The 144179-nt window shown below is 34.7% G+C and overlaps 3 protein-coding genes, 1 long non-coding RNA gene and 4 pseudogenes across 10 annotated transcripts; 2 read left to right on the forward strand and 6 right to left on the reverse strand.

Annotated features, from left to right (window-relative positions):
* The first annotated feature begins 7750 nt into the window (after nt 1-7750).
* LOC112785799 (uncharacterized) lies at nt 7751-10344 on the forward strand. The gene is made up of 5 exons (XM_025829230.1): nt 7751-8174; nt 8357-8925; nt 9085-9427; nt 9522-9792; nt 9894-10344. The coding sequence occupies exons 1-5, from the start codon at nt 7751-7753 to the stop codon at nt 10342-10344; spliced, it is 2058 nt and encodes a 685-aa protein (XP_025685015.1).
* A 41865-nt stretch (nt 10345-52209) lies between these two features.
* Nucleotides 52210-55187, reverse strand: LOC112785066 (uncharacterized). 6 transcript variants are annotated; one of them, XM_072230003.1, is made up of 7 exons: nt 54714-55187; nt 54568-54614; nt 54142-54215; nt 53754-53843; nt 53563-53662; nt 53324-53460; nt 52210-52795 (listed from the first exon to the last, which is right to left on the reverse strand). In XM_072230003.1, exons 5-7 carry the CDS (start codon nt 53659-53661, stop codon nt 52780-52782), a joined length of 252 nt encoding a protein of 83 aa, XP_072086104.1. In that variant the 5' UTR covers nt 53662; nt 53754-53843; nt 54142-54215; nt 54568-54614; nt 54714-55187; the 3' UTR covers nt 52210-52779. The 6 variants fall into 6 exon arrangements, with proteins under 6 accessions (XP_072086104.1, XP_072086106.1, XP_072086107.1 ...); XM_072230005.1 differs by having other exon boundaries at nt 54142-54229; nt 54714-55183; XM_072230006.1 differs by having other exon boundaries at nt 53563-53666; nt 54142-54229; nt 54714-55170.
* A 1130-nt stretch (nt 55188-56317) lies between these two features.
* LOC112785801 (uncharacterized) lies at nt 56318-58965 on the forward strand. The gene is made up of 2 exons (XM_025829231.1): nt 56318-57581; nt 57674-58965. The coding sequence occupies exons 1-2, from the start codon at nt 56318-56320 to the stop codon at nt 58963-58965; spliced, it is 2556 nt and encodes an 851-aa protein (XP_025685016.1).
* An 18686-nt stretch (nt 58966-77651) lies between these two features.
* LOC112785803 (organic cation/carnitine transporter 4-like) lies at nt 77652-78574 on the reverse strand (annotated as a pseudogene).
* A 1131-nt stretch (nt 78575-79705) lies between these two features.
* LOC112785804 (organic cation/carnitine transporter 4-like) lies at nt 79706-90325 on the reverse strand (annotated as a pseudogene).
* A 5646-nt stretch (nt 90326-95971) lies between these two features.
* LOC112785805 (organic cation/carnitine transporter 4-like) lies at nt 95972-97654 on the reverse strand (annotated as a pseudogene).
* Nucleotides 97655-97960: 306 nt separating this feature from the next.
* On the reverse strand, nt 97961-102476 carry LOC112785806 (organic cation/carnitine transporter 4-like; annotated as a pseudogene).
* Nucleotides 102477-108815: 6339 nt separating this feature from the next.
* LOC112783257 (uncharacterized) lies at nt 108816-113624 on the reverse strand. Of its 2 annotated transcripts, XR_011878458.1 has the most exons (8): nt 112999-113624; nt 112745-112791; nt 112313-112632; nt 111623-111676; nt 111161-111248; nt 110258-110401; nt 110032-110142; nt 108816-109244 (listed from the first exon to the last, which is right to left on the reverse strand). It is a non-coding gene; the product is annotated as an uncharacterized lncRNA (long non-coding RNA). The 2 variants fall into 2 exon arrangements; XR_011878457.1 differs by lacking the exon at nt 111623-111676.
* Between the last annotated feature and the right edge of the window lie 30555 nt (nt 113625-144179).

Below are 144179 nucleotides of genomic sequence, written 5' to 3' on the forward strand. Positions count from 1 at the left end.
AGAACTACAGCCGCAGGTTTGATCCTCTCTGCTTCCCTGCAAATTACTTTCCCTGCATCACTTTCCACAATCCGAGCCACCGTCTTCACCTGCATATAACATAACAAGGATTATTAACTAGGTACTATTGGATCGGAATGTCCACGATACATTTGAAGTTCATGCCTAGCAAAATCTAGGTGTAACAGAAATAAAGTATTAGAACAAGAAACATGAGAAGAATGATTAAATTCATTCATTAAGTGTAATTTACCCACATTCACATGACATATGTCAGAAAAATACGGAGTGATAAAATCAAATTCATTACATAGCTTAATTTTAATATCACCGGCGAAAGCTAAGAGATCAGATCACAACAATATACTTGGGTGGACCCAATAATTATACCTATATACACCGTAGCAGAAATGTAGAATGCTAAATGTTCAATAATGAATTAAGTAATCATTATTCACGAGATGCTTTATGAGAGTTACAACTGATCAATTATAATGCTTAGATCACAAGTAGTCTTAATTTTAAACTCCAAAAATTAAACAAGAACAGTTAAACTAGTATTAAAGTGCAGTTAAGGCAAGTAGTTGTGTATGTCTTGGAACGGTTTCTGAGGTGGATTGGGAGCTGGCAGTAGTGATGAAGGAGTTAAATAAATTGTGTACCTTCCTATAACTGCAGTAGACCCTACCTCTGCCTGCATACATGCAAGCTTGGTTGTTCATCTTTTTTTTTTATTATTGTGGTAACTATTTTTTTATTTTAGCTGTCATTTTCCAAACTGCTAAGCAATGGCATCAACTTTTATATCTTTGAAGTAGCTTTTCAGTTATCATGAATGTGTGCAAGTCATTAAAAATCAGAGTAGCACATCGGGAAAAATGTCAATGTAATTTACCCTTTATTAATTTTTTTAGGAAGAATTTTACATTCTTTTCAAGTTTCAACTTATGGTCTCTAATTGTGCTTCCAAAATTTATTAGGGAAGAGATGCTTCTATAAATCAAGAATTCAAGATACATCTGTGATGTGCCTTACCTTGAACTGTCTCTTGGTGCTATAACTATTGCAACGGCTTCTGGAAGCATAATCTGAAGAGAGAACATACATTTACATAAGCAATGAAAGAAAGTATAAAGGAATCACCTAATAAATAATAACTTAGTTCCATAGAGTAATAAAGGAGTGCAGAAATTTATGCCAAATTATATGGCAGGTCCATAAAAGATTTCAGGAGCATTGAAGCTTGTATGTTCTATATGAAGTATACTCTAAACTTTATGTTCAGTAGATAAAGGTCTATAGCTGAATCTATCATGATAGTTATGAGTACAAGAATTTGACATAAAAGTAGAAAACACCATTATTAAAAACAACTTTATGAGTACTAGATAAGGTGCATCCAACTCTTAATAAGCTTTGCAAAGATTTGGCATATAATAGCAAGATACATACCAAGTCTAAGTACATTACTACAAGCAAAATAACCAGCAAGGTTTTTTCCACTATCAGCCAACAATTTTATAATCTCATCCAACAATAAAAGAAAGACATAAAGAACATATTTCAGAATAACCAGCTGGAGAGAGAGAAAAAGAGAGAGAGAAGAAGAAGAAGAAAGAAAGAAGAGAGGATGACCTGTAATATAGCATTAGGTCCTTGAGTCCACCAACTAGCACAGGCATCAAATAGCAAAGCTACAACTTCTGTGCTCTGAGCCTTTAAAAAAACTAACAAACTAGAATCATATAGTAACAAGTTATCACTTATCACCATATAATGACACCTGTAGTAATTGTATAGAATTCATGACTCTAATTCTAAAATAAACACTAAGTGCAGCAAGTTCAAGATAGTTCGGTCTCCTAAGATATTCCACGTAGTATTGCAAAATAAAAATTCATAGATTTAAGAAGCATTATTAAAAATAACTAAATAGATAAATATAGTAATAACAAAAGATAAAAGACAAATGGCAATTAGTCAAAAAGTTTTGAGGATGAAACCAAATATTCCACTCGAAACAAACCTTTTGGAACAGGGGGTAGCACTAGAACAGGAAGCCTGCATGAAGAAGTGAACAACAGTATATAAGTAGAGATCATACTGAAAAACAGAAGAAAAATCGAGACAAAAATAAGGAACATAGCTTATCCTTCAAGAGTATGAAGATTTCTCTTTATGTAATGCCACAAGCAGAAAGCAAATATAGCAACTAGTATGATCAAGCTTACTTGTTCGCATATATAAGACATTATTCGACCCTCGTTTAGAAGGCCGTGATCTTCCAAAACAACAGCAACAACATCATAACCTTGAAGAGTCAAGCTCTCATAAGCAGAAATTGTTCCAGAAATGTGCAAATAGCAGACCTAGAAAAATGTGCAAGCCTTTTGCATTAACATATAAATTGAGACATATATTCATTTGAAATTGAAATTGTAACTAAAGTACCAAAATTTTGGAGCACCAAATTCACTTATATAAGTCACATTAAAGTGATCTAGAAGCACCGGGACTCGCAACTCCACCTGCAGTTTCCACCACACACATAGAAGTTATTGAAGACTCTCTGGAGAATTGTTGCTTCTCTCTGGAACCTTTTAGATTCTTTTCCTGAAAATCACAATATTAAGTTTGTTAATTGATCCTGCTAAAATTCTTTCATGTTAAACTACTATTCTAATATTATCTTACCTTTGCTTTCTGCATTGTGTTTTTAGCATTCAGCACTTTGATTCCATTACTGCTTTCACCTGAGAAAGAGAGAAAATTTCAGTTATAGTACTAAGAACTTCTCAGATATTATCTTCAACTCACTTTTTATTCTTTTCAGATCATTTCTATAATATCTATGGACATGTTTTTATGTTGAAGCTACAAAGAAAGCATAAACAATTACAGGTTAGGTGTAATGTTCATACCCTTCAAATTATTAAAAAATACTTAAATATTATAATTATCACTGTAAAAATTGTGAATATTTAGCTTTGTTCTGATGTGAACATTTCTTGAATATGTATTGATTGTATTCTAACCTGATTTCTGAAAATATATAGATGTAAAAATAAAAAGAAAAGAAAGTGCTCAGCTCCAAAATTTAACTCCAGTTACCAGCTTCTGTCAAATCTGATTTGGAGAGTAAGGAACCAAAATGGAAGATACATAGATAAAATAGTTTAGTAAATTAGTCAGAAAACTTTAACCACAGGAATCACTCCACACGAAAACAAATGAAAACTGAAGAAGAAAAGAAAACAGACTGAAACAGTGGCTCGATTCAGAAGCTTTCATCGCGGCAACTACAGTGGCAAGAAGTCCAAGTGCAAAAGCACTCACTTTCTCAACCTCATGCTCAAACGGCAATAGCTTCTGAACGAGGCCTTCTTCCGTCACGGGAGGAACTTGGAGGTGCTGATTGCTGAACCAAAGTCGAAATAGCTCCTCATTCGATAATCACGTTCACCACTTCCTCTGCAAGACACAACCACTGAAGGATTTACACCTAGAGACATGCACGACCGAATTTGCCAAAAATCGAAACGAAGGGAGCAACACGTTAGGAGATCGAGGAAGAGGAACAGAGGATTTACCGTTTTTGGCAAGATCCGCGAGCGCGTGAGTGGCGCGCTTGGCGGCGGCTCGATCTGACTCCTTCCATGAGAAAGTGGAGTTGAGGATGGAAACCTGCTCCTGGACCTCGGCAAGGATGGTGTCGCGGGCGTCGCCGGTTACTCTCCCTCTGATCTCAGACGCTACGGCGAGCTTTATGCCTGATGGTGACAACGGCGAAGAGATGAATACCGCGGCGGCTAGTAGATCTAGGGTTCATTCTCAATCTTCCCCCTTTTCGAATTTTTTTGGATAAGTTTTTGGTTGGAGTTAAATTTGCATTGTTTGGGTTTAATCAGTTAGGGATTGATTATTGGTTTAGAAAATTGGGCTTAAAAAGTTTAAAGTAGTTTTAATCAATGGGGGTTTTATATTTTGCCATACATAAAATGTGTTAGGGAGGTTTTTTAAAACTTTCACAAAAAAAACTCCCATAAATAAGTAGAAATTTTGTAGTGCAAAATTCTAAAATTTTCGAATTAAATTTATTAATTAAATAAAAAAAAACAACCATAATAAAAAAAAAGACATCAGATTATCATTACAGTATATTACACGATGTTTCTTTATTTCTTAAACAATCAGCTGATAAGTTTAACCTTTAAATAAACAAGAATTTATATTTTGGTTCCTAGTCAAACTAAAGCATTTATAGGTGAGCAAAATTATGCACACAAGTATACTATTTTTTTTGTTCCTATTATCATTATTAGATCTAAAAAGAATTCCCCTAGCTTGGATAACATGTGGCCTTTTATTGAGTTCTTGTTTTATTCACTCGCATAAATTAAAGACACCAAAAGAACTTTTTTTTTCAAGTTATTTATTTTTGTCAGAATTAAAAATTGTGCTTGTGGAACAATAATACAAATATAAATTAAAAATGTTAAAAGAATAATTAAATTATTTAAATTAATACACCAAAAACTAATGATTTTAACTAATATTAATTTAAATGATATTGAATTTTTTAAATTAAGAAAAAATAAATTTTTCTCAAAATTTTAATTTTATAATTAATTTTTATTCAAAAAATTAAAAAATGAATAAGAATTGTTAGACTAAAAATAAAATAATTAATAATAAATGTAAAGAATAATAACAGCTCAACATCCAAGAAACAAGAATTGACTCATTTAAATTCAGTTACTATCTAATAATTTTTTGTTATCAAATTTTAGCTATAAAATAGCAGTGCATTGTTTTCTCTATGTAACACACTTAATAGAATATATAAATAATATACTCAGTTTATGTCACTCTTCTTTTTTTTTTTCTGATTTACTATTTTTCTCAAGAACTTTCATTGTTTGGTTCTTCATCATATTCATTCTTCTTGAATATTCTTGATATGGTATCAAAGTTTGGAACAGCAACAAATTGGTGATTAGAGTAAGTATCTCTAAAAGAATCAGAAGTAAAATTAGCAATAGTTTTAGTAAAATGAGTTGAGTATAGAAACTTGTCTTCATAAAAAACAACATTACGAGATAAATAGGGCTTACTATCAGAGGAAAGACATTTGTAATCTTTATGTTGAGGATCATATCCCAAAAATAAATATAGATGTGATCTATAATCAAATTTGTGTTTGTTGTAAGGTCGTAAAAGAGGATAACAAGTACATCCAAATACCTTTAAAAAATTGTAATCTGGTTGTTGATGATACATCTTTTCAAAAGAAGATTGATTTTGTAAAATAGGGGTGGACAATATGTTAATCAAATAAGTTGCAGCAAGAAATGCATCATCCCAGAATTGTAATGGCAAGGCAGCAGTGGCTAAGAGAGCAAGACCTACATCAGTTAGGTGTCTATACTTTCTTTTCACAGTGTCTTATTGTTGATGAGTATAGAGACAAGGCATTCTATGAATGATACCGTGTTGAGCAAAAAATTCTTAAAACCATTAGATAAAAATTCAAGATCATGATCAGTTTGTAGTGCTTTGAGTTCGAAACCAGTTTGATTTTCAAAGAAGGTTTTAAATTGTTTAAATGCAGTAAAAGCTTCTGATTTATTAACAAGAGAGATGGATATGTATCTTATATGTGCATCTACAAAACTGATATAATATCTATAGACCTTCATTTTGTAAGAGAATAAGTGACTGCTGGAAAGCTATTTGTCTCCAATCTTTCAGCCACAAACCAAGTAGCTGATATCCTCACTAAAGCTCTCTCAATCACTTTGTTTTTCGAATTTCGTTGAGAGTGCCTTCAAAGCCCTTTCTCAGTTTGAGGGGGATGTAAAGAATAATAACAGCTCAGCATCCAAGAAACAAGAATTGACTCATTTAAATTTAGTTACTATTTAATAGTTTTTTGTTATCAAACTTTAGCTATAAAATAGCAGTACATTATTTTCTCTATGTAACATACTTAATAGAATATACAAATAATATACTCAGTCTATGTCACTCTCCTTTTTTTTCTTTGTTCCTGATTTACTATTTTTCTCAAATCCTTTATTGTTTGGTTTTTCATCATATTCATTCTTCTTGAATATTCTTGATAATAAAGATTAATAGATTAAAATATAAATATTTAAAAATGAAAAAAATTATTAAAATGATTATAAAAATTATAAATAAAAATTTAATTTGGAAAAAAATTATTAAATTTACAAAAAATATCAAAATAATAATAAAATTAATGAAAATAGAAAAATAATATTATAAAATCTGTAAAAAAATTAAAATGATAAAACAATTTTTTAATACAACTTTTGTTAAAAATTTAAATAAAATACATTAAAAAATTAATATCAAAACTAAAATAACAATTTAAAAAATATTACAACATCCACTTTTTAATAATGGTAATATTTTTAATTTATATCATATGTCAAAAATCTAATACATGACGATCTATTTAATTAACAAGATTACACATTCTTATTTAATAACATCTTAATGGTAGATGTCTAACTATTTGTTGTTATTTTATAGTTTTATTTATGAAGAGTAATTAATGTATAACTCCTGTCACATATAACAATTCGAGTTTTTGAAAATTAAATAATGAGTAATTTACGATTTATTATATTTGTTAAGAATTTTATTTAAAAAAATTATTTTTTTAAAAATAATTAAATTAAATTTTATGATACTTTAAATTTAAAATTTATTAATATTTTAAAATAAATTTTATTATAATGAAATATTTTAAAAAAAATTTATTATTATTATTATTATTATTATTATTATTATTATTATTATTAAAGTTTAAAACAAAACGAAAAAAAAAAGAAAAGAAAGAAGTGGCCCAAGCCATTAAGAGGAACAAAAAGATAAAGAAAGCCAAACGTGGCTATTATGTATGCATATATTTATATAAACATGACACATATTCACTTAGGCTCATTTTTTAGTTATGGAGATCAGGGTTGTGTTGCGCATGGTTATGGGACACATAGGAGCTAGACCATTGTGTGGGGTAGCTTTTTGCTCAGTAGCAGGTTGGAGAACTCAGATTGTGCAAGTAATTTGCAATGAAAATATGGTGATAAAATCGGATGGTCCGATTTGAATGGAGAAAAAATTTGAAAATGCAGCAACACCCTAATCGGACCCTCCGTGTTGTGAGTGTTTAAAAATTGATTAAAATTCCTTTGACAAGTCTCATGGTCCGATTTGGGTTTCATAGGTTTTTTTTTAATCAGAAGCCACTAATCGCATGGTCCGAGTTGGGTGTTTGTTTAAATTTTGATTAAAAATTCCTAAAAGAAGTCACATGATCCGATTTGAGTGTTATAGTTTTTTGAATCAGAAGCAAGTAACCGCTAGGTCTGAGTTATGGGTGCATATATATATGTACAAAAGGGTGTGTGTCGTGAAGAAGATTTCAGATCTGGTTCTTCTTCTTGCTCGACCACTTCTTCTCCTCTCTTCTACCTGTGTCCTTCTTAGTTTCAGTAAAATGAAGTAAAAAATTTTGGTTTTGAAGTTTCTATTCTTATTTAGGTAAGTGAGAGAGATGGATGATAGAGTTCTTTTAAAAGTGTATTACTTTGGTCAGATTTTGTTACAAATTTCTGAAGGAGTGAAATTTATTTGTGAAAATTCGTTAGATGTTGTTATTCCCTTCACAATCTCATTTGAAGAGCTCAAAGGTGTGATCTGTGAGAAGATTGATTCTGAGATGTCGAGAAAAATATATTGCATTTTATACAGATATCCCATACCGGTGTTTGGTGGATACGTCCAATTTGAATCCAAATATGTAACGGACGAAGCAAGTTTGCAAGAGATGTTTTCAATATATTTTGAAAGTCGTGTCCGAATCTCGTTCATCGAGTTGTACATTGAATTCGAACAATTTGAGGCTGACCGGAATATTGTACGAGAAGATTACAATAGTGACAGTGAAGAAGAGTTTGAAAGGAATTACGAAGTTGTCGGTCCAGACGGGGATGAAGAGCAAGGTGATGCCACTGTGGCCCCAGATGTGACAGATGTGGCAAATGCACTCGTGAACGAAGTGCCGTTTGAGGAGCCATCTTTCATGCGAGTGTTGGATTTGGAGGCCATGCATGTTCCAGAGTTTCCGGAATATATGAGTGTAGGTACGTATTTGTTATTATTTAGGTAAGTTTAAGATAATAGTTTTATTTAATTAGTTATTGGTTTAGTTAAATATAAATTAGTATGTAGTTAATTATTTAGGTAATTATGTGTTTAGATTTTTATTTTGTTTAGAATTAGATAAAAGCTAATATAAAGTTTATGTATATCATAATTGATGCAGTGAATGTTGATGTACCTTTAAATTTGGTTATTAAATATCCGTGTAATTATTTTTTTTATATGGTTGTCGTCCCGCCAGAAATTTCTATTGTCGCAGATGGCGAATTTGCCGTCGGGATGGAATTCAGTTCCAGGAAATCTGTTATTAAGGCGATGAAAGAGTATAGCATTCGAAGAAGTGTAGACTACCGGGTGTATGAGTCGGAATCGTTGACATTTTATGCGAGGTGTACACAGTATGGGTCTGGGTGTAATTGGCTTATCAGGGTTAGCATGATCAGCAGGAAGCATTGTTGGGTGGTACGGAGGTATAATGGTAGTCACACTTGTACCAGATCTACCATTTCTCAGGATCATTCCAAGCTCGATTCAAACACAATTGCCGAAGCAATAAAGCCATTTGTTGAGGCTGACCCCTCGTTAAAGGTAAAATCAGTTATTGCAGATGTGCAATCGAAGTTCAACTACACCGTCAGTTATCGGAAAGCATGGTTGGCTAAGGAAAAGGCAGTAGAAAAAATATTTGGAGGCTGGGAAGCATCGTACAAAGCGTTGCCTATATGGTTTAAGGTCATGTGTCATAAGGAGCCATCAGCTGTCATCCATTTTGAGACTATGCCTGCATATCAAGGCGATGACTTGGTTAGTGATATTCGGGTATTAAATCGAGTCTTTTGGAGTTATTACCCCTGCATTAGAGCATTTAGGCATTGTAAGCCAATTGTGCAGGTGGATGGGACTCACTTGTACGGAAAGTATAAGGGTTGTCTGTTAGTGGCAGTTTCACAGGATGGCAACAACAATATTGTCCCAATTGCATTTGCTATTGTGGAAGGAGAGACATCTGATGCGTGGCACTTCTTTCTCAGTAACTTGCGACAACATGTTGTGACTCGGGATGGTGTGGGACTGATATCCGACCGATACGAATCCATCAATGCAGTCGTGGAGCGGAGTAATGGAGCTTGGTCGCCTCCTAGAGCATTCCACATGTTCTGCATCAGGCATATTGAGTCGAACTTCCTGAGAAAATTCAAGGCACCGTACCTGCAAAAACTTGTCGTTAATATAGGTAATATTGAGTAATTGGAAGTTTGTTATTAATAGCGTGTCATTCATTTAGTGTATGTAAATCCCCTTTTTATATTTTTTTTGTTATTCTGCAGGATATTCGCAGATGGTGCGTCAGTACGAAGTGCGTTACCAGCGTTTACGAGAACGGGACGAGGCTTACACTAACTGGTTAAACCGAATCCCCCGTGAACAGTATGCATTGGCATTTGATGGTGGTTACCGATGGGGTCACATGACGACAAACCTAGTCGAATGCATTAACTCTGTGCTGAAGGGTGCACGCAACCTCCCAACCACTGCACTTGTCAAAGCAACATTCTACAGGCTTAACGAGCTATTCACCAGAAAAGAGCCAAGGCGGAGGCAAGGATTAATGCTGGCCATGTATTTTCGGAGCTTGTGACAACGAAATTGCATGCAAACCAACTTGCATCAGGAAATATCCAGGTTAACTGCTTCGACAGAAAGAATGAGGTATTTGAAGTGCGTGAGATGCCTAGTGGACTGGAGTATGCTGTCGACCTACGTCGGCATCAATGTGACTGTGGTGAGTTTCAGGTGGATCGGATCCCGTGTCAGCATGTGTTTGCATGTTGTGCAAATCAACGACTGGACTGGCAACTGTATGTGCATGATGTGTATAAGATGGACCAGGTTCGATGGGTTTATCGAGCTAGGTTTAGGCCATTGGGAAATCCTTCTACATGGCCTGCTTACACCGGGCCACGATTCGTACCCAATCCATTCCTAAGACGCGTGACCAAAGGTCGCCCCAGGATGACCCACTTCTTGAATGAGATGGACACGCGAATGTTGCATCCTCCACGGCGATGTACGCAATGTGGTGCTGAGGGACATAGCCGTAGTAGATGCCGTCGGTCAACTGGTGCACCTGCCGATCATAATGCTCATTAGTTTTATATATTATCTTTCTCAAGATGTTTTGTATTTATATGCTATTTGAAGCATTATAACTTATATCAATGTACTCTTATGACACATGCAAGTTAATCATGCATACTAAGTTCATACTAAGTTCATCATTAGGTAATACATTGAAAATTTTACATGCATACTAAGTTTACATGTCCCTGTTAAAAGATACATAGATTCATTAGGTAATACATTGAAAAGTTTACATGCATACTAAGTTTACATGTCCCTGTTAAAAGATACATAGATTCATTAGGTAATACATTTAAAAGTTAACTAATACATGGATTCATTAAGAAATACATCAAAAAGTTAACTTCTACAAAGATTTATTAACGAATACATTGAAAAGTTAACTAATACAACACAACATCTACTTTCGGATTGCCCACTTTACATCGTTCACAAGTTTCTTGTATTTTTTGGCGGCCTTTTTGAACACAGATGGAGTGTATCGATTAGCACTACGACGGGGGCGGATCAATCCTGAGATTGTAGCCTTTGTCCGTTTCATCCGGAGTACGTGCCTCACCTGTACACAATTTAATTAGACAGACCATCCAAACAGGAATATAATTACATAGACTAAGCAAACAAGTATATCTGTACTATCAGTCTCAACAGGGATACCACACATGACTTTCATACCATTAACTTATCAAACAACTATATATGATATAAATCATATGAATGTAACTAAATCAGTTGACCATAGAAATAAAGCAATACTAGTACCTGCATCATCACCATAATCAGATGCATCATTATGGGATGCTTCAGCCTCATCAGTGTCATCATCTTCCTCGTCATCTGGTTCATCTACAAGATACTCATCAGTCTCTTTATCAAGTGTCTGAGCATTTTCTTCAATTTGACTCATTGAAATACGGTGAGGATTATGACTATTAAGAACTCGTCGACCACCTTCACTTCTACTAGAGTCACCAGAGACCAACCCTTCCGATGCACCTGAGGAGGTGATATCGGGAACCTTGCGTCCAATGAATACCTACCTGCCATGATATCATACTGATAGCCATAATGTGATTGACCTGCATCTGCCGCCATGAACCCAAGCAACTGGCTAAAAGAACCTCCTTCACCTGAGTCATACTGTGGCACACTCCAATACTGCTGATGGATTGGGTATGATGAGGTAAACTGCGTCTGAGGTACATATTGGTTTGAGGACTGAGGTTGTTCTTCGGGAGGTGGAGGTGGAGGTGGCGGTGAATGTGGTAACTGTTCTTCACCTAAAGCATCATTCTCTTCAATCGCCTCATTCCCTTCAACCACATCATTCATGACCTCATCACCCTCATCATTCTCTTAAACGACAAGATCCGACAACCTCAAGTGGTGGCCATATTTATTACGGTACCAGTCCATGTAAATATCTAAGGGATTCTGTGGAGGCGTTGGAAGATCAGTAAGAACATGATGATACCTGTTTGTCCATTGCATAACCCAAACTGAATGACTTGTTGCTGTGGCCCAGTTAAGATTCTTAGGCCCAATTAGGACTTTCCCGTGTGCCTTGTCCAGATTCTGTTCCTGATGAGGAACTCGCTGAACAAAACCAAACTGTCGCCTAAACCGATCAGTAGCATGCCACTCAATGCATTCAAAAGAAACCAATGGCACTGTAGCACTCCATACAACCGAATGCATGTAAATTTCAGCAGGAATTATATCCGGATCCACGCGATCCACAGCATAAGCAACCCAGACAAACTGGTGAAAATTAACGAGACTCATGATTACAATCCAATTAATAATAACATTAAACCAAAATCAGATACTTATGAACCGAAAATATACCTGGCCTTCCTGAAGATCATCGAATGCCTGCCTAAAGTGAGCAAGTGTAAGAAACCTAAAGCGTCGGTCTCTACGCTCTCAGTTGCGCCACCTAATTTGACGTACATCAGTAATACAACTAGATTCTAAATATGAAGATACATAGTCAACATAAGATAATGTTACCTATTTGCAAGGGGAAAACTGCGGGGTTCCCTCAGAACCGGTGCTAGATATGGCATTCGGATAAAAGCCCAAACGAGCAACAGTGTGAGTGGACCATCGATCTCCTTACAGTCATAACAAGATGCCCTGCATAATGCCCTGTAAAGGTAAGCTAGGCATGCCGAACCCCAACTGTATTGCCCGATACTGCCAAAATCACTTAGCAAGGACAGAAATTTTCAGTGCACAGATGCCCCAGACTTGTCTCCAAACAATATGGTACCGATCAACAACATAATATGGCACTTCACGTATCTCTGTATACTATTTTCATCAGTCAACTGTAAACATTCTTTCAGATCATGAAGCCATGTCAGTTTTATGCAGCTCCCTCTATAGTCTGCCTTTCTTGGTGCAACCCCAAACTGATGCAGACACTCCGCCTCTAAGGCTTCAAAACTACTAATAGTCATCCTTGTGACTGGAAGACCGTCCGTCAGAAGACCGAGAATTAAAATCACATCCTCCAGCGTCACAGCACATTCACCAACAGGAAGGTGGAAGGTATGTGTATCTGGATGCCACCTTTCGACTAAAGCATTCACCAGCGCCTTCTGACATTGGACTATTCCAATCTGGGACACATGATAAAAACCAGTAAACCGTAGATGCGCCTCCACTCTATCATCATACCGATCTGGGGGCACAGGATGATCACAGGTTAACATCCGTGAACTCTACAAAAACATAAAGTACTAATCAAATTATTAACAATTACAAATACTACTACAAAAAAATCATAATTTTCTAACCAGAGCAACTAATTAAATAAAATCATGCTAAATTTTTTGTTAATTACCAAATGTAGTCATTGCACCCTAACTTATCAACTAATTACCTATCATTATTAATCATTTATCACCAGTAACTCCAAAAACAAACATTAAATTAAATCACACCACATACATAGTTACTGAATTTAATTAAGACAAACAATTTGACCAAATCCAATTTACTAAGTAATAATATTTTAACTCCTAAATTTAATTGATTACCTTATCCGAAAGTGATGAGCGGATATTTTATACGCTTTTTGGGGATAATTTCATATAGTTTTGAGTATGTTCTAGTTAGTTTTTAGTTTATTTCCAGTAGTTTTTAGGAAAAATTCATATTTCTGGACTTTACTATGAGTTGTGTGTTTTTCTGTAATTTCAGGTATTTTTCTGGCTGAAATTGAAGGAGCTGAGCAAAAATCTGATTCAGGCTGAAAAAGGACTGCTGATGCTGTTGGATTCTGACCTCCCTGCACTCAAATTGGATTTTCTGGAGCTACAGAACTCGAAATGGCATGCTTCCAATTGCATTGGAAAGTAGACATCCAAGGCATTCCAGAAATATATAATAGTCTATACTTTGCACAAGGATAGACGACGTAAACTGGCGTTCAACGCCAGTCCTCTGCCCAATTCTGGCGTCCAGCGCCAGAAAAGGATCAAAAACTGGAGTTGAACGCCCAAACTGGCACAAAAACTGGCGTTCAACTCCACAAATGGCCTCTGCACGTGAATTGCTTAAAGTCTCAGCCCCAGCACACACCAAGTGGGCCCCAGCACACCAAGTGGGCCCCAGAAGTGGATCTCTGCATCATCAATCATAGTCCACTCATATTTTGTAACCCTAGGCTACTGGTTTAGTATTTAAACAACTTTTAGAGACTTATTTTGTATCTCATGACATTTCAGATCTAAACTTTGTATTCTCTGACGGCATGAGTCTCTAAACCCCATTGTTGGGGGTGAGGAGCTCTGCTGTGTCTCGATGAATTAATGCAAGTATTTCTGTTTTCCATTCAAACACGCTTGTTTCTATCTGAGATGTTCATTCGCGATTAGCTGTGATGAAGGTGATGATCTGTGACATTCATCACCTTCCTCAAACCATGAACGTGTGCCTGACAACCACCTCCGTTCTATATCCGATTGAATGAGTATCTCTTAGATTCTTTAATCAGAATCTCCGTGGTATAAGCTAGAACTGATGGCAGCATTCATGAGAATCCGGAAAGTCTAAACCTTGTCTGTGGTATTCCGAGTAGGATTCAAGGATTGAATGACTGTGACGAGCTTCAAACTCCTGAAGGCTGGGCGTTAGTGACAGATGCAAAAGGATAGTAAATCCTATTCCAACCGGATCGAGAACCAACCGGTGATTAGCCGTGCTGTGACAGAGCACGTGAGCGTAGTTTTCACTGGAAGGATGGAAGGTAGCCATTGACAACGGTGATCCACCAACACACAGCTTGCCATAGGGGGACGTGCGTGCGTGAACAAGAAGACAGAGGAAAGCAGAGATTCAGAAGACAAAGCATCTCCAAAACTCCAACATATTCTCCATTACTGCACAACAAGTAACTTTTAATTTATGCTCTACTGGTTACTCACAATTCAATTGATAAACATAATTGACTTCCTGACTAAGATTTACAAGATAACCATAGATTGCTTCAAACCAACAATCTCCGTGGGATTCGACCCTTACTCACGTAAGGTATTACTTGGACGACCCAGTGCACTTGCTGGTCATGTGTGCGAAATTGTAAGAGAGTAACAATTTTGTGCACCAAGTTTTTGGCGCCGTTGCCGGGGATTGTTCGTGTTTGAACAACTGACGGATTATTTTGTTGCTTAGATTAGGAAAAATCTTTCTTTTTTTTTGGTTTAGAGTCTTTTATTATTTATCCCTTGTTAAAATACTTTAAACTTATAGCTCAGTTATTTAGAACGTGGTGTTTATGTTCATGATAATTGGCTATCATATTTTTTTTAAAAACCTTTTTCAAAAATAATTTTTCTATTAAATCTTGTGCCAAACTTTAAGTTTGGTGTTTTCAAAAATAATCTTTCTTAAAATTTTTGAAGGTCCCATAACTCATTTGGCTAGAGCATTAATCTGTGTTCTTGGTAATTGGGTTAGAGTCTTTTGTATTCTTTTCAAAACCTTCTTTTTCATAAATAATATTTTCTCTATTAAATTTTGTGCCAAACTTAAAGTTTGGTGTTTTCTTGTTGATTTCCCTTTGGTTTTCGAAAATTTTGGTTTGGTTTTATAAAAATTTTAAGTTTGGTGTTCTTTCTTCATGTTCTTGTGTTCTTGTGAGTCTTCAAAGTGTTCTTGAGTTTTCCTTGTGTCTTGATCTTAAAATTTTTAAGTTTGGTGTTCCTTGGTGTTTTCCCTCCAAATTTTTCGAAAACAAGGAGCATTAGATCTAAAAATTTTAAATCTTGTACTATCTTATTGTTTTTCTCTCTCCTCACTAAATTCAAAAATATCTTTTCAAAATATCTCTTCTAACTTCCTAACCTCTTATCTTTTCAAAATTTGTTTCAACTAACTAACTAACTTTTTGTTTGTTTCTTAACTTTTTCAAAACTACCTAACTAACTCTCCCTCTCTCTAATTTTCGAAAATATCTCCCCTCTTTTTCAAAAATTTCTTTTTTTTAACTAATTAATTTTTTTTTATAAACGAAAAAAAAAATTATTATTTTTTTTAACTTCAAAATTCAAATTCTTTTTAGTTATTTTATTTTATTTAAGTATTCACTTCTTATAAAATAAAATAAATAAAAAGGTAAATCAGTCCAAGTTATATCCATAGATCCATCATGGACATAAGTGGAAATGAACAGTCCAGGAAGACTCTGGGGTCATATTCTAACCCCTCTACTGCTTCATATGGGAGTAGCATCTGCATACCCTCCATTGGAGTCAGTAGCTTTGAGTTGAATCCTCAGCTCATTATCATGGTGCAGCAAAGTTGCTAGTATTCCGGTCTTCCACAGGAAGAACCTACAGAGTTTCTGGCACAATTTTTACAAATTGCTGACACAGTACATGATAAGGAAATAGATCAGGATGTCTACAGACTATTACTGTTTCCATTTGCTGTAAAAGATCAAGCTAAGAGGTGGTTAAATAACCAACCTAAGGCCAGCATAAGAACATGGAAACAGCTGACAGAAAAATTCCTGAATCAATATTTCCCTCCAAAAAGGATGACACAGCTAAGGCTGGACATCCAAGGCTTTAAACAAGGAGATAATGAATCTCTTTATGATGCCTGGGAGAGATACAGAGAGATGCTACGAAAATGCCCCTCTGAAATGTTTTCAGAGTGGGTTCAGTTAGACATCTTCTACTATGGGCTTGCAGAAGGAGCTCAGATGTCTTTAGATTACTCAGCTGGTGGATCTATCCATATGAGAAAGACAATTGAAGAAGCTCAAGAGCTCATTGATACAGTTGCCAGGAATCAGCATCTGTATCTAAGCAGCAACCCTTCCATAAATGAAGAGGTTAAAACAGTAACTGCTGAATTCAGTACTGTAAAACAAGCTGCTGAATTCAATCAGCAATTAGATTTTCTAACAAAACAGCTAGCTGAATTCAAAGACAGGTTACAGGAGATAAGGATAGCTAATATACATATGGACGAACAGTTTAAGCAAACAAAGCAGCAGCTATCAAAGCAAATAGCAGAAGAATGCCAAGCAGTTCAATTAAGAAGTGGGAAAACATTAAATACCCCACCTCAAGGCATCAAAAATTCAAGAAATGAGCGACCCACCAAAGATTCCCCTGAGGACAGTAAGAGCCCAGGGAAAAATAATTCTGGCACTAAAACGCCAGAAAATGGGTGGAAGGCTGGCGCTGAACGCCCAGACCATGCCCAAAACTGGCGTTCAGCGCCAGAAACAAGGCAGGATTGGCGTTCAACGCCAGAAATGGGCAAGAATCTGCCGTTGAACGCCCAAAGAGGGCATAATCCAGCGTTGAACGCCCAAAATGGGCACATTTCTGGCGTTCAGGCGCCAGGAACAGACAGTGAGTTGGCGTCTAACGTCACTCCAGCTTCTGACTCTGGTACTCAATTGCCAGTGAGGGATCAGACACACACAAGTGCTGATAACAACCCCTCTAAAAAGGCTTCTTTAACCACTAAGGTTGAGGAATATAAAGCCAAGATACCTTATCCTCAAAAACTCTGGAAAGAGGAGCAGGATAAGCAATTTGCTCGCTTTGCAGATTATCTAAGGACTCTTGAAATAAAGATTCCTTTTGCAGAGGCACTTGAGCAAATACCTTCTTATGCCAAGTTCATGAAAGAGATCTTGAGTCATAAAAAGGAGTGGAGAGAAACAGAAAGAGTTCTCCTCATTGAAGAATGCAGTGCAGTCATTCTGAAAAGCTTTCCTGAAAAGCTTAAAGACCCTGGGAGTTTTCTGATACCATGCATATTGGAAGGTGATTGCACCAAGACAGCCTTATGCGATCTTGGGGCAAGCATCAACCTAATACCTGCATCCACTATCAGGAAGCTTGGCTTAACTGAAGAAGTTAAACCAACCCGGATATGTCTCCAACTTGCTGATGGTTCCACTAAATACCCATCAGGCATGATTGAGGACATGATTGTCAGAGTTGGGCCATTCGCCTTTCCCACTGACTTTGTTGTGCTGGAAATGGAGGAGCACAAGAGTGCCACTCTCATTCTAGGAAGACCCTTCCTAGCAACTGGACGATCCCTCATTGATGTCCAACAGGGGGAAATAACCCTGAGAGTCAACGATGACGAGTTCAAGTTGAACGCTGTCAAAGCCATGCAGCATCCAGACACATCAACAGACTGCATGAAAGTTGACCTTATTGACTCTTTGGTAGAAGAGATCAACATGGCTGAGAGTCTCGAATCAGAGTTGGAAGACATCTTTAAAGATGTTCAGCCTGATTTGGAGGATTAAGGGGACATGAAAGAGCCTCTGAACTTTCTTCTGAAAGAGGAAAAACCTCCTAAACCAGAGCTCAAGCCACTGCCACCATCTTTGAAATATGCATTTCTAGGAGAAGGTGACACCTTTCCAGTGATCATAAGCTCTACTTTAAATTCACAGGAAGAGGAAGCACTTATTCAAGTGCTAAGGACACACAAGACAGCTCTTGGGTGGTCCATAGGTGACCTTAAGGGCATAAGCCCAGCTAGATGCATGCACAAAATCCTACTGGAGGATAATGCCAAACCAGTGGTTCAACCACAGAGACGGCTAAATCCAGCCATGAAGGAAGTGGTGCAGAAAGAGGTCACCAAATTACTAGAGGCTGGGATTATTTATCCCATTTCTGATAGCCCCTGGGTGAGCCCTGTTCAAGTCGTCCCAAAAAAGGGAGGCATGACAGTGATTCATAATGAAAAAAATGAACTGGTTCCTACAAGAACAGTTACAGGGTGGCGCATGTGTATTGACTACAGAAGGCTCAATACAGCCACCAGAAAGGATCATTTTCCTTTACCATTCATAGACCAGATGCTAGAGAGACTAGCAGGTCATGATTATTACTGCTTTTTGGATGGCTACTCAGGCTATAACTAGATTGCAGTAGATCCCCAGGATCAAGAGAAAACAGCATTCACATGTCCATCCGGAGTGTTTGCTTATAGAAGGATGCCCTTTGGGCTATGCAATGCACCTGCAACCTTCCAGAGATGCATGCTCTCTATTTTCTCTGATATGGTGGAAAAATTTCTGGAAGTCTTCATGGATGACTTCTCAGTATATGGAGACTCATTCAGCTCCTGTCTTGATCACCTGAAACTTGTTCTGAAAAGATGCCAAGAAACCAACCTAGTTTTAAACTGGGAAAAGTGTCACTTCATGGTGACTGAAGGAATTGTTCTTGGGCATAAAATCTCAAACAAGGGAATAGAGGTGGATCAAGCAAAAATAGAGGTAATTGAAAAATTACCACCACCTGCCAATGTTAAGGCAATCAGAAGCTTTCTGGGGCATGCAGGATTCTATAGGAGGTTTATAAAGGATTTTTCAAAAATCGCAAAACCTCTAAGCAATCTGCTAGCTGCTGACACGCCATTTGTGTTTGACACAGCATGCCTGCAGGCGTTTGAAATGCTGAAAGCTAAGCTGGTCACAGCACCAGTCATTTCTGCACCAGACTGGACATTGCCATTTGAGTTAATGTGTGATGCCAGTGATCATGCCATTGGTGCAGTATTGGGACAGAGGTATGACAAGCTTCTGCATGTCATTTATTATGCCAGTCGCGTTCTAAATGATGCCCAGAAAAATTACACAACCACAGAAAAAGAACTACTTGCAGTGGTTTACGCCATTGACAAGTTCAGATCATACTTAGTAGGATCAAAAGTGATTGTGTATACTGACCATGCTGCTCTTAAATATCTACTCACAAAGCAGGATTTAAAACCCAGGCTCATCAGATGGGTATTGCTTCTGCAAGAGTTTGATATAGAAATAAGAGACAGAAAAGGGACAGAGAACCAAGTGGCTGATCATCTGTCCCGGATAGAGCCAGTGGAAGGGACGTCCCTCCCCTTTCTCGAGATCTCTGAGACGTTCCCTGATGAGCATCTATTTGCCATTCAGGAAGCACCATGGTTTGCCGATATTGCAAACTATAAAGCTGCACGGTTCATACCCAAGGAGTACAATAGAATACAAAAGAAGAAATTAGTCACTGATGCAAAGTACTACTTGTGGGATGAACCCTATCTCTTTAAGAGATGTGCAGACGGAATTATCCGTAGGTGTGTCCCCAGAGAGGAAGCACAGAGAATCCTATGGCATTGCCACGGATCTCAATATGGAGGCCATTTTGGAGGTGAGCGAACAGCCACCAAGGTCCTCCAATGTGGCTTCTATTGGCCCACACTCTATAAAGATTCCCGAGAGTTTGTACGTAATTGTGACAGTTGCCAAAGAGCTGGTAATCTGCCTCATGGTTACGCCATGCCTCAACAAGGAATCTTGGAAATTGAGTTGTTTGACGTATGGGGAATTGACTTCATGGGACCTTTTCCACTATCATATTCAAACACTTATATTCTGGTGGCAGTTGACTATGTATCAAAATGGGTTGAGGCTATTGCCACACCCACCAATGATACTAAAACAGTGCTGAAGTTCCTCCAGAAATATATCTTTAGCAGGTTTGGTGTCCCTAGAGTGTTAATCAGTGATGGGGGCACTCACTTCTGCAATAAACAGCTTTACTCTGCCATGGTTCGGTATGGAATTCGCCACAAAGTGGCCACACCATATCATCCACAAACCAATGGGCAAGCTGAAGTCTCTAACAGAGAATTAAAGAGAATCCTGGAACGGACAGTAAATACCCGTAGAAAGGATTGGGCAAGGAGCTTGGATGATGCTCTGTGGGCTTACAGAACAGCATTCAAGACCCCTATAGGGACCTCTCCATACTAACTCGTGTATGGTAAGGCATGCCACTTGCCCGTGGAACTGGAACATAAGGCCTACTGGGCAACCAGATTCCTAAACTTTGATGCCAAATTAGCAGGAGAAAAACGATTGCTCCAGCTAAATGAGTTAGAGGAATTCAGATTCACAGCTTTCGAAAATGCCAAGCTTTATAAAGAAAAATAAAAAAAATGGCATGACAGAAATCTGTCATCTAGAATCTTTGAACCAGGACAGAAGGTCCTGTTGTTTAACTCTAGACTCAGGCTATTCCCCAGGAAACTGAAATCCCGGTGGAGGGGACCATACGTGATTACAAGTGTGTCACCATATGGTTACGTGGAGCTTCAAGATATTGATTCTGATAAGAAGTTCATTGTCAATGGACAGAGAATCAAGCATTATCTTGAGGGCAACATTGAGCAAGAATGCTCAAGGCTGAAGCTAGATTAAAAGCTCAGCAAGGTCCAGCTAAAGACAATAAAGAAGCGCTTGCTGGGAGGCAACCCAGCCATGGGGCAACAATCCTCTAAGCATTTTGCCCTATTTTTATTTTTTTTTGTTTATATAAAGTTCACTGACACTAAGGTAAAGAATCATTTGCATAAGTTTACAGGGTTACAGAAGGAATCTACACACAAAACAGAGATAGGGAGCTTACTGGCAAGAAAACGCCAGTGAAGGCCATTTTGGGCGTTCAGCGCCCAAAATGGGCATCCAGTGGGCGCTGAACGCCAGTAAGGATAGCTATCTGGCGTTCAACGCCAGAAAAGGGCAACAACTGGGCGTTGAACGCCCAGGAGAGCAGCATTTGGGCATTGAACGCCTAAAACAGGCAGTGTTTGGGCGTTCAAACGCCAGGATGGTGGGGAGGAGCTCTCCTTCTACCCATCTCCTTCTTTTTCTTTTGCTTGAGGACAAGCAAAGTTCTAAGTTTGGTGTGCTTATCCGTGATCACTAAGATCATGGCCCCTAAAGGAAAACAACCCACTCCAAGAGGAGCAAGGGCGTGATTTAAAGGAACTGAAGCGCCAGAAATTTTCTCTTGAAGGACCAAGCACCTCACAGACTAGAGGAACATCCACTTCCCAAACCTCAAGGTTGTTGAGTTCTAATCTTAGCCTTAACTCTGTGATAACTGTTCTTATTTTAATTTTACCTTAGGAGTCACATAGTAGTAATTAGTATCTATTTTGATTTTATCTCCAATTAAGCTATAGTTTATTTTTCTCATCATCAGCAAACATGAATAAAGTAGTAGATCTTTTGAATAAGAAGCAATAAAATTTCGAGTTTTAATAAGAGAAATTCTAATTAGTTAAATGTGGTGGCAATGCTTTCTGTCTTCTGAATGAATGCTTGAACAGTGCATATATCTTTTGAATTTGTTGTTTAAGACTGTTAAATATGTTGGCTCTTGAAAGAATGATGAACATGAGACATGTTATTGAGAATCTGAAAAATCATAAAAATGATTCTTGAAGCAAAAAAAAGCAGCAAAGAACAAAGCTTGCAGAAAAGAAAAAAAAAAAAAAAGAGAGAAAGCAAGCAGAAAAAGCCAAAGCTCTTAAAACCAAAAGGCAAGAGCAAAAAGCCAAAGCCCTTAAAACCAAAAGGCAAGGGTAATAAAAAGGATCCCAAGGCTTTGAGCATCAGTGGATAGGAGGGCCAAAAAGGAATAAAATCCTGGCCTAAGCGGCTAAATCAAGCTGTCCCTAACCATGTGCTTGTGGCGTGAAGGTGTCAAGTGAAAACTTGAGACTGAGCGGTTAAAGTCAAGGTCCAAAGCAAAAAGAAGAGTGTGCTTAAGAACTCTGGACACCTCTAATTGGGGACTTTAGCAAAGCTGAGTCACAATCTGAAAAGGTTCACCCAGTTATGTGTCTGTGGCATTTATGTATCCGGTAGTAATACTGGAAAACAAAGTGCTTAGGGCCACGGCCAAGACTCATAAAGAAGCTGTGTTCAAGAATCATCACACTAAACTAAGAGAATCAATAACACTATCTGAATTCTGAGTTCCTATAGATGCCAATCACTCTGAGCTTCAATGGATAAAGTGAGATGCCAAAACTGTTCAGAAGCAAAAAGCTACTAGTCCCGCTCATCTAATTAGGATCTGAGCTTCAATCAAAAACTCTGAGATATTATTGCTTCTCAACCTATTAGTCTTCTATTTTATTTGTCTAGTTGCTTGAGGACAAGCAACAGTTTAAGTTTGGTGTTGTGATGAGCGGATATTTTATACGCTTTTTGGGGATAATTTCATATAGTTTTGAGTATGTTCTAGTTAGTTTTTAGTTTATTTCCAGTAGTTTTTAGGAAAAATTCATATTTCTGGACTTTACTATGAGTTGTGTGTTTTTCTGTAATTTCAGGTATTTTTCTGGCTGAAATTGAAGGAGCTGAGAAAAATCTGATTCAGGCTGAAAAAGGACTGCTGATGCTGTTGGATTCTGACCTCCCTGCACTCAAATTGGATTTTCTGGAGCTACAGAACTCGAAATGGCATGCTTCTAATTTCATTGGAAAGTAGACATTCAGGGCTTTCCAGCAATATATAATAGTCCATACTTTGCCCAAGGATAGACGACGTAAACTGGCGTTCAACGCCAGTCCTCTACCCAATTCTGGCGTCCAGCGCCAGAAAAGGATAAAAAACTGGAGTTGAACGCCCAAACTGGCACAAAAACTGGCGTTCAACTCCACAAATGGCCTCTGCACGTGAATTGCTTAAAGTCTCAGCCCCAGCACACACCAAGTGGGCCCCAGCACACCAAGTGGGCCCCAGAAGTGGATCTCTGCATCATCCATCATAGTCCACTCATATTTTGTAACCCTAGGCTACTGGTTTAGTATTTAAACAACTTTTAGAGACTTATTTTGTATCTCATGACATTTCAGATCTAAACTTTGTATTCTCTGACGGCATGAGTCTCTAAACCCCATTGTTGGGGGTGAGGAGCTCTGCTGTGTCTCGATGAATTAATGCAAGTATTTCTGTTTTCCATTCAAACACGCTTGTTTCTATCTGAGATGTTCATTCGCGATTAACTGTGATGAAGGTGATGATCTGTGACATTCATCACCTTCCTCAAACCATGAACGTGTGCCTGACAACCACCTCCGTTCTATATCCGATTGAATGAGTATCTCTTAGATTCTTTAATCAGAATCTCTGTGGTATAAGCTAGAACTGATGGCAGCATTCATGAGAATCCGGAAAGTCTAAACCTTGTCTGTGGTATTCCGAGTAGGATTCAAGGATTGAATGACTGTGACGAGCTTCAAACTCCTGAAGGCTGGGCGTTAGTGACAGATGCAAAAGGATAGTAAATCCTATTCCAACCGGATCGAGAACCAACCGGTGATTAGCCGTGCTGTGACAGAGCACGTGAGCGTAGTTTTCACTGGAAGGATGGAAGGTAGCCATTGACAACGGTGATCCACCAACACACAGCTTGCCATAGGGGGACGTGCGTGCGTGAACAAGAAGACAGAAGAAAGCAGAGATTCAGAAGACAAAGCATCTCCAAAACTCCAACATATTCTCCATTACTGCACAACAAGTAACTTTTAATTTATGCTCTACTGGTTACTCACAATTCAATTGATAAACATAATTGACTTCCTGACTAAGATTTACAAGATAACCATAGATTGCTTCAAACCAACAATCTCCGTGGGATTCGACCCTTACTCACGTAAGGTATTACTTGGACGACCCAGTGCACTTGCTGGTCATGTGTGCGAAATTGTAAGAGAGTAACAATTTTGTGCACCAGAAAGCTAACACATTGTATTATATTTTACAAACTCTAATTGTTAATAAAAAATCCTCTACATTAATCGTCACTCTAAATCTTTCTTTATTTACTGTTACCAAAAATTTCTATCACTTATATTGTTATAACTTCTAAAATTAATTATGAACGTTAAATGATTAATTATGATTTCTATAATTATTACAAAAATTTCTATACATATATTATTTTTGATTAATCTATAATTGCTCTAACCCAAATATTATGATTGATTAAAATATTCTCCAACCATATTTACATATAATAATAATAATAATAATAATAATAATAATAATAATAATAATAATAATAATAATAATAATAATAATGTCACTTATATATATATACTCCTAACTTGAACTACTAACACCAACAATTTTAATTAAATTTCTAGAAATATTCAGTATATTTATTTCTAAATAATAATAATAATAATAATAATAATAATAATAATAATAATAATAATAATAATAATAATGTCACCCTCTTAACTTGAACTACTAACAACAACAATCTTAATTAAATTTCTAGTAATAATTAGTAAATTTTTAAATAATAATAATAATAATACATGCTAAGCTAAAACGCTAAGACTACTACACCACGCATGCCGCAACAACAACTAACTATAACTAAAAGTCTAACAACTGTAATTATAATTTTAAATAATAAAAATAATAATGATGATAACATTAACAATAATAATAATACTGAGGTTGTTATATATCTCCTAAACTACCTCAAACAATAACTATAATTAACTTTCTAACAACACTAATACTGATTTTGAAATATTAAAAAAATTAATAAATACACTTACATAATCATCATAGCTGAGATAATTTACAATATGATACTCAGGACGATCAACATCTCTATATCTTTTTTGCATCTTGATCTGTTTTGTATGAAGGAGTTGTGTGTGTTGTTGAAAGATGAAGAAGGAAGAATGTGACTGCTGGGTGGGTGGGGATAAATGAAAATGATGGTTTGAGGGAGTTTCGGAGGTTGGTGTGGGAAGTAAAGACTTCAATGCTGGTTGAGGGGGCACCGTCCTGGGGAGCAAGAGAGCTGCGACGTGTGGAAGGCCCTTCACAACTCGGACCCTCCGTGTTGTGTGTGCAAGACGGACCGTCCGATTAGCTCCCCCCAACACGCACAGTCCGATTTCGTTCGAGACTAATCCCACACTGCAGGTAAAGCACAAAGCCTTTTCATAACGCTTTGTTGCCCCAACGTGACCTCCATATGAAAATTAATTAGCGTATTCACTTATCCTTAATCACCATCATCATTTTGCATTCCTTCTATTGAATCATTGAATCATAAGAAAAGAAAGGAAAGAAAGAGAGACCATGGATGAGGGAGAACCGTGACTTCTTTTGATCTTTTGGCTTTAATTTTTTGAGATACGTAATTCTAATAAAAAATTTAATCTGATAAAAGTGTTTGTATCTTCCTCCTTTACGTGTTGGTGTCAATTTTGTTTGGTAGAAATTGATGGTAACGTAACTCTTCTTTCTCTTGAGTTCGGCTAATTAGAGTTCTGAGAGGCATATGCGATTTCTGATATTTTCTTCTTCAGTAGCTTGGTCAGAAAACTTCTCCGGAATTTTGAGTATTTTGATTTCGTATAGAGGTAGGGTTTGGTAATTTTATAATAATTAAATATGAATTTGATAAGTGAATGTTGGTTTGATTGATTATTAGTTGAGTTTGATTAAATTTATGTTGAAATTTTGTTGAATTATTATTGTTGTTTGTGAATTGTGGTTCGGCCATGAAGAATAGCATAGATGGAATTATTTTGATGATTTTAGGGCTGTTGTGAATGAGAATTATTGATTAAAATTCATTACAAGAAATATCGTTAAAATTGACGGCAAAATCGACGGTTAGGTCGTCGATAATATTAAAAATGGACGGCAAAATGGACGGCGGTGGTGGTCGCTATTAAGCTTGTTGATTTTTTAAAATTCTATAAAATCGACGACTTGTTTAGCCGTCGATAATAATTTAATAAAATCGACAGTATTTTCATCGATAATATGAGGTGGAGAATTTTACCTTCTTACTAAAATCGACAATGTTGCCGTCGATATTATTATATAAAATCGACGATATTTTATGTCGATATTTGATTTAATAAAATCGACAATATTTCCGTCTATAATATGAGTTTGTGAATTTTACCTCCTTAGTAAAATTGACAACATTTCCGTCGATATTATTATATAAAATCGACAACGCTTTTGTTGATATTTGATTCAATAAAATCGACAAAATAACCGTCGATTTTAATAGTTATATTTGATTCAATAAAATCGACACAATGGCCGTCGATTTTAATAGCTATATTTATTTTTAAGTATTTTTTTTATTTGAAAAATAGTAAACAATTAATGCAAATAAATTTGTAAATATAAAAATAAAATTTATACAGAATATTAGATAACAGGACAAATAAACTTTTAAATATAAAAATAAAATTTATACTAAATATTAAATAATAATTTACAAACTTATAAAAATAATACATAATCCTCCACATAAAGACTCAAGACAAGATAAATTAACAATTAGAACCGAAGAAGAAAGATAACTCTTGAGAAGCCGGTTAAGAAACACATACATCTTATACACAAGTCAAGCAACACGAGCATCGACAATAATGAGCCATTGTATTGAACTTCATTGTGCCTTTGGAAACCACATCACGGAGCTGCAAAATAATCATAACAAACGTTCAACTCCAAATTTAGCATGATTGCAAAGAGAAGAGGCAAATTGGAATCAAAACTTCATCACACTTACGGGAAATAAATTGCATAATCCATCCAAGAAGAGGGATATGATAGAGGAACACTTTGATAGATGACTAAAAACGAATGCAAGCAAAAGCATGAATGATAAAATGAGATTTGAATGAAGTGTTAATTCATTCATATAAAGATAGAAATGAAAGTGATGAACTAACCTGAAGAGAACAAAACAAGTGTATATTTCAAATAGAATGCCAACTATAGGCAATCTCACAAAAATGAAAAAAGAGGCCATGAAGAAATGACGTAATACCCTGCAAAAAGGAAAGTAAGTAATGGAAAAAATAGAATGACTAATAAGAATTAAGAAATGGGGAGGGACCTTATAATTTGCTGAATTTGTAAAGAGACTCAACATGGAACGCCATCCAAGCAAAATGGCTACGCCTGCCAACCAAAATATCTGATTCCAATGTTTCCGAAAAGAGTGTCATAGAAGAATTAACTAAGTTTTAAAAATAAGTTACTACTTGCATCAAAATCAAGGTTGATACCAATGTGATAGCTTTATTTGAATCTCTAAATATTCAAGAAAGAAAACACTCGAAAGGAGTATTAAGTACATCTGCTCTTCTATTCCAATCATGACCTTGAGTGAAGTAAACAACGTAGCTGAATCTTTTAACCATGGATTAATCCAATAATAATTAACACCAACTAGAAAAGGACAACTAAGGATTTGAACCTTACCCTCCTAGGCCAGCTGGTCTTTTTACATGATTAGCATTTTGTGAAGTTGGAGAATTGCTTTGGCTTGAATCTTCCTCTCCTATGAACTTGGATCGTCCCATTGTAGCATACCCAAACTTGGCAATGTCATTATACCTGATAGTATTATTAGAAAGTCTAATTTTTAAGACAAACTCAAACATGACTTGAAGCACCAAATTAGTAAATCCAGAGCATAAATTCACCAAAATTCACCACATTGATACCAAAATTCAGTCATAAGACTGCACAAAAGATAGAAAACAATGAAAGTGTCAAATAATGACAATCTTATCTCGCTTTTGGTTTATGCATATTTTAACCTCCCAAATGAAAAAGAAAGGCAAATTCAACAAACCCTTACCCACTATTCCTGCAATAGGAATCTGAGTAAGAACAAAAAAAAAAGATGAAAAGGAATTTGATTTATACGCAACAGAAAAAAGCAATAGATCACAAATGAATAGCTAATCATCAGATTCAACAAAAATAAAATAAAACAAAACAAAAATAACAAACAAACAACATATAATCCCTTCAAAGAAACTCCAAGTAATCTAACTCCACTACTACCTACCAAATCTAAACACAACCAAATAAGCAAAAGAAAACCAAAATAGAAACATCAGACTAAAGCTTTCAAATAACTGCTATCATTAACAGAAAAAAAAATCATTTCCAATGCTTTGGACATTTTTACAATTTGCTACAAAGATGTTGATAAAACTTCCATACAGACAAAAACAAAAACCTTTGAGGTTAACTTTAACATCAGTTACACTACAAATACCAACACTAATAACCACAACCATGACTGACATTTTCACTTCCCTTGAGTAGTGCTTGTTGTAAAGGATCCATTCCATCACACAAACCACTAGAATCATGCTAGTTTTGATAAAATGAGATATTAAATCAAATACTCCTTAATCCTTGCTTAGAATTTTATATACACTAAGACTACTCTTCCCTGCAACATAAATTTTATGTTTATCTCAAAAAACTTGGAACATCTAAATTCTTATCACTCATCAGCATGAGGCAACTTCAACTGATCAACTTTTCAATGAATTAAAATAACCAAATTAAGCTAATCAGATATGATTTCTCTTTTGCATGTTGATATAAATACATATATATTCCTATTCCTATATAACTAACACAGAATCTTTATCTCAACAAGAATAGAAAACGTTAAACATAACCAGGTAAAGAAACATGTAATGCCTTTTAATTTCTTTTTTAATAACTAGGTAGAGAAAATGATAGGATTCTTTTGGTCACACAGTGAATTCCAGCATGGAGGCAATAAAGATGACTCGAACACACACCCCCCTCATGAACTTGAATCACATTCACTAAGTCAAGGTAGCACCAATCATATCCATCATCTTCTAATAGATTCTAAATTAATTCACATAAACAACATTCAAACTTCACTTAGTTAACCACATACACTTCACTAAAATAATAGATTGCAATCAGATTGAAATTAAAAATTAATAATCATAATAATAATACAGAGATTAAAAATTACAACAGACTAAGTTGTATTATATATTTTAGAAACCACAAAATAAAAAATTGCAAAATAAAGAACAATTTCCAACTAGGAGAGCTTCAATGAAAAAATCACATACCAAATCAGCAGAAGAGCCTCCTTATAATGCAGCAACGAGAAAGTTTAACTCTGTTGTGGTTCATCAGTGAAGCTTAAAAGATGGCTTTGAATTCTGAAATTGATGAGTTTTAGGTCAATCATCAATAGAGGTTTTGTATTTGTTGTGCGCGAGAAAGAAAAGATCAAAGAGACCAAATTTAGAGTTGAAGAATGAAACTGCAGACAGAAAAAGAGATAGAGTAACTGATCGAGAGTGATAACGGAGCGAGTGTGACGAAGCGACGACGAACGCGGGAGCAGCGGAGTGAAAACAGCGCGGCGGCACTGGAGAGGGTTGGTGAAATGGCGGAGGCAAATGGAGAAGGCGCGAATTGGGAGGAAATGGTGAAATGGCGGAGGTAAAATGTAAGTAGTGAATTGGGGGAAACAAGGGACACGAGAAATAAACGTGGGTACCATCTTTTGTTGATAAAAATTGACAGTAACTTAGTCGATTTTAGTTAAAATAAAAATTCACATTCTAACTGTCTATTTTATATAATAAATCTATATCCTCCATTAGATTTTAAAGAGGGATCTTCATCGTTTAAAAATAGACGGTCGATATTACAAATATTAAAATAGACGGTCTGTCCATCGATTTTAAAGAAAAAAAATTCTCACCCACATTTCCATTGATTATGTGACGATAATATTAAATTATTATAAGGCCACTAAAATAATAGACAACTTTGTCGTCGATTTTAATATTTCATTTTTAATTAATTTTTTTCATTTTATCAACGGCAAACCGTCGAAAAATATCGACAAAAATATGGCCGTCGATTTTTAGCGTCGATAATTACGCTGTTTCTTGTAGTGTTGATGAGGTTTGATGGCCGATAAATTAAATGAAAAGTGGCGAAAAGTCGGTAATAATAAAGCTTAAAAACAGACTTAAAACTCAAGCTGAAAACTTGAAGAATTTTGGAAATAGGGTTCAGTCCTTTGGTAAAGTTATAATCAGGGAAATAAAATTTATATTTGAGATTGAAATAGTAATTTAATAAAAATTGAAGTTAGTTTTGTAATTATATACGTTTTGGGGTATTTTGGATAATAGTTAAGAAGTTCAGGAATAAAATAGATATTTTAGAAAAGATACAAGGTTATTTTAAAAATTATACTATATGTAAGAGTATTTTAATAAATTATAAAATATGTTGGGTAAAAATATAGATATTTTAGAAAGTTTAAAGATTCAGAATAATTTTTAAAAACTTAATAATAAAGTTTAGGTTATAAATTTTGAGTAATAAAGAAAATTATTATTATTATTGTTATTAATTTATTAAGATTATTATCAAAGTATTTTTAAAATATATTATACATTAGTAATTTGTACTATAACAAAATATAAGAGTTAAACAGTAATTTACTTAGTCATAAAAAAAATAATAACCTACTTAAAAGCTGTAGAAAGACGAACCTAAGTTGATAATCTTATGATTCACTCTTTATAAAACATCTAGGGAGAGATGAGAAAAAAGTGTGAAGATAATTTTTGGTATTAAAACAAGAAAAAGAACAGAAAAAAAAAAGAAAAAATTAAAAGAATCTAAAGAACATCTACCACAGGAGAGCAAAGAGCAAGAATAAAAGAAATGAAAGAAAGAACGAAACGAAAAAGGAGATAAGTAGAAGTGTTGTTTTGCATTGAGAACGAGCTGAGATGATTGTGTACCTGCTGAAAACGAGCAGAGATATGGTGGTGAGTCCACCGAGATTTGCTTCCAGAGATACATCGGCCAATCCAGAAAATGATCGCACTTATAAGACAGAGGTTATCGATACATACATTGGCTAGAGAGAGCCTCACCTGTAAGATTGCTTATAAAGGTTATGTTAGCATACATTGGCTCAAGAGAGTCGCACCTGTAAGAAAGAGGTTGCTTATAGAGGTTACGGCATTGGAAACCAAACTTAGACAAAGGTTGCTAAGTTACGTCAGGAGCGAGTCGAAACCGATAGATGAGCTTATTACCTGCACTAGGGAGAGATATGCATCATACTTCTTTGTGCATATTTGTTTGTGAGTGTATTTTCTGTGATTGTGGGTGTGCTAAATGACTGTTTGAATTCTGTGTTCTTTAATTGTTGAATTAGATGGTACCTTGTTGACTATTATCACTGACCAAGTATATATAACATGAACTTAACTCCTAAATCCGACCCTACTAAGAACTCTCCAATTCTTATCCCCTATTTCCACCCCCTTTTAGATACAGGTGCGAAGGCTTATTACGAAACTGCGGGAGCACAGAGGAACATGTTTACGAGTTGAGTTGTTAGAATTTATTTTTCCCTCGCCTTGCTAGTTAGAGTTTTATTCAGAGGGGTAGGTTCTATAATTACTTTTGTATGTAATACTATAATGTATTATTAATATTAAGTATCTGAATATGTGTTGTTTGTTCTTGTTGGAGAAGTTATAAGTTTTAGTAAAACCATCGATAGATTTACGCGTAAAGGATTAATATAAAATAGATAGTAAAATGAATTAGGTTAGTAACACCTTACTTTTGTTACGATCATGAGGTGTTAAAGGTTAGGGTGTTACACCACAGGCACTAGTTAGGGGTTAATAGTCAAATTAGTCCCTGAAAAATAAGGCATTCTTCAAATTTGTCCCTAAAAAATTTTCTCAATCAAATTGGTTCTTTAAAGATTACGAATTAATCATATATGTCCTTCAACTACTCCAATCACAATTTTTGTCAACGATTGATAATGTGAAATGTTAACTGACAGCATACATGACACATAACATGTTCAATTAGACGTTTACTAAATATGTTTACGAAAATCTATCAATTTAGTCAATAAATCATATTAGGAATGAGATTTTTGTAATTGGGAGAAATGATTAAATTAATAAATTTTCATGAACATATTTGGTTAATATCCAATTAGACATATCAGGTATTATATATGTTATCAATTAACGTTTTACAATATCAATCTTTAAAGAAAAATGTTAATGGAGTGACTGGAGGACAAATATGATTAATCCACAATCTTTGAAAGACCAATTTGATTGAAAAAAATCTTTTAGGAATGAATTTGAAGAATGTCTTATCTTTCGAAGACTAATTTGACTATTAACTCCACTAGTTAGTGTTGATGTAACCAACACATAACTAATTAAATAGGAATTTAAAAGAAAAAACGAAAAAGGGGTTATCATCATCCACTTGGTCAGTTTTTTTTTTTTTTTTGGTTGAATAAAGGAGTAAAAAAAAGAAACGAAAAGAAAGCAAATAAAGATAGCTATAAGTAAGGATGAGCAGCCTAAAGTATGTCATCCTTGAACAATCGAAATAGTATATGGGGAGTGCTACGTAGCCAAAAAAAAGAGTATATTATAGATATAGTACAAACTAAATGCCACTCACATGATAAGAGAGTGTACTCCACTTGCTTATCAATAACATACTTATCACCGTTCCTTCTTCTTCATTCATATAGTAATTAATTTCATTCCCAAAATTAATTTCTGTTTCATCTCAATCAAATTCCTAAAAATCTCTCATCTACATTTAATTCTAATAAAATGCAATTTTAGTCCAATGAATTAACATCCGAATACACGAAGAAATTACATAGAGTGAAAGATCAAAACTTTTATCTCCTATTCCATTCCTTCCATAACCCCAGGAACCAGGAAAACGAAAAGATGCAGAGAGGAGAAACCCAGCTTCGTCATCTGAGCATTCTATAGCACTGTATCCGATTCCTATAAGTATGTTATTTAGTTTTATTTTTCCGTTAATTGGCATGTTGAGAGTACATTATCTGTTGTTGTATGTGGTTGGAGTTGATGTTAAGGATGAAAGTTTTGATTTTTATCTCATGTTGATGGGTTTGGGAAAAGGGAAAAGGGAATAGCTGGAGAAAGATCACATTTTGGGAGTAGAGATGAAGGGAAGGTAGCAGAAAAGGGGTATTTTTTGTTGTTTTTCGGCGCCTCTGTTCTGCAATAACACGCCGTTACGCGTTTCGTCCTCTAATCCCTTTTTCTTCTGCGCGATTCTCGCACCCAACGGTTGTAATGCAATTTCCAGTTCTCACTTTCACAATCTCATCTTCACCATATTCGCATTCACTCGCGTTTTTCCACGGTAAGTAAAACCCTTTTATCGCTCGCTCGGTTTCTCTTTTTGGGCTTTGGACTTTGATTATCTGAAAGCTTTTTCTGTATATTGAAACTCATTGAATCGTTTTTTTTTCCGAACTATTGCGGCCGTTAGAAATGTTACATGATCATGCTTTTGAACACTGTCTTCGTTGTGTTTGTCTTAATGTGACTTCTCTCTTTGCTCATTATTAATACTTTCATATGATAATCATTCTTATTTCCCTCTCATTATTCAATGGAATTTGGTGTGTCCTTCATGAATGTTATCCAATATGACAATCTATTTATTAAAAGACTTTATATCAATATTTCAAATCCCCATTTTCTATGAATATTTTTTTAAACAATTAAAAAAAATGCTATGAACTTGTTTGGGTGCATTGTGATTAAGCATCAAAATCAGCCGATGAGACCCAGGCTAAGTCAAACCATGATAAGTAGACATCAATTTTCTGGTGTGTTATGGTTTCCTGATTTTTTATATGTTATGTGGTTTGAGTTGCTATTTTTCATGCTTGGTGTTGTGCTTTCTTTCAAGTAATTAATAATGTGACAAATATGAAGCAGCTATTTCGTTCAAGTTGCCTCCATATTTCGAAAGTCTCCACTGGAAAAGCCGAGCATCTCAAAGCCTTGTCTCCGACTCCTATAGGTATGTTATATAGTTTTATCTTTCTATTAATTGTGTTTTGATTAATTGGCATATTGGGGCTTCATTATCAGTTGTTGCATGTGGTTAGAGTCGATGTTAACGATGAAATTTTTGTTCTTTATCTCACTTTGATGGGTTTGGAAAAAAGGGAAAAACTTGCAAAGATGGCATTTTGGGTTGGAGATGAAGGAAAGGCATCAAAAATGGTTTTTTTTTTATCATGTGTGTCACTTAGATTATGTATTTTTTAGTAGTTGACAAATTATGGTAGTTAACTATGGTGGAAGTACATTAGGAGTACTTAAAGTTATTGGTAAATTATTATTTTTTTATTCATGTGAATGAAAAAAATCCTTCTAGATACGGTTCAATAGAGATGTTATGCCTTGATTTTTCTTAGTTTGAATTGCTTTAACTTTATAAAATGTTGAGTTGGAATTTTGCATGAAATTTTTTTGTGTGAAATGCTTTATCTTTATTAGTGATTGTTAAAAAACTGAACATACATACATATATGACTATTTAAGTAATGGTATGTAGTTAAACAAATTAATTCACTGAATTTTGATTAGTTAGTTCTATTTTGATTTGGTTGATCTTGTGACGGTTAAGGATCTTGATAGCAACTTTATGACCGGTTGGTAAATGTTGAGCAATTCTAACCTTACCAAAACTCTCCAAGTCCAATCACTTTTCCTAACTTATAATTCCCAACAAACATTTCTGCACCTCCATCCATTCCTTACCCAAAAATGACAAAAAATTATTATAAAAAGAAATATACAAAAAAAATACAATACTTATAAATGGTATGTATAACATTGTTCATTTTCCTATATGAAAGTATGAGTTGTGCAATTTGGGACCGTTCAAATTAAATAACACAAATGACTTTTAGTTATATATATATGTAATCAAAATATATAATTACACGCTCTGAAATAAAATAAAGTTTGTTTACTCTCTATGATAATTTACATGATGTCAGTTACTCTACTTTCGTTCCTACTTTTTATTATTTTTTATTCATTTTTTATTTTTGATTAACTTTAATCCTTGTTTTGTTATACCTTACTTAGCTTTAATTTTAAAACATTTAAACTTGAATCTGAGATTTATTTTAAGTACTAGCTAGGACAGATGACTTAGATTTTGTCAAGAAAATTTAAAACTCCCTATCATAAGTTTAATAATTAATGATTTGTGCCTTATATATTCATCATACACCTAGATTGTGTTCTTCTCAATTCTATACATTAGAATTTGAAAAAAAAATACAGCTATTTAAATTTGTTTGTATGCAAAAGAGCAGGTTTGAAGTGTCGTTATATCTAATAAATTATAAACAAAAATAATGTTATGGAGTCAATTTTTTTTCAGTTAATATTAATTATTTTTTTATAGTGAAGTAATAATGACAATCATGGACACATAGTAAATAGTCATGATTTTTATATTGAACTAAGCAAAGTTGTTAGCGTATCTATGCTATTGATAAATATGTTGGTATGTTAATGATTAATTTAAGTGGGTTATTTGAGTATATATAGCAGTTGCTTGTGAACAGGTGTTCAAAAAATAAGAAGTAGCTATGGCTCATACTAGGAGCAAAAAAGAGACACAAAAGAATAACAATCGCGAAAGAGGATCGCAAAAAAAAAAAAAAAAAAAAAAACTGGTGGACCAAAAAAGGTACCTTGGATGGTTAGCGGTGAATTAACTGTAAACTTGGGATATTGTGTTTTGATAGTAAATGTTAAAACCGACAGTCTTCTTCGTTGTCACTTTGTGCTGATTATGAATTTTTGTCTAGAAAACACTGGTATCTAGGTGCTCGCTATGTTGTGTGGCTTCAGTTATGAAGCAATTAGACTTAGGCACGGGCAAAGAGAAACTAATGGAGGTGCAGTCGTGCAGAACATGGGACTTGGCTGGCTACAATATGTGCCTGAATGGGCTGTCAACCAAGATATGATGATTGCATTAGCATCATCATATAGTCGAGATGAGAAGTCTTTGGTCGTCGGAACAAGAAAAATTCCCATATCAGTTGAATCAATTGCGCGGTGTTTTGGACTACCGAACCATGGTACGCAATCCACAAATAAAATAGGGAGAAAAGGAAAAAAAATTATCCACAGTACTTTCTTTGAGTATAACGTATAAGTTTTATTTACGTTAGAGCTTAAAAGCAGTGATCCGATTAACATATCTTTCACACTTATCACTATTAAAATATTATATATATCATATGCCTCACCGAGTGAGATGTGCTTTCCTCTTCATCCATCTTCTTCAGATCAACAAGTGACCAGTCTCTGATCCACGGTTCTCTCCCATTATATCTTCCTAAATCTCCATGCTTGTTAGCATGGAGATATATAATCTGAAAGTTATAGTAATTGCTATAAACAATGTATACTATAAAATAACAAACAACAAATCAAAGGTTAGGGATATACGGCTCACCAGTAATGCGAACATACATCCATCCACTATCTTCTTCCCTACATCCTGAAACCTCAGAACTCCCTCAATTAAAAAATCATAAATGTACCTAGCCCAATACATCTTCCTTGGGTTCGATACATCAATGGCAGCCCGTATATGTATGTATGAAACAGTGGCCTTTGGCGAGGGAAAGAAGAAACACTTCGCTATCAAAATGATGAACTGTCTCCGGAAGTTGATTCTATCGACATCAGACTGCATCGAGCATGTGATAACATCCCTTTTCAAATCTGCTTGTGTCTTTCCTGTGAAGCTGTTAACAAGTCGGTGCTCTGCTGCTGTTTCTGGACTTTTGAAACTATTCCCTGTCAAGCACAAAATTGAGTCGATGCAGTCCAAATCTTTAATGGCTAATTTAACCGAAAACATATACTCAATGAAAGTACTGTGGATAATTTTTTTTTCCTTTTCTCCCTATTTTATTTGTGGATTGCGTACCATGGTTCGGTAGTCCAAAACACCGCACAATTGATTCAACTGATATGGGAATTTTTCTTGTTCCGACGACCAAAGACTTCTCATCCTGACTATATGATGATGCTAATGCAATCATCATATCTTGGTTGACAGCCCATTCAGGCACATATTGTAGCCAGCCAAGTCCCATGTTCTGCACCTCCATTAGTTTCTCTCTGCCCGCGCCTAAGTCTAATTGCTTCATAACTGAAGCCACGCAACATAGCGAGCACCTAGATATCAGTGTTTTCTACACAAAAATTCATAATCAGCACACAGTGACAACGAAGGAGACTGTCGGTTTTAACATTTACTATCAAAACACAATATCCCAAGTTTACAGTTAATTCACCGCTAACCATCCAAGGTACCTTTTTGGTCCACCAGTTTTTTTTTTTTTTTTTTTTTTTTTGCGATCTTCTTTCGGGATTGTTATTCTTTTGTGTCTCTTTTTTGCTCTTGGTACGAGCCATAGCTACTTCTTGTTTTTTGAACACCTGTTCACAAGCAACTGCTATATATACTCAAATAACCCACTTAAATTAATCATTAACATACCAACATATTTATCAATAGCATAGATACGCTAACAACTTTGCTTAGTTCAATATAAAATCATAACTATTTACTATGTGTCTATGATTGTCATTATTACTTCATTATAAAAAATTAATTAATATTAACTGAAAAAATTGACTTCATAACATTATTTTTGTTTATAATTTATTAGATATAACGACACTTCAAACCTGCTCTTTTGCATACAAACAAATTTAAATAGCTGTATTTTTTTTTTCAAATTCTAATGTATAGAATTGAGAAGAACACAATCTAAGTGTATGATGAATATATAAGGCACAAATCATTAATTATTAAACTTATGATAGGGAGTTTTAAATTTTCTTGACAAAATCTAAGTCATCTGTCCTAGCTAGTACTTAAAATAAATCTCAGATTCAAGTTTAAATGTTTTAAAATTAAAGCTAAGTAAGGTATAACAATACAAGGATTAAAGTTAATCAAAAATAAAAAATGAATAAAAAATAATAAAAAGCAGGAACGAAAGTAGAGTAACTGACATAATGTAAATTATCATAGAGAGTAAATAAACTTTATTTTATTTCAGAGCGTGTAATTATATATTTTGACTATATATATATATATAGTCAAAGTATATAATTACTAAAAGTAATTTGTGTTATTTAATTTGAACAGTCCCAAATTGCATAACTCATACTTTCATATAGGAAAATAAGCAATGTTATACGTATTATTTACAAGTACTATATTTTTTTTGTATATTTCTTTTTATAATAATTTTTTGTAATTTTTGGGTAAGGAATGGATGGAGGTGCAGAAATGTTTGTTGGGAATTATAAGTTAGGAAAAGTGATTGGACTTGGAGAGTTTTGGTAAGGTTAGAATTGCTCAACATTTACCAATTGGTCATAAAGTTGCTATCAAGATCTTTAACCGTCACAAGATCAACCAAATCAAAATGGAACTAACTAATCAAAATTCAGTGAATTAATATGTTTAACTATATACCATTACTTAAATAGTCATATTCAGTTTTTTAACAATCACTAATAAAGATAAAGCATTTCACACAAAAAAATTTCATGCAAAATTCCAACTCAACATTTTATAAAGTTAAACAATTCAAACTAAAAAAAATCAAGGCATAACATCTCTATTGAACCGTATATAGAAGGATTTTTTTCCTTCACATGAATAAAAAAAATAATAATTTACCAATAACTTTAAGTACTCCTAATGTACTTCCACCATAGTTAACTACCATAATTTGTCAACTACTAAAAAATACATAATCTAAGTGACACACATGATAAAAAAAAAAAACCATTTTTGATGCCTTTCCTTTATCTCCAGCCCAAAATGCCATCTTTGCAAGTTTTTCCCTTTTTCCCAAACCCATCAAAGTGAGATAAAGAACAAAAATTTCATCGTTAACATCGACTCTAACCACATGCAACAACTGATAATGAAGCCCCAATATGCCAATTAATCAAAACACAATTAATAGAAAGATAAAACTATATAACATACTTATAGGAGTTGGAGACAAGGCTATGAGATGCTCGACATTTCCAGTGGAGACTTTCGAAATATGGAGGCAACTTGAACGAAATGGCTACTTCATATTTTTCACATTATTAATTACTTGAAAGAAAGCACAACACCAAGCATGAAAAATAGCAACTCAAACAACATAACATATAAAAAATCAGGGAACCATAACACACCAGAAAATTAATGTCTACTTATCACGGTTTGACTTAGCTTGGGTCTCATCGGCTGATTTTGATGCTTAATCACAATGCACCCAAACAAGTTTATAGCATTTTTTTTCAATTGTTTAAAAAAAATATTCATAGAAAATGGGGAATTGAAATATTGATATAAAATCTTTTAATAAATAGATTGTCATATTGGATAACATCTATGAAGGACACACCAAATTCCATTGAATAATAAGAGGGAAATAAGAATGATTATCATATGAAAGTATTAATAATGAGCAAAGAGAGAAGTCACATTAAGACAAACACAACGAAGACAGTGTTCAAAAGCATGATCATGTAACATTTCTAACGGCCGCAATAGTTCGGAAAAAAATGATTCAATGAGTTTCAATATACCGAAAAAGCTTTTAGATAATCAAAGTCCAAAGCCCAAAAAGAGAAACCGAGCAAGCGAGAAAAGAGTTTTACTTACCGTGGAAAAACGCGAGTGAATGCAAATATGGTGAAGATGAGAGTGTGAAAGTGAGAACTGGGAATTGCGTTGCAATCGTTGGGTGCGAGAATCGCGCAAAAGAAAAAGAGATTAGAGGACGAAACGCGTAACGGTGTGTTATTGCAGAACAGAGGCACCGAAAAACAACCAAAAAACACCCCTTTTCTGCTACCTTCCCTTCAACTCTACTCCCAAAATGTGATCTTTCTCCAGCTATTTCCTTTTCCCTTTTCCCAAACCCATCAACATGAGATAAAGATCAAAACTTTTATCCTTAACATCAACTCCAACCACATGCAACAACAGATAATGTACTCTCAACATGCCAATTAACGGAAAAATAAAACTAAATAACATACCTATAGGAATCAGATACAGTGCTATGGAATGCTCAGATGACGAAGCTGCTGGGTTTTTTCTCTCTGCATGTTTTCGTTTTCCTGGTTCCTGGGGTTATGGAAGGAATGAAATGGGAGATAAAAGTTTTGATCTTTCACTCTATGTAATTTCTTCGTGTATTCGGATGTTAATTCACTGGACTGAAATTGCATTTTATTAGAATTAAATGTAGATGAGAGATTTTTAGGGATTTGATTGAGATGAAACAGAAATTAATTTTGGGAATGAAATTAATTACTATATGAATGAAGAAGAAGGAACGGTGATAAGTATGTTATTGATAAGCAAGTGGAGTACACTCTCTTATCATGAGAGTGTCATTTAGTTTGTACTATATCTATAATATACTCTTTTTTTTTTTTTGCTACGTAGCAACTCCCCATATACTATTTCGATTGTTCAAGGTTGACATACTTTAGGCTGCTCATCCTTACTTATAGCTATCTTTATTTGCTTTCTTTTTGTTTCTTTTTTTTTACTCCTTTATTCAACCAAAAAAAAAAAAAACTGACCAAGTGGATGATGATAACCCCTTTTTCGTTTTTTCTTTTAAATTCCTATTTAATTAGTTATGTGTTGGTTACATCAACACTAACTAGTGGAGTTAATAGTCAAATTAGTCTTCGAAAGATAAGACATTCTTCAAATTCATTCTTAAAAGATTTTTTCAATCAAATTGGTCTTTCAAAGATTGTGGATTAATCATATTTGTCCTCCAGTCACTCCATTAACATTTTTCTTTAAAGATTGATATTGTAAAACGTTAATTGATAACATATATAATACCTGATATGTCTAATTGGATATTAACCAAATATGTTCATGAAAATTTATTAATTTAGTCATTTCTCCTAATTACAAAAATCTCATTCCTAATATGATTTATTGACTAAATTGTTCGTAAACATATTTAGTAAACATCTAATTGAACATGTTATGTGTCATGTATGCTGTCAGTTAACATTTCACATTATCAATCGTTGACAAAAATTGTGATTGGAGTAGTTGAAGGACAGATACGATTAATTCGTAATCTTTAAAGAACCAATTTGATTGAGAAAATCTTTCAGGGACAAATTTGAGAAATGCCTTATTTTTCAGGGACTAATTTGACTATTAACCCCTAACTAGTGCCTGTGGTGTAACACCCTAACTTTTAACACCTCATGATCGTAACAAAAGTAAGGCGTTACTAACCTAATTCCTTTTATTATCTATTTTATATTAAGCCTTTACGCGTAAATCTATCGATGGTTTTACTAAAACTTATAACTTCTCCAACAAGAACAAACAACACATATTCACATACTTAATATTAATAATACATTATAGTATTACATACAAAAGCAATTACAGAACCTACCCCTCTGAATAAAACTCTAACTAGCAAGGCGAGAAAAAAATAAATTCTAACAACTCAACTCATAAACATGTTCCTCTGTGCTCCAGCAGTTTCGTAAACATGTTCCTCTGTGCTCCCGCAGTTTCGTAATAAACTTGAAGTGATTTTGATTTTGATAATAAGAACAAAAAAAAGTGAAATCCATCTTTATAGTAGGGCATTCCCGTTCAATTAAATAATTTTTTTTAAATTAGTTCAATTAATTTTATGCTTTTGCTAAAACATAGAAGATTTTAATTTATATTGTTATAGAAGAAATGCATACAATGATTTATTAAATTAAACGTATTAAAAATTATTTTTATTAATTAATACTTTAAGGTTCACTAATGGTACTAATTTATTAATAATTTATAAATAATTTTTTTAATTAGCTTAATAATATTAAAAATCAAATATCAAACTACTTTGTGAGTAAATTCAAAAACTAAATTCTTGTTAATATCTATTAATCTAACCAAATAATTTATTAATTTATAAATAAAGTTTAAAAAATTATAATGATGACACCTAACTAAATAATTCCCAAACTCAATATATGAGCGTCATGTCAGCATTTTAAATTAATTCAATAATATTAAAAATAAAATTAAATTTTTAACAACTTCGTTAATAAATTCAAAAATTAAATCCTTATTAATATCTAACAACCTAACCAAATAATTTATTGTTTATTAATTTGTAAATAAAGTTTCAAAAATTTCTAATGACGATACCTAAAAAAATAATCCCCAAACTCAACATATGAGTGCTATGTCACCAAAAGAACTTTTTATTTGTATTACTACTAGTGTTAAACCCGTGCGATACACACTTATATTTTAATTTGTCATCTTCGTCCAGAATTAGAACCTTGAGACCACTACGACTCTTAACTCTTGATAAAATAATGTAAAGTTATCCATGGGTGAACACTTATTTTGGCAAATAAAGCCCTACATGTGATAATGATTGAAATAATAACCACCTAAGCAAAACAACTTAAAATTTAAAAAATAACAACCTAAACAAATAACTTAAATTTAAAAAATAACAATCTAAGCAAATAATAATTTATAATTTATAAATAAAATTTTAAAAATTCAAAAGAGTAATATGAAAATAAATTAAAATTAAAAAGTAACAACCTAAGCAAATAACTTCAAAATTTTGAAAATAGCAACTTAAACAAATAAAATTTATAATTTTTAAAAATTTCTAGTGAGGACACCTAAGCAAATAATTAGTTCAACAATATTAAAAACTAAATACCTAACAACCTAAAAAAATATAATTTAAAATTTAAAAATAACCACCTAAGCAAATAATAATTTATAATTTATAAATAAAATTCTAAAAATTTCTAATAACAACACCTAAGCAAATAAAGTGCCAAATTCAATGTATAAGCACCACGACAGTATAAGAGCTCCCCATTTGTATTACTATAAAGATAAATGTAAAAAAAAATACTCATAGTAGAAGAAACATTTATAGGAGCATAGATGATTCACATAAGAGTTATGATATTTTTAATTTATTTTTAAAGTAGTATTCATTTTTTAGTGTAGTAATTATAAACTAATACATGGTGGTAATTAGTTGGGATCGAAAAAGAGAAGGTGGAAAAAGAATAAGAAAAGGAGAAAGGAAGAAAGAACAAGTCAATATAACAGTAGTCGTGACACAATAATAGATATGTATATAGAGAATAGTAAGAAAAAAGAATAATAAAAATAAAAATTAAAAGGTCTAAAAGAATAATAATAGTATGGTGATAATTAATTGCGGTTAAGGTGAATAGATAAAAAATAAGGAGAGGAAATAAAACAAGGCAACATAATAATGACGGACTAATTGTGAGATAATAATAGTTATACATGTATAAAGAATGATAAGAAAAAGGGATAGTATATGATATGATTGTTGAGTAGGTGTGGTCGCTTGTGGTGTGATGTACTGTAATCTAGTGTGTCATTGTTGATGCTGTGATGTGATCTGAATTTTAGAATCGTGTCTGCAGTTAGGTTCATTTAGTGGTGTATCATATTGATTTGCTTTCTTTGTACCGTGACAGGTGACTGAGTTGCTGTATTATTGAAGATGGACTTTAGTTTTAATTAGCGGTGAAAAAGAGGAGTCTGGTTCAAAGAGTACAGAAAAGATCTGTAGTTACACTTCCTCCGATACGGAAGAAGACGACGATGATAATTTATACCTCAAACTATAATTAGAGAAAGCATAATAATAATAATACTAATAATAATAATAATAATAATAATAATAATAATAATAATAATAATAATAATAATAATAATAAATTTGAGCAACAAAATTCATTTATATAAACTTCAACTAAATAAGTTCATTATTTTATAATAATATTTCAATTTTTTTTATTAAATTTTATTTAATATGTATTTTTATCTTATATTTTAAGATACAAATTATAGTTTAATTTTCATGTATTAGTATAAAATATTTTCATACAGTTATTCAATTACATTTGTTCCTTTGAATGAGATGGCATAAGAGTTTAATTGTATTATTTTTTCTAAAATAATTTATTACTCTTTCATTTATGCTCTTCCAAAAATATAATTTTACTATCTTATTATTTTTTGTTTCTTAACACTATTACTATCTGTTTTTTATTGTTATTATTATTTATATTATTATTAGGGCAATTTACGCAAATAAAATGAATGGATAAAACCATTACGCAAATACAACATTGGCAATTTTCAGACGCAAATGCAATAAACGCAACTATATATAATCCGTTACACCCTGTAACGGAACTCAATTGCACGTAATCTGCTACAGGGTACCGCAGATTACGTTGAGGGCTGAGTTACTCATAAACCGCTACACTCTGTAGCGGTTCATGACCAAATGGTGCTACACTCATAATCCGCTACACTCATAATTTTTTTTTTAAACAATTGAATCTTAATTCTAACTTTTAATTATAACATTAGTATTTTCTCCAAATTATATATAATAAATATTTAAAAGAAGAGAAATAAAAATATAGATTAAAAAAATAAGTGGTAAAAATTTAAAACTAACTAAAAAAATAAAAAAAATATGGATATAATAATAATAATAATATTTTTTATTTGAATTATATTATTTTGTTAATTTTGTTTTCTGTAGAACATAAAAGTAAAAAAAATAGAAAATGAGAGAAAAGAGAGAAAAAGATAAAGATAAAGAATGAGAGTAAGAGTTTGTTAATTTTGCAAGAAAAATTTTTATTTTAATTGTAATAAAAAATATCAGATAACATATTTTGATGATTTGTCATATTACTAATATAAAATATAAATTATATATAGAGTAAACATGGTAGAGAAAAATAGAAAAATAGAGAGAGGTAAATGAGAGAATTTAGGAAGAGAATTTATTAATTTTGGAGAAAGATATTTTCTCTCAATTTTAATAAGAAAATGTCATGTGACATATTTAGTTATTAAATTATATATTTAGATATAATATAGGTATATTTCAATTACAATTTCAATTTTAATATTTTAATTTTAATTTTAATGCAATTAAAGAATGTTATGTTGTACATTTTGATTGTTAAATTTATAATTAGTCATTGATAATGATATATCACAGAGATAGAGTGGTTAAAGAAATGAGAGAGATAGAAAAAGGAAAAGGGAGAAAAGGATGACTCTTTAATTTTGGAGGAAAAGATTTGATTTCAATTGTAATAAGACAGTGACATGTGACACATTTTGGTTGTAAAATTAATAAGGAGAGAAGCGTTTCTTAATTTTGGAGAAAAAGATTTGATTTTAATTACAATGAAAAAATAATGTGACACATTTTAGTGTAAAATTAATAATATATATAATAAATTTATAAAAAATATTAAAAGTTGATATTTAATTTAAATAATATAAAAAAATAATTTAAAAAATTCGATAAATTCAACGCCAAAATAGTCCCACAGTAGAAAATTGGCCTAATAATATATATGGTTAGTGAAATTTCTAAAGCATACAAAACTTCTTCAATTATGATTGCGTGTTAAAGTTATTATTTTCTGATTTTCTCTCGCACTTGTTATCTAAACAAGTAGTGTAATTACGTTAATAATTTATACCGACACATTCAGTTAATATTACTGTTTCGTTAAATTATTATTATTTATATATTATTATATAACAAACTGAATTGCATTAATATTATCGTATCATTTCTATTTTTCGATATTATAAAACTGAAAAAAATATATACGTGGAGTATATTTATATTTAATGTGTTTTTTTTAATTTTTTTTATTCAAATTCCTTTAATAGATAAGATAAATCTAGAAAATAGTAGTTAAAAAGAATTTTACCAGAACCATGAATTACGAAAAATAAAAAAGAAGTGAAAGTGGAAGTAACTAACCAATCATACATCTGACAAATAATAAGGATCGGACGAGTCCGATTTTAAATTTGTCACGATAAACAAGTTTCCACTCCGACCTGGTGGTGCTGCCACGTCCATCAATCTACTCCCACTCTTCCGGTCGGATTCCGCAGGTGTTTCCAACCGCTTCAAAAGCGGCAGCGGTGCATCGCAACTCCGGCTCGTCGTCTGCGAAGATCATGACCATGGTGTGGCAGGCCTCCAGCGCCCACGCGAGGTTTGTGAAGATGAAGTGTTTCAACTGCCATTTTCTAAACTCTCCGTAGTACTTTAAGAGCATTTCATCGATGCAGAGCTTCTCCATCTCGTCGTAGTTTGAGGACAGCGTCGTTGCCATTTCAAAACCCTCTTAGTACAGATGTATATAGTGGGCGGATCCAGAAATTTTATAAAAGGGGGCAAATTAAATACAAAATAAATTAAAATATAACATAATAAAAACTTAATAAAATATAATTTATAGTATATAAGTCAAAATTAATAATTATATTATATAACAATTAACATTCAACTATCTATTTTAAAATTTTGGTATTTTTGAATTTGTTCTGCGATATTTCATATAACTAAAATTATCAATTTACCATCTGAAATAAATTTTGAAGCATTCTCTTTTTCAACATATACAATCATATAATTTGTTAAAAGTTCGTCTTTCATCTTATTTTAAATATTGTTTTTATAATTTTTATTGTTTAAAAAATCTATTCAATTATTACTGTTGTTATAGAAAAAGTCAAAATAAAATTTTTTTTATAATTGTTACTTTTTACATTAATCCAAACCTATATTTTTCAATAATTTTTCAATTATTTATATATTTATATGCTTTTATTATTTTTTAAATTTATTTATTAATTTCTATTGATATATTATAATACACATTATAATTTATACATATTAAGTTACTAACATGTAAATTTTTTTAGTGTGTAATATACAAAAATATATTTAATCAATAATAATAATTTAATAATAAATTAATAGTAATAATTTTTTTAAAAAAAAATTGGGGGGACCATGGCCACCTTAGATCTCCCGTAAATGTCACTGGATGTATGAATCTTGTGTTAATTAGCTAGTGTGTGGGTGAGGGAAGGAGAGGCAGAGAGATTAGAGAGCAAGGTAGAGAAAATCGAGATTTTACGTGAAATCGAAAAAGTAAATAAAAAACGTAAAACGTAAAATCTTAACAAGGTTTAAATCGTAAAATTGTCAGACTTAGTACAAATTTCGTAAAATCGATAAACTCATTTAAAATCGTAATATCGGAAGATTTTAAGAGTTAAATCGAGATTCTAGCTACTATGTTAGAGAGTGATTGGGTTATTTATAGTTTCGGAGGGCGCCATTTAAAAGAAGTTTCTAGGGCTGGCAATATATACACTATCTGCGAGTACCCAATTTTGACCAACTCGTTCGGATCGGGTTGTCTACGCTATCCGCTACAGGTAGGGTAGGATAGGGTGCAAATTTGCCTGTGGGTAGGATAAGGTACGGGTTTAGGGTATATCCTACCCTACCCTATCCGCATTCTTAATATATTATATAATATATATGTAAAAGTTATGTATGTAGTGAAGAAAGTGAGTCTTGTATTCACAATCTTCTTCTTATAAAAACTTGAAATAATCACTAAGTTAGTTGATGATTATATTATTTGTAATTTTACGTTGGATTTCTTTAAGATTTTATTGTTTTTAATTTTAATTTAAACTTAGTCTTTTATTTTTTATTTTATTAATATGTATGAAATTTGGAATGGTTGAATTTTATATTTATTTAAATTTTTTTTGTTTTTGCGAGTAGGGTCGGTAGGGTAGGGTTTAGAATTTTAGGATGTGGGTAGAGTTAAGATTGAGAGATTCTCAACCCGCAGGTAGGATAGGGTAAAGTTTTAAAAAAGTTTTCAACTTGCGAATAGAATTAGGATAGAGTCTAAACCCTACCCTACCATTGCCAGCCTTAGAAGTTTCTGAATGTCTTTGGTGGAAATGCTTCACGTGGCAGGTTTTTCATTGTAAAACTAAAAAGTGTTAGTTTGGTTTATTTTTTAATTTGGTTTAGTTTTAGGTAAAATACCTCAATAAACCAAATGCACATCAATATTATCTGAATGTCCTAAACTAGAAAATGCAACATCAAAGTCTCAAAGCACATTTCTATATAAATCGAATTCATTAAATTCGATTTAATGAAACACGTAGTAAATCGAATCCAATGGATTCGAATTAGATGAAAAACTTAATAAAAATCGAATCAAAAATCGAATCAAGTGGATTCGAATTAAGTGCATGGTTAGAATGCTAATAAATCGAATGGATTGACTTCGATTTACATGTTTACTTTGTCTCCCATAATTCGAATCTAATAGATTCGATTTGTGTGGACTTTGGCTATAAAGTTTTTGTTTTGAAAAATAATTTATTAATTTTTAGAAGATAATTTTTAAATAAATGTTTAGCATTTAAAAAGTGATAAATTAAACTAAAAATAATTTTCAATAAGCACAACTAATAATATTTATATTTAATAATAATTTTTTAATTTTAAAAATATTATAATAAATATAAATATATAAAAATTAAATAAATTTATATATTTATTAACATATACAGTTATATTAAATTTTTTAATTTTAATAAAAACACATTAATAACTTGTAAAAATATTTCTATAAGAAAGAGAAATAAAAATATATTATACCTACTTTATTATAGAGTTACTCACTTAATATACTCTTTGATTTTAATTAACCAATTTAAAAAATATAGATATAATTTTAAAATTGTTTTATTAAATTAGTTAACTAAAATATAATTATAATTTTTTAATCAATTTGATTAATTTTTGTACACCCCTGCTCATAACTGTTCTTATTGTTACTTAGAGGAGTACGTTGGGCTAGATGATAATAAACATATTGGGGATCTACTAACAAAATTTAAGGCAGCAAAAGATTGAAGCAAAGGAAAAATTTTTTAATTTTAAAAATATTATAATAAATATAAATATATAAAAATTAAATAAATTTATATATTTATTAATATATAAAGTTATATTAAATTTTTTAATTTGAATAAGAACAAATTAATAACTTACAGAAATATTTTTATAAAAAAGAAAAATAAAAATATATTATACCCATTTTATTGTAGACTTATTCATTCAATATACTCTTTTAGTACTTATTATTATTATATATGATTAATTTTTTATTTACTTTGTCCAAAAAGAGTCAATCATTTAAACATAATAATCTTATTATTGAGAGTACCTAAGAAGAGTACTAAAATATATTATTTTATATGTTATAAATATTTATGAAACTTTTTTTTAGTACTCTTTTTAGGTACTCTCAATTATAAGATTATTATGTATAAATTGTTGATTCTTTTTGGACAAAAAAATAAAAAATTGATAATAATAATAATAATAATAATAATAATAATAATAATAATAATAATAATAATAATAATAATAATAATAATAATAATAATAATAATAACATTTTAAATGCTAAAAAATTATTTAAAAATTATCTTCTAAAAATTAATTTAATAAATGATTTGTCAAAACAACGAAGCAAACATGTAAATTGAAGCCAATCCATTTGATTTATTAACATTTTAACGTTTTTCATTCAATTAACATCTTTCACCTAATTCGAATTTATTGGATTCGATTTATTACGTGTTTCATTAAATCGAATTTAATTAATTCCATTTATACAGAAGTGTGTTTTGGAACTTTGACGTATTTTCTGGCTTGGGACATTCAGGTAATATTGATGTGTATTTAGTTTATTGAGTTATTTTGCCCTTAGTTTTATTTTAATTGTATTTTACGTATTGAAGGTTCTTTGGTCTAAATAATTTAAAGAACGAACGAGTTATAATTCAAATGGCATAATTTTTCTATATTTATTTAGAAGTTGTGGGTTTAAGTCTCTCTATCTTTGATAAAAAAAATTAAAACAAAAAAAAAAACACTAAATCTATTTTTTCTTAATTATTTGTAATTTAAAATTTAAAAAATAAAATTAATTAAATTTAATATTTGTTATTGTTAATTTGTCAAAACTAGTTTAGAGGTCATCTCTTATTTTTGTAATAATATTTGGAAGACTAATAAAATATAAACAATACTAAATCAGAATTTATTATTTTTACTAACGCTTTTAGTCATTAATTCAATTCTTTTATTTTAGTAATCTAACAATATATTTTAGTCTATATTTTTAAATATTAATGACTAATTAATGACCAAAAATACTAAATTTTGATGACCTTCTAATATTTTTCATAAAAATTTAGTCTAAATAATCTAAAATTATTTTATTTAATATTTATTAATTCACGCTAAAATAAGAGATTTTAATGTTTAAAAATATAATAACTTAAACTAATTTTTATAATTATAATCAATCATTTTGATATTGAGGATCTTTTGGTTTGATAATTATTAAGAAAAGATTAATAGATTGATGGAATATTTGAAAGACTATTAAGTCCAATTTTAAGGGATATTATATTGAAATTTTTTTAAAAATTAAATAATTTTTTTAAGAAATGATAATTGATTTTACTAAAATTTTTATGTTATAGAGAATGTAAAATTATTGGTTAGTATGAATTATGATTAATTGTAGTTAATCGATGGTGAAATGAATTTTGGTCAAGTAATAGAACTCAATTAATTAGCATTATAGATATTCAATTTTTAATCTTCTTTACTAAAAAAGTTATCATTGTTTTCGCAATTTCTGTAATTTATTATGAGTTTATTTCTTATCCAAAAATTGGTTTAACGAAAGAGAAAAAAAAATGTATCGTCTCAATAGTCAAACTAACATTTTATGCACATTATTTAACTTGATTTTAAGGTGTAACTAATGATAAAATATAAATAAAATAATATATTTATATATATAATATATAATATTTTTATCTAATTTTTATCAGACTTTTTAAACATAAAATTCCAACTTATTCAATCCATTTACCAATTTCTTTTACAATTTTGTTACATATTTAATTTTTTTTAACCATTAAATCTAAATAAATTAGTTCAAACTCAACAAAAATTAATTTTATTAGTGAGAGCATATTAAACACACTCCAACTTCCCACTAACGCAACTTTTCCGCGCTTTTTAATATGAATACCTTCTTATTGTGTTCATTCTTTTTCATCACGTATTTCTTTCTCGTCGTTGTTTTTTTATTGCTGCATTTTTTTCTCTCTTTTTTTCTGGTGGTTTTGCAACATTATGCGTTTCTTCTTTTTCTTTGTTTGATTTTTTTCTTATTTTTATTCTTGTTAAAAGGATAAAATAAGAAGAATTATGAGAATGTGAAACAAGAAGGAAGAGATGAATAAGAAAAGAAGAAAAAGAAAATAATGATGCACTACCAAAAAAATCATTTTTAGCAACCATTTATTTTGTTTTTAGCGGCAATGAATATAGCCGCTAATACATTTACCGGCAATTAGACATTAGTTGTCTTATGCTTTGTCACTAAAAGGTTTTAGCGGCAATTATAACATTGCCGGTAAAGACCTTTTTAATGGCCGCAAAAAGTATATAACTATTAGCGGCCATTTTCTTGACAATTTATATGACCACCAAAAGTAATTCCAAAATTGCAATGTTATTCATTTTAGCGACCATTACTATTGCCGCCAAAACCCATTTTACCAGCAATTTATATGACCACTAAAAATAATTTTAAAATTGGAATGTTATTTACTTTTAGTTGCCATTATTTTTAATTATATTATACTCATTTTCTAAAATCTCAATTATTTGTATCAATAATTATTATTATTATTATGCATAATATAAATATACTAAAATTAATTTTTACAAAAATGAGATATTTCATTAAACTCAATATTAATACACAAATTTCTCTTGAAAAATAATAAATCATGTTACAAATCTAAACAAAAAATGCTACAAGCCTATAACTATGTTACATTAAGTTAGACAATAAACCAATCCCAATGAACGATCCTAAGAAGCATTGCCATGATATGAGGGGTTGTTGCAACTTGCAAGCATTCCCAACCAGTAGTATCATTAATCACAGAAAATTAAGAATGTGTTGAATCAGAGAGCGAAGTGATTTGCTTCCACTGGGATTTTGCATGGTTGTGTTTGGTGCTTTAAGAGTTGCCAATGAGCTCTCTATTTATTGTTTTGCTGCTATTTGCTACTACTCCATTCACCACCATCGACGTGGTACTATTTGCATATTGATTGCTTTTATCCTCTTCAGCTGCAACCTTTGCCTCATCTTGCTTACTTTCAATAAGGTCCTCTTCAGCAGGGAGAATATCCGCATCTTGTTTAAGCTCAAAGATTCACGAATTCTGACATATAATGGATCCCCCAATGCCTTGCTCAATTCTTCTTCACCATGGCTCATCATAGAAGCCACAGTCTGCATCAAAATGAGGGTAATGATGATGATAATTAAAGAATCTACAGGGTAGATGATTTGGTCACAGAATATATTAGATGATACACATTTTATTAACTTAAGCTTCTTTGTTATAGAATGAACTACTATGGATAACATAAAGTAGTAACAAAGTAAATATCAGTCGAATCCAAAATAAAAGAAATTGATATCTGAAGAAACTCTGCGACCTTCTTGTACAGCCTGAAACCATTGCTAATCAACTGCCTCGAAATGAAGTTTATGAGAGATGGAGGCACAAAATCCAGCTTTATATCCATATTTGCTATTGTCTTGTAAAATTTGAAGTCTTTCAATCAGGTTTCCTTAATTAAAAATACATTTTCATTTCGGTAGCTTCCTTAAACCAATTAGATAACAAGGCAAGTTTAACATTCAAATTTCTACTATAAACTACTAAAGTTGGAAACAAAAGCAAGCTACGAACAGGAACCGATGGCATCACTTAAATTAAGTAATTTCTTATGTTTGAGCAGATTTAAAACTCACCGAAAGTAACTTCTTTCTGATGTCACCTTCTGCAATGCAAATCCCCCTACCAAATCAACTCTCACAACATCCTTTGCTTCAGGAATCACCTCATTCAAACCGTTGATGATCAAATTGACACCATTTGACTCAGGAACCTGAAACCAAATTAAGTACAAATTCCTTAAAGCTTAGAACTAGTTTAGAATTAACATTTTCCAAAAGAAGTGAAAAAGAAGAAGAGTTAGTTAGTTCCCTACTGAATTTGTAAGAATGACTATTAAGTCATCTTGAAAGTACTCAAACAGATAGTAGTACACTATAGCCTCCCTCATAGACAGTGGCCAAGAAACCTTCATCCTTTCTTCCAAAATTCAGAATAAAATCAGCATTCGAAAGTGAAGCTTTTCGTCACAGTAAAGGGAAATTAAAATGGCTAATCGTGACAAACCTCACTAGTGATATTTGTTCCCCAATCCAGACCTTGTGCAAACATTCGCATGCTAGGATTTTGAAAGTTGGAACAGTAGATTGAGGCCACCTGATGAATGAAATTTGCGAAAAAAAACAAAGTATCAGTTAGATTTGTATACTGATTACATTACTCAGATTTGAGATAAAGCATTCTGGAGTATAAAAAACAACCCCCCATATCCAGCTCATAACAAAAAACCAATACTAGTGCTGACTGTTGCATTGAGACTAACACAGAGAAAACTAGAGGCACATATTACAATAATATGCCTCATGAGTCATGATTTATGGTTTCTTTTTCAAAGAATTCCTTACAGCCAGAAAAGAAACATAGATGAATAGAAATGAAAAAAAGAAACAAGTACCAACTGTTGAGGAGTGAAGATCCACTTGGCACGGTGGGTAGAGGTCAGAAAATCCGCCATGTCCAATCAGAAAACTGTTGGCCAAATGCTTTAGTATGCACATTTATGATATTAGTAAGCACATTTATAAGGGGAAAAAACCATAAATTATGTTAGTGATGGACAAAAAACATCAATGAAAGAAACAGTAGCCATGATTTTCCCTAATAACGGCATCTGGGTTCAAGTGTAGCAATGGTTCCTTGATGTACTGATCATTATAAATGTGTTTGGATAAATAAAGAATTTTAAAATTTGAGAGAATTTTAAATGCTATTAAATTTAATTCATCAATTGAACTTGCTTCATTTACAAAGTTCCATTTCCCAAAAATTAAACCTAGTAAACATAAACACTTAGTTTTCCCTATCTACAGCCTCGTCATACCTTAGCCTCCACTCGGCAGATTTGTCCATTGCTTCCCTAACTGTCGCCTGCAAACATCATGAATTGGCAAACAAAACAAGGGGATATTATGATCACAAATCTGCTCTGTCAAACTAGAAATTATGAGAAAGGGGTTTGAAGGTAACCTTAGGAGGTCAGAGTCATCAGAGGAGATGCTGTAGTGAATGGCCCAAAGCCTGAAATAGACAGCAATGCCCATTAACATTAGAAAACCCAAGCTTGCTATGATTCTTCTTCTCTTCATTCTTACCACAACCATATCACACACTCTTTAATGAAATAACTCTATTTTAGCAATTTAATGATGTGAGATATAAGATGTTATGTACTAATTGTAGTGAGCTGTTAATCTTTAAATATATAGACAATACGATGAAATTATTAATAAAATAAGTCTATTTTAGTAATCTAATAATCATATAAAATATAAAATGTTAGGTTTAAGTTATCTATTTCTAAATATATAAATAATATGATGGGATTACTAATAAAATAAACCCATTTTGATGAGAGGTTAGTCTATTTTGAGAAGAATTATAAGAGGTTAGGCTTTCCAAACAAAAAAAAAATGTTATGCACCAGAAAGCTATACGGTGTCCGTGGGCTTGAGATTAGGAACACGTAAGTATTCATCTATTATTTCATAGAGAATAGAAACAATAAATAATATAACTGATTATGATGCATGTCCATTCTTTTTTTCCTTGTTTCTTTCATAATTAATACATTCGTTCTATGTAATAAAATTAGACAATATACTTTGTTTGATTTAGCTAACGATCCATTGAGAATTTAGGAGTGGCAAAGTTTTTTTCTTTAAGTTTAAATCACTAAGATATTTTTCTTTTTTTCACATTATTTTATAATATAATAAATCAAGTACTAATTTATCACAAATTTGATCTTTATTTAAAAATTTATCATTAACTAATAAATTATTACATATACTAGATAATATTAAAATTAAATAATATTAAAATATTGATCAAAATTAACTGAAAAAAATTAGTTTGCTAGTATTATTCTTTATTTATTAACAAAGAATTTTAATAACTAAAAATTATCGAGACATTCAAGGTCCATTTAGAAGTGAAAATAAGGACACCATTTGTGTGTGAGTTGTTCAATCTCAATATATATATATATATATATATATATATATATATATATATATATATATATTAATGAAATAAACTTATTTTAGCAATATGTGAAATATAAGATGTTATATACTAATTGGTGTGAGTTGTTAATCTCTAAATATATAGACAATATAATGAGATTTTTGAGGCTTTTTTATATAAATAAACATGGAAAAAACATTAATTCCAGGAATATGCATGGCTTAAATTAATGACTGAAATACGCATGGCCAACTCAACCTCGCCAACTACGAAATGGAGTTCCATACCAAATCGCAAGTGGTGCCCACGAAATGGAAGAGACTGAAGTAGGATCCATCTCAGCTGTGTCGAGCACGAAATGGGGGAGCAGCCATTTTGTGGCTGGCACCCACGAAATGGATATTCCAAGGGGGGCGGGTACGAATTGGTGCACCTCAGGTGTACCGGCCACGAATTGGTACCGTAATTTTCCTATATAAACGCTCGTGGATCAACGGCGAAAGGAACCATTATCACTCTCTTCTCACACTCCAAACTAGCCCCAACCTCTGCACCTTCATTCTTCCTTTAAAATTTCCAGGTAGTAATATTGGTCTGCTATTTGTATGGCTGCGGAGAATGTTTACATGATTATATATCCTAATGGAGAAATTTCGCATACATCAGAAGGTATTACATTCGTTTGCGACGATCCATTGTGGATAATGATTCCACCACAAACATCGTTGCAAGATTTGAAGAATCTGATTCTGATGCATACCGGAATGGTTGCAAAAAAGGAAATCACGAAGCTGACCTACAGAATGCCGGTTGCAGTGGCCAACTCGTTTTCGTATCAGAAAATGCAGATAAAAGCTGATCAGCATGTGTTGATGATGTTTTCTTATCATCGCAGCATAGGAAGCATCTATTCGTTGGAGCTTTGTCTGAATCTTCAGGACATTGGTGGAAGCTCGTCCAGTTCGAATAACGTGGAGGGTGTCAGAAATCGACCAGCGGATGATTTTGGTTTGGTTCGGGATACCAGTAGGGCCCCAAGTCCAAGCTTTAATGCATTCGTTCCGCAGGTACAAAATGTATCTATTTGTGAAGCGCGCCCCGCCTCTTTTACACATCTTGGGGTCGATAGGGTTTCAGAGGCTGCTAATGCATATACGTCTGACGAGGATGAGATTGAAGATTTCAGTGGTGATGATCCAGAAGTCGTTCCAGAGACTCAGCCTCTGCATGGCGATGCTGTTCCTCCAACACGAGTCGAACCTGAAGGTGGTGGTGTATCTTCCTCCACACCGGCACACTACCTATCCTTAAATCTGGGAGCAATGCATTCGACTAACGCAGAGGACAGATCGAGCAGCTACCCTTTGTCAGGGGAGATGGAGCTCGAGATTGGGTTGAAATTTCTTAACCGCGAAACAGCGATGCTAGCAGTTAAAAACTACAACATCCGTAGGAGTGCAGAATATAAGGTTGTAGAGTCAGACCAAAGTAGGTATGTCTGTCGATGCAAGCATTTCGGGGATCAATGTCGTTGGATGGTACGGGTTGCAAAGACAAGGTCCTGTAGATTTTGGGAAATCCGAAAGTACAAAGGGCCTCACAGTTGCTTGACAAGTACAATGTCTCAAGACCACGCTCAACTCGATAGCAACGTCATCTGCCAGCACATATTTCCCATGGTGCATGCTGATGCGACGATTTGTGTAAAGGTGTTGCAAGGATCAATTGAGTCAGCGTACGGTTACAAGGTGTCTTACAAGAAGGTTTGGCACGCGAAGCAGAAAGCAATCGCAAGGATCTATGGTGATTGGGACGAATCGTATGACCAGCTGCATAGATACCTCAATGCTCTGCAAGCTTTCGTCCCAGGTATTACATATATTTTATTGTGGAGAGGTATTTGATCTTTAATTTCCGTTATTTCGTTTACATGTTTTACTAAGTAATCATTTTCGCACCAGGGACAATTGTTGACCTCCAAACCCGGCCGTACTATGTCGGGAACACACTAGACCGTGGTTGTGTCATGTTTCACCAGGTTTTCTGGTCATTCCCTTCCTGTATTGAAGCTTTCAGGCACTGTAAGCCGCTGGTCTCAGTGGACGGAACACACCTGTATGGTAAGTACACAGGCACCCTTCTCATGGGCATTGCACAGGACGGGAATAATAACATTCTACCCGTCGCTTTCGCACTTGTCGAAAGAGAGAACACATATTCATGGTACTTCTTCCTAACCAATTTGAGGAGGCATGTCGCAACTCGGCTGGGAGTTCTGCTTATATCCGACAGGCATGCGGCAATAAAGGCCGCATTGGAACGTGACGGGTGTGGCTGGGAACACAATGTGTACTGTGTACGACATATTGCCTCCAACTTTGCAACCAGTTTCAAGAGTAAGGAAGCCAAGAGACACCTTGTTAATGCTGCATATTCGAAGACGCAAGAGCAGTCGCAATACTACCTGGAGCTAATCAGTAGCGAGGATCCGATAACATCTCCACAGATGATGGAGTGGATCCGAGGGCTAGAGCCACCGAAATGGCTACAACACCTAGATGAGGGCCGACGATACGGTCACATGACGACGAATCTCTCTGAGTGTGTCAACTCTGTCCTCAAGGGCACTAGAAATCTACCAATCTGTGCAATTGTGAAGTCCACTTACCATCGCCTGAATGAGTTATTCGTCATGAAGGGTCGACAAGCACAAGCACAGATTGCAAGTGGTCAGGTGTTCTCACAGTTCTTGCAGAAAGCCATACTTGCGAATCGTGAGGGGATTCCCCAGATGTTGGTGACGTCATACGATAGAGCTACCACTATATTCACAGTCAACGAGATAGCTGCTGTTGGAGTGCAGTCACGGTTCCGAGTTAATCTCCATGACCGCAGATGTGATTGTGGTTACTTCCAGGCGTTGCATTATCCTTGTGCACATGCTCTGGCCGCGTGTGCATATGCGAGATTGGACTGGCAAGAGTACGTCGATTTAGTCTACCGCGTTGAGAGCGTGTTTCGGGTCTATCAAATGGAATTCCAGCCCATGCCCGATGAGGAGATGTGGCCCCCTTCAGAAGGACAACATATCCGACCCAACCCCCTCCTACGACGTACAATGGAAGGCCGTCTGGTATCTACTAGGATTCGGAATGAAATGGACGAGGTTGAGCCAGGACCAGGGAAGAGATGCGGCCTTTGCAGGCAACCAGGACATACCAGGCGACATTGTCCGCATGCTTCTGCAACCTAAGTTTCAACGAATGAAATCTAATATATTTTGTTTTTTGAGTGTTTATGTTTCGCTGTACTGTAAAAGACCCCAATGTTTGGTCTATTGTTGTTTAAAGATGTTGATGCTGTTGTTTCTTTCACATTTACATTCTCGTTTTGGTTTAACGATAATAACATGCAAGGATATCATTACTAATATTAATCGTGCGTACAAGGAAGACATAAAGTAAATCCATACTAGCTAAAAGTAGCGAAATAGCACACCCACTACAAACAAGTAACGCTACAGGACATAAACTTTAAATAACGTACGAAACAGCATATGTAAAATACAAGGAATAACTGACAACAATACTAAACAGTAAAACAAGCAAGTAACACAAACTAACATAAGGACTAAGGGTGCTCGTGACCCAATCTGCCGCCGGTGCCACACGAAGGGGCTCGAGTCTCTCGGCGGGGATGAGCAGCTGGTCCCTCAACCTCGTCTGGTGTAGCATCAGCCCCTGTGTAAGAAAGACGTCGGCCAGACATCTGCATGGCATCATATGGTCGAAGTGCAGAACCGGCTGTATCACCAAGAGAAGCAGATCTCATCCCCGCATAGGCAGGCTGCGTGTACGTGTCGGAGCGAGGCAGGGTGAGTGCAAGATCTGTGGGTGTGTGTGGGGATGACTGCTGAGGAATAAAATGGTCCAACCCATCGAATAATGAAGAGAAATTTGTCCACCCAACTCTGTGCATAGAATCAATCAAATCCTGCGTACCTCCCTGGGATGAACCACCAACCTCGTAGCTACTCTGATATGGCATAAACTACTGAATGGAAGAAGGATGGGAGGGTGCTGCAGGTCCAACAGGTTGCGGGTAGTAGTAGTCCCCTGCGACTGGAGGAGCCTCTCGGGGAATATGGTGTTCGATGTCTGGCTCAAAACTGGGTCGGTCTTGTTCTGGCAACTGTTGCTCATCGTCCCCATGGTCACCATGACCCTCAACTCTGCCTCTGCGGGAGCGACGGCGCCGATGGTCTCGGGGAACGGGAGGCAAATTAATCACAGGGCCTCTTCCATACTCTGCCGGCGCATCTGCGGGGACAACATCACCCCGCGGGTCATGCAATGCATCAGGGGCAGACAGAAACCTCCTGGTTCTCTCAGAGTACCACCTATAGTAATCATGGCTGGGACGCAATGTATCTGCACGATCAATCCGCAGCCGGTATGCATCCGTGCGCCGTTTGCCCCATACCTCAAACCATTCGGATAGTCGAACCGGCCACCAACCGTCGTCATTACGGGCTGATTGTCGATGGAACGTATCAATATTAAGCGGCGGGTTCGGAGGTCCTTGCTTTCCCCCAAACTGTCGCAACACACGGTCAACATTTAGGATCTCAATCCACCTGAAAAATATTAGAGGCACAACAGCACTATAGAAATCTCCATGTGGGTGGCCGACGAATTCTGCAGGAACTCTAGATAGAATTCGGGGGTCCATGTACGATTTCCAAAGAAACTGAAAAGAAAAAGGAATGCCATCACTACAGTCACATAGGCTGGTATTGAATACATATTAATAACAAGGGGCACCTACCTCGTCGACTTGTAGATTATCCAAGCGTAGACGGTGCCTAAGTAGGTGCTGCTCAGCATAGTCATTCTTTCCTTTTTTTTCCCTGCCCACCTGTTGGGCAACAACAAACTTAATAAAAAAAAAAGACATTTCCAACATGAAAGGATACTTGATAAAAGTCACTAACTGTGAAGACTAAAAAAAATACCTCGTGGCCAAAGGAAAACTGAACGCTGTTGTGACATCCGGGGCCCAGAACGGTAATCTATAGTATATCCACGACATGAGCAAGGTATGACACCCGGCCATACACTCAACACTGTAATCTGTTGCGAGGCACATAGAACGATATAACCAACAGAGGACGGCACTACCCCAACTGTACGTACCTATGGCATCAAAGTCAGCCAATAAAGGCAGATATCGAACATGGACTGTGTTGTTGGCCTTGTCAGGGAGAAGCACGCCTCCCAACAAGTAAAGTATGTAAGAACGTGCATACTGCATGAGACCATTATCATCTAAGTCAAGCGGCATCTGCTGAAGACGAGTTCTGAGCCACTTCAACTTGATGTTGTACTTCGTTGTCCCTATGTGGCCGGGGGGAACCTCACCTAGAAGTTCATGACACCATTCCCAAATATCTCTCTGATGAAACTTACTCCATGACCTCAACATACCACTAACAGGCTGACCATCAACAGGTAAACCTAGCTGCATGGCTACATCCTCTAGAGTTATGGTACACTCACCCCAAGGCAGATGAAACGTATGCATCTCCGGACGCCACCGTTCCACAAAGGCACTAATAAGTGGATTGTCGTACTCGAAGCGCTTGATCAAAGAGGCATGATAAAATCCGGTACGTCTCAAATAAGGGTCAAGCCTCTCCCGCCTAATTTCCATGGTTGGATCCCCAGGCTCTAACGTGAAAACATCAATGAGCGTGCCATGAGGAGTAAGAACACGTGTGGGCTACAACATAAGAAGCCAAGAAAGACAACACTTAGAAATACTCTAAAAAAAAGGTTAATAACAAAAAAATATTACTAATAATCCCTAACAATAGCAATCGGATTAATGGCGTAAACAGACCTTATGGAATAAATTTGCCGCTATATGATGTTCGTCCAGCCGGTTCAAGTTCTCCTCCACTTTCACCCCACTCATAGTAAGTTAATTTTTTTATTATAAAGTCACTACCAAAACCTCACCTACTCTCAGGTTTCATTTACCTTGCTAACCACTCTTTTTTTTCTACCCCACTTTCAAAGTTAACCGTGTATGAAAGCTCTCCCCACCCCCTTTTATACCACTCTTGGCTCCCTTTCCAACTGTCCCCTGCCACCCAACACAGCCAATGCATGTGAGCTTGGTGCTGCTGCCGTTTTGACCACCCAACTCGTGGGCGCCAGGAACGAGAATCCCAATTCGTGGCCGCCGCTTGCTAATTGGCCCAATTCGTGGCCGCCGCTTGCTAAATGGCCCAATTCGTGGGCGGTGGGCTTGAGTTTACCCAATTCGTGGGTGCTGTCATTGATGTGCCTCATCTCCTTTCTGCCAGCCACAAAATGAAAAAGCCTGCTGCTCTTCCCTGCATTTCGTGGGCGCCACTCGCGAGTTGGTATGAAACTCCATTTCGTGGCCGGTGAAGTTGAGTTAGCCATGCGTATTTCGGTCATTAATTCAAGCCATGCGTATTCCGAGAATTAATGTTTTTCCAATGTTTATTTATATAAAAAAACCGATTTCTGATCAAAAAAGTTTATTTTGATTATCTAACCATATAAGATATAAAATGTTAGGTTGAACTATTTCCAAATATATATAAACAATATGATGAGATTTCTAATAAAATAAACCCATTTTGATAAGAAGTCAGTCTATTTTGATAAGAGATATAAGAGGTTAGGCTTTCCAAAAAAAAAAATATGTTATGCACCAAAAAGTTATACAGTACTCGTGGGCTAGAGATTAAAAACACATAATTATTCATCTAAATGTCAAGACAAATTCAACGTCCATTTAAAAGTGAAAATAAGGATCCATGCATCAATCAAGTGAGTTTTTTAGTTTACAGCTTTCAATTTTGTGAGACAGAGCTTGGGTCTTTCATGCACATAAGAATATAATGGTTTGGAGTAAATGACGATTTTATTTTATTCGTAATTACAGGATGATTAAACAGCGATAATATATCATGAAGATTAGAGATGGATCGGTTCTGCAAAATTGAATTTATGCAGTGTTGATGAGACGGCAGGGACAGCTGCTATAGGGAACCGTATTTACTTCAATTTTCTTTCAACTTTAGCCTTAGAAGACGATAGAAGGGATCAGGGATCATTCTCTTTTCACTTTTTCATTTTCTCTCAAAAAATTCTAATACGTACTAAAATTCACTAAATGATGTAATTAATTAAGGGCAATTTAATTCCCTGATTGTTTATTTTCTTTTTTTGGTGTCTAAGTTTCTCACTTTGTTAGTAATCAACGTGCCTGTTTATTCGTATTTTTAATACCTTAGAATAGAATATATTAAAAAATAAAAATTAAATATAAAATACAAACGTAAGTATCTTTTAGATTTATGTAAGTATTGTTTTTTTAATTTGAAATCAAGATTAATAAACTGTACAACTTATTATAGAAAGTTGAAAAATAAAAATGATAATTTTGGAATTAGTAAAAATTAAAAATACTATGGTGTGTGACGTTTGACCAATTTAGCTATTATTCTCATTATTGGCTGAATTATTATTAAATTTTGTTTACCATAAGAATGTAGCATACATCTTCAACAACAGTTATGCGTTACATTATATGTCTAATATATCTAATATAAACGTCTTTTTTATGTAAGAATTTTTATTAATTTTAAATAAAAAGTTGTAGCAATTTTGTCTTGATTTATGCTGCATTTTATTTATTTTAATTTAGAATAATATGGGCAACAAATAAAAACCAAACATTAAATCATTTGGTTATATATAGAAAGTATGATATTATTATGTTATACAGAAAAGCTCTGCATACAAGCCCTAATGACTTGTATGCTTTACAAGTTCATTAACAAATAAAATCCCAAAACGCGCTCCAAGGGTTACGTTGTATACACGCGCTATATAGAGATCCCGCGTATATCTAACTACCAAATTTAAAAGATTTGTTTCCTTCTTCGTTTTCGTTATTTGCAGATTTGCTCGTTCTTCTTCTCGCGAAGCTTCCCCTGGTTTCTTCGATCGTTCTTTTCCCCTCCTTTCTCACTCGTTTCTTCTTCGTCATTTACGTTAGTTCCTCTCTCTATAACTCCAGCTTCGTTTTCTATTTGATTTTTTGTTTTCTGAAATCAAAGTTTGAACTCGTTTTGAAGATAATGGATGATTCAACCTCAGATTGTCAGCTGAATCCAGGCGAAGTGGATTATGAATTTGAATCTAACGAAGTTCCTGAGGTTTGATTTACATAGGATTACTATGAATTTTGTTGCAGTAATTTGTATAGCATTGTGTAGGTGAATAATTCGTGAACATTGATTGTCAAAATAACGCATGAAGATAAATCTGTGGATTGAATGTAATGTATTAGTTTTGATTAATTATCTGGAATTTATAGTAGACAATCAGGTGTAGATCAGAACTTTTTTGGGTGTATTTTTGCGGGAAATATGGGTGTATTTACAGTTTACTGCTTTTTCTGTTATTTTAACTGAGTTGTTGTTGTTCGGGTGTATTATATCAGACATGATTGGGTGTGTTTTTAGTTTTTGACATGGTGTATTCTACAGCCTGTGTATTTACAGTTTATGACTTTTATTGTCATTTTAGTTGAGTTGTTGCGGTTCGGGTGTATTATATCAGACATGATTGGGTGTATTTTTAGTTTTTGACATGGTGTATTTTGCAGCCTCTCTCTGTTGTTGATGACCAGTTTGTTCCGAAGGTTGGAATGACCTTTACCACCCTTGAAGATGCTGGAAAATTTTACAGGAACTACGCCAAGGCTGCAGGTTTTTCTACAAAAGTTCGGAGCACAAATAGGAAGGGAAACAAGATTAAGAATCAATTGATTACATGTAGCAGAGAGGGAAAATGGAAATCTAAAATATCTCCGACCGAGAAGACTAATCCGACAGCCGGTTTAAACTGTCCTGCAAGAATTTATATACACACATTGAAGGATGTCGGTGCTTGGATCATTTCAAAGATTGTGCTGGATCATTCACACCCCTGCTGTCCAAGTAAAGCAGAGATGCTCAAACAGCACAGGGAACTAAGCATGTCCATTCGTCGTACAATAGAGAATAACGAGGAGGCCGGTATCAGACCAAGCAAAACCTACCAATCATTTGTTGCGGCTGCCGGGGGTCACCGTGAGTTAAATTTTATCGAAAAGGATGTGAGGAATTACATTACCAGGGAAGTGCGGAATGTTTCCGAACAAGAAGATGCAAAGGAATTCGGGAAATATTTGTTAAGAATGAAAGAGAAGAATCAGAATTTCTTTTTTGAGCTTGAACTCGAGGAGGATCAATCGATTAAGCTGGCTTTTTGGGCTGATGCAAGAAGTAGAGCTGCCTTTGAGTATTTCGGAGATGTTATTTCATTTGACACCACCTACAATACAAACACGTAACAAACTGCCCCTGTTTATGATGCTAAATTAATGTATTTTTATGAATCCGCAGTAGAGGTGTATATTGGCTATTTTTTTGGGTGTATACGAAGCATTTGTTGGGTGTACCTAATGATTTTGCATTCTGCACTATGGTAATTTGTTTCAGGTATAATTTGGTTTGTGGTTCTTTTGTCGGGGTGAATCATCACGGTCAGTCAACACTTCTCGGATGCTCTTTGATGAAAAATGAAGAAATTGAATCATTCAAATGGTTATTTCAATGTTGGCTTCGTTGCATGGGAGGAAACGCTCCGAAAGGGTTTCTCACCGATCAATGTACATCAATGAAAAGGGCTTTAGAGGCCTGTATGCCAACAACAATTCACCATTGGTGTATTTGGCACATCATGAAGAAGATACCAAGCAAATTAAACGGGTACAAGGGACATGCAGATATTGAACAAGAAATGAGCCAAGTTGTTTGGAACTCTCATAGCAAAGACTCATTCGATAGGAATTGGAATGATTTTCTGCTGAATTTTGGTCTTGTGGACAACAAGTGGCTTTCAGGTAATGTTTGTTAAAAATCTGCAGCAGAGGTGTAAATTGCATGTTTTTTCGGGTGTATTTATAGTCTGTGTTTGGGTGTATTCTGCAGATCTGTATGAAGACCGTCATATATGGGTTCCTATCTATCTGGATCACCACTTCTGGGCAGGGATGAGAAGCACACAAAGGAGCGAGAGCATGCATTCATTTTTTAACAAGTTTATCACCCGGAACAGCTCGCTTATTCAGTTCGTCAAACAATACGATAATTGCCTCGGAAGTAGGGAGCAAGCAGAGAGAGAATCAGATGCTGCAGATTTTTATACGGTCATACCGTGTGCAACCAAATCCTCCATTGAAGCTCAGTTTCAAGATGTGTACACTCATCAAAAGTTTAGGGAAGTCCAAGCGCAATTCAGAGGAAAGGCGAATTGCATCACCAGATTAACGAATTCCGCTCTAGGCTATTCAGTATACAAAGTCAGAGAACAAGTTTCCAGCTCAATATTCAACAAGTTTGTGGTTACTTACGACTCAGTAGCAGCCGAGGTAAAATGCCAATGCTTATTATTCGAGTCAAGAGGGATACTATGCCGTCACGCACTAAGTGTGTAAGCTTTGAACGAGTATGCCAAGTGTCACCTAGATATATACTGGAACGATGGAGCAAGAAGGTAAAGAGGCGACACATACACATCAAGAGCAGCCACGACGAACCACTGTTGGAGCCAAGAAGCAAGAGGTTTGACCAATTGGTTTTTCGTTCGCAAAATATTTGCGAATTTGCATCCGAATCGGAGGAGCTGACTGCAATTCTGCACCGTGCGTACGATAACGTCATGGCTGAGATGGAATCATTAAAAGCCAAAAGGAAGGGGACACGTTCTTTATCCCACGAAGATGCCAACTTGGAATCCGTTAACGAGCTTCAAAGCCCGCCAAGGATTCGAACAAGAGGACGTCCAAAAAATAGGCTAGGTTCAAAGTTGGACAAATAGATTGCAAATGCCACAAAGAAGAAGAAAACAAAAGTTTTAAGCGAGGTAAAAGTAATGTTCTTTAAATTTGTGGTGATTGAGTTTATTTTTCTCGTTAATAGTTTAGCTAATATGTGAGTTTGTTATATTCAGATAAACTTGTTTGATGCTGCATCAGTGGTGCATTCAAATTCCAGCCAATATCAAGGACATGTTATGAATTATCAGTTCAGGATACCAGCAGCAGGGGATAACTCTTTGGGTGTATAGTTACAGAATATGGGTGTAAAAACACTGTTCTTTTGGGTGTATTTTTGTGAATTTTCTTGTGATTCACATTTTACATATAGATACATATATTTAGGGTTTAGGTTTTTAGGGTTTACAGGTTAGGGGTAAGGGTTTAGGTTTTAAGTGTTTAGGGTTCAGGGTTTTAGGCTCAAAGCATCAGGGGGTAGATCTCAGGGTGTATATTCAACTTTCTTTGGGTGTAAAAAATCGCAGGTTTTGGGTGTATATTTGATTTGATGTTTCTCTTCATATTATAGTACCTGTAATTCATACATTTTGAATACAGCACAGACAGTTTAACAGCACAGACAGTTTGGGTGTATATTTAAGTAGTCTTGGGTGTATATTAAATTTTCGTTCGGTGTAAAAGTTTATAATTTATGTTTAGATCTGCCTTGATGTTTTCCTTCATATTTTACCACCTGTAATACAGAGCTTTTGAATACAGCACGGATAGTTTAACAGCACAGACAGTTTAACTATGGAAAAAAATTTCATTGAATAAAAGTTATTTATAAATGGCAAATTTTTACAGCATTTGTTCAATTTACAAACTAGCTAGCAGTTAGATTACTCAGTTTCTATATCAGTAGAATTTATCTGACAAAATGGACTCAATAATACTGAGGATGGCTTGGACAATCGTATTGCATTACTCGCTCTAATTGCTTAATCTCTCTCTTTATTCATTTCACTGAATAGTATCCGCGAAGCATATTCTACTCTATAGTGGTCCACCTCCTCCTACAATTAAAAAGTATATTCTGTTTAAACAACAATATTAATTTAGTAAAGTAATACAGAGTTATATAGTTTTAAAGACAGTTACCTGTGGCCAATTATCCCATTCATACTTCGCCCTTTTAATGTTTTCGGGCTCAATTACCTCAAGCCACTTCATAACGTAAATAGCACAGTCATAGCTGAAAACGAAGAAAATAAATTACAAATCTCATTTAGGAAAGTTTAATGTTCAGAGTCACAAATTTATACCTTGATTTTTGGCCTGAGATATTAACGTATGTTGCTTTAATTTCCAACTCATTCTCCTTTTTCTTCAGAGGTGCCCCGCCGGCGTATGCTCTAATTCTTGAAATTACATATCCTTTAAAAAACAAAACAAATCAGTAATACACCCGAATGAAATACACCCAAAGGAGAACATACTTACACCCAAAGCAAAACATACATATACCTTATATTGAATTGAAATACACCTATCTATTAAAATAAAGAACACCGAGCCAACTTACAATGAATTTATTAAGCTGCTTTCTCTCATTGCTTGGAGCTTTCTTGTGTAACGGGTCAAGTAGATAAAATCTCCCCTTTGTTGTATCAATCACCCATAACCACCAATGGCCTGAGTAGCAAACAGGCGCAAAAATCTGAAGGATTGCCACATTTCAACAGTGTGTTATTTTATTTGGCATATAAGTAAAGAACGGTACTAACAAATTTTACAAATGAAAACTTACATATCGATGCGAAGTTAATTTTTTTGCATCTATGAAGGGAATAAACATTGGGTAGTCTTCCACCTTGAATTCTTTATTGGTTTTAGGTGATATGAATTCCCCGTTTGGGTGCTTCGAAACGGCCATGTTCTGCAACAATTGTGAAGCAACAAATGAAATACTGAAAATACATCCAAGTGAATACTTTAAATAAACCCAAATGACTACACAACTTACACCCAATTGAACGTAAAAAATATACCCAAATGAATACAAAAACAGAACTAGTTGATCAGAGAATATACACCCTAAGGAGTACAGAAAATACACCCAAAAATTGTAGAAGTAACACTTACCACAATATCAGGGGGGAGACAGTATACTTGTTCTCAAAACCTTTTATCATTTTTCTAGTTGAGGATGAGGCACATGGCAGATACAATCTAGAAATATATGCCGAAATCAATTTACATTAATAAACAATGCAGTTAACTTTGGTGTAAAAACATTAATGTTATTCTAATATTACCTCAGCTTCTATATAACTTCCTGCCTCGAGCGATGCAAGGTGCATTCTAGACAATATGTATTTATCTTGGGCAATCAGAGTACACACGTTGTCAAACTCGTTAGTTTTGCCATCTGCGTATGTCTTCACTCGCGTCGCGCAGATGTAGCACTTCTCTTTCATATCACTTGTATTCTGATTTATTCTCGCAGGAGTTTCAAACTTCCAGAACTTTCTCCGCCAGTCTCCTTTTGAATTTGTGGACTTTTACTTTCTTCTTTCGCCGCACTGCTTGCTATTTTTTGTACCAAATCCTCTAATTGTTCTAGCAAATTTGCAGTTTCTGGAGTTTTTGCCCTGTCTGCCTCCTGCGTTGACGCTCCCTCTTGCGTTGCTGCTTCTTCTTGGGTTGAATCAGTCAAGCTAAGGCTGAATGATGGCATTGGATCTGTTTTAGGAACATACGATGCTGTCCGTGCCATCATCATCAGCGCAGCAGCGTCTTCTGCAGTTGGATAACTGCGTGATCATGTATAACATATTATACGAGTAATAATATACGGATGATAAGCAAAGATTGATTTTACTCTGATGAACTTATATTTTAGATGGAGCTGGGGGAAGCGTGGGTGTGCTTTCTTCAAGTTGTTGGGGGGTTCAGGAGTGCTGCACAGTTACACAAAATTAATCATGGCGTAAAAAAAACTATTCAGGAACAATATACACCCAAACTGTAACCAAATATACACCCGAACTGTAACCCAATATACACCCAAACTCTAAACAAATATACACCCAATACTATTTCTTACGTTTTTGTAGTTCCTTCAATTTGTAGCAGAGGGGTTAGTTCAAAATCTATCTCAGGTGTTTCTTCAAATTCCGGCACAGTGGTTGTTTGGGACACTAGCACAAAAACTTGAATCGGAACTCTAAACAAGAAGAAAAATGAAAGGTTAACAACGCCTTTGAAAATAATAAGGTTATAAGGTTGAAATATTCTTGAAAAACTCACATTGCAAGCCCTTCCAACGGTGTCTCTTCCCTCACAACCATTATATTCGAATCAGCCGGCTCACTGGCTGACTCTTGAACCAGACTCAACCTAAAATACACCCAAAGAAAGTCAAAAAATACACCCGAACAATTCAAAAGAAAGACAGGCTTTGTTTTTTGAGAACTTACATACTTGCAGTTTTTGCTTTTTTTTCCTGCCTTTTTTTTTTCTCGAATAAAATAATAAAGGGCTTTTTTTCTAAAAAAATATATACAGAATTAGAAGTAGAAGGTAATAAAAGAATAAAAGTAACGGTTATTTGAAAGAGAAATTACATGCTCTCTGCCGGCCTCTTTACACTACTTTGTTCTGTGTGTCCTTGAGAGAAAGGATCATCACTTTCCAAGTTCACGTCTGGTATTCTAAACAGATTTCATGTTATTCAGACAAAATATGATACAGGTAAATCATGATAACAAGATTTTATTAAATAATTCTTCTTATGTTTCAGAGGAGACATATCGACCTTCTGTCGATCGCAGGTCAGCTTCCTTCTCCCTGCAAAATAAGAAACAATTATTAGCAAAGAAAATACACTAAAATCTGAAATATACACCCCAACAAGACATACCCCTCTGCAGCAGATTTTTCATTGTTATCCCTTAACAATTCATCTAGATTTTCACTTCCTATTTCATATCTGTCACTACATTCATAAAAGAAGATGTTAACAAAAATAATTATGGTGATAGACGGTAATATAGCTTACGAAGTACTGTACCTATCATAGGATTCATCTTCTTCAGGAGATGAATGCTCAACAACAACCTTTTTCTTTTTGGATTGTGTTTTGGGTGGAAAAAACAAGTATGAATCAGAAATAAAAAATTAATTTTATCACAGAATATTATCCAAAGAAGTGCTTACTTTTTTGGTGTTCTTTGTGTCTTTTTCTTTTTTTTTTTTTGCTTTTTCACCGGTGATGATTCTTCGCTTCTATAAGTTAATAAGAGACACTTCAGTTAATACATGATATCTTGATAATTAAGCCAAAAGAAAGGAGTAATAATTTTAGAACATTACTCATCAGTTGATTCAGATTCTGAATCAGAATCCTCTTGACTCTTCTTTCTTTTTTTAGAGTCCATTCTGGAAGGCAAACAATCATTATTTAGAACATACTAAAGATATAAAATACACCCAAATGAATGCACAAGATACAACCAACTGAATGGACAATATACACCCAATACAACAAACGAAATACACCCAACATAATAAACAACATACACCCAACTTGATAAACAAAATACACCCAAATGGTTCCACAAAATACACCCAACTCGATAAAGAAAATACACCCAAGTATGGTACTTACTTTTTCCCCTTTTTGCTGGGTTGTTTTCTTGGTGAATCCTCTGAGTCTTCTTGAGTCTCAGACTCAAAGGTAGAACTGTCACTATCAGTTGTTTCTTTCTCCGAAGACGATGTTGAACTTGCCTTCTTTTTTTTGTTTTTTTGATTTCTTATTTTTTTTTCTTTTTTATCTATTTTTTTCATTTTCTCTCTTGTTTGCACCATCTTTATAATCCCCTGAAACATTAGATATTTTAGTTAGCAGCATTCAGGTAAATAAAATACACCCAACATATTATGTTCACTTACCATATTTTCCTCTCTTTCTGCCGTCATTCTTTCGTCCAACTGCTCCTTATTCTAGTTGGAAATCCAGGGTTTTGGTGGTCTTTCAGCCCTCTTCTTGCCTTTATTTTTAGAAAGATGAAAGTAAATTATCATCAGGGCAAAGAGGCAGCCATCAATTGCCTTTTTCTTTTTCTCCTTGTAGTCGGTTATGCCCTTGACGATAAAACTCAAAACATGCCCTCCCCAGTTTCGTTCTGTTATGGTGTCCATCTCAAAAATTGGGGCCAGGTGCACATGCGAGATTTTGTTTATTGTTGTTGGTAAAAGGAACGCCATCTGTATATAGAGGATGAAAATCCTCTTGAATATTAGGCGATCCTCTTCGTTACCAATGCCAATATCCATCATCTCATCTGTAAGACTTTTGAGGGTCATACCCTGGAATCTTCTAAAAATTTATTTGTCATCCTCAGAAAGTTTCTTATAATCGACTTTCTGAGGAAATAGATCTCCTACAAAAAGGAAAACAACATAGTATGAAAATCAGTTCAAATACACCCAAGCATCAACTAAAATACACCCAAGCATCAGTTAATATACAGCTATAATTTTTAGCGAGTTACCTGTTGCGTTGATGCCAAGCGCATCACCTATTTTTTTGGTGTTATTTTAAAAGAACCGTATCTGGTTTTCAGTCTGTTCTCCCCTAATTTGAAGTTGTTAGCCAGCTCCCTTAACACTTGGTGATGCACCCTTAGTGGTGGGATGTGCATCAAGCCACCGAATCCCAAATCCCTCACAATCGTTTTCTTCTCCCCACTCATGTTTCTGAATTTATCACTTAACAAATGTGTTGCACACTTAAGGTCTTTGGTTTGCTGTAAACAAAAATAAAATTATAGTCAAATATGTTTCTATTATATAAAACTGATTTCATCTAAGACATATATTTGTTCTTACATTTTTTCCAGCTTGGTTTCTCGCTGCCATTTTTTCTGAAATGAAAAATATACACATAGATATCAGTAAGATACACCCATAGATATGAGTCAGATACACCCATAGATATCAGTAAGATACACCCATAGATATGATTCAGATACACCCATATATATCAGTCAGATATCACTCAAACATGCATCAATATACAAGGTCAAGCAATATACACCCATGGACAAGCAAATATAAGAACAGTTGCAACTGCTGACTATTACAGTATATCAGTTCAGAAATATACACCCAACAAATTACCTCATATACACCCACCAAACTACGGAATATACCCCAAAAATTAGTTACCAGAAGAACTAGAACAACAAGAACAGTAACACCTAGAAGAACTAAGAAGAACAGTGTAACATAGAACCAAGAATAACATTAAAACCTAGAACAAGTAGAACATGATAAACTGTAAAATGAGACGTAGAGCAAGAAGAATAGTAAAATGTACAACAACGTAGAAGAACAGTAAAACCTAGTTCTTCAATTTCGAAATGTGAAAAATATACAGGAATGGTAATGTAACGTACCTTGAGTATTATAGCTTTGTTTTCTCTGGAGATTCTTGATCGAGAGTTCTATGTTGTGTTGATAGAATTTTCGAATCTTAGCGACGAGTTGTATATCTTCAGTATCGAATGATGCTCTAAAATGGAACGTTTGCTTTTTCTCTGAATGGCTTTGAGAAGTGGAAGAAGTGGAAGAGTCTGCCATTAAGGGGCGGTTTACGCGAAGCGTAACCGTTTGAGTGGAGCGCGTGAATGTTACGCTCCATTCAATATAATTCAGTGCGTGTGTGGAATGTTTGTGGGCTGGGGGCTTGTATCACTTGTAAGGCCTTATTGCTTGTATGTGTAGCAGACCCGTATGTTATAAATTATTGAAAAATTTAACCAGTTAAGCCGAAGTATATGAATGCTTCTATATTCAATAATATTAATTTGTCAATAAAAATATTTTTAGAATCTTGTTAACTAGATAGTATTCTAAATATATTATTTGCATTTAAAAAAATTAAATCAATTATTTAAATTTTATTATTATCAATACACTATACTATCTTTAATAAGAAAAAAATTAAAACAATAAAAATCTTTAATAAAACTAGACTAGTCCAACATCATATATGAACGGCCTAATTGTGAGTTATGACTTCCCACGTACAAAAGAGTACTAAGAGTATATATATAGGTAAATTCTACCAAACTCTCCCTAAAACAACATGTAAAATACCCTCTCTGATGTGGCACATTATAATTGGATGATTGTTTTTAACTTGAGTTAATTTAACCTAATGAGAGTAGATTCACATTTTTCCTCCTGAATCTCTGAGTTTTCATGGCGAAGCAGAAGCATGTGGCTCCTCTGAAAGACTCTGACCGTGAAGAAGAAGAAAATTAAATCATTTTTAAAAGCTTCTAGCCGATTACTTTAACAGTGGATGTGGCAGTGTGGCCATATTAGCATTAGCAAACATTTTTGCTGGTTTTTTTTTTGGCACAATTTGGCACTTAAATCTGTTCAAACATTTCTAGAATATGAGGTTGATCTTGACTCTTATGCATATAATGGGACAATCTATACATATGGTTATTGGCTGTGTGAAGCAGAAAGAATGATGTTTCGTTTAATCTCAATTACACTTGTTTCTTCTTCTATGAAAAATATAATTATGATGTGGAGGTGCAGTTTTTAATATTTTAATAAATTATATATTCACCTCTTTTAAATAATTTTTAATTATAAAATGATCTAACTATGGTTAAGATAGTATCCAATTATAAAGTGACACATCACAGAAGGTAATTTACATGTCATTTCAGAAAAGATACAGTAGAATTTATCATATATATATATACTAAAAAAATTAAACAATTTAACGTATTTGACAATAATTTTGTTAATATTTTTGGTTTGATATTGTAAATTTGTTATTCTATTTTACAATCACGTTCAAATGTTCAACTGATATACATATTAGCTCTATTTGTTCATAAATGCTGTAGCCAGCAATAGATTCAAGAGACTAAATTTTGTTGAGTGTAAATTGCGATAAAAGGGTAGCAGTTTATACTTTGAAAGAGTTTGAACGTAAAATGTAACAGGATATGACGAATTATGTGAAAATGAGTGAACTCCAATAGAGATATAGCCGTTTACATAGATATATAATTGCACACACATGTAATGAATTCTCCATTTTTGTATTTATGTAATTTTGAGATCTACTTGTTTTATTTATGTAAATTGTCCTATTATTAAGGGACAAGGAAAAAATAATAAAAAGCACTATATTATATATTCGCAAACCAAATCTTTTTCATATATATAGTTATTATTTGTTACTATGCTTTTGTGTTTGAAAATAGAAAAATACTCACATAAAATATATAAAAAATAGCAGTATATGATGAAAAATGTTAAATGAACACTAAAAAAAAAAGGCATGTCACCACATTTTTTTTGGCTACGCTTCAAAAGTTTGGCCGAAAGAGATCAATGGCCATGATTTTATGAGTTCCAAGAATACTGGCAACTATATTCTTTTCTATATGCAAATATTATAATTGCTGCTAAAATCTTTTAGCGACAACGCATAAGATGGTTAATGTCTAATTGCCGGTAAATGTATTAGCAGCTATTATTATTGCTGCTAAAAGTAAAATAAATTGTCGCTAAAAATAATTTTTCTTGTACTAGTCTGTATAATTAAAAAAAGAAACTTCAAATATATTATGTAATTTCTAAAATTAAGAGTTGGCTAAATCATTTGTTTAAAAAAATGCTCTATAATGTCATTTTTAAATTAGTCATTCACTAACGGTATCCGGCTATTGATCAAGAATAATATATGTAAAGAAAAAGTTGTGACTTATAATATGACAAACATATCCCCCAATCCAACAAAAAAAATCATGTCAAACGAGATTTTTTCACCTTAAATAAAAAAATTAAAAACTTTTTCAGGTATTTCCCAAAAATTTCTATAATATTATTTTTAAATTAGTCAATCAAAACCGTTATCCAGCTATTGATCAATAACAATATATGTAAATAAAAACTATGACTTCTAATATGACAAACACATCTCCTAACCCAACAAGAGAAACATGTCAAAGCAAGTTTTTCACCTTAAATAAAAATACTAAAATTTTTTAGGTATCACTAAAAAAAAATATTTCACATAAACGTTCTGTCAAAAGTCAAAACACATCATTTTCTCTCTTACAACTACAAATGCGTAAATTAGAAATTTAGAATTACTCTATAACCTTGGACTCTACCGAAATTTGATCACTGAAAAACAATATCAATAGAGATAACCATAATTTTTTTTTTAAATGGATTGGATAGTCTCCAATCCTAAACATTAAAAATTTACTCACACCACACTCACACACACAATACTTAAGAGTTTTATCCACTACTTGACTTAGCCAAATTTTCAACCATTATAAATTCACTCACACCACACTTTCACACACGCAAGTTTTGAATCATTACAAATCCATTCACACCACACTCGTTGATACACACAATATTCAAGGATTCTATCTACTACTTGGCCTAGCCAAGTCTGGAACTCGAGTACACTTGTTGCAAGATATACATGACCACCATCAGATTAAAGTTTGGCTTGAAGATGATGTTAAAAAGTTAATCTTAGTGGACTAATAATATCAAAAACATCAAACAAACCCAGCTTCCAACCCAGAGAATGTATCATACAGTGGTTGATTCAAAGTTTTTGGCAAATAAAATGCAAATATGCCACCTACAATCCCACACATAGCAAACTGTTGGGCCACCATGGGGAGCTCTTAACCACCGGAGAGATTTCGGGGTGAAATCAAGTAAGAGAATATAAAATGCGAAGGCACCACATCCAACTCAAAACTTTAAGGTAGTAAATTAATGGTCTTTCATCTTATAAACTCCTCACTCTTCCTTGCTTTCTTCAATGTGGGAATAATTTCACTTCTCCTCATACTTACAACATTAACAATCTCTCCCTCAAGTGTGAGTCTCCACATCAAGCAACAACTCCTCTTTAGCTCCTCCACACATATGAGTATTTGTTTATCACACCGCCACACCACACCGCAGGAGACACCGCCCGAACCACTTTTGTCAGAAAGACTTTCGATGCTTCACGTTGAATACTCCTTAAACCAAACCGATTAACCATCGGCTCTGATACCATTTGTTGGGCCACCGTGGGGAACTCTTTAACAACCGAAGAGATTTCAGGGAGGAATAAAGTGAGATAACATAAGATAAGAAGACAACACATCCAACTCAAAACCTTAAGGTAGTAAATTATTGGGTCTTTCATCCTATAAACTCCTCACTCTTCCTTGCTTTCTCAATGTGGGACTAATTTCACTACTCCTCACACTTGCAATATTAACAATCTCCTCCTCAAGTGTGAGTCTCCATATCAAGTAACAAATCCCCTCTAGCACTTCTACACATATGAGTATTTGTCCATCACACCGCCACACCACACTGCGGGACACGCCGCCTGAACCACCTTTGCCGGGAATTCAATGCTTCACCTTGAATACTCCTTCAACCAGACCGATTAACCATCAGCTCAGATACCACTTGTTGGGCCGCTTTGCGGAGCTCTTCACCACCGGAGAAACTTTGGAGAGGAATCAAGTGGTGTCTTCTCATCTTATGTTATCTCACTAGATTCCTCTCCGAAGTCTCTTCGCTGGTTAAAAGCTCCCCACGGTGACCCAAAAAGTGGTATCAGAGCCGATGGTTAATCGTTCTCATTTAAGGAGTATTCAATGTGAAGCATCGAAAGTCTTCCCGGCAAAGATGGTCCAAATGGCGTGTTCTGCGGTGTGGTGCAGCGATGTGATGGACAAATACTCATAAGTATGGAGGAGCTAGAGGAGAGTTGTTGCTTGATGTGGAGACCCACACTTGATGGAAAGATCGTTAATGTTGCAAGTGTTAGAAGTAGTGAAATTAGTCCCACATTGAAGAAAGCAACAAAGAGTGAGGAGTTTATAAGATGAGAGATCCAATAACTTAGTTCCTTAAGGTTTTGAGTTGGATGTGATGTCTTCTCATCTTATGTTATCTCACTTGATTCCTCACCATTGTACTGAACAACTCCGCCGTGTAGATAAATAATAAGTTATAAGTTACCGCCATCCCAAATATCCCTAAAATACCATACAGCATTCTAATTAACTTCCACACTCTAACATTCCTCAATAAACTACCTAACAAACAAAACAAACCACTGAAGCACATTGTCCCTATTGCCAATGGCTTTCTCCCAAACTTTTCTGACAAAATCGCCGTTAACCGATACGCCGGTATCTCCGCCACCGCATTCAGCACCACGTTCATGCTCAGACCATAGTACACAACAGCGCAAAAGAAGTTAATTGCCACCATTAGAATCAACCTTATTCTAGTGACTGGGGATCGAAGCATGTCAACGATAGAACCCCCAACTGCATCTTTGTTTTCCAAAGGCTTGTTCTTATAAGTCCAGGTTAGTGCTTCTATTTTTGCTTCTACTTCTACTTTGACTTCTTCGTCGAGTGCAAGAAGAACACCACTAAGGAGGTGTTTTCGATTGGTGGAAGCGATGGTGGACATGATTTTTATGGCTTCGGTTACTCTTCCGCAAACAAGGTACCATCTAGGAGACTCTGAGAGGAAAGGGACAATGAGGATCAAGAAGAGAATGGAGGGGATGGGGACGCAATGTAAAGCTTGCGCCAAGTTTGGAAGACATAGGCAACAGCGGAGAGGATGGCAATACCGATGGAGAAGAAGTAGAAGGTGGACATTCTGGCGATGCCACATTTTGTGGGGCCGATGGTATCGGTGGCAAGGATGAATGCACATAGGCCAACGCCACCGGTGCTAAAGCCGGTGAGGCAGCCAAAGATGGCGTTTAAGGCACAAACCACCATTAGTGAGCCTTTCCTTCCAAGGAAAATGTCTGACAGGTGACCAAATATCCCGACACCTGAAAGTACAAATTAATTCTATGATTAAACAACAACAATAATAATAATATTAGTAATAAATCATATTTTACATTGATATCAAAATTACTTTCATAATTTTGAACCTACATAATTTCTCTTTTTTGTTTGGTTCTTTTTATGAGTATTTTGAATATGCAAGTATATATATTGGAGAAGAATATATTTTGGAATTAAGTTTTTAGTTTATGAAAATACTTTTACATTAAGAAAGTGTTCAGAATTATTCAAAAAAAAATCTAATTATATTATGGTATCTTTTATGTAAATTTAAAAACAAAATATTTTCTATTTTCATTTATTAAAATATTTTGTTATTAAATATTATATATAGTCTAAGATAGAAAATATTTATTTTTCTAGTAATGCAAATATTTTAAGGAAAACACGAAAAGTTTATATTTTTTAATTTTAAAATTGGACTAACAATAATATTTTTTAATGTTATCAGGACTTTGTATGTTTTACTATGAAATAGAGTTGGATAATTAGATTTAAGGGTTCACAAATCTAAATGTCAAATGTATAGTAGGTGTCTTCTTATCTTATGTTACCTTACTTGATTCCTCCTCGAAGTCTCTCCGGTGGTTAAGAACTCCCCACGGTGGCTCAACAAGTGGTATCAGAGCCAATGGTTAATCAGTCTGGTTTAAGAAGTATTAAATGTGAGGCATCGAAAGTCTTCCTGGCAATGGTGGTCCGGGCGGCGTGTCCTGCGGTGTGGTGCGACGATGTGATGGACAAATACTTATATGTATGGGGGAGCTAGAGGGGAATTGTTGCTTGATGTAGAGACTCACACTTGAGGGAAATATTGTTAATGTTGTAAGTGTTAGGAGTAGTGAAATTAGTCCCACATTGAAGAAAGCAACGAAGAGTGAGGAGTTTATAAGATTAGAGACCCAATAACTTAGTACCTTAAGGTTTTAAGTTGGATGTGGTGTCTTCTCATCTTATGTTGTCTCACTTTATTCCTCCCCGAAGTCTCTCCAATGGTTAAAGAGCTCCCCACGGTGGCCCAACAAGTGGTATAAGAGCCAATGGTTAATCCGTCTGGTTTAAGTAGTATTCAAGGTGAAGCATCGAAAGTCTTCCCGGTCCGGACGGCGTGTCCCGCGATGAACAACCCCCATTTGTCCCACCTACATCGCGTCCCCTAGCGCGGCGTTCCTCACCACTGTAGGGAACAACTCCGCCGTATAAATAAACAATAAGTTGTAAGTTACCGCCTTCCCAAATATCTCCAAAAAACCACACACCATTCTAACTAACTTCCACACTCCAACATTCCCCAATAAAAAACCTAACAAACAAAACAAACCACTGAAGCACATTGTCCCTATTGCCAACGGCTTTCTCCTAAGCTTTTCCAACAAAACCGCCATTAACCCATACGCCGGCATCTCCGCCACCGCATTCAGCCCTACGTTCATGTAGAGGTTAGTATCAAGATTCACCACGTTCATGCGTAGACCATAGTACACAACAGCGCAAAAGAAGTTAATTGACACCATTAGAATCAACCTTATTCTAGTGACTGGGGATTGAAACACGTCAACAATAGAACCCCCAAATGCATCTATATTTTCCAAAGGCTTGTTCTTATAAGTCAAGGTTAGTGCTTCTGTTTTTTCTTCTGCTTCTACTTCGACTTCTTCGTCGAGTGCAAGAAGAACACTACTAGGGAGGTGTTTCCCATTGGTGGAAGCAATGGTGGACATGATTTTAATGACTTCGGTTACTCTTCCGCGAACAAGGTACCATCTAGGAGACTTTGAGAGGAAAGGGACAACGAGAATCAAGAAGAGAAGGAGGGGATGGGGGATGCAATGTAAAGCTCGTGCCATGTTTGGAAGACATAGGCAACGGCGGAGAGGATGGCAATGCCGATGGAGAAGAAGTAAAAGATGGACATTCCGGCGATGCCACGTTTTGTGGGGCCGATGGTATCAGTGGCAAGGACGAATGCACATAGGCCAATGCCACCTAGAGGTGTTCATGGATCGGATCGTATCCGCAGATCCACGGTAAATATTCGCATTCGATCAGAAAATTGCGGATACGTTCCGATCCGCAAATTGATCGGATCCGATCCGATCCGATCCGCAGATCTGCACAATAATAATTAAATATATATATATATATATATGTGTGTGTGTGTGTGTGTGTGTGTGTGTGTGTGTGTGTGTGTTTGGTATTATATTTACGTGTTTGTATGTTTTAGTTAGTAATTATTATTCATATATTGTATTATTTTATTTTTGTTATTTAGAAAGAGTTTGATTAAAAATATTTTAGGAATAAATAAGTTTAAAAGTATGAAAGAAATATTTTTATTGAATTTTTTTACATAGAAATATGATTAAAAAGAGAAGGTTTAATTATGCGGATATATCCGATATCCGATCCGATCCGATGAAAATTGTGCGGATCGGATCGAATTTTTGGCCATATCTGATCCAATCCGATTCGCGGACACCCCTAATGCCACCGGTGTTAAAGCCGGTAAAGAGACAGAGAATGACATAGATCCAATAGTTTAGGGAAAATACTGTGAGACAACCAAAGATGACGTTTAAGGCACAAACCACCATTAGTGAGCCTTTTCTTCCAAGAAAAGAGTCTGACAGGTGACCAAATATTCTGGCACCTGAAAGTACAAATTAATTCTATGATTAAACAACAAAAACAACAATAATACTAGTAATAAATCATATTTTACATTGATATCAAAATTACATTAATAATTTTGAACCTACATAATTTCTCTTTTTTGTTTTGTTCTTTTTATGTGTATTTTGAATATGCAAGTATATATATTGGAGAAGAATATATTTTGGAATTAAGCTTTTAGTTTCTGAAAATACTTATACATTAAGAAAGTGTTTAGAATTATTCAAAAAAAATCTAATTATATTATGGTATCTTTTATGTAAATTTAAAAACAAAAAAAATTTCTATTTTCATTTATTAAAATATCTTGTTATTAAATATTATATATAGTCTAAGATAGAAAATATTTATTTTCCTAGTAATGCAAATATTTTAAGGAAAACACGATAAGTTTATACTTTTTAATTTTAAAATTGGACTAAAAATAATATTTTTTAATGTTATCAGGACTTGTTATGTTTTAATATGAAATAGAGTTGGATAATTAGATTTAAGGGTTCAGAAATCTAAATGTCAAATTTATAGTAGGTGTCTTCTCATCTTATGATATCTCACTTCAATCCTCCCTAAAGTCTCTCCGGTGGTTAAGAGTTCCCCACGGTAGCCAAACAAATGGTATCAGAGCCGATGGTTAATCGGTCTGATTTAAAGAGTAGTATCAGCCACATATTCACATACTTAATATTGATAATACATTGTAGTATTACAATTAATGCATAACCCCTGCCACATATAACAACTTGAGTTTTTGAAAATTAAATAATGAGTAATTTACAATTTATTATATTTGTTAAGAATTTTATTTAAAGAAAATTATTTTTATAAAAGTAATTAAATTAAATTTTATGATACTTTAAATTTAAAATCTATTAATATTTTGAAATAATTTTTATTATAATGAGATATTTTGAAAAAAAAAAAAGAATTATTATTATTATTATTATTATTATTATTATTATTATTATTATTATTATTATTATTATTATTATTATTATTATTATCATTATTATTATTATTACTAACTAACCAACCATATATCTGACAAAGAATAAGGACTGGACGAATCCAACTTTAAATTTGTCGCCACAAACAAGTTTCTACTCCGACACGGTGGCTCTGCCGTGTCCACCAACATACTCCCGCTCCTCCGGCTGGATCCCGCAGGTGCTCCTAACCGCTCCGTAGGCGGCGGCGGTGCATCGCCACTCCAGTTCGCGGTCTGCAAAGATCATGGCCATGGTGTGGCAGGCCTCCAGTACCCATGCGAGACTTGTAAAGATGAAGTGTCTCAACTGTCATTTTTCAAATTCTTCGCAGTACTTCCAGAGCATCTCATCGATGCAGAGCTTCTCCATCTCCACCTTCCTCGCTGCCGTCGTCACCACCAGCGTACGAAGCTCGTCATAGTTCGAGGACAACGTCGTTACCATTTCAAATGCCTCTTAGCACAGATGTATGAAACTTGTGTTAATTAGCTAGTGTGTAGGTGAGAAAAGGAGAGGCAGAGATATTAGAGAGTGATTGGGTTATTTATAGTTTCAGAGGGCGCCATTTAAAAGAAATTTCTGAATGTCTTTGGGGGAAGTGCTTCACATGGCAGATTTTTCATTGTAAAACTAAGAAGTGTTAGTTTGGTTTATTTTTTAATTTGGTTTAGTTTTATTTTAATTGTATTTTATGTATTGAATTGGATAACAAACTTTAAGGTTTTATGGTCCAAATAATTTAAAAAGCTCATCTAAAAGGTCGTGGGTTCTAGTTTCTCTATCTTTGGTAAAAAAAAAAATTTAAAAAGCGAATGAGCTATAGTTCAAATGACATAATCTTTTCATACTCATTTAGAGGTTGTGGGTTTGAGTCTTCCTATCTGTGCTTTCTTTTTAAAATTATTTATAATTTAAAATTTAAAAAATAAAATTAATTAAATTTTAATATTTGTTATTGTTAATTTGTCAAAACTAGTTTAATAAAAACACGATATGTTTATACTTGTTAATTTTAAAATTGGACTAAAAATAATATTTTTAATATTATCAGGACTTGGTATGTTTTACTACGAAATAGAGTTGGATAATTAGATTTAAGAGTTCACAAATCTAAATGTCAAATTTATAGTTGGTGTTCTCTCATCTTATGTTATCTCACTTAATTTCTCTCCGAAGTCTCTTCGGTAGTTAAGAGCTCCCCACGGTGGCCAAACAAATGGTATCAGAGTCGATGGTTAATCGGTCTAGTTTGAAGAGTAGTATCAGCCACATATTCACATACTTAATATTGATAATACATTGTAGTATTTCAATAATGCATAACCCCTGCCACATATAACAACTTGAGTTTTTGAAAATTAAATAATGAGTAATTTACAATTTATTATATTTGTTAAGAATTTTATTTAAAGAAAATTATTTTTTTAAAGTAATTAAATTAAATTTTATGATACTTTCAATTTAAAATCTATTAATATTTTGAAATAATTTTTATTATAACGAGATATTTTGAAAAAAAGAAAAAAGAATTATTATTATTATTAGTATTATCATTATTATTATTATTATTACTAACTAACCAACCATATATCCGACAAAGAATAAGGACTGGACGAGTCCAACTTTAAATTTGTCACCGCAAACAAGTTCCCACTCCGACACGGTGGCGCTGCCGTGTCCACCAACCTACTCCCGCTCCTCCGACTGGATCCCGCAGGTGCACCCAACCGCTCCGTAGGCGCCAGCGGTGCATTGCCACTCCGGCTCGCGGTCTGCGAAGATCATGACCATGGTGTGGCAGGCCTCCAGTGCCCACGCGAGGTTTATGAAGATGAAGTGTCTCAACTGTCATTTTTCAAACTCTTCGCAGTACTTTCAGAGCATCTCATCGATGCAGAGCTTCTCCATGTCCACCTTCCTCGCTGCCATCGACACCAGCAGCGTACGAAGCTCGTCATAGTTCGAGGACAACGTCGTTACCATTTTAAAACCCTCTTAGCACAGATGTATGAAACTTGTGTTAATTAGCTAGTGTGTGGGTGAGAAAAGGAGAGACAGAGAGATTAGAGAGTGATTGGGTTATTTATAGTTTAAGAGGGCGCCATTTAAAAGAAGTTTCTGAATGTCTTTGGGGGAAGTGCTTCACGTGGCAGGTTTTTCATTGTAAAACTAAAATGTGTTAGTTTGGTTTATTTTTTAATTTGGTTTAGTTTTATTTTAATTGTATTTTATGTATTGAATTGGATAACAAACTTTAAGGTTCTATGGTCCAAATAATTTAAAAAGCTCATCTAAAAGGTCGCGGGTTCGAGTTTCTCTATCTTTGGTTAAAAAAAATTTAAAAAGCAAATGAGCTATAGTTCAAATGACATAATCTTTTCATACTCATTTAGAGGTTGTGGGTTTGAGTCTCCCTATCTCTGCTTTCTTTTTAAAATTATTTATAATTTAAAATTCAAAAAATAAATTAATTAAATTTTGATATTTGTTATTGTTAATTTGTCAAAACTAGTTTAATAAAAACACGATAAGTTTATACTTCTTAATTTTAAAATTGGACTAAAAATAATATTTTTTAATATTATCAGGACTTGGTATATTTTACTATGAAATAGTGTTGGATAATTAGTTTTAAGGGTTCACAAATCTAAATGTCAAATTTATAGTTGGTGTCCTCTCATCTTATGTTATCTCACTTAATTCCTCTCCGAAGTCTCTTCGGTAGTTAAGAGCTCTCCACGGTGGCCAAACAAATGGTATCAGAGCCGATGGTTAATCGGTCTAGTTTAAAGAGTAGTATCAGCCACATATTCACATACTTAATATTGATAATACATTGTAGTATTTCAATTAATGCATAAACCCTGCCATATATAGCAACTTGAGTTTTTGAAAATTAAATAATGAGTAATTTACAATTTATTATATTTGTTAAGAATTTTATTTAAAAAAATTATTTTTTTTAAAAGTAATTAAATTAAATTTAAAATCTATTAATATTTTGAAATAATTTTATTATAACGAGATATTTTGAAAAAAAAGAATTATTATTATTAGTATTATCATTATTATTATTATTACTAACTAACCAACCATATATCCGACAAAGAAAAAGGACTGGACGAGTCCAACTTTAAATTTGTCTCCACAAACAAGTTCCCACTCCGACACAGTGGCGCTGCCGTGTCCACCAACCTACTCCCGCTCCTCCGACTGGATCCCACAGGTGCTCCCAACCGCTCCGTAGGCGCCGGCGGTGCATCACCACTCCGTCTCGCTGTCTGCGAAGATCATGACCATGGTGCGGCAGGCCTCCAGTGCCGACGCGAGGCTTGTGAAGATGAAGTGTCTCAACAGTCATTTTTCAAACTCTTCGCCTTACTTTCGGAGCATCTCATCGATGCAGAGCTTCTCCATCTCCACCTTCCTCGCTGCCGTCGTCACCAGCTGCGTACGAAGCTCGTCATAGTTCGAGGACAACGTCGTTACAATTTCAAAACCCTCTTAGCACAGATGTATGAAACTTGTGTTCATTAGCTAGTGTCTGGGTGAGAAAAGGAGAGGCAGAGAGATTAGAGAGTGATTGGGATATTTATAGTTTCAGAGGGCGCCATTTAAAAGAAGTTTCTGAATGTCTTTGGGGGAAGTGCTTCACGTGGCAGGTTTTTCATTGTAAAACTAAAAAATGTTAGTTTGGTTTATTTTTTAATTTGGTTTAGTTTTATTTTAATTATATTTTATGTATTGAATTGGATAACAAACTTTAAGGTTCTATGGTCCAAATAATTTAAAAAGCTCAGCTAAAAAGTCGCGGGTTCGAGTTTCTCTATCTTTGGTTAAAAAAAATTAAAAAGCGGATGAGCTATAGTTCAAATGACATAATCTTTTCATACTCATTTAGAGGTTGTGGGTTTGAGTCTCCCAATCTCTGCTTTCTTTTTAAAATTATTTATAATTTAAAATTGAAGAAATAAATTAATTAAATTTTGATATTTGTTATTGTTAATTTTTCAAAACTAGTTTAATAAAAACACGATAAGTTTATACTTTTTAATTTTAAAATTGGACTAAAAATAATATTTTTTAATATTATCAGGACTTGGTATGTTTTACTATGAAATAGTGTTGGATAATTAGATTTAAGGGTTCACAAATCTAAATGTCAAATTTACAGTTGGGGTCCTCTCATCTTATGTTATCTCACTTAATTCATCTCCGAAGTCTCTTCGGTCATTAAGAGCTCCCCACGGTGGCCAAACAAATGGTATCAGAGCCGATGGTTAATCGGTCTAGTTTAAAGAGTAGTATCAGCCACATATTCACATACTTAATATTGATAATACATTGTAGTATTTCAATTAATGCATAACCCCTGCCACATATAACAACTTGAGTTTTTGAAAATTAAATAATGAGTAATTTACAATTTATTATATTTGTTAAGAATTTTATTTAAAGAAAATTATTTTTTTTAAAAGTAATTAAATTACATTTTATGATACTTTAAATTTAAAATCTATTAATATTTTGAAATAATTTTATTATAACGAGATATTTTCAAAAAAAGAAAAAAGAATTATTATTATTATTAGTATTATCATTATTATTATTATTATTACTAACTAACCAACCATATATCCGACAAAGAATAAGGACTGGACGAGTCCAACTTTAAATTTGTCGCCGCAAACAAGTTTCCACTCCGACACGGTGGCGCTGCCGTGTCCACCAACCTACTCCCGCTCCTCCGACTGGATCCCACAGGTGCTCCCAACCGCTCCGTAGGCGCCGGCGGTGCATCGCCACTCCGTCTCGCGGTCTGCGAAGATCATGACCATGGTGTGGTAGGCCTCCAATGCCCACGCGAGGCTTGTGAAGATGAAGTGTCTCAACTGTCATTTTTCAAACTCTTCGCAGTACTTTCAGAGCATCTCATCGATTCAGATCTTCTCCATCTCCACCTTCATCGCTGCCGTCGTCACCAGCAGCGTACGAAGCTCGTCATAGTTTGAGGACAACGTCATTACCATTTCAAAATCCTCTTAGCACAGATGTATGAAACTTGTGTTAATTAGCTAGTGTGTGGGTGAGAAAAGGAGAGGCAGAGAGATTAGTGAGTGATTGGGTTATTTATAGTTTCAGAGGGCGCTATTTAAAAGAAGTTTCTGAATGTTTTTGTCGGAAGTGCTTCACGTGGCAGGTTTTTCATTATAAAACTAAAAAGTGTTAGTTTGGTTTATTTTTTAATTTGGTTTAGTTTTATTTTAATTGTATTTTATGTATTGAATTGGATAACAAACTTTAAGGTTCTATGGTCCAAATAATTTAAAAAGCTCATCTAAAAGGTCGCGGGTTCGAGTTTCTCTATCTTTGGTTAAAAAAAATTTAAAAAGCAAATGAGCTATAGTTCAAATGACATAATCTTTTCATACTCATTTAGAGGTTGTGGGTTCGAGTCTCCCTATCTCTGCTTTCTTTTTAAAATTATTTATAATTTAAAATTCAAAAAATAAATTAATTAAATTTTGATATTTGTTATTGTTAATTTGTCAAAACTAGTTTAATAAAAACGCGATAAGTTTATACTTCTTAATTTTAAAATTGGACTAAAAATAATATTTTTTAATATTATCAGGACTTGGTATGTTTAACTATGAAATAGTGTTGGATAATTAGTTTTAAGGGTTCACAAATCTAAATGTCAAATTTATAGTTGGTGTCCTCTCATCTTATGTTATCTCACTTAATTCCTCTCCGAAGTCTCTTCGGTACTTAAGAGCTTCCCACGGTGGCCAAACAAATGGTATCAGAGCCGATGGTTAATCGGTCTAGTTTAAAGAGTAGTACAGCCACATATTCACATACTTAATATTGATAATACATTGTAGTATTTCAATTAATGCATAACCACTGCCACATATAGCAACTTGAGTTTTTAAAAATTAAATAATGAATAATTTACAATTTATTATATTTGTTAAGAATTTTATTTAAAAAAATTATTTTTTTAAAAGTAATTAAATTAAATTTTATAATACTTTAAATTTAAAATCTAATAATATTTTGAAATTATTTTTATTATAACAAGATATTTTGAAAAAAAGAAAAAAGAATTATTATATATTATTATTATTAGTATTATCATTACTATTATTATTACTAACTAACCAACCATATATCCGACAAAGAATAAGGACTGGACGAGTCCAACTTTAAATTTGTCGCCACAAACAAGTTCCCACTCCGACACGGTGGCGCTGCCGTGTCCGCCAACCTACTCCCGCTCTTCCGGCTGGATCCCGCACGTGCTCCCAACCGCTCCGTAGGCGGCGGCAGTGCATCGCCATTCCAGCTCGCGGTCTGTGAAGATCATGACCATGGTGTGGCAGTCCTCCAGTGACCACGCGAGGCTTGTGAAGATGAAGTGTCTCAACTGTCATTTTTCAAACTCTCTGCAGTACTTTCAGAGTATCTCATCGATGTAGAGCTTCTCCATCTCAACCTTCCTCGCTGCCGTCGTCACTAGTAGCTTACGAAGCTCGTCATAGTTCGAGGACAACGTCGTACCATTTCAAAACCCTCTTAGCACATATGTATGAAATTTGTGTTAATTAGCTAGTGTGTAGGTGAGAAAAGGAGAGGCGGAGAGATTAGAGAGTGATTGGGTTATTTATAGTTTCAGAGGGCGCCATTTATAAGAAGTTTCTGAATGTCTTTGGCGGAAGTGCTTCACGTGGCAGGTTTTTCATTGTAAAACTAAAAAGTGTTAGTTTGGGTTATTTTTTAATTTGGTTTAGTTTTATTTTAATTGTATTTTATGTATTGAATTGGATAACAAATTTTAAAGTTCTATGGTTCAAATAATTTAAAAAGCTCATCTAAAAGGTCGCAGGTTCAAGTTTCTCTATCTTTGGTAAAAAAAAAAATTTAAAAAGCGAATGAGCTATAGTTCAAATGACATAATCTTTTCATACTCATTTAGAAGTTGTTCTGCTTTCTTTTTAAAATTATTTATAATTTAAAATTTAAAAAATAAAATTAATTAAATTTTGATATTTGTTATTGTTAATTTGTCAAAACTAGTTTAATAAAAACACGATAAGTTTATACTTTTTAATTTTAAAATTGGACTAAACATAATATTTTTTAATGTTATCAGGACTTGGTATGTTTTACTATGAAATAGAGTTGGATAATTAGATTTAAGGGTTCACAAATCTAAATGTCAAATTTATAGTTGGTGTCCTCACATCTTATGTTATCTCACTTAATTCCTCTCCGAAGTCTCTTCGGTAGTTAAGAGCTCCCCACGGTTGCCCAACAAGTGGTATCGGAGCCGATGATTAATTGGTCTAGTTTAAAGAGTAGTATCAGCCACATATTTACATACTTAAGATTGATAATACATTGTAATATTACAATTAATGCATAACCCCTGTAACATATAACAACTTGAGTTTTTGAAAATGAAATAATGAGTAATTTACGATTTATTATATTTGTTAAGAATTTTATTTAAAGAAATTATTTTTTTTAAAAGTATTAACTTTAAATTTTATGATACTTTAAATTTAAAATCTATTAATATTTTAAAATAATTTTTATTATAACGAGAGATTTTGAAAAAAAAAAGAATTATTATTATTATTAGCATTATCATTATTATTATTATTACTAGCTAACTAATCATATATCCAACAAAGAATAAGGACTGGACGAGTCCAATTTTAAATTTGTCGCTACAAACAAGTTCCCACTCCGATACGGTGGCGCTGTCGCGTCCACCAACCCACTCCCGCTCCTCCGGCCAGATCCCGCAGGTGCTCCCAACTGCTCCGCAGGCGGCGGCGGTGCATCGCCACTCCGGCTCGCGGTTTGCGAAGATCATGACCATAGTGTGGCAGGCCTCCAACGCCCACGCGAGGGTTGTAACGATGAAGTATCTCAATTATCATTTTCCAAACTCTCCGCAGTACTTTTAGAGCATCTCATCGATGCAGAGCTTCTCCATTTTTGCCTTCCTCGCCGTCGTCGTTGCCAACAGCATACGGAGCTCGTCGTAGTTCGAAGACAGCGTCGTTGCCATTTCAAAACCCTCTTAGCACAGATGTATGAAACTTGTGTTAATTAGCTAGTGTGTGGGTGAGAAAAGGAGAGGCAGAGAGATTAGAGAGTGATTGGGTTATTTATTGTTTCAGAGGGTGCAATTTAAAAGAAGTCTCTGAATATCTTTGGGGGAAATATTTTCACATGGTAGGTTTTTCATTGTAAAACTAAAAATTGTTAGTTTGGTTTATTTTTTAACTTGGTTTAGTTTTATTTTAATTGTATTTTATGTGTTGAATTGGATAACAAACTTTAAGGTTCTATGGTCCAAACAATTTAAAAAGCGAATGAGCTATAGTTCAAATGGCATAATCTTTTCATACTCATTTAGAGGTTATGGGTTTGAGTCTCTCTATCTCTGCTTTTTTTTAATTATTTATAATTTAAAATTTAAAAAATAAAATTAATTAAATTTTGATATTTGTTATTGTTATTTTGTCAAAACTAGTTTAAGAAAAATACGATAAATTTATACTTTTTAATTTTAAAATTGGACTACCAATAATATTTTTTAATATTATCAGGACTTGGTATGTTTTACTATGAAATAGAGTTGGATAGTTAGATTTAAGGGTTCACAAATCTAAATGTCAAATTTATAGTTGGTGTCCTCACATCTTATGTTATCTCACTTAATTCCTCTCCGAAGTCTCTTCGGTAGTTAAGAGCTCCCCACGGTTGCCCAACAAGTGGTATCAGAGCCGATGGTTAATCGGTCTAGTTTAAAGAGTAGTATCAGCCACATATTTACATACTTAAGATTGATAATACATTGTAATATTACAATTAATGCATAACCCCTGTCACATATAACAACCTGAATTTTTAAAAATTAAATAATGAGTAATTTACGATTTATTATATTTGTTAAGAATTTTATTTAAAGAAAATTATTTTTTAAAAGTATTTACTTTAAATTTTATGATACTTTAAATTTAAAATCTATTAATATTTTGAAATAATTTTTATTATAACGAGATATTTTGAAAAAAAGAAAAAAGAATTATTATTATTAGTATTATCATTATTATCATTATTATTATTATTATTATTATTATTATTATTATTATTAATTAACCAACCATACATTCGACAAAGAATAAGGACTCGACGAGTCCAACTTTAAATTTGTCGCCAAAAATAAGTTTTCATTCCAATACAGTGGCGCTGCCCCGTCCACCAACCTACTCCCACTCCTTTGGCCATATCACACAGGTGCTCCCAACCGCTCCGCAGGCGGCGGCGATGCATCGCCACTCCGGCTCGTGGTCTGCGAAGATCAGGATGATCGTGTGGCAGGCCTCCAGTACCCACGCGAGACTTGTGAAGATGAAGTGTCTCAACTGTCATTTTTCAAACTCTCCGCAGTACTTTCAGAGCATATTATCGATGCAGAGCTTCTCCATCTCCGCCTTCCTCGCTGCCGTCGTCTCGAACATCGTACGGAGCTAGTCGTAGTTCGAAGACAGCGTCGTTGCCATTTCAAAACCGTCTTAGCACAGATGTATGAAACTTGGGTTAATTAGCTAGTGTGTAGGTGAGAGAAGGAGAGGCAGAGTGATTAAAGAGTGATTGTGTTATTTATTGTTTCAGAAGACGCGATATAAAGAAGTTTCTGAATATCTTTGGCGGAAGTGCTTCACGTCGCAGGTTTTTTATTATAAAACTAAAAAGTGTTAGTTTGGTTTATTTTTTAATTTGCTTTAGTTTTATTTTAATTGTATTTTATGTATTGAATTGGATAACAAACTTTAAGGTTCTATGGTCCAAATAATTTAAAAAGCTCATCTAAGAGCTCGCGGGTTCGAGTTTTCCTATCTTTGGTAAAAGAAAATATATATTTAAAAAGCGAATGAGCTATAGTGCAAATGGCATAATCTTTTCATACTCATTTAGAGGTTGTGAGTTTGAGTCTCCCTATCTCTGCTTTTTTTTTAAATTATTTATAATTTAAAATTTAAAAATATAATTAATTAAATTTTGATATTTGTTATTGTTAATTTGTCAAAACTAGTTTAAGGAAGACACGATAAGTTTATACTTTTTAATTTTAAAATTTGACTACCAATAATATTTTTTAATGTTATCAGGAATTGGTATGTTTTACTATGAAATAGAGTTGGATAATTAGAGTTCACAAATCTAAATGTCAAATTTATAGTTGGTGTCTTCTCATCTTATGTTATCTCACTTGATTCCTCCTCGAAGTCTCTCCAATAGTTAAGAGCTCTCCACCGTGGCCCAACAAATGCTATCAGAGCCATTCGTTAATTGGTCTAGTTTAAGGAGTAGTATCAGCCACATATTTACATACTTAATATTGATAATACATTATAGTATTACAATTAACGCATAACCCCTGCCACATTTAACCACCTGAGTTTTTAAAAATTATATAATGAGTAATTTATGATTTATTATATTTGTTAAGAATTTTATTTAAAGAAAATTATTTTTTTAAAAGTAATTAAATTATATTTTATGATACTTTAAATTTAAAATATTTTAATATTTTTAAATAATTTTTATTATAACGAGATATTTTGAAAAAAACAAAAAAGAATTATTATTATTAGTATTATCATTATTATTATTATTAGTAACTAACCAACCATACATCCGACAAAGAATAAGGACTGGACAAGTCTAACTTTAAATTTGTCGCCGCAAACAAGTTCCCACACCGATACGGTAGCGCTGCCGCGTCCACAAACCTACTACCACTCCTCCGGCCAGATCCCGTAGGTGGTCCCAACCGCGCCGTAGGCAGCGGCGATGCATCGCCACTCCGGCCCGCGGTCTGCGAAGATCATGACCATAGTTTGGCAGACCTCCAGCGCCCACGCGAGGCTTTTGAAGATGAAGTGTCTCAACTGTCATTTTTTAAACTCTGCAGTACTTTCAGAGCATCTCATCGATGCAGAGCTTCTCCATCTCCACCTCCCTCGCTGCTGTCATCACCAACAGTGTATGAAGTTCGTCGTAGTTCGAAGACAGCGTCATTGCATTTTCAAAACCCTTTTAGCACAGATATATGAAACTTGTGTTAATTAGCTAGTGTGTGGGTGAGAAAAGGAGAGGTAGAAAGATTAGAGAGTGATTGGGTTATTTATTGTTTCAGAGGGCGCCATTTAAAAGAAGTTTCTGAATGCCATTGGCAAAAGTGCTTCACGTGGCAGGTTTTTCATTGTGAAACTAAAAAGTGTTAGTTTGGTTTATTTTTTAATTTTATTTTAATTGTGTTTTATGTATTGAATTGGATAACAAACTTTAAGGTTCTATGGTCCAAATAATTTAAAAAGCTCATCTAGGAGGTCGCCGGTTCGAATTTCCCTATCTTTGGTAAAAAAAAATAAAATTAAAAAGCGAATGAGCTATAGTTCAAATGACATAATCTTTTCATACTCATGTAGAGGTTGTGGGTTTGAGTCTCCCTATCTCTTCTCTCTTTTTAAAATTATTTATAATTTAAAATTTAAAAAATAAAATTAATTAAATTTTGATATTTGTTATTGTTAATTTGTCAAAACTAGTTTAATAAAAACACGATAAAGTTTATAATTTTTAATATTAAAATTGGACTATCAATAATATTTTTTAATGTTATGAGGACTTGGTACGTTATACTATGAAATAGGGTTGGATAATTTGATTTAAGGGTTCACAAATCTAAATGTCAAATTTATAGTTGGTGTCTTCTCATCTTATGTTATCTCACTTGATTCCTCTCCGAAGTCTCTCCGGTAGTTAAGAGCTCCCCACGATGGCCCAACAAGTGGTATCAGAGCCGATGGTTAATCGGTCTAGTTTAAAGAGTAGTATCAGCCACATATTTACATACTTAATATTGATAATACATTGTAGTATTACAATTAATGCATAACCCCTGCCACATATAACAACCTGAGTTTTTGAAAATTAAATAATGAGTAATTTATGATTTATTTTATTTGTTAAGAATTTTATTTAAGAAAAATTATTTTTTAAAAGTAATTAAATTAAATTTTATGATACTTTAAAATTAAAATCTTTTATTATTTTTAAATAATTTTATTATAATAAGATATTTTGAAAAAAAAAGAAAAAAATTATTATTAGTAGTAGTATTATCATTGTTATTATTATTAGTAACTAACTAACCATACATCCGACAAAGAATAAGGACTGGACGACTCCAACTTTAAATTTGTCGCCACAAACATGTTTCCACTTCGACACGGTGGCGCTGCTGCGTCCACCAACCTACTCTCACTCCTCCGGTCGAATCGCGCAGGTGCTCCCAACCGCTCCACAGGCAGCGGCGGTGCATCGCCACTCCAGCTCGCGGTCTGCGAAGATCATGACCATGGTGTGGCAGGCCTCCAGCGCCCACGCAAGGGTTGTGAACATGAAGTGTCTCAACCGTCATTTTTCAAACTCTCCGCAACACTTTCAGAGCATCTCATCGATGCAGAGCTTCTCCCTCTCCGCCTTCCTCGCTGTCGTCGTCACCAGCAACGTACGGAGTTCATCGTTGCCATTTCAAAAACTCTCTTAGCACAGATGTATGAAACTTGTTGTAATTAGCTAGTGTGTGGGTGAAAAAAGGAGAGACAGAGAGATTAGAGAGTGATTGGGTTATTTATTGTTTCAGAGGGCGCCACTTAAAAGAAGTTTCTGAATGTCTTTGGCGGAAGTGCTTCACATGGCAGGTTTTTCATTGTAAAACTAAAAAGTGTTTGTTTGGTTTATTTTTTAATTTAGTTTAGTTTTATTTTAATTGTATTTTATGTATTGAATTGGATAACAAACTTTAAGGTTCTGTGGTCCAAATAATTTAAAAAGCTCATCTAAGAGGTCGCGGGTTCGAGTTTTCCTATCTTTGGTAAAAAAAATTTAAAAAGCGAATGAGCTATAGTTCAAATGGCATAATCTTTTCATACTCATTTAGAGGTTGTGAGTTTGAGTCTCCCTATCTCTGCTTTTTCTTTTAAATTATTTATAATTTAAAAAATAAAATTAATTAAATTTTGATATTTGTTATTGTTAATTTGTCAAAACTAGTTTAAAGAAAACATGATAATTTTATATTTTTTAATTTTAAAATTAAACTACCAATAATATTTTTTAATGTTATCAGAATTTGGTATGTTTTACTATGAAATAGAGTTGGATAATTAGATTTGAGGGTTCACAAATCTAAATGTCAAATTTATAGTTGGTGTCTTCTCATCTTATGTTATCTCACTTGATTCCTCTCCGAAGTCTCTCCGGTGGTTAAAAGCTCCCCACGGTCACCCAAAAAGTGGTATCAGAGCCGATGGTTAATCGTTCTCATTTAAGGAGTATTCAATGTGAAGCATCGAAAGTCTTCCCGGCAAAGATGGTCCGAACGGCGTGTTCCGCGGTGTGGTGTAGCGATGTGATGGACAAATACTCATAAGTGTGGAGGAGCTAGAGGAGAATTGTTGCTTGATGTGGAGACTCACACTTGAGGGAAAGATTGTTAATGTTGCATGTGTTAGAAGTAGTGAAATTAGTCCTACATTGAAGAAAGCAACAAAGAGTGAGGAGTTTATAAGATGAGAAATCCAATAACTTAGTTCATTAAGGTTTTGAGTTGGATGTGATGTCTTCTCATCTTATGTTATCTCACTTGATTCCTCACCATTGTGGGGAACAACTCCGCCGTGTAGATAAACAATAAGTTATAAGTTACCGCCATCCCAAATATCCCTAAAATACCACATAGCATTCTAATTAACTTCCACACTCCAACATTCCTCAATAAACTACCTAACAAACAAAATAAACCACTGAAGCACATTGTCCCTATTGCCAACGGCTTTCTCCCAAACTTTTCCAACAAAATCACCGTTAACCCATACGCCGGTATCTCCGCCACCGCATTCAGCACCACGTTCATACTCAGACCATAGTACATAACAGTGCAAAAGAAGTTAATTGCCACCATTAGAATCAACCTTATTCTAGTGACTGGGGATCGAAGCATGTCAACGATAGAACCCCAACTGCATCTTTGTTTTCCAAAGGCTTGTTCTTATAAATCCAGGTTAGTGCTTCTATTTTTACTTCTACTTCTACTTCTACTTCGACTTCTTCGTCGAGTGCAAGAAGAACACCACTAGGGAGGTGTTTTCCATTGGTAGAAGCAATGGTGGACATGATTTTTATGGCTTCGGTTACTCTTCCGCAAACAAGGTATCATCTAGGAGACTCTGAGAGGAAAGGGACAATGAGGATCAAGAAGAGAATGGAGGGGATGGGGACGCAATGTAAAGCTTGCGCCAAGTTTCGAAGACATAGGCAACGGCGGAGAGGATGGCAATACCGATGGAGAAGAAGTAGAAGGTGGATATTCCGGTGATGCCACATTTTGTGGGGCCGATGGTATCGGTGGCAAGGACGAATGCACATAGGCCAACGCCACCGGTGCTAAAGCCGGTGAGGCAGCCAAAGATGGCGTTTAAGGCACAAACCACCATTAGGGAACCTTTCCTTCCAAGGAAAGAGTCTGACAGGTGACTAAATATCCCGGCACCTGAAAGTACAAATTAATTCTATGATTAAACAACAACAATAATAATAATATTAGTAATAAATCATATTTTACATTGATATCAAAATTACTTTCATAATTTTGAACCTACATAATTTCTCTTTTTTGTTTGGTTCTTTTTATGAGTATTTTGAATATGCAAGTATATATATTGGAGAAGAATATATTTTGGAATTAAGTTTTTAGTTTATGAAAATACTTTTACATTAAGATAGTATTCAGAATTATTCAAAAAAAATCTAATTATATTATGGTATATTTTATGTAAATTTAAAAACAAAATATTTTCTATTTTCATTTATTAAAATATTGTTATTAAATATTATATATAGTCTAAGATAGAAAATATTTATTTTTCTAGTAATGCAAATATTTTAAGAAAAACATGAAAAGTCTATATTTTTTAATTTTAAAATTGGACTAACAATAATATTTTTTAATGTTATCAGGACTTGGTATGTTTTACTATGAAATAGAGTTAGATAATTAGATTTAAGGATTCACAAATCTAAATGTCAAATTTATAGTAGGTATCTTCTCATTTTATGTTACCTTACTTGATTCCTCCTCGAAGTCTCTCCGGTGGTTAAGAACTCCCCACGGTGGCTTAACAAGTGGTATCAGAGCCAATGGTTAATCAGTCTGGTTTAAGGAGTATTAAATGTGAGGCATCGAAAGTCTTTCCGGCAATGGTGGTCCGGGTGGCGTGTCCCGCGGTGTGGTACGACGATGTGATGGACAAATACTCATATGTATGGAGGAGCTAGAGGAGAATTGTTGCTTGATGTGGAGACTCACACTTGAGGGGGAGATTGTTAATGTTGCAAGTGTTAGGAGTAGTGAAATTAGTCCCACATTGAAGAAAGAAACAAAGAGTGAGGAGTTTATAAGATTATAGACCCAATAAATTAGTACCTTAAGGTTTTAAGTTGGATGTGGTGTCTTATCATCTTATGTTGTCTCACTTGATTCCTCTCCGAAGTCTCTCCGATGGTTAAAGAGCTCCCAACAGTGGCCCAACAAGTGGTATAAGAGCCAATGATTAATCGGTCTGGTTTAAGGAGTATTCAAGATGAAGCGTCGAAAGTCTTCCCGGTCCGGACGGCGTGTTCCGCGATGAACAACCCCCATTTGTCCCGCCTGCATCGCGCCCCCTAGCGCGGCGTTCCTCACCACTATGGGGAACAACTCCACCGTATAAATAAACAATAAGTTGTAAGTTACCGCCTTCCCAAATATCTCCAAAAAACCACACACCATTCTAACTAACTTCCACACTCCAACATTCCCCAATAAACAACCTAACAAACAAAACAAACCACTGAAGCACATTATCCCTATTGCCAACGGCTTTCTCCTAAGCTTTTCCAATAAAACCGCCATTAACCTATACACCGGCATCTCCGTCACCGCATTCAGCGCCACGTTCATGTAGAGATTAGTATCAAGATTCACCACGTTCATGCTCAGACCATAGTACACAACAGCGCAAAAGAAGTTAATTGACACCATTAGAATCAACCTTATTCTAGTGACTAGGGATTGAAACACGTCAATGATAGAACCCCCAAATGCATCTATATTTTCCAAAGGCTTGCTCTTATAAGTCAAGGTTAGTGCTTCTGTTTTTTCTTCTGCTTATACTTCGACTTCTTCGTCGAGTGCAAGAAGAACACCACTAGAGAGGTGTTTCCCATTGGTGGAAGCAATGGTGGACATGATTTTAATGACTTCGGTTACTCTTCCGCGAACAAGGTACCATCTAGGAGACTTTGAGAGGAAAGGGACAACGGGAATCAAGAAGAGAATGGAGGGGATGGGGGACGCAATGTAAAGCTCGTGCCATGTTTGGAAGACATAGGCAACGGCGGAGAGGATGACAATGCCGATGGAGAAGAAGTAAAAGATGGACATTCCGGTGATGCCACGTTTTGTGGGGCCGATGGTATCAGTGGCAAAAACGAATGCACATAGGCCAATGCCACCTAGAGGTGTTCATGGATCGGATCGTATCCGCAGATCCACGGTAAATATCCGCATTCGATCCGAAAATTACAGATACGTTCCCATTCGCAAATTGATCGGATCGGATCCGATCCGATCCGCACCCTTTGTGGATCGGATTGCGGATATCTGCTCTATATCCGCGTATCCGATCCGCAGATCTGCAGATCCGCACAATAATAATTAAAAATAAATAAATATATATGTTTAGTATTATATTTACGTGTTTGTATATTTTAGTTAGTAATTATTATTCATATATTGTATTATTTTATTTTTGTTATTTAGAAAGAGTTTGATTAAAAATATTTTAGGAATAAATAAGTTTAAAAGTATGAAAGAAATATTTTTATTGAATTTTTTTACATAGAAATATGATTAAAAAGAGAAGGTTTAATTGTGCGGATATATCCGATATCCGATCCGATCCGATGAAAATTGTGCGGATCGGATCGAATTTTCGGCCATATCTGATCTAATCCGATTCGCGGACACCCCTAATGCCACCGATGCTAAAGCCGGTAAGGAGGCAGAGAATGACATAGATCCAATAGTTTAGGAAAAATACTGTGAGACAACCAAAGATGGCGTTTAAGGCACAAACCACCATTAGTGAGCCTTTTTTTCCACGAAAAGAGTCTGATAGGTGACCAAATATTCTGGCACCTGAAAGTACAAATTAATTCTATGATTAAACAACAAAAACAATAATAATACTAGTAATAAATCATATTTTACATTGATATCAAAATTACTTTAATAATTTTGAACCTACATAATTTCTCTTTTTTGTTTATTTCTTTTTATGTGTATTTTGAATATGCAAGTATATATATTGGAGAAGAATATATTTTGGAATTAAGCTTTTAGTTTATGAAAATACTTATACATTAAGAAAGTGTTTAGAATTATTCAAAAAAAAATTAATTATATTATGGTATCTTTTATGTAAATTTAAAAAAAAAATTTCTATTTTCATTTATTAAAATATCTTGTTATTAAATATTATATATAGTCTAAGATAGAAAATATTTATTTTCCTAGTAATGAAAATATTTTAAGGAAAACACGATAAGTTTATACTTTTTAATTTTAAAATTGGACTAAAAATAATATTTTTTAATGTTATCAGGACTTGTTATGTTTTAATATGAAATAGAGTTGGATAATTAGATTTAAGGGTTCAGAAATCTAAATGTCAAATTTATAGTAGGTGTCTTCTCCTCTTATAATATCTCACTTCAATCCTCCTCAAAGTCTCTCCGGTGGTTAAGAGCTCCCCACGGTGGTCAAACAAATGGTATCAGAGCCGATGGTTAATCGGTCTAGTTTAAAGAGTAGTATCAGCCACATATTCACATACTTAATATTGATAATACATTGTAGTATTTCAATTAATGCATAACCCCTGCCACATATAACAACTTGAGTTTTTGAAAATTAAATAATGAGTAATTTACAATTTATTATATTTGTTAAGAATTTTATTTAAAGAAAATTATTTTTTTAAAAGTAATTAAATTAAATTTTATAATACTTTAAATTTAAAATCTATTAATATTTTGAAATAATTATTATTATAACGAGATATTTTGAAAAAAAAAAGAAAAAAGAATTATTATTATTATTAGTATTATCATTATTATTATTATTACTAACTAACCAACCATATATCCGACAAAGAATAAGGACTGGACGAGTCCAACTTTAAATTTGTCGCCACAAACAGGTTCCCACTCTGACACGGTGGCGTTGCCGTGTCCACCAACCTACTCCCGCTCCTCCGGCTGGATCCCGCAGGTACTCCCAACCGCTCCGTAGGCAGCGACAGTGCATCGCCATTCCGGCTCGCGGTCTGCGAAGATCATGACCATGGTGTGGCAGGCCTCCAGTGCCCACGCGAAGCTTGTAAAGATGAAGTGTCTCAACTGTCATTTTTTAAACTCTCCGAAGTACTTTCAGAGCATCTCATCGATTCAGAGATTCTCCATCTCCACCTTCCTCGCTGTCGTCGTCACCAGCAGCGTACGATGCTCGTCATAGTTCGAGGACAACGTCGTAACATTTCAAAACTCTCTTAGCACAGATGTATGAAACTTGTGTTAATTAGCTAGTGTGTGGGTGAGAAAAAAGAGAGGCAGAGAGATTAGAGAGTAATTGGGTTATTTATAGTTTCAGAGGGTGCCATTTATAAGAAGTTTCTGAATGTCTTTGGCGGAAGTGCTTCACGTGGCAGGTTTTTCATTGTAAAATTAAAAAGTGTTAGTTTGGTTTATTTTTTAATTTGGTTTAGTTTTATTTTAATTGTATTTTATGTATTGAATTGGATAACAAACTTTAAGGTTCTATGGTTCAAATAATTTAAAAAACTCATCTAAAACGTCGCGGGTTCGAGTTTCTCTATCTTTGGTAAAAAAAAATTTAAAAAGCGAATGAGCTATAGTTCAAATGACATAATCTTTTTATACTCATTTAGAGGTTGTTCTGCTTTCTTTTTAAAATTATTTATAATTTAAAATTTAAAAAATAAAATTAATTAAATTTTGATATTTGTTATTGTTAATTTGTCAAAACTAGTTTAATAAAAACACGATAAGTTTATACTTTTTAATTTTAAAATTGGACTAAAAATAATATTTTTTAATGTTATCAGGACTTGGTATGTTTTACTATGAAATAGAGTTGGATAATTAGATTTAAGGGTTCACAAATCTAAATGTCAAATTTATAGTTGGTGTCCTCTCATCTTATGTTATCTCACTTAATTCCTCTCCGAAGTCTCTTCGGTAGTTAAGAGCTCCCCACGGTGGCCTAACAAATGGTATCAGAGCCGATGGTTAATCGGTCTAGTTTAAAGAGTAGTATCAGCCACATATTTACATATTTAAGATTGATAATACATTGTAATATTACAATTAATGCATAACCCCTGTCACATATAACAACCTGAGTTTTTGAAAATTAAATAATGAGTAATTTACGATTTATTATATTTGTTAAGAATTTTATTTAAAGAAAATTATTTTTTTAAAGTATTTACTTTAAATTTTATGATACTTTAAATTTAAAATCTATAAATATTTTGAAATAATTTTTATTATAACGAGATAGTTTGAAAAAAAGAAAAAAGAATTATTATTATTATTATTATTAGCATTATCATTATTATTATTATTACTAACTAACTAACCATATATCCGACAAAGAATAAGGACTGGACGAGTCCAACTTTAAATTTGTCGCCACAAACAAGTTACCACTCCGACACGGTGGCACTATCGCGTCCACCAACCCACTCCCACTCCTCCGGCCGGATCCCGCAGGCGGCGACGGTGTATCGCCACTCCGGCTCGCAGTTTGCGAAGATCAAGACCATGGTGTGGCTGGCCTCCAACGCCCACGCGAGGCTTGTAAAGATAAAGTGTCTCAACTGTCATTTTCCAAACTCTCCGCAGTGCTTTTAGAGCATCTCATCGATGCAGAGCTTCTCAATCTCCGCCTTCCTCTCCGCCGTCGTCGCCAACAGCGTACGGAGCTCGTCGTAGTTCGAAGACAGCGTCGTTGCCATTTCAAAACCCTCTTAGCACAGATGTATGAAACTTGTGTTAATTAGCTAGTGTGTGGGTGAGAAAAGGAGAGGCAGAGAGATTAGAGAGTGATTGGGTTATTTATTGTTTCAGAGGGCGCAATTTAAAAAAAGTTTCTCAATATCTTTGGCGGAAATGTTTCACGTGGCAGGTTTTTCATTGTAAAACTAAAAATTGTTAGTTTGGATTATTTTTTAACTTGGTTTAGTTTTATTTTAATTGTATTTTATGTGTTGAATTGGATAACAAACTTTAAGGTTCTATGGTCCAAACAATTTAAAAAGCGAATGAGCTATAGTTCAAATGGCATAATCTTTTCATACTCATTTAGAGGTTATGGGTTTGAGTCTCTCTATCTCTGCTTTTTTTTTAATTATTTATAATTTAAAATTTAAAAAATAAAATTAATTAAATTTTGATATTTGTTATTGTTATTTTGTCAAAACTAGTTTAAGAAAAACATGATAAATTTATACTTTTTAATTTTAAAATTGGACTACCAATAATATTTTTTAATGTTATCAGGACTTGGTATGTTTTACTATGAAATAGAGTTGGATAATTAGATTTAAGGGTTCACAAATCTAAATGTCAAATTTTTAGTTGGTGTCCTCACATCTTATGTTATCTCACTTAATTCCCCTCCGAAGTCTCTTCGGTAGTTAAGAGCTCCCCACGGTTGCCCAACAAGTGGTATCAGAGCCGATGATTAATCGGTCTAATTTAAAGAGTAGTATCAGCCACATATTTACATACTTAAGATTGATAATACATTGTAATATTACAATTAATGCATAACCCCTGTCACATATAACAACCTGAGTTTTTGAAAATTAAATAATGAGTAATTTACGATTTATTATATTTGTTAAGAATTTTATTTAAAGAAAATCATTTTTTTTAAAAGCATTTACTTTAAATTTTATGATACTTTAAATTTAAAATCTATTAATATTTTGAAATAATTTTTATTATAACGACTTATTTTGAAAAGAAGAAAAAAAAATTATTATTATTATTATTATTATTATTATTATTATTATTATTATTATTATTAATTAACCAACCATACATCTGACAAAGAATAAGGACTGGACGAGTCCAACTTTAAATTTGTCGCCACAAATAAGTTTTCACTCCGATACGGTGGCGCTGCAGTGTCCACCAACATACTCCCACTCCTTTGGCCATATCACGCAGGTGCTCCCAACCGCTCCGCAGGCGGCGGCGATGCATCGCCACTCCGGCTCGCAGTCTGCGAAGATCAAGATCATCGTGTGGCAGGCCTCCAGCGTCCACGCGAGGCTTGTGAAGATGAAGTGTCTCAACTGTCAATTTTCAAACTCTCCGCAGTACTTTCAGAGCATATTATCGATGAAGAGCTTCTCCATCTCCGCCTACCTCGCTGCCGTCGTCACCAACATCGTACGGAGCTAGTCGTAGTTCGAAGACAGCGTCGTTGCATTTTCAAAACCCTTTTAGCACAGATATATGAAACTTGTGTTAATTAGCTAGTGTGTGGGTGAGAAAAGGAGAGGCAGAGAGATTAGAGAGTGATTGGGTTATTTATTGTTTCAGAGGGCGCCATTTAAAAGAAGTTTCTGAATGGCTTTGGCGGAAGTGCTTCACGTGGCAGGTTTTTCATTGTAAAACTAAAAAGTGTTAGTTTGGTTTATTTTTTAATTTGGTTTAGTTTTATTTTAATTGTGTTTTATGTATTGAATTGGATAACAAACTTTAAGCTTCTATGGTCCAAATAATTTAAAAACCTCTTCTAGGAGGTCGCGGGTTCGAATTTCCCTATCTTTAGTAAAAAAAAATTAAAAAGGCTTGTTCTACTTTCTTTTTAAAATTATTTATAATTTAAAATTTAAAAAATAAAATTAATTAAATTTTGATATTTGTTATTGTTAATTTGTCAAAACTAGTTTAATAAAAACACGATAAGTTTATACTTTTTAATTTTAACATTGGACTAAAAATAATATTTTTTAATATTATCAGGACTTGGTATGTTTTACTATGAAATAGAGTTGGATAATTAGATTTAAGGGTTCAAAAATCTAAATGTCAAATTTATAGTTGGTGTCCTCTCATCTTATGTTATCTCACTTAATTCCTCTCCGAAGTCTCTTCGGTAGTTAAGAGCTCCCCACGGTGGCCTAACAAATGGTATCAGAGCCGATGGTTAATCGGTCTAGTTTAAAGAGTAGTATCAGCCACATATTCACATACTTAATATTGATAATACATTGTAGTATTTCAATTAATGCATAAATCCTGCCATATATAGCAACTTGAGTTTTTGAAAATTAAATAATGAGTAATTTACAATTTATTATATTTGTTAAGAATTTTATTTAAAGAAAATTATTTTTTTTAAAAGTAATTAAATTAAATTTAAAATCTATTAATATTTTGAAATAATTTTATTATAACGAGATATTTTTAAAAAAAAAGAATTATTATTATTAGTATTATCATTATTATTATTATTACTAACTAACCAACCATATATCCGACAAAGAAAAAGGACTGGACGAGTCCAACTTTAAATTTGTCTCCACAAACAAGTTCCCACTCCGACACAGTGGCGCTGCCGTGTCCACCAACCTACTCCTGCTCCTCCGACTGGATCCCACAGGTGCTCCCAACTGCTCCGTAGGCGCCGGCGGTGCATCACCACTCCGTCTCGCGGTCTGCGAAGATCATGACCATGGTGCGGCAGGCCTCCAGTGCCGACGCGAGGCTTGTGAAGATGAAGTGTCTCAAATGTCATTTTTCAAACTCTTCGCAGTACTTTCGGAGCATCTCATCGATGCAGAGCTTCTCCATCTCCACCTTCCTCGCTGCCGTTGCCACCATCAGCGTATGAAGCTCGTCATAGTTCGAGGACAACGTCGTTACTATTTCAAAACCCTCTTAGCACAGATGTATGAAACTTGTGTTAATTAGCTAGTGTGTCAGTGAGAAAAGGAGAGGCAGAGAGATTAGAGAGTGATTGGTTTATTTACAGTTTCAGAGGGCGCCATTTAAAAGAAGTTTCTAAATGTCTTTGGCGGAAGTGCTTCACGTGGCAGGTTTTTCATTGTAAAACTAAAAAGTGTTAGTTTGGTTTATTTTTTAATTTGGTTTAGTTTTATTTTAATTGTATTTTATGTATTGAATTGGATAACAAACTTTAAGGTTCTATGGTCCAAATAATTTAAAAAGCTCATCTAAAAGGTCGCGGGTTCGAGTTTCTCTATCTTTGGTTAAAAAAAATTTAAAAAGCAAATGAGCTATAGTTCAAATGACATAATCTTTTCATACTCATTTAGAGGTTGTGGGTTTGAGTCTCCCTATCTCTGCTTTCTTTTTAAAATTATTTATAATTTAAAATTCAAAAAATAAATTAATTAAATTTTGATATTTGTTATTGTTAATTTGTCAAAACTAATTTAATAAAAACATGATAAGTTTATACTTTTTAATTTTAAAATTGGACTAAAAATAATATTTTTTAATGTTATCAGGACTTGGTATGTTTTACTCTGAAATAGAGTTGGATAATTAGATTTAAGGGTTCACAAATCTAAATGTCAAATTTATAGTTGGTGTCCTCTCATCTTATGTTATCTCACTTAATTCCTCTCCGAAGTCTCTTCGGTAGTTAAGAGCTCCCCACGGTGGCCTAACAAATGGTATCAGAGCCGATGGTTACTCGGTCTAGTTTAAAGAGTAGTGTCAGCCACATATTTACATACTTAATATTGATAATACATTGTAGTATTTCAATTAATGCATAACCTCTGCCACATATAACAACTTGAGTTTTTGAAAATTAAATAATGAGTAATTTATAATTTATTATATTTGTTAAGAATTTTATTTAAAGAAAATTATTTTTTTAAAAGTAATTAAATTAAATTTTATGATACTTTAAATTTAAAATCTACTAATATTTTGAAATAATTTTTATTATAACGAGATATTTTGAAAAAAAGAAAAAAGAATTATTATTATTATTATTATTATTATCATTGTTATTATTATTACTAACTAACCAACCATATATCCGACAAAGAATAAGGACTGGACAAGTCCAACTTTAAATTTGTCGCCACAAACAAGTTCCCACTCCGACACGGTGGCGCTACTGTGTCCACCAACCTACTCCCGCTCATTCGGCTGGATCCCACAGGTGCTCCCAACCGCTCCGTAGGCGCCGGCGGTGCATCGCCACTTCGGCTCGCGGTCTGCGAAAATCATGACCATGGTGCGGCAAGCCTCCAGTGCCCACGCGAGGCTTGTGAAGATGAAGTGTCTCAAATGTCATTTTTTAAACTCTCCGCATTACTTTCAGAGCATCTCATCGATGCAGAACTTCTCCATCTCCACCTTTCTCGCTGCCGTCGTCACCAGCAGCGTACGAAGCTTGTCATAGTTCGAGGACAACGTCGTTACTATTTCAAAACCCTCTTAGAACAGATGTATGAAACTTGTGTTAATTAGCTAGTGTGTTGGTGAGAAAAGGAGAGACAGAAAGATTAGAGAGTGATTGGGTTATTTATAGTTTCAGAGGGCGCCATTTAAAAGAAGTTTCTGAATGTCTTTGGCGGAAGTGCTTCACGTGGCAGGTTTTTCATTGTAAAACTAAAAAGTGTTAGTTTGGTTTATTTTTTAATTTGGTTTAGTTTTATTTTAATTGTATTTTATGTATTGAATTGGATAACAACTTTAAGGTTCTATGGTCCAAATAATTTAAAAAGCTCATCTAAAAGGTCGCGGGTTCGAGTTTCTCTATCTTTGGTTAAAAAAAATTTAAAAAGCAAATGAGCTATAGTTCAAATGACATAATCTTTTCATACTCATTTAGAGGTTGTGGGTTTGAGTCTCCCTATCTCTGCTTTCTTTTTAAAATTATTTATAATTTAAAATTTAAAAAATAAAATTAATTAAATTTTGATATTTGTTATTGTTAATTTGTCAAAACTAGTTTAATAAAAACACGATAAGTTTATACTTTTTAATTTTAAAATTGGACTAAAAATAATATTTTTTAATGTTATCAGGACTTGGTATGTTTTACTATGAAATAGAGTTGGATAATTAGATTTAAGGATTCACAAATCTAAATGTCAAATTTATAGTTGGTGTCCTCTCATCTTATATTATCTCACTTAATTCCTCTCCGAAGTCTCTTCAATAGTTAAGAGCTCCCCACGGTGGCCAAACAAATGGTATCAGAGCCGATAGTTAATCAATCTAGTTTAAAGAGTAGTATCAGCCACATATTTACATACTTAAGATTGATAATACATTGTAATATTACAATTAATGCATAACCCCTGTCACATATAACAACCTGAGTTTTTGAAAATTAAATAATGAGTAATTTACGATTTATTATATTTGTTAAGAATTTTATTTAAAGAAAATTATTTTTTTAAAAGTATTTACTTTAAATTTTATGATACTTTAAATTTAAAATCTATTAATATTTTGAAATAATTTTTATTATAACGAGATATTTTGAAAAAAAGAAAAAAGAATTATTATTATTATTATTAGTATTATCATTATTATTATTATTACTAACTAACCAACCATATATCTGACAAAGAATAAGGACTGCACGAGTCCAACTTTAAATTTGTCGCCACAAACAAGCTCCCACTCCGACACGGTGGCGCTGCCGTGTCCACCAACCTACTCCCGCTAGAACCCGCAGGTGCTCCCAACCGCTTTGTAGGCGCCGACAGTGCATCACCACTCCGGCTCGCGGTCTGCGAAAATCATGACCATGGTGTGGCAGTCCTCTAGTGTCCACGCGAGGCTTGTGAAGATGAAGTGTCTCAACTGTCATTTTTCAAACTCTCCACAGTACTTTCAGAGCATCTCATCGATGCAGAGCTTCTCCATCTCCACCTTTCTTGCTGCCGTCGTCACCAGCAGCGTACGAAGCTCGTCATAGTTCGAGGACAATGCGTTACAAGAGACACGCCAAATAGCGGCGGTCTTTTCAGATATTTGTGACGGTTTTTAATCGCCACGAAATGAAATTCCAGCGGTTCCACAAGCGTTGCCTTTTAAGGGGTGGAGATTTGATTTTGTGGCGGTTTTGGAAAATCGCTGGCACAACTGCTGCAAATCGGATAACTGATTTTGCAGCGGTTGCAGAACCGCCACTATTTTGATAAGTGTATTTAAAAAAATCTGCGACGGTTTTAAAACCGCCGTAGATTTGGGTGTTTTTTTAAAAAATGTGACGATTTTGAACCGCCGTAATTATCATACATGAGCTTAAAAAAAATTGACAGTTTTAAACTAGAATATGATTTTTACAAATTCTAGCTTTTATAACCTTAAAAGGAGACTACTCTATAATAATTACATAACTTTCATGAAAATAGTACATTCCAAACAAAGGTCCTAAAACTTGAATACACATTTAAAGAGGAAATATGTACATAAACCAATGAACTAGTACATTAAGAATCCTTCCTCTATTAGAACTTTGGGACAGAATCACATAAAACTTGATGTTTGAAGATTCATACAGTACTAGTGGTTATTTACCTTGAACCAATGCAAGCTGGTAGCTCCAAATGTGCATTATTAGCATATAGAACTTCATACTTGTGCTTTAGTTAGCAAAGACATTCAACTTTACTCTCGCTGTAACTTCCGGATGCAGCTTTAACTCTGCGATATATTCTCCGGTTTCACGTATCTCTGGAAGTTCAATAATTCTCTTGTCCACCTCTCTATGAAAATCACAAAAGATCACATGACAATTATTTAGAAATACACTTGTTCCTTGATATTTTAGTGCTTCAAAAGAAGAAGAAAAGAATATTCATTTACATTTAAAGCAGAATAAAATGTTACATGAGACTAGTTAGTACTCCCAATTCTCAAAGATAAAGACTTGTGTACATCGGACAGATAGTACATTTGAAGCTGTGCTTTGATAATGTCAACAAGATCTTGAGCCATAACACTAAATAACAAGCAAATTTAGAAGCATAATCCATATAGAGCATAAATCAACAGCTCAAAATTGCATGAATTCCAAGAGCGTGTAGAATATCTGATCTGCATGTCTACCAAAACACCACCCCTTTCCAACCATAACCAAAATGCTAGTGTGATATCTATTAAACAAATCTCAATTCTTCTCAATTGAATCTCAAAAACTAACGATTCAAAATGCCACCTAGATTAATTGATTACAAATACATGTAAAAAAAAGTGCAATATCATTTCAACAATTCAGTTGATACAGGAGAATATAAAACAGCAGGTATGTGTACAATAAGCAAGCTAAGAAAAACTTCTACCAAATATCAACTACCATCATGCATGAAACTTGTTTTCAGTTTTCAAGAATAAAGATGGAGCCTAAGAGGTAGCCATTTGGTAACTATCATATTATTCTAAACTTCACCATAATCACATATGAAGATTGCTTCTTGAAATATAGCATCATTCAGAATTCAATAACCAGCAAAATAGCATCAACAAAATTTGGCAAGGAATTAAAAAAAGTACCATCTCCTTATCTATTCGCTTCCAGAATAGCAACATGTCACTAGCAAGTTTTTGGGTGCGTATACCAGCAGTGTGCATCCATTTAATTGATCTACTCACTTTCAGTCTAACCTGAAAATGAGAGGTGGAAAGTTTCAGATTAGATGGATAAACAAGATTAGACAACACAAAGAAATGCAGAATCTAACTGACACAAAAATCTATTAAGGGGAGGAACAGGGCATGCCTCTCTCTGACAGTTCTCAGCAGACCTCTTGGCATCAACAAGCTGCTTTCGATGGAAAGTAGTGAAGTTCCTTTGATGCTTGGGTATATCTCTTCTAACATTGTTCACCCAAATCTTACCAATTTTTCCAATTGCTACAGCTTCCTGATAGCAGAAATGCAACGGTTTGATTGGAATATAGAGGAATATAAACTTTTCAAGAGAGGTATATATTCATGTCAAGATTTATTGCTCACAGTTAGTGCTATCATGCCTGCCATGACACCAATTATAAAACCTTTCCCAAGGTGGTTACTGGTAAAATATATTTCTTCAACAAATGAAGGATTGATCCCTTTTTTAATGGTTCTAAATTTTTTAAAATTTTAACTAACAATTTACATATGCATAATCTTTACACTCACATGACTTACCTTTTACTGTCACCCTAATTAATCAACAAGTTTTAAGTTTAATTACTCACATAAGCCTATCACTAAAACAAAATTGATGCTATGTTCTTAAAGTCATGTGATTCAGGTAATATACATTGTAAGAATTCTGCAAAAACTGATGTGTTCTAAATAAATAAGATGTTTGTATATATGTAAAAACTTGTGTTTCTCTTAGTCTAAAGAATTGATGGATCAATGTCATTTATTTTCGAATCACTATCACATTAGCATACAAATATTATGGTAGAAAATGACATCTTCATGTTGGAAATAAAGGAAAAAATAAAGAAAAAAATCCTAAATTATCAAAGTAATTATTTTAGCACGAAAATAAACACTGATAACCTTGGATCATCAAAGTAATGGAAAAGAACTTTGTGCATGCTAAAACATAAGCACAATCATAGATTCTCATTTAACCAAAACAAAAATGAAATAGCATCTAAATAATTTATGTTACTGAACTTACCCATAATCACACACCTTCATCAAAGACAATGAGCCATTACAGATATTAGGAGTACTACTCTTTTCTCTTCCAAGTATAGCTTTCAACACTTTCCAAATAGAGATTAACAAGAGGGAAAACAAGTCTTTAGCACCCAAAATCTCATATTAAAATACAAGAAGCATAATAGTGAGCATAATAGAATATAATGCTGCCCATATATTAGTGAGCATATTTATTTGGATTAATTCAGCACACAACAAATATCATACGAAGGCAATATGTCATTATTATAGTTTAATTTTAGTTGGATTGAAAAATTATACTTCCAATTTCATATGCTAGAAATCGAGTTGGAAAAAAAGAACAAAATAAAAATGCAAAAGAACTGAGCTTTAATCTTCTTCCACCCATAACAGATTGGACAACATGTTGAAGACAGTAGCAGAAAGCAACATAAATAGAAACATAACAGGATCATACCTCCCATTCAAAAATAGTAACTATCATTTATCAATAATGAAAAATGCATAGGACCTGGAGAACACAAACAACATAATCTCAATTTATCAGCCATTTGAAAGTATTAGAAGAAATCAATTGTCAAATTGCGTTCCTCACTCCTCCCCTCACCGGCTCACCCATATTCATCCGCTTAGTAATTTAACAATTACATGTGCCTTTTCTTAAGTCAATGTCAAAAGACACATTTCTTAATCACAACGTATATATCTCAAGTAACATTACCAAATGTTAAACTACTTACAAAATGAGTTTGACCAATAGAAATTTGACTAGCAAATACAAATTTTATTTAATAACCAATCTACTTGCTGAATGAATTAGCTAATTAATCTAACTCCAAATCTACTTTTCGATATAATAAAATAGTAAAATTTGATATCTACCACATCAAAGCAATTGAATATGATGCATTATCTGATATCTACCACATCAAATCATATATACAAAGGAGCAATAATTAATATATAATGCGTGTCTTCAACTTATCACATATTAATTTAAGCAATCATGGTGGCAGAACATGGCAACTCTTACTAATATGTACTAGTAGCATAATAATGCTTTTCTATTGTTTTATTGTTCTATGTCATACCTTTTCTTTGATTTCTTATTAGGACTAAATATAGAAATTTTTAAGATGGCATAAACCTGTGAAGTCTTGCTGTCATTTGTGGTCCACCCAAGATAAGATTCTTGGCATCTTCATATGGGTCATCACTATTATCATAATTGATGCTTTGCCATCCATCATCAATGATCACAAACCTTGGAGACACACCACCAATCTCAGCAAAATCCTTCAAGCCATGAAAAACTCCAACAGGCTCCACGGATAAGTAGAATGCATCCTAAGTGCACTAACCAAATTTGTCAATAATATTGGGGAGATTCTTCTCTTCCAAGAGCTTAGAAGTGTTGAGATGAACTCTCAGAGCACTATAAGCCTCTCTGAACAAGTTGTATGGATTCTGAAACAAATTAACATACAAAATTGAATTAAAAATCGAGGCTTTCACTTGTGTGGAGCCACTCTATGCACAAATCATGATGTGGGAATCAGAGCCAGGGTGGAGTTCAAACCTGAAACTTCCTTCAATGATAGGAAATATGATCACATAGGAATTGAGCTAAGGAACATGAAGAAGAACCCATTGAGTTTCCATCAGATGATCACAAGGGTTTGAACCAAAATAGCAGACAAATCGAAAACAAGCAAAATTAAACTAAATTAGTGCAAAGATATTCGATCAACAAGCAAAATGATTAAATTGAAACAAACGTACGAATACAAAAGATGAAATTGGAACAACAGGAAAAAGGGGGGAAAAGAAAACCAGGAAGCAGGGAGAGGGTGCATTCATGCGGCGCACAACAGGGCAAGGGAGGAAGGTTGAGGACGACGACATCGGGATGGTTGGGAAGCCACGCGACGACACCGGGACATGCACGACTGAGGAATGAACAACGAACGTGCCTCTCCACCTTCCTTTCACACGCGGGAGCTATACGGCAGCTTGAGCAGATCTATGATGAGGAAAGATGTAGCGGCTGCAGCTGATGGACCGAAGGTATACGGCAGCAAGGAGTCTTAAAATTGGTGATTGGCACATTTTCCCCCTTTTTGGGTTCGCACAAAAATGAGGATTAATGGCCCTGGGTTCACCCAATTTGATTATTAAATCAAATTGAGCAATATGTGACTTGCGGCATTTGATACACAAACCGCTGCTCTCTTGACCAATCCTCGACGAAGACAACTAACGCTACAACAACCGCAGCTACTCAATCAATTTGTGGCAATTCGAAAAAGCGCTGGCAACTTTTCGCTGCAATTTCCCATTTTTCTTGTAGTGACGTTGTTACCATTTCAAAACCCTCTTAGCACAGATGTATGAAACTTGTGTTAATTAGCTAGTGTGTGGGTGAGAAAAGGAGAGGCAGAGAGATTAGAGAGTGATTGGGTTATTTATAGTTTTAGAGGGTGCCATTTAAAAGAAGTTTCTGAATGTCTTTGGCGGAAGTGCTTCACGTGGCAGATTTTTCATTGTAAAACTAAAAAGTGTTAGTTTGGTTTATTTTTTAATTTGGTTTAGTATTATTTTAATTGTATTTTATGTATTGAATTGGATAACAAACTTTAAGATTCTATGGTCCAAATAATTTAAAAAGCTCATCTAAAAGGTCGCAAGTTCGAGTTTCTCTATCTTTGGTAAAAAAAATTTAAAAAGCGAATGAGCTATAGTTCAAATGACATAATCTTTTCATACTCATTTAGAGGTTGTTCTGCTTTCTTTTAAAAATTATTTATAATTTAAAATTTAAAAAATAAAATTAATTAAATTTTGATATTTGTTATTGTTAATTTGTCAAAACTAGTTTAATAAAAACACGATGAGTTTATACTTTTTAATTTTAAAATTGGACTAAAAAAAATATTTTTTAATGTTATCAGGACTTGACAGGTTTTACTATGAAATAGAGTTGGATAATTAGATTTAAGGGTTCACAAATCTAAATTTCAAATTTATAGTTGGTGTCCTCTCATCTTATGTTATCTCACTTAATTCCTCTCCGAAGTCTCTTCGGTAGTTAAGAGCTCTCCACGGTGGCCCAACAAGCGGTATCAGAGCCGATGGTTAATCGGTCTAGTTTAAAGAGTAGTATCAGCCACATATTTACATACTTAACATTGATAATACATTGTAATATTACAATTAATGCATAACCCCTGTCACATATAACAACCTGAGTTTTTGAAAATTAAATAATGAGTAATTTACGATTTATTATATTTGTTAAGAATTTTATTTAAAGAAAATTATTTTTTTTAAAAGTATTTACTTTAAATTTTATGACACTTTAAATTTAAAATCTATTAATATTTTGAAATAATTTTTATTATAACAAGATATTTTGAAAAAAAGAAAAAAGAATTATTATTATTATTAGTATTATCATTATTATTATTACTAACTAACCAACCATATATCCGACAAAGAATAAGGACTGGACGAGTCCAACTTTAAATTTGTCGCCACAAACAAGTTCTCACTCCGACACGGTGGCGCTGTCGCGTCCACCTACCCACTCCCACTCCTCCGGCCGGATCCCGTAGGTGCTCCCAACCGCTCCGCAGGCAGCGGCGATGCATCGCCACTCCGGCCACATATTAGTATTATCATTATTATTATTATTATTATTAATTAACCAACTATACATCTGACAAAGAATAAGGACTGTACGAGTCCAACTTTAAATTTGTCGCCACAAACAAGTTTTCACTCCGATACGGTGGCACTGCCGCGTCCACCAACCTACTCCCACTCCTTTGGCCATATCCCACAGGTGCTCCCAACCGCTCCGCAGGCGGCGGCGATGCATCGCCACTCAGGTTCACGGTCTGTGAAGATAAGTTCCATCGTGTGGCAGGCCTCCAGCGCCCACGCGAGGCTTGTGAAGATGAAGTATTTCAACTGTCATTTATCAAACTTTCCGCAATACTTTCAGAGCATATTATCGATGCAGAGCTTCTCCATCTCCGCCTTCCTCGCTGCCGTCGTCACCAACATCGTACAGAGCTAGTCGTAGTTCGAAGACAGCGTCGTTGCCATTTAAAAATCGTCTTAGCGCAGATGTATGAAACTTGTGTTAATTAGCTAGTGTGTAGGTGAGAGAAGGAGAGGCAGAGAGATTAAAGAGTGATTGGGTTATTTATTGTTTCATAGGACGCCATTTAAAAGAAGTTTCTGAATATCTTTGGCGGAAGTGCTTCACGTGGCAGGTTTTTCATTGTAAAACTAAAAAGTGTTAGTTTGGTTTATTTTTTAATTTGCTTTAGTTTTATTTTAATTGTATTTTATGTATTGAATTGGATAACAAACTTTAAGGTTCTATGGTCCAAATAATTTAAAAAGCTCATCTAAGAGGTCGCAGGTTCGAGTTTCCCTATCTTTGGTAAAAGAAAATATATATTTAAAAAGCGAATGAGCTATAGTTCAAATGGCATAATCTTTTTATACTAATTTAGAGGTTGTGGGTCTGAGTCTCCCTATCTCTGCTTTTTCTTTTAAATTATTTATAATTTAAAATTTAAAAAATAAAATTAATCAAATTTTGATATTTGTTATTGTTAATTTGTCAAAACTAGTTTAAAGAAAACACGATAATTTTATTTTATTTTTTATTTTAAAATTAAACTACCAATAATATTTTTTAATGTTATCGGGACTTGGTATGTTTTACAATGAAATAGAGTTGGATAATTAGATTTAAGGGTTCACAAATCTAAATGTCAAATTTATAGATGGTCTCTTCTCATCTTATGTTATCTCACTTGATTCCTCCCCGAAGTCTCTCCGGTAGTTAAGAGCTCCCCACGGTGGCCCAACAAGTGGTATCAGAGCCGATGGTTAATCGGTCTAGTTTAAGGAGTAGTATCAGCCACATATTTACATACTTAATATTGATAATACATTGTAGTACTACAATTAATGCATAACCCCTGCCACATATAACAATATGAGTTTTTGAAAATTAAATAATGAGTAATTTATGATTTATTATATTTGTTAAGAATTTTATTTAAAGAAAATTATTTTTTTTTAAAATAATTAAATTAAATTTTATGATACTTTAAATTTAAAATCTTTTATTATTTTTAAATAATTTTTATTATAATGAGATATTTTGAAAAAAGAAAAAAATTATTATTAGTATTATCATTGTTATAATTATTAGCAACTAACTAATCATACGTCCAACAAAGAATAAGGACTGGACGAGTCCAACTTTAAATTTGTCGCCACAAACAGGTTCCACTTCGACACAGTGGCGCTGCCGCGTCCACCAACCTACTCCCACTCCTCCGGCCGAATCGCGCAGGTGCTCCCAACCGCTCCGCAGGCGGCGGCGGTGCATCGCTGTAACACCCTAACTACCAAAGTTCACACTTCCGGCTGCGCGACTCTGATAGCTCGGACATTACGACGACTTTTATACTATTTAATACTAAAATATGAGCCTGTTTAAAACTTTAAACCGCAATACCGATCCAAAAATACTTTCATCCGATATCATACATCCATAAATACCATACAACTTACAAAACTCATAAAGAGTACATCCATACATATATATATATATATATATATATATTCATACATAATATTACAGTCATTATCCAATACAATCCCTATCCCTCTTACAGAATATATTAAGATAAAGGTGAGGGTACAATAAACCATAACTAAAATAATACAGAGCATCTCAACAACAAATAAATAAACTCTTCGTAACTTCTGCGCCCATATCCTGAAAGGGAAAAAATGTAGGGGGGTGAGAACATCATCCTCGAAAGGGTTCTCAGTAGAGGGTTTTTGGGAATTACTGTAATAGGATACGTGAAGATAAACTGTACTAGTGATTAATAACCGTCTTATGCCTCATTTTCAAAAACAACGGTTTACAGTAAAAGTAAAGTCTAAAAATATTTTCTAAAGGAAGAACCGTTCAATTCTCAAAAACTCAAAAGCCTTTCAAAACAGTTTATCTATACTGAACCAAAACAGCCTTTCATATTTTATTCCAAACCAGAAACACAAAACCGAAAGCAACCATCGGTTCATCTCATTTCAACCACGGTTCTAGGCCCAAACAATCCAACCATCAACCAATCACCACAGTCCAACGGAGTCCCAGTAGCAAACACAAATAGGAAGATGCAAGCACAAACAAACAGTTATTGCAAGTAGAACAATTAGCAATTATTCACATAGGCAAACCAAGTATAATATGCACACCCAAACAATATCACATAGATGCATATGATGCATGCCTGTCCCTAGTGGCTGATGATATCATCTGTCGGTTATATAGCCAACCCGACACGTCCTGGTAGCTAACCATGGACAAAAACACCCATCGCGGAGAAAGTAGGTTTGAGCTACAACCCCATTGCTACTACCCGCTCAACCCAGAGCCAGTGGAATAACCACTACTGCGGCTACTACCCAGGCGGGTGTTTAAAAGCTCAACCTGGAGCGAGTGAAATCACCACTACTACCGCTACTACCCAGGCATCACAGTCTCTAACCTGGAACAAGTGGGATGAACCACAACCCTTGCTACTACCCAGGTATCTCAAGCATATATTTATTCAGTCCCAGCCATAGATCAACATCCATCTCAGCCATCCGGCTTAAATTCATAATTCATAGTCAGCCATATGGCCCATAACTCATTCGGCAATCAGCCATAAATCAATATCATACACAGCCATTCCGGCTCACGGTTCAATCCAGAACCAGCCAATATTCATAATCATACACAGCCATTCCGGCCCATAACAAAACAGCACTTCCACCATCCAACATCATCAAATTCATAAAACCAGCATTTAAGCCATAAATCACTTTTTCTCAAATCGCTTCACTTTGAAATCAAGTTTCAACTCTTTTCAGCCTTGGCTTTAGAAATCTCGTTTCTCAAATCATCTCAGGCTCATAAGCCAAATTTACTCAAAGTGAGTTCCCTTTTTAAAACAAAGCCACTCTCGGCATTCTCTTTCCAAAACTTCAAAAACCATGGCAAGTTAAGGATTTATTTCACAGTATTCAAAATCACCCATACAACAATGGGATTTTATAACAAAAGTTTCTCGGCAAAGTCCCAAGTCTTTAGGGGAGAATAACATAACTCATTTCGCCAAATTCATTTAAAATCATTAAAACCTTGGCTTTCCGATTTGAGTACTAAAATAGGATCTAAGCCAAACCGAGTCACGTAATCATTTACTTCTTTCAAAGCCGTTTCCTTTACTTAGGCCAAAAACCAACTTCAACCCCCATGATAAATTCTAGAACGTTTCAACTGTTCAAAATTGTTTTAGTCTTGCAAGAATTCAGAATTCAAAGAGTACTTAAACCTTTCCAAAACATTTCAAAATGAAACTTGTCAATAGACATTCAGGTTCTTTCAAAATCATTGAAACTCCTCTAATTAAACCCTTAAGTCAAATTCAAAGGCATTGCACTTGTCACATTTAAAACAGCTTTAAAACATAAGTTTCATCTAAATAGCTTTCTCCTGAAAGAGATACAATGCCTTTCTTAAGAAGCAAGACTAAATTACAATTTCCTCTTTAGTAATTCATTTCAAAAGCATGAATCATCCTTTTCTTGATAATTCAAATAAAATAGTAGAAATCTTTAACTCGCCATTTTTCCAGACAACATTTCAATAAAGACTCAGATTTTAAAGAAATTTTGGCAGCACCTCCCCTAAAACTTGGACTTTGCCACCCGGTTCGGGTCCCAACTAAACCGTTTCTCATTCCTTTTCAACAGCTCAAAACCAGAAATCAATTCAAAGCAAGCTAAATCCAACAGTTGCCTCAGTGGCATATCTCAAGAAAACCATTTCAAAATCAACTCAATATCAACTGATTTAACTCATTTCCAAAGCTTTAAAGAATCAGTTCAGTAATAAATCATTTATCAAAACCAAATCAATTAAAGCAACCCAGGCTGAATTTCAAGAGTATTCTATCTTTCACATCATCAAAATAATCGACTCAATTCAAATCAATCCTCAACGGATTAAACTCAGATTTCAAATATTTAAAGAATCAGCTTCAAAACATTACATTTCACAAAGCCGCACAACAACTCAGCCAAACCAACATCCATAAACATTCGAGTCAATCAAATAATACATAAGGCCGATACAATCACCAAATACACATTTTCTCACATCAGTATCCATATGTAATAATTCTAACATATAAAAAATATAGTTTTTAGAAAGCGCCCCTACCTCAAAACGCAATTCCATAACCCAAACGCCTCACAGAGTCCTTTCCGCCTCAACCCGAACTGACGGCAACCAAAACCTCAGCTCCCAGCCACTTTCGCAATAATCATAGCAACACTAATTGTAACATATAATAATCAGGACTCGACCCCACGTTATCAAAACTCATATTCATTAACCGAACACAACAGAATACTAACGCGAGGCTTTCCGAATTATAAATACTCACTGAACTAGCGAAACAAAGCAGCTGCAATTTCGAATCGACCCGGCAAAAGATCCGTTAGCGGCTAGAAGCTCCGGTGGCCCAACGGCAGATTTAATTTCGACGCGCAAATACCGGGACTCAACCCTGTGTAACCAATGTCTCAGAATTTCTAACGGACTATAACGGAGTAATCAATTTTAAGGGGTTTCGAAAGCAAAATGCTTACCAAGAAAGATGGGTTCCGGCGGCCAGATTACCGCTCCCGGCAGCCAAAGGCGCGGCGGCCACGACAACAACAGCAACAGAGTTCCAACGGTGGCAGAAACCCCTCCTACTTACCCATTCCGGTCTCTTTGTCCCCAACAACAACAAGGGCAGTAGTGCAGCCTTCATGGCGGCGACGACAGCTCAGCAACGGCGGTGATAGCGGCATCGCCCTTCCCTGCGCGCGCACGCGCGCTCCCTCTTTCTCGCGTCGGGCTCCTACCTCGCATCCATCACGTTCGCAGTTCTGGGTCCGGCGTGGCTCAAAGGCGATCGATGGCGACTCCTAGATCTCTAGCGACGGCGGCGAGGATGCGCGGCAGTGTCTTCTCCTTTCCAGTCCTGGCTCGCGCTCGTCACCCTCTCTCATGGCTCGTTTTGATCTCCCTCTCCCTCAGCCTGGTTCGGCGGCGTCAGTAGCGGGATGGACTTGACGGAAAGCAGAACGGACGGCGAAGCTGATCGCAGGAGGCGCGACGGCGACGACGCGATGGCGGCGGTGGAGCCCAGCACGCCGGCACGAATCTCCTTCCTCTCCTCTTCTCAGCCACAACCCAGCCTCTCACTCTCTGTTCAGTTTTCGTTGAAAGGGTTTGTGTGTGTTTGCTGCTGTTTTGGGGGGGAAGAAAGGGATTTCGGCTGCAGCTGGGTATAGGGGAAAAGGGAACCGGGTCAGGTAACGGGTCGCTGGGTTAGGGTTTCATTATTTTGAAAATTAGGACTAGGGGTGATTTGGTAATTTCACATAAAATTGGGAATGATACAATAATTGAAACCTAAATTAAATTCAACACTAATTGTATATAGAAAATACTATCTGCTCATCAATTTTACAAATTATTTTCAATAAAATGTTTGAATCCAAAAATTAGGAATAATATAATTAACTTCTTTATTTTTTTCCAAAACAGCAGTACTAATATTTAAAATATTAATTATTTAATCTAAATCATATAAAACCCCTATTATTTCATAACTGTCAAATTTATAATCTAAATATAGAAAATAACCCAATAATTATAAAATTGGAAAAAAATCATAACTCGTCTCAAATTTAATAAATCAAAACTTGCCTTAATTATCTTTAATAAAATAATTTCTGAAATTAAGGCTATAAATAATTATATGATTTGAGACTTGATCATAATAAGACTTTTCAAAAGTTCTGGGTCTTACAATCCCCACTCCGGCTCGCGGTCTGCGAAGATCATGACCACGGTGTGGCAGGCCTCCAGCGCCCACGCAAGGCCTGTGAAGATGAAGTATCTCAACTATCATTTTTCTAACTCTCTGCAGTACTTTCAGATCACCTCATCGATGCAGAGCTTCTCCATCTCCGCCTTCCTCTCTGCCGTCGTCACCAGCAGCGTACAGAGCTTGTCATATTTCGAAGACATTGGCGTTGCCATTTCAAAACCTTCTTAGCACAGATGTATGAAACTTGTGTTAATTAGCTAGTGTGTGGGTGAGAAAAGGAGAGGCAAAGAGATTAGAGAGTGATTGGGTTATTTATTGTTTCAGAGGGAGCCATTTAAAAGAAGTTTTTGAATGCCTTTGGCGGAAGTGCTTCACGAGGAAGGTTTTTCATTGTAAAACTAAAAAGTGTTAGTTTGGTTTATTTTTTAATCTGGTTTAGTTTTATTTTAATTGTATTTTATGTATTGAATTGGATAACAAACTTTAAGGTTCTATGGTCCAAATAATTTAAAAAGCTCATCTAAGAGGTCGCGGGTTCGAGTTTTCCTATCTTTGGTAAAAAAAATAAAAATAAAAAGCGAATGAGCTATGGTTCAAATGGCATAATCTTTTTTCATACTCATTTAGAGATTGTGGGTTTGAGTCTCCCTATCTCTGCTTTTTCTTTTAAATTATTTATAATTTAAAATTTAAAAAATATAATTAATTAAATTTTGGTATTTGTTATTGTTAATTTGTCAAAACTAGTTTAAGGAAAACGCGATAAGTTTATACTTTTTAATTTTAAAATTAGACTACCAATAATATTTTTTAAAGTTATCAGGACTTGGTATGTTTTACTATGAAATAGAGTTGGATAATTAGATTTAAGGGTTCACAAATCTAAATGACAAATTTATAGTTGGTGTCTTCTCATCTTATGTTATCTCACTTGATTCCTCCCCGAAGTCTCTCCGGTAGTTAAGAGCTCCCCACGGTGGCCCAACAAGTGGTATCAGAGCCAATGGTTAATCGGTCTAGTTTAAGGAGTAGTATCAGCCACATATTTACATACTTAATATTGATAATACATTGTAGTACGACAATTAATGCATAACCCCTGCCACATATGACAATATGAGTTTTTGAAAATTAAATAATGGGTAATTTATGATTTATTATATTTGTTAAAAATTTTATTTAAAGAAAATTATTTTTTTAAAAGTAATTAAATTAAATTTTATGATAATTTAAATTTAAAATTTTTTATTATTTTTAAATAATTTTTATTATAATGAGATATTTTGAAAAAAAGAAAAAAAATTATTATTAGTATTATCATTGTTATTATTGTTAGCAACTAACTAATCATACGTCCGACAAAGAATAAGGACTGGACGTGTCCAACTTTAAATTTGTCGCCACAAACAGGTTCCCACTTCGACACAGTGGCGCTGCCGCGTCCACCAACCTACTCCCACTCCTCCGGCCGAATCGCGCAGGTGCTCCCAATCGCTCCACAGGCAGCGGCGGTGCATCGCCACTCCGGCTCGCGGTCTGCGAAGATCATGACCACAGTGTGGCAGGCCTCCAGCGCCCACGCAAGGCCTGTGAAGATGAAGTGTCTCAACTGTCATTTTTCTAACTCTCTGTAGTACTTTCATATCATCTCATCGATACAGAGCTTCTCCATCTCCACCTTCCTCTCTGCCGTCGTCACCAGCAGCGTACGGAGTTTGTCGTAGTTCGAAGACATTGTCGTTGCCATTTCAAAACCCTCTTAGCATAGATGTATGAAACTTGTGTTAATTAGATAGTGTGTGGGATAGAAAAGGAGAGGCAGAGAGATTAGAGAGTGATTGGGTTATTTATTGTTTTAGAGGGCGCCATTTAAAAGAAGTTTCTAAATGCCTTTAGCGGAAGTGCTTCACGTGGCAGGTTTTTCATTGTAAAACTAAAAAGTGTTAGTTTGGTTTATTTTTTAATTTGGTTTAGTTTTATTTTAATTGTATTTTATGTATTGAATTGGATATCAAACTTTAAGGTTCTATGGTCCAAATAATTTAAAAAGCTCATCTAAGAGGTCGCGGATTCGAGTTTTCCTATCTTTGATAAAAAAAATTAAAAAGCGAATGAGCTATGGTTCAAATGGCATAATCTTTTTATACTCATTTAGAGATTGTGGGTTTGAGTCTCCCTATCTCTGCTTTTTCTTTTAAATTATTTATAATTTAAAATTTAAAAAATATAATTAATTACATTTTGGTATTTGTTATTGTTAATTTGTCAAAACTAGTTTAAGAAAAACGCGATAAGTTTATACTTTTTAATTTTAAAATTAGACTACCAATAATATTTTTTAATGTTATCAAGACTTTGTATGTTTTACTATGAAATAGAGTTGGATAATTAGATTTAAGGGTTCACAAATCTAAATGTCAAATTTATAGTTGGTGTCTTCTCATCTTATGTTATCTCACTTGATTCCTCCCCAAAGTCTCTCCGGTAGTTAAGAGCTCCCCACGGTGGCCCAACAAGTGGTATCAGAGCCAATGGTTAATCGGTCTAGTTTAAGGAGTAGTATCAGCCACATATTTACATACTTAATATTGATAATACATTGTAGTACTACAATTAATGCATAACCCCTGCCACATATAACAATATGAGTTTTTAAAAATTAAATAATGAGTAATTTATGATTTATTATATTTGTTAAGAATTTTATTTAAAGAATTTTTTTTTAAAAGTACTTACATTAAATTTTATGATACTTTAAATTTAAAAACTTTTATTATTTTTAAATAATTTTTATTATAATGAGATATTTTGAAAAAAAGAAAAAAACTATTATTAGTATTATCATTGTTATTATTATTAGCAACTAACTAATCATACATCCGACAAAGAATAAGGACTGGACGAGTCCAACTTTAAATTTGTCGCCACAAACAGGTTCCCACTTCGACACAGTGGCGCTGCCGCGTCCACCATCCTACTCCCACTCCTCCGGCCGAATCGCGCAGGTGCTCCCAACCACTCCGCAGGCGGCGGCGGGGCATCGCCACTCCGGCTCGCGGTCTGCGAAGATCATGACCACGGTTTGGCAGGCCTTCAGCGCCCACGCAAGGCGTGTGAAGATGAAGTGTCTCAACTGTCATTTTTCTAACTCTCTGCAGTACTTTCATATCATCTCATCGATGCAGAGCTTCTCCATCTCCGCCTTCCTTTCTGTCGTCGTCACCAGCAGCGTACGGAGCTTGTCGTAGTTCGAAGACATTGTCGTTGCCATTTCAAAACCCTCTTAGCACAGATGTATGAAACTTGTGTTAATTAGCTAGTGTGTGGGTGAGAAAAGGAGAGGCAGAGAGATTAGAGAGTGATTGGGTTATTTATTGTTTTAGAGGGCGCCATTTAAAAGAAGTTTCTGAAGGCCTTTGACGGAAGTGCTTCACGTGGAAGGTTTTTCATTGTAAAACTAAAAAGTGTTAGTTTGGTTTATTTTTTAATTTGGTTTAGTTTTATTTTAATTCTATTTTATGTATTGAATTGGATAACAAACTTTAAGGTTCTATGGTCCAAATAACTTAAAAAGCTCATCTAAGAGGTCGCGGGTTCGAGTTTTCCTATCTTTGGTAAAAAAAAAAAAATTTAAAAAGCGAATGAGCTATGGTTCAAATGGCATAATCTTTTCATACTCATTTAGAGATTGTGGGTTTGAGTCTCCCTATCTCTGCTTTTTCTTTTAAATTATTTATAATTTAAAATTTAAAAAATATAATTAATTAAATTTTGGTATTTGTTATTGTTAATTTTTTCAAAACTAGTTTAAGGAAAACACTATAAGTTTATACTTTTTAATTTTAAAATTAGACTACCAATAATTTTTTTAATGTTATCAGGACTTTGTATGTTTTACTATGTAATAGAGTTGGATAATTAGATTTAAGGGTTCACAAATCTAAATGTCAAATTTATAGTTGGTGTCTTCTCATCTTATGTTATCTCACTCGATTCCTCCCCGAAGTCTCTCCGGTAGTTAAGAGCTCCCCACGGTGGCCCAACAAGTGGTATCAGAGCCAATGGTTAATCGGTCTAGTTTAAGGAGTAGTATCAGCCACATATTTACAAACTTAATATTGATACTACATTGTAGTACTACAATTAATGCATAACCCCTGTCACATATAACAATCTGAGTTTTTAAAAATTAAATAATGAGTAATTTATGATTTATTATATTTGTTAAGAATTTTATTTAAAGAAAATTATTTTTTTTAAAAGTAATTAAATTAAATTTTATGATACTTTAAATTTAAAATCTTTTATTATTTTAAAATAATTTTTATTATAATGAGATATTTTGAAAAAAAAAAAAATTATTATTATTATTAGTAACTAACTAATCATACGTCCGACAAAGAATAAGGACTGGACGAGTCCAACTTTAAAGTTGTCGCCACAAACAAGTTTCCACTTCGACACGGTGGCGCTGCTGCGTCCACCAACCTACTCCCACTCCTCCGGCCGAATCGCGCAGGTGCTCCCAACCGCTCCGCAGGCGGCGGCGGTGCATCGCCACTCCGGCTCGCGGTCTGCGAAGATCATGAACACGGTGTGGCAGGCCTCCAGCGCCAACGCAAGGCCTGTGAAGATGAAGTGTCTCAACTGTCATTTTCCTAATTCTCCACAGTACTTTCAGATCATCTCATCGATGCAGAGCTTCTCCATCTCCGCCTTCTGATAAACCCCATTTTTAGGGTTTATCTTGTATTGAATTTAGAGTATTTTGATGACCTTTTCTCGCATTTAAACTATGAATTAGCATGGTTTTGTTATCTCTCCCGTATTTGTGCTTAAGTGTAAAAACATGCTTTTTAGGCCTTATTTTGATAAATTTTGATTTCTCCTTGATTCCATAAGATGCCTTGATGTGTTTGCTAGTAATTCCAGGATTGAAATAGGCCAAGCATGGATCAAAGGAAGCAAGGAAGGAAGCATGCAAGTGGAGAGAAGCACAAAAAGCCAAAGAATTGATCACGGCCAAGCACGCGCACGCGCACAAGGCGCTCGCGCGCACATTGCAGAATCAGCCAGGAACGCGCACGCGTCGATGTCTGCACATGACTTCATTAAGGCAACACATGCCTGGCGATTTTGAGGGGTTTCTGAACCCATTTTTTGGCGCCAATTGCTGATAGAAAGGAATAAAAGGATCAAGGATTAAAAGGGGGGTACAATTAGATTAGAAGTGAGTCATAGCTTTAGTTTAGAGTAGTTTTAGAGAGAGAAGCTCTCACTTCTCTCTAGGATTAGGATTAGGTTAGGGTTAATCTCTCTTCTTAGATATAGGTTTAATTCATGCCTTAATTCAATTCTCCTTTGCCAATTCTTAATCTTCTCCTCTTCCTCTCTCTAGTTATGTACTTTAATTCTTGTAATTCTTCACTTTGTTTTGGATAGATTGTTGTTTCTTTAATTCCCTTTCAATAATGCAATTTGAGGTAATTCATGATAATTGTGATTTCCTTGATTGTTGTTGTTAATTCTTTGTATTCAATTGTAGTTAGAATTCATTCTTGTTGTGATTTGCTATACTTTTCTTTTGTGTCTTCCGAGTGTTTGATGAAATGCTTGGTTGGATTTTTGTATAGATTTTGTTCCTCTTGGCCTAGGTAGAGTGATTAGTGACTCTTGAGTTATCTAATTCCTTTGTTGATTGATAATTAGAGATTGCTAATTGATTTGAATGCCTCTAAAGCTAGTCTTTCCTTTAGGAGTTGATTAGGTCTTGAGGAATCAAATTGATTCATCCACTTGACTTTCCTTCATGGTTAGAGGTTAACTAAGTGGGAGTAATGAACAATTCTCATCACAATTGAGGAGGATAACTAGGATAGGATTTCTAGTTCTCATATCTTGCCAAGAGCTTTGTTAGTTGTTAGTTTATTTTCTTTGCCATTTATATTTCTTGTACAAAATCTTAAAACCCCAAAATAACTCACAACCAATAACAAACCACTTCATTACAATTCCTAGGGAGAACGACTCGAGGTTCGAATACTTCGGTTTATAAATTTAGGGGTTTGTTTTAGTGACAAACAACTTTTTGTATGAAAGGATCATTGCTTGGTTTAGAAACTATACTTCGACGAGATTTTATTTGAGAAATTCTAAACCGTCAAGAATCCAATCATCAAAAATGGCGCCGTTGCCGGGGATCTGCAATGGTGTTGTGTTATTGGTTATTGTACATATGTGAATATTGTGAATAGGTTTATCTTTTGTTTGTTTCTTAATTTTTGTTAGTTTTATTTTGTTCTCTCATTATGAATTCTCACTTTGGCTTTGAGTTTGGTTCTAAGTGTGTTGTAGGAAATGTGGACTTTAATGGCAACATGTACCATGGATGGAACCAACAAAGATGGGAAGAGCCTCAAGGAATTGATCACTCCTATTGGCAACAACCTCCGGATACTTATAGGTATAATTTCCATCCTAATGCATACCAATTTAACGGCTATGATGATTCTTTTTGTGACACTCAACAACCACCATCATATGCCTATGAATCTCATCCTCAACATGAAACTCAACCATTCTCACAAGCCTTTCATCACCAAACACCACCCTATGATCCATATCCATCATATAACCAATCATCCATACCATATTTTTATGGCCATTATGAGCAAGAACCTCTAGAATCACCACAACCATATCAAGATTACTCCCAAGAACCACCTCAATACTCACCATCTCCATACCTTTACCAAGAAGAATCACCTTCCTACTATGAACCCTCTCTCCAAAATGATGAACCTTCCTACCCACCCCAAGCCCCAATAGACGATCCTCTCACTTTGTTACTTCAAGGACAAGAAGCTATGAAGCAGGATACACTTGAGTTTGTGACCAATTTGACCAAGGTGGTGCACACTTTAGCCCACCAATGTTTGAATACTCGAGGTGCTTCCGTAGCCACATGTGGAACCGCGAAAGAAGAGCAAAGCATGAAGGAGAGATTGGAAACTCCGGTGGGGATGAGAAATGCCATTTTGTATTGGAGCAACTAGAGGAAGCTATAATCATTGAAGAAAAAGGAAGAAGTGGTTGAAGATTTAGGAGATGTTAAAAGTCCAAGGGAATGTAACACCATGGAGCACTCTTCCAAGGAGCTTGATATTGATGTTGAAGAGGGTGCGCAACCTCTAAGGCATACCGTCGTTGGAGACTTGAAAGAGGTTTATCAAGAGATGGATTCAATCATGAATGAATTTCTTTCTACAATGGAATCCTCTCCCAGTGGACATGGAGTTGAAATTATAGAAGAGTGTGCACAACCTCCCATACCCTTGATGAGCAATGAGAAAGAGAGCTACCAAGAGGAAAACGTTGGCACGATGTATACTGAGATTGAAGACTATGAAGAGGTTGATCAAGAGATGGATTTAGTCATCAATGAATTTCTATCCAAAATTGAATCACCTCCCATTGGGCAAGAAACCGAGGTTCTTAAAGACAACACCAAGCCAAGTAAAAGGGAAATGGTTGAAATTAAAGAAATTTGTCAAGAGGTGGAAATACACAAAGAAGAGTACAAGGAAGTAGACCTTGCATTGTCTAAGTGTGGGGAGGCCTCCCTTCCCAACTTACCATCCAATACAATATTTAAGTGGGTAAAATCTCTATCTCTAAGCTTTAATTTCTCACTTGAATATGGTTTGATTGAAAATAATGGACAACTTAGAGCTCTTTGTGGACTTAAAGGAAAAAGAGAATTGTGTAGTGGTTGCAAGTTAGGAATTAGGTTCATTAAGGTCAAGGTTTCAAGGCATAGGAACGATGATTGGAAGAATACCACATTGCATGGGTCTCAACGGAAGGCTTGGTACGTTAAAGAGAATTCTATATGTCTACCACCCGGAAGGAAAAAGTATGAAGATAAAATTGAAGACGGGTGCGAAGATAAGATATGGGACCCCGGCTCGCTAGGTGAAGACCAACTATGGGGACTCATATCTTGGGTAGAACTTTGCCCAAGCTTGACGAAAATGGTTGGAAATTCTGTCAACCAATTGAGAAGCAAGGATCCTTGGAGATTCAAGGATGAGTACAAACATAAGCCACCAAGACAATAAGCTCCTCAAAATGTCCAACTTAAGGACTTAAACTAAAAGTGCTAGGTGGGAGACACCCCACCATGGTAAACTCTTTCCATTCTCTTTTAAATTTGCTTAATAAATGATTTGAGTTGCCATTGTAGGTAGATGTTTCACATAATTTGTCTGTACAACTTAATTGTTAGCTTAGTCACGTGTATGTTGTGTTTAGTAGTAGATGAATAATATCGAATTGCATTTTTGTGAATTGTATGATGGTTGATTGAATAAAGAGTTGTGAGCAGTATAGGGAGCATACTTTTTCTGCTTGATAAAAAAAAAGAAAAGAGAAGAAGGGTGGGGAGGACGCGCGCGCACACCGTACGCGCACGCGTCCCTGAGCGGATGCATCATCACCCATATTCCAGAGAGTTGGGCCTCTCTTAGGCCAGCGTTGTGCCTCAAGCCCAATTCATTCCACGCTGACGCGCACTACGTGCGTGCGCGTCCATACAGCTATAGGGAAACGCACGTGTACGCGCACCTGCCGCGTACGCGTCGATCCGCTGCTACAACTTCTGGGCCAATATCCAGAGAGTTTCGCTGGATCTGGGCCAACTTTAAGCCCCCAGCTCAACTCAACTCACGCGGACGCGCACTCGCCGCGTGCGCGCCAGTATGTCAAAAGGAGGAACAGATTACCAACGTACGCGGACGCGCGCTTGCCGCGCGCGCGTCCCTTATATGATGCTGCCACTCTAGGCCTTTGTCCAGAGAGTTGGGCGTGCGTCAAGCCCACTCTAAGCCTCCAGCCCAACTCAATGTGCGCGTGCGCGCACTGAACGCGCATGCGCCCTTGTATAGTTTGCCCATCCACGCTTGAGCGTGCTGTACGCTCACGCGTGGGCCCCTAGTTTCATCAATGTACGCGGACGCGCGAGGTGCGCGCTCGCGTCGATTCAAAAAATAGGATAACCCTCACTCGCGAAGGGCACTGCGCAGTCGCGCACTCTCTCTTCTCCCTCATCATCTTCCTCTTCTTCTCACTCACCACCATCGTCACCACCGGCGACTGCGCCGCCGTCGCCACACACCCCCTCTGTCTTACCCTCTCGTCCCTCTTCTTCTCCCTGTCACCATCCTCTACCTCTCTTCCCTTTCTCTTTTCGAACGAACCACAGGCCGCCGTCAACCACCCTCCGACCGCCGCCGATCTCACTCGACCTCACTCCCTCGATTCACACACCCACTCACTCGCCCCTCTGCTCTCCTCTCCCACCGGAGCGCCTCTGCTGCTCTGCCGCCGTGAGGTCCCCCTCACTTCCTGTCACCCCTTCCGCCGTACCCGCCACCCTCTGCGGCGGCGCTCTGCTCCGCCTCGCCGTTGCTCAGTCACGTCCATGCCCCTTACTCATCTGCCTTACTTCCATTTCCGCTCTGCTCCAGGTTCCTGCCTAACCCTGCTCTCTGTTAATTTCTCATTTCTGTTAGTATGCTGTTAATTAGTTAAAGACTGAATTTGTGTATGTTAGGATAGATAGAAATAATTGCGGTTAGGTAGCTAGGACTGGATAGAGGATTCTAGGCCTGATAAGTGCTTCGTTTGTGCATAATCTGCTATTTGTTCCTTGGGTGCTGTATGTTTGATTTTGGGCGGCTCTTTTCTGCTCTTTTTCTGTAATTTGTGTTGCTAAATGCTATCTCATTGCCGTTGTGCTTAACTGATGTTGTGATCATGCTATTTGTGCTATGTTGCCATCCGGGAACGTCCAATTTTAAGCCGGAATGCTGCCCAATTTTCAAGGAACCATTTTCCCTTCTAATTTCTATTGACAAATTGAACTTGGCATATACGTTTTCTAAACCCTTGCTTACTGTGCACCAAGTTCATATTGGGCTAATTTCCATTTCTATTTGACTCCTGGGTTCGGCATTGGCCTAATGGAATCAAGAATTGCCCAACACTCCGTATACCCTCATGATTGTGAACATGATTCGTATGCTTGATAGGTTCATCTTTCATCATACTACTAATTTCTAACTCCACTTTTCTAACTCACTGACTTCTTTACTTACCAACTTCACTTTCACTTGCATTTTAACTTTTAGCCATTCTTTTGAGTCATGATGATGAACATGCCTATTCCTTAAGAATTGTGCACATTGTTTGAAACATTGAATTCTTGGTTTACGGCTATGTTTTCTGCTCTTACTTGCTATCCATGTTTTAAGTTCAATTCACATCATGTTTGCTTGCCATCTATTTTACATCCTGAACATGCTTTGCTTGCTTCGTGCTAAGTGCTTAATTGCCTATATTCTATTCTCTTTTTCAGGATATCGGATAAAGGAAAAGCTATTGCCACCTCCTCCAAGAAAAGAAAACGTTCTATTCCCTCTATTCCCTCCACCTACAAGAATCTTGCTAAGAATCCTTTGAATGAAGAAGAAAAGGAAAATCAGTTGCTACCCTCTACCAACCCAACCAAGTTTTCCAATCTCTACTATGAGCTTCGCCTTTCTAAGTACCGGACGACGAAACTGAATACGGAGAAGAAGCTTGTCCTTCTCAATGATGTACGACGCTCCATTACTAGTCGGATCCTAGAGTTGGGTATGGATTTTGTTGACAGAGATTTGGGGGATATCAACATCTCTTGGGTGAAGGAATTTTATTGCAACTTCTTCCGTCCCACTTTGGATTCAGTTCAGTTGAGGGGTAAAGAGGTTATGATTACTGAGACTGCTATAGAGGAGGCATTGCAGTGCCGACATCTTTCTGATGGCACCTGCGCTCATCAGCAGGCTGAGTTAGCCATTCATAGCATGACCTTTGACTATGAGGCGCTTAGGCACGTGATCGGTCTACCAGATGCTACTTGGGTCATGGATGCAAACAACACTAAGCCTAAAGGGATGCCTTTTGCTCAGCTGACTAGAGAGGCCAAGACTTGGCAGATGATATTTGCCCATTATGTCTTACCCACCACCCACTTCTCTGAGATCCCTATGGAGATGCTCCTTCTGATTGGGTGCGTTATGGAGGGGAAGGACGTTTATTTTCCTCGATTGATCCGGCAGAGTATGTGGCGAGCACATATTCGTGGCCTGCTTCCGTTCCCCACTTTGGTTACCAGCATGGCCGCCCTCGCTGAGGTCCCTTGGTTGGATGATGATGTGATACCACCACCCCCAGATGACGTTGACAAGGAGGTTACTATTCCTTGGGGTGGTTGGGTGCACGAGAAACCCCCACCTAGACGTCGTTCTAGGGCCAGAGCAGTAGTAGGGACGGCTGGACCATCTTCTTCGACAGCCCCTCCTTCAGCACCTGAGCCCACTTACCTACTGGTCCAGTGTCTGTTTCGATTTTTGGAGCGCGAGAGGCTCCATGTCAGACGCCGACTGGATCGGATGGATCAGGCACTCATCTCCCTTGGCGCTGAGTTGCCTCCGCTTCCAGACTCTCCGGCCTCCGATGAGCAGGATCATCAGGAGGAGGATGCGGATGAGCCAATTCAGCAGGATGCACCTCCAGCTGCTCCTGACACTACAGAGACTCCACAGACCCATGAGGAGCCGGCTCCACAGCCTCAGACAGATTCAGCAACTACCGTTGTACCTTCCACTGAGCCTCCGGTTTAGCATCGAGGACGATGCTTGGTCTTAAGTGTGGGGAGGTCACCGGTAGCATCATTAGAGGATCGGTGAACATTTTGGCCACTTTCTTAGTTACCTTACTTTGCATATCTCTTGTATATATTTGATGCATCTTGAGTTTATTTTGGATACTCTTGCTATTTTGGCTCGTTTTGGGATACCTTTACTGCTTATTTTGGATTTTAGATATTTTGATGCTTTTGGATATCTTTAGATGTTTTAGATGATAGATTCCATATTTTTAGTTGGACTTTTCTTTATACATTTTTGCATATCTTCTTTTGTATATCTTTCTTTTTAGTTTGTGGTTGTGATTAGAAATCATGTTTTAAGTGAAAACTTAGTCATCCTTTTTGCATAGGAAATTGGTTTTAAGTGAAAAAGAAAAGGGTAAACTAAGGGAAATTTTTGCATTTTTCAATCACAACAATGCTTAGTCAAATATTGAGATTTTCCAAGAATTTTAATTATAGGACATAGGGCACCAACCCAATTGATTGAAGGAAACTTTTGGTGCAACTTGCTTGAACTTCATACTTTGTGAAGCATGTATTGAGCTTAGAACACAAGCCTATGAGACTTGAGTCTATTGATGTGGTTACATTTTATAACCACTTATTTTCCATTCTTGTGTGCAATTGTTCTCTTTCTATGATTGTGATCCTTGATTTGCTTGATTCTATATGTCCATTTATTTCTTGTATTCATGCATTTGTATGATTGAGGCCATTATTTTATTAGCCCACTTACCCAATTAGCCTACCTTTTACTCTCCATTGTTAGCCAATTTTGAGCCTATGCTTAACCAACTTATTCTCATTTTAGCACATTACAAGCCCAAGGCGGAAAACCAATGAAAAGTCCTTGTTTGGATCTTTGATTAGCCTAGGCTAGTGAGAGTGTTTATTACTCAAAGTTGGTGAGGCTTGGGAACATTGGATGGGATAAAAAGGGGTAGTACACTTCCATATTTAGGAATTGGGAACATACTCATGTATTGATCGAATGTATAAGACCTTATGCAATTGATGTCCTTGTACAAAGTATATAAAAAAAAAGGGGAATATAAAAAAAAGAGAAGAAAAAATAATAAAAGGGGACAAAATACCCCAAGGTGAAGTTCAACAAAAGGGAATCAATGCATAAGTGTTATGAATCAAGAAATAAGATGCATGAATATGTAAGAAAAAGTGAAGAATGGGTAGTTAGAGTAGTTTAAATTTGTATAGGTTATTATATAGTTAGGTGGGAAAGTCTATACTAATCAAAGATCTAAACTCTAGTCCACTTAACCATAAATGATCCTACCTTGACTCTAACCCCATTACAACCTAAATGAAAGACCTCATGATGAAGTTATGCATACATTGAATAAGTGTTGATTGTTAGAAGAAAATCAAATTTTGGAAAGCTTGATTAGAAGAGAATTGAGTGAATTAACCCTTAAACACTTGAGTGAATAGAGCGGATACACATCCGGTGAGGGTTCAAAAGTTCAAGTACATGTGTTCACCCATATTATTTATAATCTTGCAAGCTTGAATACAATTGTGGTTTGGGCTTAATTCCTATTGCCTAGCTATTGTGCTTATACATGTCTCTTGGGAATTGATTTGTTTGAACTAAGCATTTCCATTTGCTTTAGGTATTTGCATATAGATAGGACTCATATAGTTTAGTTGCATTTAATAAATATCATACCCCTTAGTTCCTTCTTATTTTAGCATGAGGACATGCTAAGGTTTAAGTGTGGGGAGGTTGATAAACCCCATTTTTAGGGTTTATCTTGTATTGAATTTAGAGTATTTTGATGACCTTTTCTCGCATTTAACCTATGAATTAGCATGGTTTTGTTATCTCTCCCGTATTTGTGCTTAAGTGTAAAAACATGCTTTTTAGGCCTTATTTTGATAAATTTTGATTTCTCCTTGATTCCATAAGATGCCTTGATGTGTTTGCTAGTAATTCCAGGATTGAAATAGGCCAAGCATGGATCAAAGGAAGCAAGGAAGGAAGCATGCAAGTGGAGAGAAGCACAAAAAGCCAAAGAATTGATCACGGCCAAGCACGCGCACGCGCACAAGGCGCTCGCGCGCACATTGCGGAATCAGCCAGGAACGCGCACGCGTCGATGTCTGCACATGACTTCATTAAGGCAACACGTGCCTGGCGATTTTGAGGGGTTTCTGAACCCATTTTTTGGCGCCAATTGCTGATAGAAAGGAATAAAAGGATCAAGGATTAAAAGGGGGTACAATTAGATTAGAAGTGAGTCATAGCTTTAGTTTAGAGTAGTTTTAGAGAGAGAAGCTCTCACTTCTCTCTAGGATTAGGATTAGGTTAGGGTTAATCTCTCTTCTTAGATCTAGGTTTAATTCATGCCTTAACTCAATTCTCCTTTGCCAATTCTTAATCTTCTCCTCTTCCTCTCTCTAGTTATGTACTTTAATTCTTGTAATTCTTCACTTTGTTTTAGATAGATTGTTGTTTCTTTAATTCCCTTTCAATAATGCAATTTGAGGTAATTCATGATAATTGTGATTTCCTTGATTGTTGTTGTTAATTCTTTGTATTCAATTGTAGTTAGAATTCATTCTTGTTGTGATTTGCTATACTTTTCTTTTGTGTCTTCCGAGTGTTTGATGAAATGCTTGGTTGGATTTTTGTATAGATTTTGTTCCTCTTGGCCTAGGTAGAGTGATTAGTGACTCTTGAGTTATCTAATTCCTTTGTTGATTGATAATTAGAGATTGCTAATTGATTTGAATGCCTCTAAAGCTAGTCTTTCCTTTAGGAGTTGATTAGGTCTTGAGGAATCAAATTGATTCATCCACTTGACTTTCCTCCATGGTTAGAGGTTAACTAAGTGGGAGCAATGAACAATTCTCATCACAATTGAGGAGGATAACTAGGATAGGATTTCTAGTTCTCATATCTTGCCAAGAGCTTTGTTAGTTGTTAGTTTATTTTCTTTGCCATTTATATTTCTTGTACAAAATCTTAAAACCCCAAAATAACTCACAACCAATAACAAACCACTTCATTACAATTCCTAGGGAGAACGACCCGAGGTTCGAATACTTTGGTTTATAAATTTAGGGGTTTGTTTTAGTGACAAACAACTTTTTGTATGAAAGGATCATTGCTTGGTTTAGAAACTATACTTCGACGAGATTTTATTTGAGAAATTCTAAACCGTCAAAAATCCAATCATCACCTTCCTCTCTGTCGTCGTCACCAGCAGCGTACGGAGCTCGTCGTAGTTCGAAGGCATTGTCGTTGCCATTTCAAAACTCTCTTAGCACAGAAATATGAAACTTGTGTTAATTAGCTAGTGTGTGGGTAAGAAAATGAGAGGAAGAGAGATTAGAGAGTGATTAGGTTATTTATTGTTTCAGAGGGCGCCATTTAAAAGAAGTCTCTAAATGCCTTTGGCGGAAGTGCTTCACGTGGCAGGTTTTTCATTGTAAAACTAAAAAGTGTTAGTTTGGTTTATTTTTTAATTTGGTTTAGTTTTATTTTAATTGTATTTTATGTATTGAATTGGATAACAAACTTTAAGGTTCTATGGTCCAAATTATTTAAAAAGCTCATCTAAGAGGTCGCGGGTTCGAGTTTTCCTATCTTTGGTAAAAAAAAATTTAAAAAGTGAATGAGCTATGGTTCAAATGGCATAATCTTTTCATACTCATTTAGAGATTGTGGGTTTGAGTCTCTCTATCTCTGCTTTTTCTTTTAAATTATTTATAATTTAAAATTTAAAAAATATAATTAATTAAATTTTGGTATTTGTTATTGTTAATTTGTCAAAACTAGTTTTAGGAAAACACTATAAGTTTATACTTTTTAATTTTAAAATTAGACTACCAATAATATTTTTTAACGTTATCAGGACTTGGTATGTTTTACTATGAAATAGAGTTGGATAATTAGATTTAAGGGTTCACAAATCTAAATGTCAAATTTATAGTTGGTGTCCTCTCATCTTATGTTATCTCACTTGATTCCTCCCCGAAGTCTCTCCGGTAGTTAAGAGCTTCCCACGGTGGCCCAACAAGTGGTATCAGAGCCAATGGTTAATCGGTCTAGTTTAAGGAGTAGTATCAGCCACATATTTACATACTTAATATTGATAATATATTGTAGTATTGCAATTAATGCATAACCCCTGCCACATATAACAACCTGAGTTTTTGAAAATTAAATAATGAGTAATTTATGATTTATTATATTTGTTAAGAATTTTATTTAAAGAAAATTATTTTTTTAAAAGTAATTAAATTAAATTTTATGATACTTTAAATTTAAAATCTTTTATTATTTTTAAATAATTTTTATTATAATGAGATATTTTGAGAAAAAGAAAAAATTTATTATTATTAGTATTATCATTGTTATTATTATTAGTAATTAACTAACCATACATCCGACAAAGAATAAGGACTGGACGAGTCCAACTTTAAATTTTTCACCACAAATAAGTTTTCACTTCGACACGGTGGCGCTGCCGCGTCAACCAACCTACTCCCACTCTTCCGGCCGAATCACGCAGGTGCTCCCAACCGCTCCGCAGGCAGCGGCAGTGCATTGCCACTCCGGTTCGCGGTCAGCGAAGATCATGAGCATGGTGTGGCAGGCCTCCAGCGCCTACGCAAGGCTTGTGAAGATGAAGTGTCTCAACTGTCATTTTTCAAACTCTCCGCAGTACTTTCAGAGCATCTCATCGATGCAGAGCATCTCCATCTCCGCCTTCCTCGCTGCCGTCGTCACCAGCAGCATACGGAGCTCGTCGAAGTTCGAAGACAGCGTCGTTGCCATTTTAAAATCCTCTTAATACTGATGTATGAAACTTGTGTTAATTAGCTAGTTTGTGGGTGAGAAAAGGAGAAGCAGAGAGATTAGAGAGTGATTGGATTATTTATTGTTTCAGAGGGCGCCACTTAAAAGAAGTTTCTGAATGCCTTTGGCGGAAGTGCTTCACGTGGCAAGTTTTTCATTGTAAAACTAAAAAGTGTTAGTTTGGATTATTTTTTAATTTGGTTTAGTTTTATTTTAATTATATTTTATGTATTGAATTGGATAACAAACTTTAAGGTTCTATGGTCCAAATAATTTAAAAAGCTCATCTAAGAGGTCGCGGGTTCGAGTTTTCCTATCTTTGGTAAAAAAAAAAATATTTAAAAAGCGAATGAGATATAGTTCAAATGGCATAATCTTTCCATACTCATTTAGAGGTTGCGGGTTTGAATCTCCCTATCTCTGTTTTTTTTTAAATCATTTATAATTTAAAATTAAAAAAATAAAATTAATTAAATTTTGATATTTGTTATTGTTAATTTGTCAAAACTAGTTTAGAGGTAATCTCGTATTTTTGTAATAATATTTGGAAGACTAATAAAATATGAACCATACTAAATCAAAATTTATTATTTTTACTAACGGTTTTAGTCATTAATTCAGTTCTTTTAATTTAGTAATCTATCAATATACTTTAGTCTATATTTTTAAATATTGATGACTAATTAATGACTAAAAACAATAAATTTTGATGACTTTTTAATATTTTTCATAAAAATTTAGTCCAAACAATTTAAAATTATTTTATTTAATATTTATTAATTCATGCTAAAATAAGAGATTTTAATGTTTAAAAATATAACTTAAACTAATTTTTATAATTATAATCAATCATTTTGATATTGAGGATAGTCTTTTGGTTTGATAATTGTTAAGAAAAGATTAATAGATTGATGGAATATTTGAAAGACTATTAAGTCCAATTTTAAGGGATATTATATTTAAATTTTTTTAAAAATTAAAATAAAATAAATAATTTTTTTAAGAAATGATAATTGATTTTACTAAAATTTTTGTTATAGGCAATGTAAAATTATTGGTTAGTATGAATTATGATTAATTGTAGTTAATCGATGGTGAAATGAATTTTGGTCAATTAATAGAACTCAATTAATTAGCATCATAGATATTCAATTCTTAAACTTCTTTACTAAAAAAGTTATCATTGTTTTGGCAATTTCTGTAATTTATTATGAGTTTTCTTCTTATTCAAAAATTGGTTTAACGAAAGAGAAAAAAAAATGTATCGTCTCAATAATCAAACTAACATTTTATACACATTATTTAACTTGATTTTAAGGTTTAACTAATGATCAAATATAATAAACGGGCCTGTTACACATACAAGCAAAAAGGCCTTACAAGTGATACAAGCCCCCAGCCCACAATCCTTCCACATGCGCAGTGAATAACATTGAATGGAGCGTCATTTACACGCTCTCTACTTAAACGGTTGCACTTCGCGTAAACCGCTCCTTAATGGCGCACTCTTCCACTTCTCAAAGCCATTCAAAGAAAACACAACCGTTCCATTTTCGAGCAACATTCGAAAGCGAAGATATACAACTCGTGCTAAGATTCGAAAATTCCATCAACACAACATAGAACTCTCGATCGAGAATCTCCAGAAAAAAATGAAGTTATAATACTGAAGGTACGTTACGTTACTATTTTAGTCATCCTGTATATTTTTCACATTTCGAAATCGAAGAACTAGGTTTTACTGTTCTTCTACGTTATTGTACGTTTTACTGTTCTTATTGTTCTACGTCTCATTTTACAGTTTATAATGTTCTACTTGTTCTAGGTTTTACTGTTATTCTTGGTTCTATGTTACACTGTTCTTCGTAGTTCTTCTAGGTGTCACTGTTCTTGTTGTTCTAGTTCTACTAGTAACTGATTTTTGGGGGTATATTCCGTAGTTTGGTGGGTGTATATGGCATAAATTGTTGGATGTATATTTCTGAACTGATATACTGTAATAGTCAGCAGTTGCAACTGTTCTTATATTTGCTTGTCCATGGGTGTATATTGCTTGACCTTGTAATGTTGCTTGACCTTGTATAATAATGCATGTTTGAGTGACATCTGACTCATATCTATGGGTGTATCTTACTAATGTTTATGGGTGTATTTTTCATTTCAGAAAAAATGGCAGCGAGAAACCAAGATGGAAAAAATGTAAGAACAAATATTTGTCTTAGATGAAATCAGTTTTATATAATAGAAATATATCTGACTATAATTTTGTTTTTGTTTACAGAAAACCAAAGACCTTAAGTGTGCAACACATCTGTTAAATGAGAAATTCAGAAACATGAATGAGAAGAAGAAAACTATTGTGAGGGATTTGGGATTCGGTGACTTGATGCACATCCCGCCACTAAGGGTGCATCACCAACTATTAAGGGAGTTGGCTAACAACTTCAAATTAGGGGAGAACAGACTGAAAACCGGATACGGTTCTTTTAAAATAAGACCAAAAGCAATAGGTGATGCGCTTGGCATCAACGCATCAGGTAACTCGCTAAAAATTATAGGTGTATATTAAATGATGTTTGGGTGTATTTAGATTGATGCTTGGGTGTATTTGAACTGATTTTCATACTATGTTGTTTTCCTTTTTGTAGGAGATCTATTTCCTCAGAAAGTCAATTATAAGGATCTTTCTGAGGATGATAAAGAAATTTTTAGAAGATTCTAGGGTAAGACCCTCAAAAGTCTTACAGATGAGATGATGGATATTGGCGTTGGTAACGAACAGGATCGCCTAATGTTCAAGAGGATTTTCATCCTCTATATACAGATGGCGTTCCTTTTACCAACGACAATAAACAAAATCTCACATGTGCACCTGGCCCCAATTTTTGACATGGACACCATAACAGAGCGAAACTGGGGAGGGCATGTTTTGAGTTTTATCATCAAGGGCATAACTGATTACAAGGAGAAAAAGAAAAAGGCAATTGATGGCTGCCTCTTTGCCTTGATGATAATTTACTTTCATCTTTCTAAAAATAAAGACAAGAAAACGGCAGAAAGACCTCCAAAACCATGGATTACCAACTGGAGTAAGGAGCAGTTGGTCGAAAGAATGAGGGCTATATGAGGGAGGGATGCTCCTGCTACTGGTTCTATCCGGGACAGGTGATCAGCTACTTGATTCTCTGTCCCTTTTCTGTCTCTTATTTCTATATCAAACTCTTGCAGAAGCAACACCCATCTTATGAGCCTGGGCTTTGAATCCTGCTTTGTGAGTAGATATTTAAGAGCGGCATGGTCAGTGTACACAATCACTTTTGATCCTACTAAGTATGATCTAAACTTGTCAATGGCAAAAATCACTGCAAGCAGCTCTTTTTCTGTGGTTGTGTAATTTTTCTGGGCATCATTTAAAATGTGGCTAGCATAATGAATGACATGCAGAAGCTTGTTATGCCTCTGTCCCAGTACTGCACCAATGGCATGGTCACTGGCATCACACATTAGTTCAAATGGTAATGTCTAGTCTGGTGCAGAAATAACTGGTGCTGTGACCAGCTTAGCTTTCAGAGTTTCAAACGCCTGCAGACACTCTGTGTCAAACATAAATGGCGTGTCAGCAGCTAGCAGATTGCTCAGAGGTTTTGCAATTTTTGAAAAATCCTTTATAAACCTCCTATAGAATTCTGCATGCCCCAGAAAGCTTCTGATTGCCTTAACATTGGTGGATGGTGGTAATTTTTCAATTACCTCTACCTTAGCTTGATCCACCTCTATTCCCTTGTTCGAAATTTTATGCCCAAGGACAATTTCTTCAGTCACCATAAAGTGACATTTTTCCCAATTTAGAACCAGGTTAGTCTCTTGGCATCTTTTCAGAACAAGTGCTAGATGGTTAAGACAGGAGTTAAATGAGTCTCCAAATACTGAGAAGTCATCCATGAAGACTTCCAGAAATTTCTCTACCATATCAGAGAAGATAGAGAGCATGCACCTCTGAAAGGTTGCAGGTGCATTGCACAGACCAAAAGGCATTCTTCTGTATGCAATTACTCCAGATGGACATATGAATCCTGTTTTCTCTTGGTCCTGAGGATCTACTGCAATTTGGTTGTAACCTGAATAGCCATCCAAAAAGTAGTAGTATTCATGACCTGCTAGTCTTTCTAGCATCTGGTCTATGAATGGTAAAGGGAAGTGATCCTTCCTGGTGGCTGTATTGAGCCTTCTGTAGTCAATACACATACGCCACACTGTAACTATTCTTGTAGGAACCAGTTCATTTTTTTCATTATGAACTACTGTCATACCTCCCTTCTTAGGGACAACATGGACAGGACTCACCCAGGGGCTATCAGAAATAGGATAAATAATCCCAGCCTCTAGTAACTTAGTGACCTCTTTCTGCACCACTTCCTTCATGGCTGGATTTAGCCGCCTCTGTGGTTGAACCACTGGCTTAGCATCATCCTCTAATAGGATCTTGTGCATGTATCTTGCTGAGCTGATGCCCTTAAGGTCACTTATGGACCACCCAAGAGCTGTCTTGTGTGTCCTTAGCATTTGAAGTAGCGCTTCCTCTTCTAGGGGATTTAAAGCAGAGCTTATGATCACCGGAAAAGTGTCACCTTCTCCCAGAAATGCATATTTCAGGGATGGTGGTAATGGTTTGAGCTCAGGTTTAGGAGGTTTTTCCTCTTCCTGAGGAAGTTTCAGAGGCTCTTTCAATTCCTCTGAATCCTCCAGATCAGGCTGAACATCTTTAAAAATGTCCTCTAGCTCTGATTCGAGACTCTCAGTCATATTGACCTCTTCCACTAGGGAGTCAATAATATCAACGCTCAGCCAGAAACTCTGTAGGTTCTTCCTGTGGAAGACCGGAATACTGGCAACTTTGCTGCACCATGATAATGAGCTGAGGTTCAACTCAAAGCTACTGACTCCAATGGAGAGTATACAGATACTTCTCCCATATGAAGCAGTAGTGGGGTTAGCATATGACCCCAGAGTCCTTCTGGGCTGTTCATTTCCACTTAGGTCCATGATGGAGAAAGGGAGATGAAGCGGATTGCAAATAAATTTTTTTTAAAACTGAAATTAAAATTAAATAAAATAAAATAAAATAACTGAAAAATTTACTATATTTTCGAAAATTAGAAGAAAAAGAAATAGAAGAATATTGAAAACTAAATTAATTAAAAAGATTTAAAAAAATGTGGGTGAGGATTTTTGAAAAAAAATGAAGAGAGAGAAATTGGTTAGGAAGTTTTGAAAAAGATGTCTTAAAATTAAAGATACTTGTAAGAAAATAAAATAAAATAAAAAAAGAAAAGATATGAAAAAGATTTGATTTTAAGATTTGAGATTAGAAAAGATAAGATAAGCTAGGTAAGAGAAGATAAGGAATTTAAATTAAAAAGTGTTGAAATTTAAATTTTAAATTTGAAAATTAATTTTGAAATTTGAAATTTGAAATTTGAAATTTGAAATTTGAAATTTGAAAATTGAATTTTGAATTTTTGAAAAAGTCAACAATATTAAGATAAGGATTTGAAAAAGAAAATTTTGAAAAGATTTGAAAATTGAAATTTGAAATTTGAATTTTGAAATTTGAATTTTGAATTTTGGAAGTTGAAATTTGAAATTTGAAATAAGATCAGATAAGATTTTGAAAAAGATATGATTTTTTTTTTAGATACTAATAAATCGAAAATGCACAAGAAAAACAAGAAAAATCACAAAACAAGAAAAACTAAAGATCAAACAAGGAAAATAAACAAGAACAACTTGAAGATTAAGGAAGAACAAAGAACATGCAATTCGAAAATTTAAAGAGAAATAAAAACATGCAGTTGACACCAAACTTAAAACATGAAACTAAACTCAGACAGAAGACTAAATCATGAAGTTATTGGTTTTTAAAAATTTTTGAAAATAATTAAGAAAAAGGAAATAAGGATTCTAAAATTTTAACAAGAACAATAATAAAAGACTTTGACCCAAAAGACAAAATTTTCCTAATCTAAGCAACAAGATGAACCGTCAGTTGTTCAAACTCGAACAATCCCCGGCAACGGCGCCAAAAACTTGGTGCACGAATTTGTATATGTCAATGTCAATATTACTATTTCTTACAAATTCGCACAACTAACCAGCAAGTGCACTGGGTCGTCCAAGTAATACCTTGCGTGAGTAAGGGTCGAATCCCACGGAGATTGTTGGCTTGAAGCAAGCTATGGTTATCTTGTAACTCTTAGTCAGGATATAATATCAATAATAATTTTTAGTTTTAATTGTAAAAAGTCAAAGGGCATAAAATAAATACTTGTTACTCAATAATGGAGAATATGTTGGAGTTTTGGAGATGCTTTGTCCTCTTTATTTCAGGTTTTCTCTTGTACTCCTCTTTACACACGCAAGGCTCCTTCTATGGCAAGCTGTATGTAGGGTGTCACCG

This window comes from Arachis hypogaea, chromosome 20 (genome assembly GCF_003086295.3).
Source record: "Arachis hypogaea cultivar Tifrunner chromosome 20, arahy.Tifrunner.gnm2.J5K5, whole genome shotgun sequence".
Taxonomy (NCBI): domain Eukaryota; kingdom Viridiplantae; phylum Streptophyta; class Magnoliopsida; order Fabales; family Fabaceae; genus Arachis; species Arachis hypogaea.

Bases quoted from the DNA above. Each gene is read 5' to 3' on its own strand.
- LOC112785799 (XM_025829230.1), top strand. From the start codon at position 7,751: ATGTCGAGAAAAATATATTGCATTTTATACAGATATCCCATACCGGTG. The intron at 8,175-8,356 runs GTACGTATTTGT...TAATTGATGCAG, and splicing joins TCCGGAATATATGAGTGTAG to TGAATGTTGATGTACCTTTA. The intron at 9,793-9,893 runs GCAAGGATTAAT...CTGCTTCGACAG, and splicing joins AGAAAAGAGCCAAGGCGGAG to AAAGAATGAGGTATTTGAAG.
- LOC112785066 (XM_025828475.3), bottom strand. From the start codon at position 54,201: ATGGCGGATTTTCTGACCTCTACCCACCGTGCCAAGTGGATCTTCACT. The intron at 53,844-54,141 runs GTACTTGTTTCT...TTCATTCATCAG, and splicing joins TCTTCACTCCTCAACAGTTG to GTGGCCTCAATCTACTGTTC. The intron at 53,461-53,753 runs GTTTGTCACGAT...ATTTGGTTTCAG, and splicing joins GAACAAATATCACTAGTGAG to GTTCCTGAGTCAAATGGTGT.
- LOC112785801 (XM_025829231.1), top strand. From the start codon at position 56,318: ATGGCTGCGGAGAATGTTTACATGATTATATATCCTAATGGAGAAATT. The intron at 57,582-57,673 runs GTATTACATATA...TTTTCGCACCAG, and splicing joins TCTGCAAGCTTTCGTCCCAG to GGACAATTGTTGACCTCCAA.